The 135,671-nt window shown below is 35.9% G+C and overlaps 6 protein-coding genes and 1 long non-coding RNA gene across 18 annotated transcripts; 2 read left to right on the forward strand and 5 right to left on the reverse strand.

The window, feature by feature from the left end:
- Positions 1-7,338: 7,338 nt before the first annotated feature.
- On the reverse strand, positions 7,339-7,665 carry LOC148780465 (uncharacterized). The gene has a single exon (XM_088847788.1). The coding sequence runs from the start codon at positions 7,663-7,665 to the stop codon at positions 7,339-7,341; it is 327 nt and encodes a 108-aa protein (XP_088703914.1).
- Positions 7,666-30,188: 22,523 nt separating this feature from the next.
- On the reverse strand, positions 30,189-32,008 carry LOC18436503 (Lung seven transmembrane receptor family protein). Its single transcript, XM_006846521.4, has one exon. It carries the CDS (start codon positions 31,853-31,855, stop codon positions 30,524-30,526), a length of 1,332 nt encoding a protein of 443 aa, XP_006846584.1. The 5' UTR covers positions 31,856-32,008; the 3' UTR covers positions 30,189-30,523.
- A 6,003-nt stretch (positions 32,009-38,011) lies between these two features.
- LOC18436504 (Leucine-rich repeat protein kinase family protein) lies at positions 38,012-42,192 on the reverse strand. Its single transcript, XM_006846522.2, has 3 exons — positions 41,633-42,192; positions 40,842-41,536; positions 38,012-38,367 (listed from the first exon to the last, which is right to left on the reverse strand). Exons 1-3 carry the CDS (start codon positions 42,190-42,192, stop codon positions 38,012-38,014), a joined length of 1,611 nt encoding a protein of 536 aa, XP_006846585.2.
- A 2,309-nt stretch (positions 42,193-44,501) lies between these two features.
- Positions 44,502-90,039, forward strand: LOC18436505 (heterogeneous nuclear ribonucleoprotein Q). 12 transcript variants are annotated; one of them, XR_016040524.1, is made up of 10 exons: positions 44,502-44,656; positions 45,669-46,526; positions 46,684-46,800; positions 46,914-47,054; positions 47,187-47,368; positions 68,379-68,580; positions 68,699-68,871; positions 69,023-69,108; positions 69,226-69,325; positions 89,687-90,039. XR_016040524.1 is itself a non-coding variant. In XM_020668606.2 (10 exons), exons 2-9 carry the CDS (start codon positions 46,077-46,079, stop codon positions 69,320-69,322), a joined length of 1,440 nt encoding a protein of 479 aa, XP_020524265.1. In that variant the 5' UTR covers positions 44,502-44,656; positions 45,669-46,076; the 3' UTR covers positions 69,323-69,325; positions 89,687-90,039. The 12 variants fall into 12 exon arrangements, 8 of the variants coding, with proteins under 8 accessions (XP_020524265.1, XP_088702589.1, XP_088702590.1 ...); XM_020668606.2 differs by having other exon boundaries at positions 47,195-47,368; XM_088846463.1 differs by having other exon boundaries at positions 45,963-46,526; positions 47,195-47,368.
- Positions 90,040-112,344: 22,305 nt separating this feature from the next.
- LOC18436506 (uncharacterized) lies at positions 112,345-117,118 on the forward strand. Its single transcript, XM_006846524.4, is given in 3 exon segments — positions 112,345-115,268; positions 115,271-115,730; positions 116,066-117,118. Coding segments are annotated over 3 exon segments (3,426 nt in total). The 5' UTR covers positions 112,345-112,676; the 3' UTR covers positions 116,440-117,118.
- Positions 116,491-119,423, reverse strand: LOC18436508 (endoglucanase 1-like). Its single transcript, XM_011625933.3, has 7 exons — positions 119,153-119,423; positions 118,703-118,912; positions 118,405-118,605; positions 117,688-117,780; positions 117,436-117,597; positions 117,184-117,295; positions 116,491-117,071 (listed from the first exon to the last, which is right to left on the reverse strand). Exons 1-7 carry the CDS (start codon positions 119,363-119,365, stop codon positions 116,578-116,580), a joined length of 1,485 nt encoding a protein of 494 aa, XP_011624235.1. The 5' UTR covers positions 119,366-119,423; the 3' UTR covers positions 116,491-116,577.
- Positions 119,424-124,230: 4,807 nt separating this feature from the next.
- Positions 124,231-125,807, reverse strand: LOC148780466 (uncharacterized). The gene is made up of 2 exons (XR_016040525.1): positions 125,656-125,807; positions 124,231-124,953 (listed from the first exon to the last, which is right to left on the reverse strand). It is a non-coding gene; the product is annotated as an uncharacterized LOC148780466 (long non-coding RNA).
- Positions 125,808-135,671: the final 9,864 nt, after the last annotated feature.

Below are 135,671 nucleotides of genomic sequence, written 5' to 3' on the forward strand. Positions count from 1 at the left end.
ATGTTGATTTTCCAAATCCATGGTAGTAATAGAAGAAGTAGAGTTCCTAGCTGGTATTCTGGGATTTTGTAAGGCAATATTAATCCTAGTGCTTCTTTGAGGATTAAATTGTATTTTAACTTCTCCATTAGGCTAAAAGAGAGGCTTTAATCTTATACATGGCTAATGATTAAGTCAAATTTAAGCCAAAGTAGATAAGAAGGACAGTATGAAAAACCCACATATGATTTTAAAAATATCATAAATAGAATGAAACAGAAAGAGATGTCTCCAATAACAGCAAAAGAATCTTCTACTCAAGAACTCAAATTTGAAATAAATAATGTTAGGCAGGAAATAAAAGTACTTAAAATTAGAATGGATCAAACAGAAGAAACATCAAATCATTAAAGCTCTATTTTAAGAAATGAAGAACCTATGTCTCCACTTCTTGATGAATTTGAAGACACAAAACAGAGTAAAATTCCTGAGGCAGAAGCAAATAATATTTATGCCAAAAATTTAAAAGAAATGACTTCTGTAAATCTCGTAGATAACATTATATCACAAAAATGGCATACTTATGTAACCATTGTGGTTAATAAAGAATTTAATTTTCAGACTATAGCTCTAATAGATTCAGGAGCTAATCTAAACTGCATAAATGAAGGACTAGTCCCTTCTAAGTATTTTGAGAACACTACTCAAATTCTTAACACAGCTGATGGTAAGAGGATGATGATAAATTATAAATTATTTGATGCTGCAGTTTGTAATAATGGTGCATGTTTTACACTTCCTTTTATAATGGTAAAAGGATTTTTTCAAGCAGATATATTAGGAACACGATTCTTGAATCTTTTATATCCATTTAAACTAGTGGGTCATATTGGTATTGTACTAGAAATCGATGGACATAAAGTAAGATTTGATTTCATAGATAAGCCTTAAAATAAAGGAAATAAATCAAATACAAGATGATATTAAAAATAAATAAAAATTCGTGTTTCATTTAAAAGAAGAAATAAGTTATAGATTAATTGAAGAAAAGTTAAGATCCCCACAGATAGAGAAAGAAATTGCTTCTTTTCAACAAAAACTAGAAAGTGATGTATGTGCTGAAATTTCAAATGCTTTTTGTAATAGGAAACAACATACAGTGGAATTGTCGTATGTACCAGACTTTAATAAAAAGTTTATTCCAACAAAATCTAGGCCAATACAGATGAATAGTAGGTTGCTTGAAATCTGTAAAAAAAGAGTTTCAAGATTTACTTGATAAAAAGTTAATCAGGAAACCTTACTTCCCCTTAGAGCTGCCCTTCTTTCTATGTGGAAAAAACAGCTGAATTAGAAAGAGGGGTCCCTAGGCTAGTAATTAATTACAAGCCTCTAAATAAAATGTTAAGATGGATCAGATATCTGATCCCTAATAAAAGGGATTTACTTAACAGGCTTTATAAAGCTACTGTCTTTCAAATTTTGATATGAAAGATGGGTATTGGTAGATTCAGATAGCTGAAAATGATCGTTATAAAACTGCATTTACAGTACCTTTTGGACACCATTTGGGCTAAAAAATGCCCCTTCTGAATTTCAAAACATTATGAATGAAATCTTCAATCCTTATAGTATTGTCACTATTGTTAGTATTTTCATAATCAATTCACCAACACTTAAAACATTTACACTTATTTCATAAAGTCATTTTAAATGCTGGGTTGGTAGTTTCAGCTAAAGATATTTAGCTCTTTCAAACTAATATTAGATTCCTCGGACATAATATCCACCAAGGTACAATTGTTCCAATTGATCGTGCTTTACAATTTGCTGATAAATTTTTCGATGTCATTTTTTACAAATCTTAACTTCAAAGATTTCTTGGCAGCCTTAATTATATCTCGGACTTTTATAAGAATCTGGCAATTGACTGCCAACCACTATTCCAAAGACTTCACAAGGATCCACCAGATTGGGGGGTGGAGCATACACTAGTAGTAAGGAAGATTAAACTCAAGAACAAACAACTGCCTTGCCTTGTTTTTGCTCATCCAAAAGCTTTTAAAATAATATAAGCAGATGCTTCTGATTTAAGGTATGGAGGAATCTTAAAACAAAGATTTCACCCTAATCAAAGGGAAAAATTGGTAAGGTTCACTTCTGGGAAATGGAATCCATCTCAAAGAATTATTCAACAATTAAAAAAGAAATTTTATCAATAGTTAAATGTGTTACAAAATTTGAAAGTGACATATTAAACTAAGAATTTCTTATAAGAGTAGATTGTAAATCTGCTAAAGATATTCTCGAAAAAGATGTCAAAAATATTGCCTCTAAACAGATATTCACAAGATGGCAAGCCATTCTATCCTCATTCAATTTTAAAAATGAATATATAAAAGGGGAAACAAATTCTCTTCCTAACTTTTTGAATTGTGAGTTTTTACAAGGACACCAAAAGAAGAGCAGCTAAGCAAAGCCCAAGTAGTGGCAGGAATACTTCATCTCCTAAAACAGATGAGCAGTATAATAAGGATAATAGCCTTGGAATAAAAAAGAGAACTCCTTATATTGAAAAGGCAGTTCTCCATATCTTGGTAATATAAGCCAAACATGCTCTAAAAGAGCCATATGATATTGCAGAATATTATCTAAAAGATAATTTGCATCCATAATTAGGCTTAAAAACCTGAAATTATTATGACAAAATACTGACTGAAACCGAGTCGGTAAAAATTGTACATAACTACAGAAATACTAAAATTATTGGTTACTCAAAATTCCAAATCCTGAGGATAATATCCTATGAGGATTGGGGTTCGACCATCTGAAAAATAAATACTTAGCAGGACCCTTAAATATGAGGGCCTACAACTATTATGACTATATAAAGGCATGGGATACGATCATGTTATTCCAAAATGAAATGAGAACTCATAGCTGGTTCTTGCAATTTCGAATGATCATTAAAACTAGTGATTTTCCTCAATGGTTCAAAAGATGGATGATATACTAAGGTCCATCTCCTAATATTTATCCCCCAACTCCTAGAGAGTCTTTTGAATTATTCCACACCTCTAATAAAGGTGCAAAATTAATAGACAATTTCATCAGCTTTGTAGCGTTATATGAGGTCCTTTGGATTTTAAGATAGGAATATTCGGTATCTCAAAATATTGATGAATGGGATTATATCCCTTATCTTCAAAGAAAAATAATGATAAAATGGTAGGACTCATTCGAGGAGTCTTGTGTATCACCAAAAAATATTGATATTATCAAACTAAAATCAGCAAAAATTGATTAAATAAGTCCTAATAAAATTGAGGACTATTTTAAATTACTTAAAAAGCAAAGTCCGGAATTATCAAAAACAGAGATAAAAAGGCAGCTCTTAGTAGCTCTAAATGATGAAGAAGAGCCAGACAATATATCAACTACCTCTTCAAGCTAAAAGGAATACTATACACAGGAAAATGAGGATGATTGTTACGACATCATGACCCCTCCCAAAGGGTAGAAAAATCAATATCGAACCAGCCGACTCCAACCTGATCTAGGACACGGGGCCCATCAATTGACGAAAGCACTTACTCCATCAGTCAAATTATTACCCGACAAAATTTACCGTAGCTAAAAAAGACGAATCTCCACTGTAGCAACCTTTTGTCTTGCCATCCATGTGAAGCTCAGGTGAAGCCCACGTGAAGGCATCTACTTTTCGGACTCATAACGTTTTCAACTCCGCGCTATCAGCTATATAAAGGAGGAGAAGCTCTCATTTCAGGCATCGAGTTTTGAAGGGTTTAACTCCTTTCTTTAAGTCAGTCTTTTTCTAAAGTTTGTTCTCTATTTTGGGTCTATAAGGGTTTGTGAGTTTGAATGTTTGAAAGTATTGTGTGCCAACTTGTGAGAAGTAAAACTCCTAAGGCAGAAGCAAATAATATTTCTGCCAAATATTTAAAAGAAATGCCTTATGTAAATCTTGTAGATAAAATTATATCACAAAAATGGCTTACTTATGTAACCATTGTGGTTAATAAAGAATTTAATTTTCAGAATATAGCTTTAATAGACTGAGGAGCTAATCTAAACTGCATAAATGAAGGACTAGTCCCTTTTAAGTATCTTGACAACACTACTCAAATTCTTAACACAGCTGATGGTAAGAGGATGATGATAAATTATAAATTATCTGATGCTGCAGTTCGTAATAATGGTGCATATTTTATACTTCATTTTATAATAGTAAAAGGACTTTCTCAGGCAGTTAAATTAAGAACACCATTCTTGAATCTTTTATATCCAATTAAACTATTGGATCATACTGTTATTGAATCAGAAATCGATGGACATAAAGTAAGATTTGATTTCATAGATAAGCCTAAAATAAAGGAAATAAATCAAATACAAGATGATATTAAAAATAAAGAAAAATTCTTGTTTCATTTAAAAGAAGAAATAAGTCATAGATTAATTGAAGAAAGTTAAGATTCCCATAGGTACATAAAGAAATTGCTTCTTTTTTCAACAAAAATTAGAAAGTGATGTATGTACTGACATTCCAAATGCTTTTTAGAATAAGAAACAACATATAGTGGAATTGCCGTATGAACCAGACTTTAATGAAGAGTTTATTCCAATAAAATCTAGGCCAATACAGATGAATAGTAGGTTGCTTGAAATCTGTAAAAAAAGGATTCAAGATTTACTTGATAAAAAGTTAATCAGGAAATCTAACTCCCCTTGGAGCTACCTTGCTTTCTATGTAGAAAAAGCAACTGAATTAGAAAGAAGGGTCCCTAGGCTAGTAATTAATTACAAGCCTCTAAATAAAGCGTTAAGATGGATCAGATATTCGATGCCTAATAAAAGGGATTTACTTAATAGGCTTTATAAAGCTACTGTCTTTTCAATTTTTTTTATGAAATCTGGGTATTAGCAGATCCAGCTAGCTGAAAATGATCGTTATAAAACGGCATTTACAGTACTTTTTAGACTCTATGAATGGAATGTTATTCCATTTCGGCTAAAAAATGCCCCTTCTGAATTTCAAAACATTATGAATGAAATCTTCCATCCTTATAGTACTTTCACTATTACATTGATGTTGTTTTAGTATTTTCAAAATCAATTCATCAGCTTTGAAAACATTTACACTTATTTCATAAAGTTATTTTAAATGTTGGGTTGGTAGTTTTAGCTAAAAAGATTAAGCTCTTTCAAACTAATATTAGATTCCTCGGGCATAATATCCACCAAGGTACAATTGTTCCAATTGATCATGCTTTACAATTTGTTGATAAATTTCCCAATGTTATTCTTTTTCTTTAACGTTTTTTGCCCATGATGCCCTTTCGGGTTTTTGGTCATGTCCATTATTTTGGGGAGGCATCTTTAAGGCCATGCCACCAAGACTATGGGGAAGGCGTGTTTAAGGTCATGTCGTCGGGACCCTAATGTTAGTATGTTTTAAGGTCCTACACCAAGACCGAATGGGGACGTGTTTAGAGTCGTGCCACGAAGGCTCTAATGTTAGTTAAGGTCCTACACCAAGACCAAATGTTGCACAGTTTAACATCATGCTACCGGGACATGTTATAGTTTAAAGTCATATAGCTTGGAAGTGTGCCTACGTAGTTTTAGGGTCGTGCAGCTTGGACCATGCTGCGATGCAATTTAACGTCGTGCCGCCAGGATGAGTCCTATACAGTTTAAGGTCTTGCAGAGCGAACCAATACCATGTAGTTTAAGGTCTTGCGGTATGGACCTATACCATGCAGTTTAAGGTCTTGCGGTTTGGACCCAAGCTTATGGGTAGTATTTCTTCAGATACCATCTATTAATTGGTGGCATCGCTTCTTCCCCTTCAGAATCAACCAATATGTATGCACCGTTGGGGAAGGCTTTCTTGACTATAAACGGCCCGTCCCACTTTGGTTCAAACTTCCCCTTAGCCGACCATGAGTTATAATGGATCTCTTCACTGCGAGCACTAATTCCCCACCGGTGAATGAGCATATTCGGATTGACTTATAGAAGGCTCGACGCATACATCCTTGATAGATTTCAAGGCTTTGCTGAGCATCCATTCTCTTTTCATCAAGGGCATTGAGTTTCGATAGCGAAGTTTTTCTAGCTCTTTATCAATCATCCCATGGTGAACGGCTACCCGTAGTGAGGATAACTGGACTTCTAAAGGCACGACTGCTTCACTTTCGTAAATGAGGAAATATGAACTGGACTTAGTGGGACCACATACAGTGGTGTGATAAGCCCATAAGACTTCAGGGAGTTTCTCGTGTCAGTCTCTCTTTGTCTCGGACACTGACTTTCGTAAAGCACTACAGAGAGTCTTAATGAAAGCTTCAGCGAGGCCGTTGGCTCGAGGATAGTACATGGTGGAATAGTTCCGCTTGAAACCAAACTGACTGATTAGGTTGTCTATATGATGACTATGAAACTGTGGTCCATTGTCTAAAGCCATTCCGTCTGGGACCCCGAATTGATAGATAATGTGATTACGAATGAAGTTGGTAACCATAGTTGCAGGGACCTTCTTGATGGGAATGGCGACAACCCATTTGGAGAAGTAATCAGTAGCAACCAAAATGAAGAGATGACCTAAAGAAGATGGTGGGTCTATGGGCCCCAAATATCCATACCCCAATGCGAAAAGGGCCATGATGATACTGTCGGGTGAAGGGGTTCAAGAGCTTGGTGAGTAAACCTTGCATGAATTTGACATGATGGGCATCTCTTGGCGAAGGCAATGGATTCTGCAATCATGGTCGGCCAGTAATAACTAATCCTTATGATCCGGTCATAGAGCTTGGGACCCGATTGGTGGATCCCACAAATCCCAAAATGAATTTCCTTCAGCACATGATTAGCCTCTTCTTTACTTAGGCATCTGAATAGCATGTCATTAAAGGATCGTCGGAAGAGGAAAAACACACGGCACAAGTATCTAGTGGCTGACCTTTGAACCTTGTTGCGTTCAATAGGGGAATCTGGGAGATGACCATGCTCCAGATATTCTATTATGAGCACTAGCTAATCTTCAACTTGTTCTATCTCCACACAAATTAGAGTTTGAGACTTCGGCTCATCACCGCCTATCTCAGTTATGCGCGGTTCTTGTAAACTTTCTAAGGCCTTGAGAGCATCTCTGGGTGAACGCAATGCCCCAAAATGATAGGGTGGGCATGCGTTGAATAGATTTTGCTCATCATCATCATCAAGTCCAACTAAATCAATATGCCTCCAATCGACCACCCATAATAGTGTAGGCTCCTTCAATGGGATTTGAATTATCGCACCAAGCTTGGCAAGTGCATCAGCTTGTGAAATAAGCCTTCACGGGATATTCTCGAGAGCAACTTCTTCAAATAGGGCCATCAAGGACTTGGCAGTGTAGACGAAAGGTTTGAGACTATCTTTCCTCACATCGTACAGTCCCTTGAGTTGCCCTATCACCAATTCAGAAATCCCATATATGGCCAAGCACTTTAGATTCATGTGGCAGGCAATTTCTAAGCCTACGATGAGTGCTTGATACTCTGCTTCATTTTGGGATTCGATTTCTGAGAGGGAGAAAGATAAGGGATCAAGACCATCTCGAGGGGTAGAAAATACAACTCCTGCACCACCTCGTTCGAATTGAAAGGCACCATCAAAGTGCATTTTCCAATCGCATGAGGCTTCAGTTTGGAATACTCTTTCATCTGGGAGGTCATCAGACAGGGGGAATCAGTAGGGAGAGGATGCGAACCTAAAAAGTTTGCGAGTGCTTGGCCCTTGATAGCTTTTTGCGGCACATAAGTTATGTCAAACTCCTTAAGGAGTAATGACCATTTCGCAAGGAGGCTTGATAAACAGGGGCGCGGCATGAGAAACTTCATGGGATATGCTCATGAGATGATCCAAACTGGGTGTGCCAATAAATAGTGCCTAGGCTTCTGGACTGTAAAGATTAGGGATAAACACATATTCTCGATGGGAGAGTAATGTCTTTCAGCTCCTTGCATCCTCTTGTTGAGGTAATACAAGGCTGTATCCTTATCTCCTTCATTGCTTTGGGTAAGCAATGCACCAAGTGACTCATCAAGGCTAGTCACATAGAGGATGAGAGGCTTTCCTAGAATGGGAGCAGAGAAAGTTAGAGGGTTCAGAAGATAATTCTTGATAGCTTCGAAGGCTCTATGACATGCCTTGTCCCACTCAAAGGGCACGTCTTTCTTTAACAGGCAGGTAAAAGGGCTACACTGTCCTGAAAGGTAAGAAATGAACCTTCGAATATAGGTTAGCTTGCCTTAAAGGGATCTGAGCTCTCGCATCTCTTGAATCGCATTGATCTTGACAGGTTCAATCTCCAAGCCTCAATACCTGACAACAAAACCCAAGAACTTCCTTGGCCGCACGCCAAAGGCACACTTTAAGGGGTTCATTTTGAGTTGATGAGGATGGAGTCGTTCAAAGACTTGCTCGAGATTTTGAATGTGGGTGCTCCTCTCACTCTACTACGAGATCATCTATGTCGCATTCCACTTCTTCATGCAACATGTCTTTGAAGACAGTGGTCATAGCCCTTTGATAAGTAGCTCCTGCATTTTTTAGGCCAAATGGCATCACAGTATAGCAGAAGACTCCCTTGGGCATCAAGAAGGTTGTAGCCTCTTCATCTTCAAGTGCCATCCTTATCTAGTTATAACCTGAATAACCATCCACAAAGGAGAAGGCATAACAATTAACAATTCAGTCAATGAGCATTTCTGTGATAGGGAGCGGGAAGTCATCTTTTGGACATACCACATTCAAGTCACGGAAGTCAATGCAGACTCGAATTTTTCATTCTTCATTTTGACTGGCACAACATTAGCCAACCATTTTGGGTATTTGACTTCTCGGATGAAACCGGCCGACCTAAGCTTGTTCACCTCAACATCAATCTGTATTTCAAGGTCTGCTCATAATCTCCTTGAATTTTGCTTTACTGGTTTGAAAGACGGATCAATTCCAAGTCGATGAACTGAAACCTAGGGGTCAAGTCCGGGCATTTCATGATAATGTCAGGCAAAGACATCGGTTGGCTTGAAGGAAAGTGGTATATTCTTCTTTCTCCTCAGAGGGTATAATGGTCGAGATGAAGATTGGCCTCGGGTCAGTTTCGTCACCCAAGTTTATCTCCTCCAAGTCATTAGTAGTGGCTTGACTGCATCTTCTAACACCTCTGGCACTTTTTTCATCTCCTCCTCATCAGAGGGTTGGGGGTTAGAACGTTCCTCTTCGGCTTCTTCCATATTTTGATTGATGGATAGTAGGTCCTCCATTTCCAAGGTTTTAGGCACTTGAGGGCTATGGGAAACTTCTTCTTCCTCCTCCTTTTCATCTGGGAATAAGGGATCAGAAAGCCCTTTCTCGACTTTGAGCTCTTCCATCTTTTTCTCAACAGTTAGTGACTCTTCCTCTTTCGAGGTATCAAGTTCTCGAGGACTATGAGGGACTTCTACCTCATCTTCTTCAGGGGAGACGAGTTCAGGGGAGTCTTGTGGCAGTTCTAGGGATACCGTCACATGAGCTATTTGGTCCAGTGGGATGAGCATGCCACGTATATCCAAGGCCTTGTTTACTCATATGATGAGATGACGTAGCTTCGATAACTACAAAGGGTGCCAACATCCCTTTATTGTCTTTCATAGTCCATAGTCCATCTTTTTCATGATTTAATGGACTTGAGAACTGTAAATATCCATTTTGGCGAACCGTGATGCTCATAAAGGTAGAGTCTTGCGAGGTTCCCATTGCACTAACTTTTGGGGATTCTGATACAAATCCAGGCAATGGTGCTGAAAGTGAGGGTGGCAGTGATGCCTATTTCGCCTTGTCTTTCCCTTTTCTCATAGCCTCTATTTGACTCAATAAGTCTTCAGCCAGCATTCTCAGTTCAGCAATTATGGCTTACCTGTCAGCCTCGGACTGGAAGGCGGGAGTGTCGGTGAAGACTTTGGTGGGCAGCGGCACATTAACTGTTGCAACTTGACGAGCTGAGTCCACTATTGGCATAGAGGTTGGGGTTTGCAAGGCCTTTTGATGGTCGTGTGCATCCACCTTTGGCAAAGAGGTAAGGATTTGCAAGACCTTTTGAGGGATGTGCATCCACCCTTGGCAAAGAATCAAGGATCCGCAATACCTTTTGATAGTCATGCATATCTAACTTTGGCAAGGAGTCGAGGATTTGCAAGACCTTTTGATAGTCATGCATATCCACCCTTGGCAAGGAATCAGGGATTTGCAAGCCTTTTATGTCATCAACTTCGGACTCATTAGCTCAACTAGCGGCTTCTGCTTGCAACAAGGGAATAGGGATATAGAGAACTTTGTCGTTATCGAGGGTATAGGTGATCATTGGAGCCAAGGTGGCAAGATCAATAGTCTCCTCTTCTCTTATGACTTACTTGTTTGAGCTACCACAGGAGGTGGCTCTTGGGAGTTGGTATGAGAGGATGAAGTTTGTCCTTCATGATAATGAGGCATTATCTCCAATGGGGGATAGGGTAGGTTTGCATCGATCGGGGTCAATGGGATTGTCTTTCGATGTCACCTCTCTTCTTCAAATATATCCCTCAAGGTTCCAGCCACATCCTCCACAACCTCATGAGAGGTGTGAGAAATTGCTCTTATGGCATGGCATGGATTGGTTTCCATAGGAAACTCTTACTCTTGAGTTCGCACTAGGTTTGTATATTAATACTAAGTATCAGCATAGTGTGCCTCAGCAACTGGAAAAGGTCTTTTATCGGCATAGACTGTGTGTTGCCTTCTATCTCGACTGTACTTGAAGCATTGATAGAGTGTGGATGGGACCACCCCATGGTTATGGAGCCAAAGGCGATCAAGAAGAATGTTGCAAGAAGTGTCGATTTTTATCACATGGAACTATGCATAGACATTCAAATCACTGATTTTAAGGCGGAGACAAATGGCACCAGTCGGCTTTTCCCCTGATTGGTTGAACCCTTGAACCATGAGGTTTGTAGGCTCTGGTCGCTCAACCCCCACCCCTATGCAAGTGAGGATTCTCTTTGGAATGAAATTCACCGCTAATCCTCCATCTAGCATGATTCGGCTTATTGTAGAGCATGGAGCTCACCGGTTACAAACAAAGACCGATTATGAAATCTTTCCCTTAATTGGAGATCATCATCTGAAAAGGTAATGGCCAAGCAATTATTAAGAATTGCAGGATCCACCTCAACCTGCTCAACCTCAATTTGATACACTTCGGGCCAAGAAAGGGCTTGCACTAAGGCCATACAGATGTTTTTAGACAACATGAGAGTATCATAGATTTTCAATAAGGCTGGGAGTTTCCTCAAATGCCCAATCACATCGTATTTGACTTGTTATCTTTTGGGAAATTAGTTCGTTGAGGCCCCATTGGTTTTGGAGGTACAGGGGGTAATGGAGCGGGTTTTGGTGGTAAAGGGTTGATTGCAGCTATGAGAGGAGGAATTGGATCCATGGGGGGAGATGGAGAGGGCAGGCTAGACTGCGTAGCTAGGTAAGTGTAGGTAAGATGGGAGAAGAGGTAGTTTTAGAGAACTCAGGATTTTTGAAGAAAGAAGGTGATGGGTTTGGATAAGGGACCAATGGCGAACCCGAGTATTTTAAGAGAGGATGGTGTCTTGATGGTAGAGTTGGGGGATTGGGGTATGGGTTCAATGGTGGACCCAGATACCTTAGGAGCTTTGGTCGTTTTGGCCACCTTCCTAGCCTCAGTGGAAGTTGGCCGATTCCTGTCGTCATGTTATTCTTAGTGATAAACACCATGTGACACGCCTCCTGAGAAGAGGATGTGTATTGCTCCTTGGCTTTCTAGTGATGCTCATAGTCTGGTTATGGAGGCCAACGAGACTTCTTGGGCTTCGGATTCCGAAAGCACTAGATCCACTCCTCCAATGTGGGGGGAGGTTTTTTTTCCTTTACTGCAAAGGCCATGGCGTCACTGACGCTTAAGAAACCGGCGCTTTAAGCCACCATCTTCTGCAACTGTTTGCGATGCATTTTGTTAGTATGGCAAAGTTTGAGCTCTCCATCAAGAGCCTCAAAGTCTAGGCATTCAAGAGTGAAATCTGAAATAGAAGTGGTAAGAGAATAAGGGTTTGAAGAGTCGGGGATAGGGAGACGATAGTGAGATCTTTTAGGGTCGTCGCTTAAATTGGACCAAACCAGGTAGCTTTTGGGTTCCTCTCCTATATGGACTCAAAGAGGCTTTTAACATCTTCACTCCTGTTGGATATAATCGATGATCTTTTAACGTCATAACCCTTGTTGGATGAAGATGGGGGATCTTTTAGGTCTTTACCCCGAATGGACCTTTAATGGGTGCTTTTAGAGTCTTCACCTTCTTTGGACTAATCTGGGGTGCTTTTAAAGTCCTCACCCATGTTGGACATGCTTCAGGTGATTTTAGTGTCGTCACCCAAATCGGACATTTGGTAAATGGCATAGTCAAGCTTTCCATTATGGGAATTTCTTGGTTCACCCCTTCGTTTTCAAGCTGATCACCCCCGAATAAGATGACTTGTCAGGGAATGAAGTCATAAAGTGTAGGGAGTCATGGAACTGGGGGTAAGAATACTGCCTCGATAGGAGGAGACAATATTCTTCTTTTTCGGCTTTGAGCTATTGAAGGACGGTTACCCTTCCCCTTTTTCTTAGTGGGTACGACCTTACGCCGTTGAGATGGATATTTGCTTACCGAATTTCCTCTCTCCTGAGGCTTTTCATTTTTCCATGCTCATAATGGACTTTCCATGGTTCAGATGGTCTAGGGGGGTTCCATAGAGATGAGGGGCTCCATAGGTATAGGTTCTAGGGGGTGGCTTTCTTCCGTCGGTTGATGATGCATTTTTTCAACTCTTTGAGTGGGAACCTCATATACAGGCTTAGGATCAGTGATGACCATGTGGACACATGCCATGAGCTCCCTTAAGATGGACTTGAATTCCCAACACTAAGATATGACGTGCCCCCTTATCTGATGATAAGCATGCCACAAGTCGCTAGCTTTAGTCAGATGTCTCGCCTTTTTGGGTTAGCGAGGATGAATCATTTCTTACTGGACAAGCATGCCGAATATAGTGTGATAGAATTTGAGCAACACTTCTTCCCATGGGATGCCTTGGGGTTGCTCTTCTTTGGCCGGAGAGGCCTTGATTGCCCCGACTGACTTTTCAGGGTCACCTGGGTGGACCTTCCCTTCCTGAACTGGAGTCGAAGGTTGATTAGGGGATTCAAGGGGCACGTCCTTGTCTGGTGCTGTAGTGGAAGCTTCAGGAGTCATTGGGTTGGAGTCCTGAACTGGATCTACATGAGCAAAGACTGATACATTCACAATTATCGGTCCCTCAGCTATGGATTCCATGATAAACGCCTGAAAGATTGAACAATTAGTATCTCATGGCCCCACACTAAGTGGAATGGACACCAGATATCCTTGATATTCTGAGCCAGATGCCTTGGCTATCTTGACGTGAGTGGGGTTATTAATCCTTGCAGTGCCAACATTGCAAAGAGTGATGGGAGAAGCTTAGATGACACTTTTTGAGGTTGCAAAGTCAAAAGTCATTCTTCCTCAGTTGTAATCTCATGAGAGGCTTCAGTTTTCTCGAATGCCTTCTTAAAGTCACCCAAATGGATTTGCGCCTTTTGAATTAGAGCCTCAATGTAGTCCTTGAGCTAAGAGCAGTCATGGACTGGGTAGCTCACCATTCGATGGTAAACACAATACCTCTTATGGTTAGTGAAGTCTACCTCTTCTGGTCTCTTGGGTTTTGGAAGGGTCATCATCCCTTGCTCCAATAGCATTTTCAAGATGGTCGAGACCCACTCTTCATCGAAACGGAATTGTTTATTCATCTTTTCTTTGAAATAGTTTGTTCGATAAAGGCTTGGGGGTGTAGGGACCTGATTGTAGGCCTATGGCTGCTGCTGCTTAGGCTAAGGTTCTCCTTAGGTTTTCATGGGCATAATTCCCTTTGAGGTATCTAGGGTCTTGAGAGGCGCGGGAAAAGTATTGGGCTTGGGAAGGATAGGCGTGGCAGTGACTGTCGCACTGATTACATTCCTTCGCTGGTTGTTACGAGCATTGTCCCGATTAGGGGTTTGATTTTGTCCCCTACCAAGAGCTTGTGGCAGATTATACCCATGATGTTTGAAGAGGCTTTCTATCTTCACAGCTTTGGAGCAAAACTGAGAGGATTAGACGCCACGACGTGTAATGAGATCGCTGGTCTCATGTTACAGATGCAGGTCTAAACTACATAAATCTCGGGCATGGGATTGCTTTGATGAGCAGCCATGTCTTTCCATCTCTTAATGAACTCATCTATTGGCTTGTCCACCCTTGAGTCATAGTGAGAAATTCTATAATTTGCACTTCTCTCTAAACTGCATATGAGCGCCCACAGAATACTTGCTCCATTTCACTCCAAGACTGAACATAATTTGATGAGAGGTGTGAGTACCATCAGAAAGCTGGTCCACTGAGGGTTTCAACAAACTGACGAAGGAAGAGTCTACCATCAAATGTCGATTATTGATATGCCGACATAAAGTGTGCCACATGTTGGGGTGAACCAGTGCTGTCAAAGATCAGCAATCTCCCTTTTTGATAACCCAATGGAAATAGGAGTTGATTGATGAAAGTTGGATACAGCTTTTTGTACGAAGCTATTTGGAGAGACCTAGAGGTTTCCATGACTTGGATGCTTCGATCGATCATGGTTTGGACGTCCTCTTGAGTAACTGCGGGAGAATCAGCTTGAGGATCTGGGGTTACTTAGGGCTTTTGAAGAGACGGTTTGAGCTGCTGGAGGAGGTGGCTATCTGTGCACCTCGTCCACAGATGGTGGTACAAGAGGTGAGTTAGCCCCTTGGTGTGAAGATGAGGCGCGTGGCCTGGCATTCTCCACCTCCATTAACCGTTCTAGGATTTGGTTAAGGGTTTCAGCAAAATGGACCAGCAGGTCCTCAGGTAAGTCACCTGTCTGACTGACCATCATGACATTGGTCGTTTCTCCAACAACAAGTGCCCCGAGTTCAATAGGGATCTTGCGGCTCCTTAAACCCTGATTCTAGAGTCTAGACAAGAGAGGCTCTGGCTGCCTAATTGAACTTGTGTTTATCGCAACGCTCGGGTCACTATCGGCTCTCAACGGCCTTGGGGCTGTAACTCAGGTTGAGTCGGTGCTTGACAGTCTTGGGACCACGATTCATGGTGATTAAGCCCATCGTCCCATACCTCAATAGTAAATCATTGTACTTTTCCTTCCTCCTTCAGTTCTCTTATAGCTCACATGGGATAGAAGGGGTTCTTCTTTAACAAGTCCTTAGATTCGTAACATGTCGGTACTCCCTTTTTTATGAGAGGGACCTTTATGCCCTTATAGTGCTTGATGCAGAGGTTCCAATACACTCGCTCCCAAAATTGGAAACGCGAGCTTGACCCGACCCGGTTTACTTGTTTAAGAGAGATCAAGGCAAAGTTCATCAACTCAAGTAGAGTGTAATGACCTGGGAGAAGAGGTTTCGCAGCTGTTTTGGGTAGCTCGCTTTTAGTTGGGATGTGGGGAAGTTGGTTTGCTAGTTTTGCAAAGGGGTTTTGCCCTGGGCACGTCCACGGGGGCTAATATGGGTTTGGGATATTGAAGAGAACGACAAGAGGTACTCTTAGGGAAGCTTTTTGAATTCCAAGTCGTAAGAGGCTTTGATGAAGAAGAGCGGTAGAAAGCAGACAACATATGTTGTTGGCTCTTCCCCTTGGGTTTAGGGGGAATGGTGGACTTGCGCGTGTGCGCATAGTCTAAGGACAGGATTAGGGTGGCTTTAGAGTCGACCTGAGTTTGAGCAGAGGATCTCATCTTGACAGCAGTGATCGTGCTGTTGCGTGGTGTGAGGAGGCAGTCTTGTGACCGCCACTCGAGTAGTGAGCATGCATGTGTAGTTTCGGCCTACGGCTGAGTCGTTGACCATGTAATTGTTTCGAAACAACTTTCGGGTTGCCCCGAGTAGTACGTGCATCATGCGAAATGGGTGTTGTGGCCTTTGAGCCACCCTTGGTGATGGGTTCGAATCTCAAAAGACCTAGAGTGTGTAGGTGAGTCGGGACTACCCGTTGGGTGCCCCAAAGGGTTGGGCTAGGCAGGCCGCCACCCCTTGTGATTGTGGGTGAAAGGGTGACCTTTGGGTCCCGTTTGTGTGGTGGGCCAGCGGTTACACTGTTGGCGTAATGAGTGGTGATGTGTTGAGCGGCCTTGTCTCCACTCAACTAAGATATGCCGGTGATCGAGCCACCGGTTGGGTGTGTGCTTCATAGATACGCCACTTTTGTGAGAGTGGCCACATACGTGGAGCGAGGTTGGGATGACCTTTCAGTCACCGCTAGAAGCAATTGCTGTAGAGAAGCCGGTTGTGATAGAGAGAAGGGTGGCCTTTGGGCCATTCTTAAGCATGAGACTGTCGCTCGAAACGCAAGTAACAGGGTGCACAAGGTGCAAGGTGGTGGCTTGAGAGCCATACATGCAAGTGACATCAATGGAGTGCCCATTGGTGCCGAGAGATGGAGAGTAAGGACCGGACGGACCCCTCTCATCCTACGTTGGGCTAGAGCCCTGGTGCAAGCGACCTGGGAGCATTGGCTGAAGAACCCTGCTTCGATGGGACAAGCTCACGAGTGTGGGATCATAAAATCCCCGAATCAGAAGTAAGAGTTAACAAACTTCAGAGCCATTTTATAGTGTGTGTTATCTATTGTGCTAGAGTGCAAGAAAACTGAACCAGGGATGGGGTGATCCCTAGTGGAGTCACCAGATGGTCGGCCCTGGATTTTTCCTCACTCCCCGTCTCACAAGAGATGGGAGGAAAAAAAGACCATCTTCTTAAAAACTGCTTACAAGCCCTCCCTCTCGTGTTCTAGAGAGAGGATGATAAGAGGGCTCATGTGTTTGTGTTCTGCGCCCCTCTTTTGGGTTCATGCGCGTGTGCGCATGAGGACGACTCTTGTGCCCACTTGGATACGGTGTGGTATGTGTGTGCAGTTCAAACCAACAAAAGAAAGGGTGCGAGGTAAGGCTTATCTCACCTGGTAGGAATCGGGACACACCCAGGGTCGAAGCCCCTCGGCCACTAAAGGCTCGGTCTGGATTCGGCACCCTTGCAAACATTACACGGTGTAGGTACCCACTTGATAAAATGGCCTAGAATGCCGTCCCCTTTTGCTCGCCCTTTCTAGTGTGGTCTTTAGGGGGATTTTTAGGGGGTCTAGGAAATAAGAATAGAAAATAAGAGATAGAAGGTAGAGTAGAGAATGAGAGTAGGGAAGGAGAGGATAAAGAGAGGAACGAAGAATAACTCACGAATTGGGCAGACTTCCAACGTAACCTCCCCAAGAAGGAATTTATCGGAAGACAAAGAAGGTATCAGGCTCAAGGCCTTGATACCTCGAATGATTCACGAGAAACTATACTGGCCAAGTAAATCTTACCAGGATGAATCTCATAAGAACCCCCTAGAGATCAATAAAAAGAGAGATAAGAGGGGAAAAAGATAGGGAGAAGAAGTGAAGAAAAGAAGATGAAGAGAGAAGAAACCTATCACGTCCTATACCGTGTCTCGCACGCTCCTCAAAGTGGAGACTAATAGATTGGACGATCTTAGGAGAGAGAGGGGAAGTGAAGGTGGGGGTGTAGATAAATATAGAAGAAGAGAAGAAACCTCTCACGTCCTAGACCGGTGTCGCACGCTCCTCGAAGTGGAGACTAATAGCTCAGATGATCGTAGGAGAGAGTGGGGGAATGAAGGAGGGGATGTTAAGAAATAGATAAGAAGTGGAGACGAAGAGAGAAGAAACCTCTCACGTCCTAGACCGGTGTCACACGCTTCTCGAAGTTGAGACTAATAGCTCGGATGATCTTAGGAGAGAGAGGGGAAGTGAAGGTGGGGATGTGGAGAAATAGAGAAGACGAGAAGAAGAATCGAGGAGAAAACTCTCACGTCCTATACCGGTGTCGCACGCTCCTCAAAGTGGAGACTAATAGTTCAGAAGATCTTAGGAGAGAGAGGGGGAAAATGAAGGAGGGGATGTAAAGAAGTAAATAAGAAGAGGGTGAAGAGAGAGGAAAGAGAGAATAGAGAGTATATGAGTAAGAGAGTGTGTGAGTGAGAGAAAAGTGAGTGTGCAAGTGAGAGAAGAGCAAGTGTGTGAGAAGAGTGTGTGAAGAGAGTGTGAGTGAGAGGTGAGAAGAGAGTGTGTGAGTGGGAGAGGAGAGATAGAGGGGTGAAAGGCAGTGGGGCAGAGGCTAGCCCACTGCCCTTTGAAGTATGGGAGGGATGAGAGAGGAGGGTGAAAGAAGAGAGAAAGAGGGGTGAAAGGCAGTGAGGCAGCGGCTAGGCTGCTCCCCTTTGGGAGGTGAGAGATATTAGAGAGAGGGATGAAAGAGGAGAGAAAGAGTGGTCAAAGGCAGTGGGGCAATGGCTAGGCCGCTCCCCTTGGGACGCGAGAGAGATGGGAGAGAGAAGAGTAGAAGAGGGGGTGAGAAGGCAGTGGAGCAACAACTACCCTGTTGTCCCGACTTGAAATGTGAGAGACATGAGAGTGTGAAAAGAGGAGAGAGAGGCAAGAGAAAGAAGAAGAAAAAAAAAGAGCAAGAGAAGAAGAAGAAATCAGAGAGAGAAGCAGAGAGAAAGAAGAGAGACAGGGACCGGTTACGTACATGGGCGAAGCGAGGACTAAAACCTACCAATTGGGTGTACTTCCCCCAGGTCCTTTGAGGTGAAGATGCTTGGAAGGAGGGCTTGGACCCCTGAGTGAGGACTGGGTGGGTTAGGGTGTAAGAGGTTGGGTTGGGTACAAGTCTTGGGTGGGCTTGGTGGGATAGGGTGTATGGCTACGTTGGATTAGGTAGGCTAGGGCATATGGCTAGGTTAGGTTGGGTAGGCTAGGGCTTGGTTGGATTGGAGGCATGTGGCTAGGTTGGGTTGGGTAGGCTAGGGCGTGAGGCTAAGGTGTATGGCTAGGTTGGGTTGGGTAGGCTAGGTTAAGTTGGGCATGCTGGGGTGTATGGCTAGATTGGGATAGGTAGGCTAGGGTGATCTAGGGACTTTGGATGAGATGGTCTAAGGACAAGTAGAAGCTAGCTGGTAAGGTGGTGTAGTGTAGGAGTAGTGTGGAGTATGGTTTGGGTGGTCTATGGACTAGGGTTAAGGCAGTGTGGGCTATAGTCTAGGTTTGGGTTAGGGTAGTCCAAGGGATATTCTCCTTTTAGTAAAGTTTTCTCTCTCCTCCCTCTTAGAGTAAAAAAGCAAGCAAAAACTCAAAGAAACAGCTTAGCACAAAGCTCTTCTTAATAATTATTTACCCTCTTTCACCTTCAAGTTACAAATAAAATGAAAATTCCTTATATAGAATACCCCAAAGTAAGAAAGTAAGCACAACTCAAAGAAACAGCTTAGCACAAAGCTCTTCTTAATAATTCTTTACCCTCTTTCACCTTCAAGTTACAAATAGAATGAAAATTCCTTATATAGAAAGTGCCCCAAACATAGGTAGAAGATGAAAAGGAAACCTAATTGCTAGAAAATACCTACTTTTTGTAATAAAAGTGAAATTCGTTTTTGGCAAAATGTGACCTTTTTTCCCCTTAAAACTTTCATCAAAATGACTAAATAGTTCCCAAAAAAGGGGCCTCATGGTTTGCGGGGGGCCTTTTGGGCGTCTTCCAGTGAGCTTTTAGGCGATCAATCACCAGAATATTGATCGTCATGCTGTGGGGAGCGTTTTGGTATATATTATTAGGGTTGGGGCGGAGTTTCGAGTGTGTTCTCAAAATCCAGCCAAACCCAAAAACTTGCAATCTTGAACTCTTGATATTGCTCGTTCTTCGTCGTTTCGGGTCACTTTCTTTATCATAAATCGACATGAAGGTTGCCTCGGTCATTTTCCGTAAAAATATCTTCTCTTCGATGCCGAATGATCACTTTCTTAATTGGGGAGATGGTCGAAAAATGGAATTCCGGGGACCGAAAAATGCCTCTTTTTGTATGTCATAATAGAACACTATCCCGACTTCCATTTTGAGCTAGTAAGTACTCAAATCGAATCTCTCTGAGCTACGGTGGCAACGGACCCGGCCTTGAGGGCATAGGAGTCTGGAATCTCAAGTTAGAAGGCCTGGAGTGCAGAGATATGCGGCTGTAAAATTCTACGTTTTTATGGATTTCGGTGATCTTCTCTTTAAGATTTCTCCCAAACCATGAGGTTCCATGGTGCGTGCCACTCACCAAATCGAAGGGTTCGACGAGAGGAGCAACATAACCGAATTTGAGGTCCAATATAAAACGAGGGAGATCGGGGCCTTCAAAGTTTCCCGTTTTTAGAAAACGCAATTACTATAAATAGTAATCAGTTGAAGAAGACGAAGTGAATAGTAAAACTTTTACTATTCTTGGGAAGTATGACCTTAAAAAGTCGGAATGAGCTGAAATTTGGCATAGAGGTTGTTCTCGGACTCCCGAATCCATTGGTAGTTGTTCCACAGTCACCGGAGGTCTCTAATGCAGAGTTCCAGTCATACTAGAAACTTGCCCTTTTTAGCAAGTATCAGATTTAGCTGTAACTTGGCACGATGACTGTTCTCGGCCTTCTGAACCCATTGGCAGTGGTCCCATAGTGACTGGAGATCTCTAGAGTAGACTTCAAGCTATGGTGTGCCGTAGCGTGATAGGAGCTCAGACTAAAAACGGATTTTGTATATGTTTCTTCTATTTGCATCCAAATTGACCTAAACTTTGAGGGGATCCTTAGATCATCATGGGGGACCCACATGCTCAATCTGAGAGTGAAATGGTGTCTCTATCGTGGCTTTCCAAAATAAGGCTTATTTGGTCAGGGTTTCCATAGTCCACATGCCTTTTTAGTACTTATGGGTATACAAGCTGGCTTCTCCATTATTCGCATCGGGTATACAAGCTTGTCAAAAATACCCTACAACAAAGAGGTCTGACATTCTGGGTTTGGGGGTGATGCTTGCTTGGAAAAGGTTTTTTAAGTATGTGATTACGGCTTCGACTTGGAGTATTTCCACAAGGTATGAGTCTCTGACTTGATTTGAGATATGGCATTGTCTCTTTTTTTGCAGTTTGCAATCCTATAGAAAAAGATTGCATTTTGATCTCCAAGTTTCAGCCATTTGACCCTAGAGCACTGAAACCAAGACTTCTATATTCTTTCAAGAAACCCCAATCCCTGATCGCTTGGAGAGTGTTTATCTTTTAGGTTGGAGAGTGTTTATCTTTTAGGAGTAAAAATTTCCAGCCAGGTTTCAGCTCCATGATTTGAGTGCATTGCACAACAGTTGAAGTATGCGTTGCAATTGGTAACCAACCGAACTTGAGACTGAGGGGGCGAAGGAAGGCCACCAAGAAGGGAGCAAGGAGACCAACTCAATTTCTTCCGACCAAGCTAATTCGAAGCAGAACGGCTTGGGGCCTCGAAGAATAGCTTCGGTGTCAAGGATAATGGGTTTGTGGAGAAAAGTAGATTCTGGTAAGGCCGAGGGGGTTCCATCTCAAGGGTAAAAAATAAGGAAGCCATGGAGCTTGATGGGGAGGGGTTGGAGGAATGGTTTGAACAGGTGAAGCTAGCTCCTTCCAAGGGAATATCAATAAGGGAAGTTTGCTTTTTACCTTTTTTTTTTAAACAAATTTTTCAACTTACTCGGCACAGGCAGTGCCTGATAAGGGTGGCAACATGTCGGGCATGGGCCGGAGCAACCTTGGCCCTGGCCAGGCCCTTGTTCCCATAGGGCCAGGCTAGGTCGACACTGGCTCTAGCCCAGCCCTTAGGCCACAGTTTGTGGCCCAGACACTACTTTTTGAGCCAGGCAGGGCCAGAACGGGCCACCTGGCCCATTTCCAGATCTAGTGCCCATGTCCAGAGCCCGAGCCAAGCAATTGAATCTTGATCCAGTTAAAGATAAGCTATAAGATTCCTACCTGTATCACGCATTTCTTATGCTAATACAACCCACAAAGTACACCTTCTTAGCATTTAGATGACGCTTAAAGTATTTTGGCACGTCTCTAGATTTATCTACTTGGTTTGCTTTTGTCCAAGGGTTCAGGAAACAATGATTTTTGTGTGTGTATGTCCAAGGGATTCCATTATTAAATGAAAGAGTCATAAGCAGCTGATAATCCTCAACAAGTTTGGATTTTCGCAACTGCATTCCTCGTGTTCATGGTATATATAGATGCATACCACCTTCCCCATGAAAGACATTCAAACATAGTTATTTCGCACCAAATTGGCCTCATTTACCTAAAATAGAAATTGGGAAGGAAGCTGATGGATAAGAGACCAATGTTAGTGCCTCTAAAACTACCAGAAAGACCCTGCATGGTCATTGCTTCTGCAAAAGCGATCTCCTTATAAACCATAATTAGGGTCACTCAAGATCATTAGAAGGAAATCTAAGGACTAATTTTTCCTCGTGAATAAACCCCAGAAATCTTTAGTACCCAGTAAAGTCCAAAATTGTCCAAGTACATTGAAGAAAATTGTCCAAGTACATAGAAAGTGCCCCAAACATAGGTAGAAGATGAAAAGGAAACCTAATTGCTAGAAAATACCTACTTTTTGTAATAAAAGTGAAATTCGTTTTTGGCAAAATGTGACCTTTTTTCCCCTTACAACTTTCACCAAAATGACTAAATAGTTCCCAAAAAAGGGGCCTCATGGTTTGCGGGGGGCCTTTTGGGCGTCTTCTAGCGAGCTTTTAGGCGATCAATCACCAGAATATTGATCGTCATGCTGTGGGGAGCGTTTTGGTATATATTATTAGGGTTGGGGCGGAGTTTTGAGTGTGTTCTCAAAATCCAGCCAAACCCAAAAACTTGCAATCTTGAACTCTTGATATTGCTCGTTCTTCGTCGTTTCGGGTCACTTTCTTTATCATAAATCGACATGAAAGTTGCCTCGGTCATTTTCCGTAAAAATATCTTCTCTTCGATGCCGAATGATCACTTTCTTAATTGGGGAGATGGTCGAAAAATGGAATTCCGGGGACCGGAAAATGCCTCTTTTTGTATGTCATAATAGAACACTATCCCGACTTCCATTTTGAGCTAGTAAGTACTCAAATCGAATCTCTCTGAGCTACGGTGGCAACGGACCCGGCCTTGAGGGCATAGGAGCCTGGAATCTCAAGTTAGAAGGCCTGGAGTGCAGAGATATGCGGCTGTAAAATTCTACGTTTTTATGGATTTCGGTGATCTTCTCTTTAAGATTTCTCCCAAACCATGAGGTTCCATGGTGCGTGCCACCCACCAAATCGAAGGGTTCGACGAGAGGAGCAACATAACCGAATTTGAGGTCCAATGTAAAACGAGGAAGATCGGGGCCTTCAAAGTTTCCCGTTTTTAGAAAACGCAATTACTATAAATAGTAATCAGTTGAAGAAGACGAAGTGAATAGTAAAACTTTTACTATTCTTGGGAAGTATGACCTTAAAAAGTCGGAATGAGCTGAAATTTGGCATAGAGGTTGTTCTCGGACTCCCGAATCCATTGGTAGTTGTTCCACAGTCACCGGAGGTCTCTAATGCAGAGTTCCAGTCATACTAAAAACTTGCCCTTTTTAGCAAGTATTTTAGCAAGTATCAGATTTAGCTGTAACTTGGCACGATGACTGTTCTCGACCTTCAGAACCCATTGGCAGTGGTCCCATAGTGACTGGAGATCTCTAGAGTAGACTTCAAGCTATGGTGCGCCGTAGCGTGATAGGAGCTCAGACTAAAAACGGATTTTGTATATGTTTCTTCTATTTGCATCCAAATTGACCTAAACTTTGAGGGGATCCTTAGATCATCATGGGGGACCCACATGCTCAATCTGAGAGTGAAATGGTGTCTCTATCGTGGCTTTCCAAAATAAGGCTTATTTGGTCAGGGTTTCCATAGTCCACATGCATTTTTAGTACTTATGGGTATACAAGCTGGCTCTTCCATTATTCGCATCGGGTATACAAGCTTGTCAAAAATACCCTACAACAAAGAGGTCTGACATTCTGGGTTTGGGGGTGATGCTTGCTTGGAAAAGGTTTTTTAAGTATGTGATTACGGCTTCGACTTGGAGTATTTCCACAAGGTATGAGTCTCTGACTTGATTTGAGATATGGCATTGTCTCTTTTTATGCAGTTTGCAATCCTATAGAAAAAGATTGCATTTTGATCTCCAAGTTTCAGCCATTTGACCCTAGAGCACTGAAACCAAGACTTCTATATTCTTTCAAGAAACCCCAATTTCTGATCGCTTGGAGAGTGTTTATCTTTTAGGTTGGAGAGTGTTTATCTTTTAGGAGTAAAAATTTCCAGCCAGGTTTCAGCTCCATGATTTGAGTGCATTGCACAACAGTTGAAGTATGCGTTGCAATTGGTAACCAACCGAACTCGAGACTGAGGGGGCGAAGGAAGGCCACCAAGAAGGGAGCAAGGAGAGCAACTCAGTTTCTTCCGACCAAGCTAATTCGAAGCAGAACGGCTTGGGGCCTCGAAGAATAGCTACGGTGTCAAGGATAATGGGTTTGTGAAGAAAAGTAGATTCTGGTAAGGCCAAGGGGGTTCCATCTCAAGGGTAACAAATAAGGAAGCCATGGAGCTTGATGGGGAGGGGTTGGAGGAATGGTTTGAACAGGTGAAGCTAGCTCCTTCCAAGGGAATATCAATAAGGGAAGTTTGCTTTTTACCTTTTTTTTTTAAACAAATTTTTCAACTTACTCGGCACAGGCAGTGCCTGATAAGGGTGGCAACATGTCGGGCATGGGCCGGAGCAACCTTGGCCCTGGCCCGGCCCTTGTTCCCATAGGGCCAGGCTAGGTCGACACTGGCTCTAGCCCAGCCCTTGGGCCACAGTTTGTGGCCCAGACACTACTTTTTGAGCCAGGCAGGGCCAGAACGGGCCACCTGGCCCATTTCCAGATCTAGTGCCCAAGTCCAGAGCCCGAGCCAAGCAATTGAATCTTGATCCAGTTAAAGATAAGCTATAAGATTCCTACCTGTATCACGCATTTCTTATGCTAATACAACCCACAAAGTACAGCTTCTTAGCATTTAGATGACGCTTAAAGTATTTTGGCACGTCTCTAGATTTATCTACTTGGTTTGCTTTTGTCCAAGGGTTCAGCAAACAATGATTTTTGTGTGTTCATCATGTATGTCCAAGGGATTCCATTATTAAATGAAAGAGTCATAAGCAGCTGATAATCCTCAACAAGTTTGGATTTTCGCAACTGCATTCCTCGTGTTCATGGTATATATAGATGCATACCACCTTCCCCATGAAAGACATTCAAACATAGTTATTTCGCACCAAATTGGCCTCATTTACCTAAAATAGAAATTGGGAAGGAAGCTGATGGATAAGAGACCAATGTTAGTGCCTCTAAAACTACCAGAAAGACCCTGCATGGTCATTGCTTCTGCAAAAGCGATCTCCTTATAAACCATAATTAGGGTCACTCAAGATCATTATAAGGAAATCTAAGGATTAATTTTTCCTCGTGAATAAACCCCAGAAATCTTTAGTACCCAGTAAAGTCCAAAATTGTCCAAGTACATTGAAGAAAAGTTATACTGAAAAGCATGAGATTATCTGATAGCCTTATGCAAAGGTTCCAATTGAGGGGCCGAGAAAAGAACTCGATATTATCCAAGGAAAAAGATTCCTCAATTAACATCTGTAACTATATATAATGGACCACCTCCAATATTTTATCGGACGCAGCTTATGACCAGTTGAACCAAATGTGCAGACTTATATCCACCACATGAATGAAGAAAAACATCCCTCATCACTACTTGACTTTATATAATAGACAGCTTTTCATCAGTCCACCATAAACCCAGCACATGAGATCGCGCAAAACTCTATCCACACCAATCCACTGATCATGTAATGATCAGATACATGATCAGATCATAGTTACTAGGATCGCCGATGATGGGTGGCAATCCCGAAATGGGGTGGTCCCAATCCTTTTGGATGACCCCACCTAATATACTTGTTACATATTTCAATGGGTAAAAGAAAAGCAAGGCTTAAATCCAATCCCTGCAAACATAACATCCAATAAAAGGAGTGGTGAATCACATATTTATTTGCATTTGTCAGCATTAGATGGCAATCAATGAGACTTGAACAGATCATCTTCCATAAAATAAGTATAGAATAGATAGAATGGAAACAAGATAACCCATATTCACTCCAATTTTCCATTCCTCATCAAAAATGTCAAAACTACAAACGCATTAATCACACAAAAAATATGCTAATACCCCAGATTTTGCTCATAATATTGGGGTTATGAAATAATGCAAAGGGCATCATATTTATGTTAGAGAGAGAGAGAAAGAAATGGGAAGGTGCTTGGTTATATGTGAAATGTAATGGTATAGCAAACACTTTAAAAGGTAATAATAATAATAACGATAAAAGCAGGGAAAAGTTGAAAAGCAACAAAGTAGAAAAAGCAGGGAGTCCTGACTCCTGAGGTGTGGTGGGAAACGTGGGCCCATGATTTAATGCCAAGCAGGAACAGTAAATGGTACCTTCTTCTAAAAGATGCAACAATATATTTGTATAGAAAATCTTTGGTCAAATTGTGGGTGAAGAGGGCCAAGATATTTAATCTCTCTCGCATCTCTCTCTATATCCATTTCTGCTCCCTAGGATATGCAAATCCAGGTTTCATCTATCCAGGTTTTGATGGCCTAAAGGTCATTTGGGTGTAGTTTTTGAGATCATATCCTGGATATCCACATTCTCAAAACCACTCATATCTAGCACTTGCTCGTTCCAAAGGAATGAGCAAATGCGAGTCTTTGGAAAATCTAGTTTTCACATTGGGGCATGTGCCTCCTCCCTTTTTCTCTCTCTCTCATAATAATGATATTATTCTATAGTTTATAATGTTTTATATTGACTTTTTTAGGTATTTGTGCCAAATTTAACAGTGATCTTTTGGGGTCTTATACACATGAGTGTAAAAGAGTCTCCTAGGATCATTACTCTTATATTTAATATTTACTATTATTATTATTTTAAATAATTATCGTAAAATATCATCAACATTATTAATATTAATATTAATATAATAATATTATATTGTAATCATGCACAGTAGATCTATATATCAGCCAATTCAACCAAAATATATTGAGCCAAGTAGATCTATGGCACAGAAAGTTCTCCAAACATTCTTAAGTAACTCTTATCATTACCCACAACTGCACTAAGTCTACTGCTCTAGCAGATAATCTACATTTGTAAGTGTAATCATCACCCCAAAATAAAATTATGAAATAGATAGTATTAAGACAAAGCAAGCTCAAAATCATTCGATAAGCACGATTTGAAACCCTGGGTTTGACCCAGTACTCAACCTAGCCCCAAGACAAGTTCACTGGACTCAGTAAGATTGATTAGATCTTACATAACAATTGAAACAAGAGTGTAACAGACCAAGACTCAGCCAAGTCTCTTATGACTTTGACAAGATTCCTAAGTTTCCAAGAGAAATTGATTGGGGCAAGTGCTGAATTGAGTCCCTAATTCTAGACATCAAAATACAACTTACACCCTAAAGTCTGAACCCTACCCCCATGAAACATTAAAAAATTACTAGGAGTCCCGACCAAAAGTAGGACCTTACAACCAGTACCCTACAAAAACAGAAGCTTTGTAATAATATCCATTGTTCCCATATTTTGAGGAGACAAGCGACTATCAATATCTATTCCCTCTTCATTGGGAAAGTCCAAGCCCGTAGAGGTTGCTTTTAGGAGCTAATTGACAACTTACCAGCTGCAAAGAGCATCATGCCAATTGTTCATCACTACAAAAACTCTATAGAAGGTCATTTACCTTCAAATCAGGTTTTCAAAATTGCCAATGATAGCTTTCCTCTCGCCTCATGAGAACCTTGAAAGCCTCTCTTTTTGGCTTCACCCTCCTTAGCAGTGAAAAAGCCTCCCTCCTCCACACAAGATACAACTATATAATTGTTGGCCCCTTGTCCATGTAAAGAAGCATGGCCACAGTATTGTCCAACCTGACACATGAAGCACGACTCAGATACAGACTCTGGTAGTAAGCAATTGATAATAGAACCTCCACCACTGCAACTCAACCTCAAGCCTTTCACAGGAAAACATAAATTTAAATCCTTCATGTCCCCACCCAATGCCACCATCAAAACCATCTATTTTCTTTACAGGGTAGTTTGTCTTCAAAACATTCAAAAACACTTTTCCTTTGCATTACATGGATTCACAGTTTTGACGATTCTAGAACCCCATAAGCAAATGTTGCAATGTAGACCATGCTAGCCCAACGCAAAATTTCCCTCATCAGTCAAATATATCTCCTCTCATGATCACATGTCACAAATTATTCCTCCCCCTAAATCAACAATTAATCAGTTTATGATGGAGAGCAACTGCTGTAGAAGATCATGTCCCTGAAATGCATGCATAAATGAAGAACATTTCCTAAAGTCAAAGATGCTTACTGTCCACTTCATATGCAGGACTTCCTCATGTTTCATCATTACCCTAGTTATGGGGGCCCGGATTTCCAGTTCCCAAGAGATGCAAATAACTCCCTTCATGCCAAGCATGTCTGATAGGCTCAGGGTCACAGTTACTAAAAGGCATAGACACAAGCAATCTCGTTTGTTTGAAAGCTGTTGGCTAGTGCTCAATGTTATAAAAGTGGCTACCTGGGTGAGGTACTAGAATTCCACCCAGCCAAGGCTACAGTATCTTGCAAATGAACTTCTGGTGGCTGCCTAAACATCAGGTTCTTAAATATGTGCACTTTTTATGCGCAATTTGAGAGGATTCAGGCAAATAGATCTATGATATTGAACACATTATGACAGCCACCAAGGTTTAGGCTGTTTACTTCCATTTCCCAAATGTATCCACATTCCAGAGATATATTCAACAGATATTGATGCAAAGACATTGGGATAAGAGTTGTGATCTAAGGGCAGTGACATATCATTCTAGTATACCAAGCACACAGACGACAATACATAGACAAGAAGAAAACAAGAAATCAATGCCTATGTAAGCTATTTTCCTGAATTCAGCAAGAGCAAGCTTGTACTTCCATTCTTTATTATGAGTAAGTCAACATGCCTGTATGAGCATTTCAACATATGCATGCATTGTAATTAATTTTTCCTTTTGATAAGCATAATTTATTCATTAGCAACACTCTAATTATCAACAGTAGCACACTACTGCATATTAGACAGGGTTTTTCTTAGAGTGAGCCCTCCCCTTTCGAACTGTCCAGTTACCATATACTCAGCAAGAACCAAAAAATAATAATACATGTAGTCCACAAGAAGTAACGGAAAATGATAATTCATTATGCCAAATGCACCTCTCTTCCCTTCCTAACCTTTATCTCTTCATAAAAAGCCCTATAGTATACCAAGCACAGAGATGACATTACAAAGACAAGAAGAAAACAAGAAATCAATGCCTATGTAAACTATGTCCCTGAATTCAGCAAGAGCAAGCTTGTACTCCCATTTCTCTATTATGAGTAAGTCAACATGCCTGTATGAGCATTTCAACATATGCATGCATTGTAATTAATGTTTCCTTTTGTACGCATAATTTATTCATTAGCAACACTCGAATTATCAATAGTAACACACTACTGTATATCAGACAGGGTTTTTCTTAGAGTGAGCCCTCCCCTTTTGAACAGTCCAATTACCATATACTCAGCGAGAACCAAAGAAAAATAATCCATGTAATCTGAACGACGTAACGGACTGATAATTCATTATCCCAAATACCACCTCTCTTCCCTCCCTAACCTTTATCTCTTCAAAAAACGCCCTATATCATCGTTCTTGCAACTGAGAGCAATCAAGTCAGGCATACAAGTCATTCACTAACAAATGACGATAAAATCAGGGGCCACATGAATTTCTCAAGTATCGATTACATATATCTTATAACCCATGAAAGCAAAATCATGATCACCATAGTCAATTTGCAAGAGAAGTATCAAGATAAAACGGAACATATTATAACACTAACCAAATTTTCATCACCAGAAGAAATAAATTTCAAAATGTATATATTTTTCATGCATATGATTCAAAAACAAGAAGTAGTATCAGAGTTCCAGTAACCCAACAAGAAGCATCAAAAAATCTGAAAATCCTACCAGACTAAAAACCAATCATAAAGGGAGACCGAAAAACAGAAATTACACATGCACACAGAGAGTGTATCCTGGTTCCAAATTCAACGATCCTTTCTGAAATACATTGTGCTACCTTAATTCTTCTATAATTCCATCACTGCATGGATCAATTTTCCATCCCGAGTTGTATATACGCCCCCAAAGCATTCCTCTGTTTAATGTTCAAAACCGAAGAACAAAAGAGAATCAGAAATCACAACTCGAACTCATCTTCGAGTTTCAATGCCTCAGCTGCCGCCTCCTCTTCATCATCATCAATCACAAGGTACGGGTTATGCACCTCAGGCCTGAACTTATACCCAGTGAACACATAGAACCCAAGAGTGGCAAGCTCCCCAGCCACCACACTGGTCCAAAGATATCGATAAGAAGTAATGGTGACAAGCGCATAAACAACGACCCTTGTAAAGTAAATGTAGCATATGACCACAATGTAATATTGCCGGAACAAAGTGAGCTTCATTAGGTTAACAGCAGCCTTTCCATCAGTTCGTGCAGCTTCTCGCAAGTTTTTTATGGACCAAACAATGGGGAAAAGCACAGCGCAACAACAAACAACATCGACCAAGAGGAAAATCTGTTTCCAGTTTTGAGCATAAGGTCCACTCTCATCAATCACAACCTGCGCAATGTTGGCCACAACTTGGAGAGGGATCACAATCATGAGCACTTTCTTCTCCTTGTCTTGGAGATAGGGCTTGATAAAAGACCAGCCAGTCCCAATAAGAACAATTAGGGTAAACAAAGTAATCCCCTTAAGAAAACTGAAGATGTAGAAGAGAACATCCCAGCCATGAGCGCTTCCAGTTCTCTTGATATATGATTTATCCTCAGCCTCACAAACTAGGTTTAGGGCCTTCAAAATCAAGACAGCGAGCATGAATACATGGATTCGATAAACAGTGAGCCTCTTCTTGAGCAAGACATGGATCCAAAGGCCAGATAAACCAAAATAAGCGAGGAAGAGGAAGAAAAAAATGCGAGGAAGGGGGGTTTCTCCAGCTGACAGATAATTGCGGGCACCAGTCTTGGGATCGACATTATACATAGCAGAGCGCACATCCATGGAAATTCCCAGGCCCGGGATACAATTCGCGAACACCAGTGTGAATTGATTGGCATCAGATTGAGAAAAGAGAGTGGAAAACGAGGAATTAGAGTTGAGGTTGGAGAAAGAGTAAACGACGCTAACCAAATGGGATTGAAGAGCGCATGAGATCTCCAGGTCTTGGATCTGGTTTAGGACATGGAGCCATGAATCGCGAGTGCTCAGAAAGAAACCTAGCTTAGATGAATCAAGGTCTTGAAGGGGTTTAGAGAGAGAAATGTGGGAGACATTGAGCTCCAGGCGGCCGGTGTGAGTGAAGCCAAACTCGTCGAAGGGGATTATGGATCGGGAGTCGGAACGGATCTCAGAGAAGTGGATCTCAGCCGATGTTAGAGAGAGGGAAAGAAGTAGGGAGAGGGAGAGGGAGAGGATGAAGGGAAGGAGGTGAGAGAACGGGGTTTTTGGTGGGATCGCCATTGCTCTCTCTCCTCTATTTAGACACTGTGGAAAAGGCGTCTGCCTCTCTCTCTCTCTCGAGACACAGGAGATCTTCCCTCTCTCTCTAGAAACAGGGGGATCGGGCGTCTGCCTCCGACGAAGGAAGAGTGCCTTCTTCTCTCAACAAAATTCCTCTGGTTTTGAGCAAACTTATTGACTCGAGTATTTCTAAGATAATGGATCCGGTTTCTATTTGGCCTGGAAATCAATTTTTGAAATGGATTTTAAGATTTATTTTTGAAAAAATTTCATATAAAACGTTAATTCTTCGTATTATTTAACGATAGACCTTTCTTTCGTTTATCTTTCGTATTATTTCATGATAGACACTTCTTCCGTTTATCTTTCAAGAGATATAAAAATACTTCTAAATATTTCATCATACTCTCTCATCTCTTATATAAATCTTTTATTGACTTTTAATTGTAAAAATTAACCCCAAAAGAGAAAATGAGGGTCACAAAAAAATTTAAGTTAAAATTGTATAAAAAAATTTATTAAGGTAATTTTTATGGTCAAAAGTCAATAAAAGTGGGAGGTAAGAGATGAGGGAGTGTGGTGAATTCTTTAAGGGCTTTTTTAAACCGCTTGAAAGAAAAACAGAATGAAGGTCTACCATAAAATAATATGAGAAATTAAGATTCTATATAAAATTTTCCCTTTATTTTTTAAAAAGGTGAGGTTTTTATAAGGTTGCAACCTTAAACAATCCAATTCTATTTTTGAAATGGATTTTAAGATTTATTTTTTAAAAGGGTGCGGTTTCTATAAGGTTGCAACCTTAAACAATAAAATTTTATCATAATATATAATTTTGTTGTAAAAATTTTTAGTATTATCTTAAAATCTATTTTCATATCTAATTAAAAATTTTTAAAATCCAAAAATAGTTAAAATCAAGTAAATCTATAAATATAAGAAAATCTTGAAAATGGAAGGTCTAGATAATGTGTCGCAAGATGCACTATTTTCGGGACTCAAAAACTTTTTTTTTTTCATATTCATACATCTCGATGATGAGATGAGAGGCTTTTTTCAACATTAAAACAACATTTCCGAGAGATTTTTAAGGTGCATATGTTATTCTACATTTTAAGGTTGTAACCTTATTAAAACTTTGCCTTTTTGTAAAAAAGTATGTAATCTCTAACATCGAGATCATGAATATAAATAAATAAATAATTTCAAAAATTAAAAACAATAATTTTAGTAAGAAAATTTTGGGAACGTCAGTTCCTCTTGTTTTTTTTTTGGAAGGAACACTTGCATCTATCTTTAGAATGGACGTGTTACACTTTTTCGACGGCATGCGGTCAGTATGAAACAATTTTATGAAATATAATGCTTTATGTATTTAGAAATTTAGAACCGTCGGTCACTTCAACAAGGAAATTCCGGTAAAATTTGAGATGGTGAGTTGTGACCCACGTATGTTATAATGACCTTTGCCCTTCCAAAAGCTTCACCCGTTTGCACTAGTTTTTTTGGGTGAGATTTGTATAAGGTTGTAATCTTCAAAACTTCCGAAAATGTAATTTTCATGCCGCAAAGCCTTGTGATGATATGAAAGTATATGGTTGCCCTCAATTATAAAATTTAAAGTTTTAGAAATGGTAATGATCAAGCAGATCTATAAACACTTAAAATTTTAAAATATAGACAATTCAAATAATATGTTGGAAGATTTTTAAGATTAGAAATCCCTTAGTTTTCATGTCTATGAATGTCGAGGTTGAGATGACTGATTTAAAGATTTCCACTTTAGTTCGTACAGTACAAGGTTGGAACCTATATATAAACTTCAAAAAATTACAAAAAACTCCTTAAGACCACAACTTTCTATGCAACTTACCCAACCTAATTTTTTCTCACTTTTTTTTTTCAAACAAACTTTTTATACAAATACCCCTAGGGAAAAAATTCATTTTTTTAGACGAAAATACCTTTTCTGTACACAAAAATCATTTTGGCCAATTTTGACATTGACTTTTGGACCCAGTGCGCCATCACATTGTCGGTCGGACCCCCTAAGACAACTGGAACGAAATTGCGTAGAGCCGAACCGCCCCTTACCAAAGCCCTATTGCTAGAGCCCTATTGCCGGACTGCACTACACAGTGCCGGAGCCCTACTGCCCAACCACACTTACACAGTGTTAGAGCTCCTATTTTGGTAGGATAGATGTCCGCACTTTACATAGTGCTGAGTAGGGCCGAACCACCCTAACGAAGTGCCAGAGCCCTATTGACAGAGCCTAGCCCTACTGCCCAACCACACTTACACAGTGTCATAGCCCGAATTTTAGTGGGATCGATGACCGCACTTTACACAGTGCTGGAGTCTTACTGCCAAACCGTACTTACACAATGTAGGAGCCCCCATTTTGGTGGGATAGAGGAAAGAGGCATGGATCCAGACCACACTTACACAAGGTCGGAGTCCCTATTTTGGCCTATTTTGGTGGGATAGAGGAAAGAGGCATGGATAAGGTAAGAGTAAGGGAGGGTAATTTAGGTTTTTTTTGTTAGGAGGTATTTGTATAAAAAGTGTATTTAGGAGAAAATAAGTGAAAAAAAATAACGTGGGATTGGATATAAATTGCATACAAAGTGTCTGTCTTCGGTTTTTTTTTTTTTTTTTTTGGTAATTTTTCCTCTGAACTTTTTCCTCTGTTAATTCTATAAAGCTTCACCGGGTTATGCCGCTGTTTCTCGGCTCATTCGTTTTGAAATGTCGTAATCCTTGATATGTAAAATACTTTGCTTTTCTTCGAATTTCTCGTGAGATGCAATTGTGCTTCAGACTTGGACGGAGTCTCATAGGTCTGGTCGTTAACTTCATAGGAGTGTTTTGAAAACCGGATTGGATGGGTGATACCAAAATGAGGTTCGGAATTGTAATTTGTCACTTCGAACATTTGATGAATTGGATGGATTTTTGCCGATTGGAATGGACGAATTGGACAAATTCTTCTTTGAAAGTGTTTACAAAATGCTAGGCTGCAGCTGAATCCCTGGATCTAACCGTTTCAAAAAATGCAAGTTGTATTAGAATCCCCTGATCCTACCTTGGAGTCCCTATGCAGTTAAAAGATGCTGGGTTGGATTGGAATCGTTGGATCTACATTTCCAATGAATATCCGATCTGCGGTTTCCAATGAATATTGGATCTGTAGTTCCCTATTGCCACACAGAGGGGTGCCCTTCTCCTCCCCATTTGATGAGACTTCTGTTTAATGTTTTTGGTTCCCCTTGTCCTTCATCTTCGATGCGGGAGAACTGATGACCTTTCCAGTTTTTTGTTCCCCTTATCCTCCATCTTCGATGTGGGACTAAATGATGAACTGAGAACCTTTCCGGTACTCTCTCTCTAGGTATGTTGAGAGCCCAAGCTTGGTAAGGGCTTGGGGCACAAGAAACCCATATGTTTAATTATTATTTTTTTTTCCCAGTTATACCCACATGTTCTATGAAACTTGAGCAATGATCTAATACAATGACACTTTCTAGAAAACCATGTTTGTGGTATTTGTATGACCCCAATTTTGCCTACACGCTCTCTTCATCTCAATAATCAATCCTCAAAAAAAAAAAAAAAAATTCAATTTGAACCCTAGATATGGTCAAAATGAGTTCCATCCAAAACCGAATCTAGACCATTCATTTTGTGAATTTCAAGATCTTAGCCTTTATAAACTCAAAGTCAATTTTTTCTTTTTTAACATTGTTCATCTAATGATAATAAAGCCATCCAAAAAATTTGAAAACGAAAAAATCATTCTAAGGCTTAGATCTAAGCATCTCACTAAAATGAATGGCTTATGTTAATTCGGCTAAAAAAATATTTTCTAAATTGTGTTTTCAAATTTTTTTTTTTTGTGATTGTTCATTAGAATGAAAAGTATGTATATTTCAAATTTTGGATAAAACAAATGGCCATAAAATTGTTTTTTAATGTTATAGCATCATATTATTATACAACCATGGCACAAAATCATTACTCAAAAAACTTTTAGTTTCATGAAACCCAATGTCTAGAAAAACACTATGACTTAACCTAACGTTCCTCCTATTATTGTTTCAAAGACAAAACTACGCCGTCCACCTATAGAACGTATGAAAATAATAAAATTTTATAGCATATTGTAGTGGAACAAGTTGGGGAAATAGATCCAAATATTTTTTATTTAAATGAGGAAAATAAATTAGTCCTCAACCCAATGGATGCTACATGAGTGAACAAGTGGTCCAATATGTTTGTGCGAAAGACAAATGTCCAATATGTAGTGGGTGAGTGAGAGATAGAGGAAGAAAGAGAGAGATACCGAATACATTTGTATGTGTGTATGAGAGAGAGAGGTCCCATATATTTGTATATTTGGATGTGTGCGTGTACTTGAGAGAGAGAAGATAGAGGTCGAGTATGCTTTATTTATTATACATGAGAGAGAGAGATCCAATGTGTGTATGTGAGAGAAAAATCCTACACAAAAATGGCAATTAGTATGTGCTATCAAAAATCATAAAAATTACTTTCTCCCTTGTTTCTTTATTAAAAATCACATAAGGAGTATTGTATCAAAATTAGTATCAACATTAATTTCAATACACACTTAGACAAAAAACAATATCTCAATTTTCATGTATTATTGCAAAATAACGTAAGTACATAATGCACTACCCCTATTTCCTTTTAGAAAGCTCAACGAGCAATATTTTTAGGGATTTTTGAAATTTTTTAAGGTCAAATGCAGTTGTTCTGGCCGATCCTATGATCCAGACCGTCGATATGTTGATCCGGTCCCAGTAGCCAACGGTCATAAGCCACGCTTGAAGAGAATTCACTCAAAAAAAAAAAGCTAACTCCCTAATCAATCTGAATAAAAAAAAAAGTAGGGCCTGACTCCCTCACTAAATTACCTAAAAAAAAATGAATTTTATACAAATGCATGTTATATTACGCAGTAAGTCTTGTGCGCTGGTTTTTATAACACATGCTCGAATTACGTATAAATGCATGTTATCTTACACAATGCCGTCTCTGTAATGCAGTATTTGTTGTACTTTTGAATGGAAAATTGAGTTGGGGCATTGATTGGCCCTCATCTCCGTTACTTTTGTGTTAGTATTAAGTCTCATTACATTGGTGTTTTGTTGTAATTTTGGTTGGAAATGCATATGTAACAAGCCCATGTATATGTAATCTTTAGAGCTGCATCTACTTGAAACACCTTTGCATAGCTTCTTTGTTTTAACTTCAAGGCCTAGCTTCATAATCATTCGAGGGTTGCCTATAGGGGTGCATCTAATAAAGATATAGAAAAATATTATCGATTAAAAATTGACAAAAATACCCTAAAAAATTTTAGAGGCGATTTTATCATTTCATTCCGAATATTTTTTATATATATTAGGTGCTCCTTGCAAGGAGTGGTCACGCCTCAAGTTTCATGTCAACATGATTTATATAACATAAATAAAAAAAAAGTATTGGGTGTGACATTTTGACCAAAATCATTCAGGGCATCCATTTAGACTAAAAAACTGAATAGATGAGCTCAAAATAATAATTACATGTATTTTATATGTGAGTGATGGCAACTATGCAGGTCTCCCTTCCATTCAAGGTTTGGGCATTTGTCCTCTCATAAATAAGTACAATAATTTGGTAAAATTCCCTCAAAGAAGCGCAAACAAAATGGTAGATACAAAGTTACATATCTGAAGTGTGATTGGATGCGTCCCGGGCAGCATAATTGCATGATTCTTGCAATACATGCTATCTCACAAAACGTGACACCACCATTCTCAAAAAGATCAATGAGATGGGATCGTTAAAACCAACTAAACATTCACCCCATAAGAGAAGCCTCACATTTTAATATAAGCCACAAAGAAAAGTAATTTCCTTACAAAACCAAGTTCCTCACATGTTCAAGGAACATACGTCACAAAAGAAACAAAAAACAATGGTTAAATTCATAACAAGCATAGTACTTTTTAAGCATAAATGACAGTCTAAACTTCTCCTGCTCACCTCTTTTCATTTTTTTTTTTTTTAGTAGTTTAGTAGCAAGAATTGAATTTGAGATGTAGTGTTGCTTGACGTCAACTGCTACTCACCTCTATCATTTAGTTATTGCATCGACACTCCCTTGGATGCTCTTCCGTGATTGGTAGAGCTAGGGTCGTGTTGCGCCCAAACAGGAGGAGGTGACTCATAAATCCCAGTAATCATACCCACCATTTGAGCAAGCCCGGGTCGCCTGTCTGGTGATGGGTCAGTGCACATCAAGGCTATGCCCACTACTTGACCCACTTGCTCACATGTGGTTCCGGTCTTCTTAATCCCCTCATCCATGACCTTTCTCACTTGACTTGGGTAGGGCATCCTCACCCACTCCACAAACTCTGCCTCTCCTCTTCCAAATCCTTCTCGCGCTCGTTTGTTGGTTATCAGCTCCAAGACCAATGCACCGTATTTGTAAACCTCTACAAATTAGAACATTTACTTAGTACCAAAGTGCACAATGCAATCGCATTAGTGTTTGATTATGCAAGCTAACTCAAACTCATTCGAGTCGAGCTAGCCACCTTGGCAAGCTCGAGTATCTCTGAGTTAAATGGTCAACTCAAGGATCTTAAAAAAAAAAATCAAAAAATTATAAAAAATCCTAAGAACCATAAATTTATTTGTAATATGCTTTTTTATACTTTCTATCATTTTAGTAAAGATTGGAAAGTGTTTTGGTTATGAATACTTATTTTTACATTTTTTTTTCTCTTTGGATTATTTAAAAAATACACCCTGTCACAAATTTGTATTTTCAAAATCCTTTTTTTCACTATTTTTTTTTATCTCATTTAAATGTGTTTTATTTAATTTTACTTAAAAAACACTTTTTGGTTTGCCAAAGACCCAGCCCGACTCGAGCTGAGTAACTCAGCCTCGGCCCAAATTACTCGGCTCGGGCAGGCTCCGAGTCCCATCCCCAAGTCATGCCTTTGTACACTGATTGCAAAGTAGAAGGCCAGTGAACAACATGGCGGCAAACAGGCAATGCTTTGCATCTTAACTACTTGTAACAGATGGTGGAGAACTCAACCGAACCGGGACGGAGTAGAAAACGGTAGGGCCCGGCATTTCGGGGGCTATTGGCAGTAAAGATGCCACTAGCCCCTTATTAAAATGGTCAAACTACCTCAAATAGTGGCCAAATTGACTAATTTATCAATAAATTAATGTTTTGGATTTAGGAAAGGGAATAGGATTTGGGTGATAGCATCCCCACACTTAGTCATCATATTGTGGTTTCCATTCCTACCACTACCTCATTGACACTTTCAGAAATGTAACTCCTAATCTACTTAAAAAAGAGGTAGGGGCCGGAATACAAGGTAACTAAAGGTATCTTGATAATTTTACCTCTCTTAAGTGGCCTAATCCATAGGTCTAGAATCCAAACATAAAACATGGTTTTCATTAATAAGTTTGGAACTCGAAACAAGCATATTTGGCTTGACTTAAGTAACCCAAGTTAGAGGACAAAATTGCCTTGCTTTTTCTGGGTTATTAACTCGATGTGTTTTTAATAAAATATCTTTTTCAAGGTTTGTAATTTATAACAAGTGGGGGACACTTATTACCCAAATTACAAACCTTGAGCATGGCATACTGGGTATTTTGTTAAAGTTAGTGGTTTTCTCAGGCAGTTAGACCATTTTAATGACACTTACTCAAAAATAGTCTCCCATAGCAAAATTTTCCTTAATTTATGTTTTTTATTTAGAAAAATATACGATGAGACCATTTACTTTTGGTATAAAGCAGCATAAGTAATCTTGACCGTTGGATACAAAATTGTAGCTGCATTTATTCCATTGGCTGAGCTCAATCTCGAAATTAAAATTTCTCGAACTTTGTGATACATCTAAGTTATCAGATTTCACATCATATGGTAATTAATAATTATGAACTTGTTATATTAAAGGTAAATAACCTCATTGTATATAATCCTTTTTATTTTTCTCTAGATACTTAATGGACTCAAAAAATAAAAAAAAATTATTTTGAAAGAGAAGAAATAATAAACCAAAACAAATGTTTTTAAAGTATTTCCTCATTTATATTTGCGCTAATACTTTTAAAAAATATTTCTGGAAAATTATTTGAATTCTGTCCATCAAGCATATGTGTACAATGTACCATCACCATGAAGGGCCCATCCACCGTCCTACTCAACAATAGATAGTGGAGAGGAGCCATTCTTCCACTCAAAAGTCCATCCCTCTTTATCCAAGAACAAACTGCAACTCATCTCCACGGTCCGTCCTTAAGGACACACGGTGGATGGAAGTTCATTCGTGATGGGGTCCATACATGGTATGCTTATCTGTCACTAATCCACTCTTATTCTCAACAATAACGATACCCAATCTTAGGGATGATACTGGGCCTGGCCATAAGGCTCAGCATAGCCTGGACCGGGCCAAATAGGCCCTCGCCCAGACCTTGCCCCATCAAAGCCAAGTTAGATAGAATAGAAAACCAAAAGAAAAAAAATAAAAAAAGAAAGATTAGGTCAGCCTTAAGGATATGAGGCCATAAGGCTGGCCAAAGCCCAGCCTAACCTGGACCGGGCCAAATAAGCCTTGGCCGACCTTGCCCCATCAAGGCCAAGTTGGATAGAATAGAAAACCAAAATATAAAAAGAAATTAAAAGAAAAAGAGAGCTGAGGTCAGCCCTAGCACGGCCCAGCCTTTAGGCTGCATTTTTACCCTAGTTTTTCATGATTTACTTGGTGTGATGGTAAAAAAGTTCGGATAATCAGGGCAAGAACAGGGATTCAAGTCCTGAAAACGGTCACTTTGTGCATAAAAAGCCAAAAGTTAGCTGCATAGGCGGGGCCAGCACCGGCTTAAGGCCTTCATTTTACACAGCGGAAAAAAAAAGCTTAGAACTCACTTTTTGAGGCACTGATATGCTCGCCAACTCCAAGTTTAAAAATGAAAGGCTCCCGATGTGGACCAACAATCAAGCTACTTGACCTTAGGTCGTAGGCCACCCTAGGCCACTCCTCTTCTATGTAACCCATAGCATTAGCCACTCCCACCGCCACCTTCAGCCTCTGGTGCCACGATGGTGCTCCATCGTGGCTCCTTTGTGAGAGCCACTTCTCCATTGTCACATTGCCCACCCATGCCTTAACAACCGCCCTCACCCCCTTCCTATCACACCAACCCACCACCTGCACCAGGTTTCTGTGTCTCACTTGTACCAGTATCCTGCATTCATGCACAAATGCCCTGCGAGCCTCGGAGGTTACAGTTTCTCTGCAAACTTCGACCGCCACTTCTCGGCCATCTTTAAGCATCCCTTTGTACACTTCGTACCTCCCAACATTGCCCACTGAATTTGTCTCAGAGAAATTGTTAGTCGCCGCCTTGAGCATGCCTGGCGTGAACATGTACTGCACACGAGCTTGGAGAGCCGTCGGAGGAAAATCAGGTTGTCGAGGGCAGATCCACCACAGACATCCGACGCTTGAAACCAAAATTGCGAGGAGTGTCAAAAGTGTGATCACAGACAACACCGGAACTGGACGATCTGCAGGAGAAACTTCCGTCAGGCCCGAAAAGGTAAAGCCCGAGGAGTTGAACCTGAAAATTCAGGAACAAAGAATGGAATTACTATTCATAACACCCATGGAGGTGTTAACATGCTTGCCCCTAAACAATGAATTACCAATATATTACCTTCTTAAGAACCCCGGAATCTGGCCGGAAAAATGGTTGTACGACAGGTCGATATGAGTGAGATTGGTGAGCGCAGAGAGGTTGTCGAGGGGAAGGTACCCAACAAGGTCGTTATAGCTCAGGTCCAACGATTCTATCTGTGTACACTGTAAGATCTCGATAGGGAAAGAGCCCCTGAGGCCATTGTTCGAGAGGGTGATGAGGCGGATAGAGAGACGACAGTACTTCCAGAAAGAGAAGAGCGAGAGGAAGAGGCGCGTGTCGTTCGGACTACCCTGAAGGCTGATTTTAGTGAATGCGAAATCACAGTTCTCATTCATGGAGGCATTGCAGAGGTATCGAGCCGTGACTTTGGATTGGTAGATTGCAACCAATTTGGTGTCTGAGGCATTGCAGTAACGGGTTGTGGGATCGTTTTCGCAGTCACGGGCGATTGTTTGGTTGAAGCCAGGGGGTGGTTCTCTTGATAAGTCGTCCAAGAGAGAGGATTGCGATGTCGTGGATAGAATTGCTGGTAAAATGAGGAGAAGAAGAAGTCGAGTTAGAGTGTTCTGCTCCATGGAAGAGAGGGAGAGAAATTGTAATGGCTTCCTCCTGGTCAGAGAGAGAGATTGTAATGGATTCCTCCTGGACAGAGGCAGAGATTGTAATGGATTCCTCCTGTTCAGAGAGAGAAGGAGGGGGAGAAGGGGGTTGGAGCCAAAACATGGATTAACTGCATCGAAATGGCAGATTTGAAAGGGTGTGCTTTCTGAGTGTTCGAAAGAAAAACAAATGCTCCAAACGTTACCTAAATATCGAAAATGAACCTCCAAATTGTAAGAAACACTTCCAGCGTTCCTCGTCAAAACTATGGGTATTTAAGTAAAAATAAATCCCCCGTTGAAAACCGAAAAAGAGAAGTTAATTTCTCTACCCTATCAACCGCTTGATCTTGGACACTCTTGTCAATGCAATAAAATATATGGGTAATTTTCGTGACATGTCCAATAAATATGGAAGTGGTTTGATGGGGCCAGTGTTTTAAAAAACGTCGAGTCGAACCGGACTCTCCCGGTTCGACTCGAAAATCGTGAAAAGGGGACCGGATCGCCTAAAAAATCGAAAATCGTCCGGTTCTAGAGAGAACCGGACGATTCTATACAGTGAATCGCCGATTCACTGTACGGAATAGGCGAGTCCGAACAGTGAATCGGCGAGTCCCGTATGGAATTTTTTTTTTTTTTTTTTTTGTTATCCATGATAGATTTTTTTGTAATACTTGAGCGATTTTTTTGTAATCCATGATCGAATTGTTTTTGTTTTTTTGTAATCCATGATCAAATTTTTTTGTTTTTTGTAACCCATAATAGAATTTTTTGTAATCCATGGTCGAAATGTTTGTTTTCTTTTCTTGTAATCCATGATCGATTTTTTTTTTTTTTTTTGTAACCCATGATAGAATTTTTTGTAATCCATGATCGAATGTTTTGTAATACATGATCGAAATGTTTGTTTTTTTTTTGTAATCCATGATTGAAATGTTTGTTTTTTTTTTTGTAATCCATGATTGAATTTTTTGTTTTTTGCTTTTTTTGTAACCCATGATAGAGTTTTTTGTAATCCATGATTGAATTTTTTGTAATCCATGATCGAACTGTCTTTTTCTTTTTTTGTAATCCACGATTGAATTTTTTGTTTTTTGTTTGTTTGTTTTTTTTTGTAATCCATGATCGAATTTTATGTAATCCATGATCGAATTTTATGTAATCCATGATCGAATTTTATGTAATCCATGATTGAATTTTTTGAAAATTTGTGATTTTTTTTTTAATCCATGATCGATTTTTTTTTTGTAATCCATGATAGAATTTTTTGAAAATTTGTGATTTTTTTTTTAATCCATGATCGATTTTTTTGAAAATTTGTTATTTTTTTTTTTAATCCATATTATTCAAAGAGAAAAATGAGAGAGATGATGATTCTGAGGCCACCCTATCTCAGCCATATTATTCACATATCGAGTCCCAACAGCAACAGTGTAGGGATGAGCACGAAATACTGTAAATTAAATGCTGAATGACGGTTCATGCAGGGAAAGAACGTATCAATATTCGCATATTCATTCAAAAACATGAAAATTCTTAATGGAGTACCCTCATTTTTTATTGAATTCCTAAAAAAAAATATTTATAATGAATTTTAATAATTTTTTCGAATTTTTTTTAAGCTTTATTCTGACCGATTCACCCGATTCCCGATCTGGATCACCGATTCTCCGATCGGGATCGGTTTTTTAAAAGCCCGATCCGAGTCACCGATCCGTTTTATAAACCATTGGATGGGGCTGAAGCTCTATTAAAATAAACGAAGTTTGACCTCATAATTCATCCAAAATTACCATTCAAGTCAACCGCTTGATCTTGGACACTCTTGTCAATGCAATAAAAGATATGAGTAATTTTCGTGACATGTCCAATAAATATGCAAGTGGTTTGATAGGGCTGAAGCTCTATTAAAATAAGCGAAGTTTCACCTCATAATTCATCCAAAATTGCCATTCTAAGCGTTGAAAAACTTTTAAATGGATCATCTCATTTTGGGTATTATAGTTGTGAAAATAAATTAAGGTTTTAAATTTTAAAAATAATATATATTACAATAAATCATCTAGACCATCTATTTCATCTCAAAAAAAATAAAACGTTAACAAAGGTTGTACCTGAGTTTCAAATTTTATTGCCCATGTTGAAAATTGATTTTAAAGCGAACGAGTTTCAAATTTTATTATGGGTGTTGGATAGTTTGATTTTAGGGGGGATATTCCAAATAAGGATTTGAGGTGAAAGCCTGGGCCTATAAAACCTTTCATCCAGTAAATATAAGCCCTGAATATAACCAGGTCAGGGTTCACACAAATCTCTCTGTCTCTCTCACTCCCTCTCTTCAAGCGGAGAAATAAATTTGTTTGAGGGGAGGTTTGCCCTTTGAGGACCCATTCAGGACCTTTGAAGTTCAAGTTTCTGGTCAAGTGATTGTCTTCAGGTGATAAGCCATAGGCGATTGTTTTTATGGATTCAGTTTTTGCCCCTTTTGCCTCAATTTTTTGGTTATTAGCTGTGTATAAATTCGTTTTCGGCAGGGGATAGTTTTGGAGAGATTGTTTACTTATGATTATTATTTGACAGCTCAAATGATGGAAAAATAATGTCACAAAGTTTTGGAAAAAATAATGTCATAAAATTTTGTTCTGGATTGTGTTTCCTATGTTTGGTGTTTTGAATTTTTCCATCACTTTGCGCTCATTGGAATGTTGATCATTCATGACTGTGGTGAAATGTTTGTTAAAAGGCTATACTATCAGTGAGTGATAGTTTTCTATATCTGAAATTTTCTCCCTTGTTCATTTTTTGCTTAGGCATCCTCTACACCATTGCTTAAAATGCTCATATTATGACTGCTCTGTTCGAGCCCATATATGTTTACATTAATTTTTTGACATCCTTTCTCTCTTTATTATTGTCATAAAATTTCACCATTTTAGTTTTCAATTTCATATGCATCTTCAATTTGTGTCTTCGAAACACTTAGCACTAATCGCTAGTTCCCAGCTATCCATTAAGACTGTATCTTACCCTTATTCAAATATTTTTGAATTATTTACGATACCTGTGATTCTGTTTGGCTTTTATGATTCTGAAGTCTACCTTCTTAGCAGATTTTTTTGTTACCAGCTGCGGGGTATTTATTGTCAGTTTGCGACATTTTTGGAGGGAATGTTTCTTTTGATCAGCATTTGGAATCTCAAATGAAGGATAAATCTTATATGCAATGCAATGGTTCCGAATGTGTTTTCTTTGATTGGTTCTTCGAATTTATTATGCCTTATTTGCTTAGTGGAATTACTGATCGTGCATGATTATGCCAAAGTGTTTGATTAAATGCTGTGATGTTTGTGAGTGGTTATTGGCTATCTGAAATTTTGTTTGTTGTTCATTTTGTGCATGTGGGAAATCCTCTTGACTATTGCTCAAAATGCTCATATGGGTTCTCCCAGATTTTGGATTACATCTAGATATTATGCCTTCTTCTCATGCCTATCTCTATTAATATCATTTTTTGTGCCATCCCTTAGAAGAGATGTCGTTTTGTGTCTAGAGAAATGGCTGCCTTCACCCCTTTCTCTGTAACACTTTATTTTTATCATCACCCCATTAAGGGGGGGAAAAAAGAAAAAAGCATAAATGAAACTACCAGTCTTCACGTTGAAAGCATATCTCATGGCCCAAATTCCACCAAGATTCTTACTCTACAGATCCTTTTGGCCTTTCTTTTCTTTTTCTCTCCCAAGCCATGTTCCCATTCCTTGTTCTTCAAATGCTCCTGGCTTCTGGTCACCCTCCACAGTTGCCGTGCAAGCTTGCAGGTGAACCCAGACTGAATCTGAGAGCTTGTGAAGAAATCAATGGACGAAACTGGAGACGAGCATAATGAAATTGGTTGTGAAGAACGCATGTCATCAATTCCTATAGAAGAACAAGAGGAGCAGCTGGATCTCAATGAGGACAATGAAGCAGAAGAAGCAATGGATGACACTGCATTTGATGCTGACCAAGTGGAAGACTTTGAAGAAGTAGAGGAAATGAAGGAGGCAGTGGAGATTGAGGGAGTTGAAGAAGAGGGTAGTGAAGAGGATGATGAGCAGAGTGTAGAGGCCAAAGGGGTCGCTGAGGGTGCGAGCCCAATGACCAATGACAAGGAATATAAGGGGGAAAATGATTTGGAAAGCAAGAAGCATGCTGAATTGCTTGCCCTTCCTCCTCATGGATCTGAAATCTTCATTGGTGGTATTCCTCGTGAGGCCACCGAAGAGGATTTGAGACGGTTGTGCGAGCAGATTGGTGAAATAGCTGAGGTAAACATTTGTAAACTCTACAGATGAGAAATTTTTCAATTAACTTGGTACTTTCTCTCTCTCTCTCTCTATATATATATATGTGTGTGTGTGTGTGTGTGTGTGTGTGTGTGTGTACTTGGCTGTATTTAATCTACAAATTATTGTTGCTGAACAGCTCAGGTTATTGGAAGACAAGGCAACTGGTGCTCACAAGGGCTATGCTTTTGTAACTTTTCGATCAGAGGAACTGGCACAAATAGCCATTGACGAGATCAATGGCAAAGAGTTTAAGGTGATGTTCTTATCATGGTCTTGGCTTTATTTTTTCAATCAGGTTGAACTTTATTTTCATTTCTTTGCTTGCCTTGTTCCTATGTGGTCATATTTCCTTCACTGCTTTACCAGGGGAGAAACTTAAGATGTTCACACTCGCAAGCTAAAAACAGGTTATTTGTTGGAAATATTCCAAAGAACTGGATAGAAGAAGATCTAAAAAGAGTGGTGGAGGAGATTGGTTCTGGAGTTATAAATGTAGAGCTGATATTGGTAATATCGTTGAGGTCCTTCTAAGTACTGCTTTTCATATTTGAAATTCTGGTAACTCTTCTAGGTTAATCTAAGTAATGATTTTCATATTTGAGATTCTCAGCATCTTATGGTTATGAATGATCTTACAAGGAATGCAGGACCTACAACGGAGTGGTAATAAGGGATATGCTTTTCTGGAGTACTATAATAGTGCTTGTGCTGATTATGCACGGCAGAAAATGTCAAGCCCAGGTTTTAAACTTGACAGCAACACGCCAACTGTACGCTGGGCTGATCCAAAGAACACTGCAGATCATGATCTTACTTCTCAAGTAAGTCTTTAAAGCCGGCTAACTTTCTATGCTCTCTCTTTCCTTCTCTCTCTCTCTCGCTCTTTTCTTCTTCTGGTTTGTTGTTCCCTTATGCGTAGTTTCCTCTTTGTGTCATTTATATTGGTCCATCGAACAACCAAAGTTATTAAAACTGGATTGGACCGCAGTCTGACTGGTAAAACTAGCGATTGGAACCTTGTTCGGTCCGATGCAAGCATTAAATCGAGATTTTACATTGAACTGGTCAAAACTGGCATTTGATTAGTTGAATCTGTTCGATCATTGGTTTTACCAGTTCTAGTGGACTGGTTTGGAAAGTTTAGCTTATATTCCATTTTCAAATTTAATGCCAATTTTTTTACAAGATTTTATTCTTTTTACCATTTTTTTCACGTTGGTTGCATGGGAACTTTTTATTTCTGAAAATTGTCCCCAAAAATCATGATAAAAGGGCTAGTTTTTTTAAAAATCTTGCTTTTTTGTCAAAAACTCTCTCTCTACATTTCCCAGTGAAAGTTTGTTTTTGTCTTGGAAGCAAATGTTCCAAGGGCATAAGAGTGGGCTACTACCTACTAACAATAAACCCTAATACACTCATCTTGTTCCGGGCAAGCATCGATTGTTAGAGCCCATAAGGGCTGATGGATACTTCGTTGATCCACCAATAGAGAGATAGGAACACTGGTTGAGAAGTTCATTTTGGAAGGTGTTAGCAGTCCAAAGTGACACATCTAATTCTACATCTTTATTTTAAGTGCTTGGGTGGTGTTTGACTTGATTGCAGATGGGATGCCTGTGATTTCTGGATATGAGACTCTCATTTATGTGTGTCATGGTCAAAGCTGTGTCCGTTCTTTCTCGTGGAAGAGCATTGGCAAAAGGGATTTTTATTCTTTAAAAATGAAAACCATACCTGGGTCCCTTCTGCTGAAAGCATACATTGCATGGCTCACATTGCGTCCAAATAATGTTGTTGCCTGTGTCCATCATCAAGTAGTACTTGTTTGATTGGTTACCATTACGAGAGCGTTGATAATAAATTGATTGAGGAAGCCATTCAAGATGGATTGGGACACCTGGTCCAGGCGGGCATCGAACTGATCACAGGCTAGCGTGACCAGGTGCGCCTTGGACCTGTTCACGACTACTGTGGCTAGGACATTCGGATCCAGATTGGGGTTGTACGAGGGTGACCCGGGTGAGTCTATGTGGATCAACTTCACCCATACCGATGCCACAAATGTACAACTAGGAGGAGAGAGATTAATATGAGGAAAGAAAATTTGGAATTGGAGGCCATGGTGAATAGTTTGAGTGAAGTTCAAAGGGCTTGAGATGGTCTGACTAGAGCGCGTGGAGGTATTTATAGTATTTTCTATCCTCCACCCCAATAATGCGCCCACCAAAAAAACAAAAAGGTTGTTTAAAAGGTCATCACATGCTTGCTTTTTTTTTTCTAAAAATAAAAAAAAGGCAAAGGAAAAATATGCTTGCCTTTAATAGATAATAATACTATAAATATAAATATATAATAAATATATGATATTTATATATTTATATATGATATATATTTATATAATAAATATATATCATACATAATAAAATATAATACATATATAATATAATATAATTTATATACATATTTTATATTATATATAGTATATAATAAATATATAATTATATTTATATATTTATATATTTATATATAATATATATTTATTATATAAATATATATCATAGATAATAAAATATAATTTATATATAATATAATATAATTTATATATTGTATATTATATTTATAAATAAACATAAATACTTAATATATAATATTATAAATAAACATAAATACATAATATATAATATAATATAACATAGTATTATATAATGCTGCTGAAAGCAGATCTATGAAAAGTTGAAAGTCTTGAAAATTGACGGTCCAAAAATGCGTTGCTAGATGCACTATTTCCAAAACTTGAAATCAATTTTTTTCTCATGTCCACGCATCTTGATGTCGTGATGATCAATTTGAGGATATTTGGGCATCAAAACAACCTCTTTTAGTGAAATTTTTGAGATGGGCTCTAATTTGATTGATTAGAACCTCATCTTTATATAAACTTTTTCCTTATATTATATATATAATATTATGTTACATTATATTATACTATATATTTATATTTAGGGAAAATTACATAAATCTTCATTTTATTTTTCGTTATTATGAAAATACCTAATAGTTTATGTTGTTACACTTATGTTCGTTTTTTTAACTTTATAACAATTTTTTATTTTAAAATATTGTTTTACCCATTTTCGATTTTTCAAAAACTGAATTAGGTCTGATTTCGGTTTTTGAAAAATCAAATTTATAAAAACATGGCCAAAATTTTAGAGAGAAAAACACGAACTCCTTGCAGCTTCTGAGAACAACATCAATGGCTTGGAGAAACATCAGAAGCGTGTTTCTCTCTACTGAAACAAATGGAGCAATCCCCCCAATTCTCAAAGCTTCTCCTTCTCCTCCTCTGGTGGCCACTACAGAAACAGTGGTTCTCACTAAATTTAGCATCTTTTTCAATTTTATGCTAGAACTGTGAAAATATATAAAAAAAAGAAACTCGACACACTACTACAAGAAAGCTTTGTAATATTGTGCCTTCCCACTGAACTTTTTTTCCAGCTCTCTAACGAGCCTCACATGTACCTTGTGGAAAGCCTTCCTCAATGTGTAGGGCACATAGACGACAAAGAATATTCCTTAAGATCATTTGCAGAATCCTTATTGGGTCAGAGGCCATATATTTTCAAACTTTTACATGATTTGATTAGAGATAAGAGGCGACATATTTTTAAACTTCTACAAGATTTGATTGGAGATTTAGAGGCTCAAAAGAGGAATCTAGAGTTAGCTGCTCTTAGCTTTAGAAACAGCAAGGAGTAAATATTTATGATGAAGCATGAAGGAGAGCGCAATATGCAGAGAGCAAAAGTTATCTATGATTTTTTCGACTATTGAAAGCACAAGTGCCGCTCGGCTGAACTAATTTCGGTTTCTCAAAAACTGAATTCACTCCCATTTTGGTTTTTGAAAGACCAAAATTGGGCATAAATAAATTGGGTTTTTGAAAAGCCTTAACTTTTAAATTTTTGGTTTTTGAAAAACCGAAATATTTAAATTTTTGGTTTTTGAAAAATTGATTTTTTTTTTTTTTTTAATTTCAGTTTTTCAAAAACCGAAAATGGGTAGTTTTGTCTTTTTTTTTAAAAAAAGTGTTTTGAAGTTGAAAAAACAGACATATTTGTAATAACAAAAACTATTTGGTATTTTCGTAATAACAGCAAATAAAACGGATATTTATATAATTTTGCCTTATATTTATATTTAATATATACTGTATATAATTCTTTGTTATATTATATTATATGATATATTACATATTTATGTTTATTTTATAAATATAATATATATATATATTATATATAATATATATATATATTATATATAATATATATTGTATTATATTTATATTTATATTATTACTATCTATTAATGACAATCATATTTCTCCTTTGTTTTTTTTTTTTTTTTTTTAGAAAAAAAAACAACAAGCATTTGATGACCTTTTAAATGAAAATTTTTATTTTTTGGTGGGCTAATTATTGGGGTGGTGGGTGGAGAATATTATAAATACTTCCATGGTCTCTAGTTAGACCATCTCAAGCCCTCTAACCTTCACTTATCTTCTTATTCACCATGGCCTCCAATTCCAGATTTTTTTTTCTCATACTAATCTTTCTCTTCCTCAGCTGTACATCTGCTGCCCCGGTAAGGTTGAAGTTGATCCATATAGACTCACCTGGATCACTTTCGTACAATCCCAATCTCTCTCTTCCTCAGTTGTACAGCTGCACCGGTATGGGTGAAGTTGATCCATATAAACTCACCCGGGTCAGCCTCGTACAACCCCAATCTGGATTCGGATGTGCTCGCCACATTAGCCGTGAACAAGTCTAAGGTGCGTTTAGTCATGCTAGCCGTCGATCAATCCGACACCCACTCAGGCTAGGTATCCCTGTCCATCTTGCATGGCTTCCTCGGTCTATCAACGTTCACATTGTTAATCCATCAGATGAGTACTCTCTGGTGATGGACACAGATAGCAACATTATTTGCACGCAATGTGAGCCATGCAATGTATGCTTTCAGCAGAAGGGACCTATGACAAAGGGAAGTCGCGTGGTTATCATTCAAACTAAAGAATGATGAATTGAATGATAGCTGCAATATAATGGTATATATTGGGGTGTTGATGACGTAGGTCATAGGTCATCTGGGAAGGGATGGATCAAAATGGATCCATGCATCACTCTAGAACCCATCCAAAAAAGGGCCTTCAAGAAGAGATGAATGCATATCATGGGTCCCATTGGAATTAGGAAATAAGTTATCATATTTTTGTTCTCCTGGATTGCCTTTATGTAATTGTACTTTTCATTGTTTGGATTTCTTTATGTTATTTGACTGGGTTTCCTTATTTTCTTTGAAGTCTTGGTCCAGTTTGGGTTTTTGTTTGGTGTCCAGGTGACATAGGATTAGGAGTGGAAAGTGAATGTAATGCATCTAGGGAGCCCATGGCAAGACCATTTGGTTAATTAGAATTCTTTCTTGTAAGTTTTGGTGTTGACTTCATATTCTTGTGGTGCGGATTCCATGAACCCTAGATTTTTGTTGGGCCAATTCGGTGCTAGTCTAGATATTCCCTTTCTTCTATCTATTCATGCCCCTCATCTCTTTCCTTACTCTCTTCATCCTATGTATCATCAATTAACCAAAGCCACATAATCATGCATGCCATTTCCCAAAATACACATTGTAGTTTTTCCTAGACCACGACGAGTCCAGTCCCACTTCATCTTCATCAACCCTAACCCCTTCCTTGCTTATCATCTTTGGTTCTTCCTCCATTGAGATTCACTCACTTTCTCTTTTTACCCACTCCCCCCAACTCTGCCTTCTCTCTATATAGCCTTCTCACTCAAGAATCTCTTCTTTCTCTGTTTGCCCATTTCCTGAAATACCCACCCATTTCTTCAAAAACCCATTACTGATGGTTCTTCTCTCTCTTAGTCTATGCATTTTGTAGTTGCAAACACCATTTAAGCTTCAATAAATTATGGGTTCTCAATCCCCAACCCAAAAAGCCCCACCCCTCTCTCTTGTATTGACTCGTTTTCTCACTCTATGAGTGTGCGTATGGAAAACCTATCGAAATGACACACACACACGCACACACTCTCTCTCTCTCTCCCCCCCTCAACGTCTTTCTCTCTCTCTCTCTCTTTCTTAGATTGACTCTTCCTCACTCTCTGAGAATCGTCATGGGATTCAACCTCTAGCTTAGTCTTAGGGAACTCTTGTTATCTCCTCAATTACAGGTATTGATCCCACTCCTATTAGTTTGAAAGAAATCTATTACCACCATGGTGATTGTTTTTTTGTTACTCTTGTTGTTTTTCGTTGCTTTGGTTTGGGTAGGCATTATTGTTATGTAGTTTCTTCCCATGTTGTAGATGGAGATATTAGGTCCTTGAGTTGGTCAAAGGGAGATTGAATTTCAAATCATAAATTGGTGTTTTAAAATGTGGGATGCGGTCCCGATGCCGTCGTGGGGGTGATGCGGTCCAAATAAGGGGATCAATAAATATAGAACAATTCTAAAATACATCAAAAAAGTGTTAATGCATGAAAAAAAATATGGAGGTGATTTATGTGATAGTAGGTATTTAATTTATTCATTAACTCCAAAAGTGTCTATTGTCGGAGATTCTGTACCAACTATTTCCCTGATAGATCATAGAAGACATTAGAAAGCAAAACTTGAAACTAACTTTATAGAAAGCAATAGAACTTAGAAGACATCATATTATGAACTAAAGGTCTATGAACGTTGAAGAGTTCAAAGTCAAGAGAAATCGTCATCATTTCTCTAGTCTCAAGTCTAAATCTCAAATCTTTATTAGACAAGTTATCTAGAGAGTCTCCATGTGCATCATCATCATGAATATCATCCTCGGTGCCCTCCACATATTTTTCTTCTTCCATGGTTTCCTCGAAGTTGACCATATCAACCCTCGTCGATCTCTAGAACTAACATGCGACTGAACCGAGCTTTTACTCTTTTGTGCTCTAGTGTTAGGCCGTACTTCTTCATTAGCCGCTACGGCTAGCTCAACGTCAAAAACATTTCCACCATTATTATTTTTTAATCAATTAGATGAAAAGTGGTTGTTTTTTGTTGTCTTGGGGGTTTAATACCTCCCTCCTCCCCTCCCCCCCCAACCCCAAAAATCCTCCCCCCCACAGTTTGTTTTTGGGAGGGGGGGGGGGGGGGAATTACCTAAAATACCCCTTTTTGAGGGTTTTATTTTTTCATCACGTTGATGTGACGCATATGCAGAATAGTGCGTTATGCGTTTTGCAGCCGCATATGCAGTTTCATATGGGCGCATCCCATCAAAACACATATGCGTTGTTTTTCAATGCGCCTCTTGGCATGCAGTCGCATCGGCGGCGATGATGCTGCATTTTAAAACGATGTCATAAATACTTGTTTAGATGATTTTTAGATTACTATTTATTGTCAATCCTTGGTGTTTTACAATGCCTCCTATATTTAAGGGAAGAACTTAAGAATTGTTCTATGGTATCCATCATGGAGAAATTTGGTTTAGAGGGTTTAGGTGTGAGCCACTCATACAAGGAGTTAGTTTGGAGACTGGGACTTATTCCTAATGGTTATTTGGGTTTTCCTGTTTGTGTGGGGAAGGGAGTTTCTAGAATGTAGCTTGAAAAAGGAAAAAAAGAGGTGGTCGAGGCAATGGAAGAGCCATTATTTGTGCTTTGGTGGGAGGATTATCAAGAAAAGAAAAGAATACTTGAATAGGGCACAACCAGATTCACCACTCACTTGCAAGCTCAGTTTTTAACAAAAATCCCTTAATGATCCTCATAATAGTGAACGTCTACATTTTTTTTTAAGCGTGTGATTCTAATCCTTTTTCCTTTTCTGACAAAAATCTTTTATCTTTTGCTCCTTTTGTTTATTTAGACCATTATTTTTGCCAACCACTTTCCATGGATCGCTTTTATCTTGATGCTATTGCCACTGATACACGTTCTTTTATCCCTCCTGTATTCTTATGTGAAATAAAGTTAAATGAACTTTAGGTTATGTCAAGTGTATGCATGCACTCCTTCTGAGTGTATCTACTCTGTGTTTGTAAGGTGGATAGCGTGGGAGGGGGGTGAGGGAGGGTCTACTGTGTTTAAGGTGGACAGAGAGTGAGGGAGGAGGAGGAGGAGGGGGTGATTTGGGGTGGAAGAAGGGGAGGGAGGGGGTGCTGGGCAAGGAAGGGGGAAAGGGAGGGAGGCAGGTTCAGCATAGAACAATCAAATGCCACTAGATAACAATGACAAATCCTCAAACTGCAATTAGGTACATTACAATTTGGGAATTTGAGAACAAATATTTAGATTTGAAATCAAAAAGTGCCAAATTAATTGTCAAGAATTACTGTCAACGTGGGGAATCGGAAGTAGAAATGCTCCTCTCCTTGAATGAGAACTAACCAGCTCCTCCAATTGATATTTTGATTCAAGAAGGTCATATAGAATCAAGAACCAGCTCCCTATGCTTGGTTTGCCAAGCTTACAGAATGTATTAGATTAGTTGAGTCCATGATGGCTTCCAATTGTGACACCATATTTATTAAGGACTGAAGTAGAGGAAATGCTATTGCCTATCATACTAGTGCAATTGGGTGGTGTGCTGATCATGAGAGAGTCATGTGTGGATAGATCAATCTCAAAAACTCATTTGACATTAGTTATCTTCATCACTGAAGTATTTCCTCGGTATCGAAGGGACATTGTCTAATGTTGTACATATCTCTCTCAATGCACAAAATGGTTGTGTTTTGAAGCTAAGCCGTGTGATTTTTACCATTGGAGTAACATGTCAAACTCCTAAAGAATGAGGGTGTGTCTATGAATTACCTGTCCAATCATCAATATGAGGAAGTTATATCGAGACATGAACTTATCATCAATTGATTAACTGACATGCAACTAACTTACAAGGGAACTGTTTTCAATGAATGGAGTATGTCACCGATCCTTGTTTCTTAAATTTCAATTACCTTTTATTGAGACGATTCTGGCCAAGGGTAACATATCCAAAGCTCAAATATTTCTGACAATGGGTTTTTATTTATTTCATTTTACTTTCTTGTGGTAGTTACTCATTGAGGTTTATATTGAGAATTTCTTATGTTGTGTTCAAACATCGGCACCTTAAATCCCTCAATTGTAGTCTTTTTTAGGTTTTTGTCAATGCATTCCGTGTTCTTCCATCAGCTAATATATCTCAAATCAATTCAGTGTTGCCCATTTCTGTTCTCTTTGGCATGTTTTCAATGAAAAGGGTTTCAGTATCACATTCTCATCTCAAATAGGCTCCTCAAGGTTGTATTGAGAAGTGTAGGGTTTCTGGTGTGCAGTTACTAGAGCATAGTATGAAAGAGCATTTCAGTTGCATTCCACTTCATTTGCATTTTTTTTTGGGATTGCCTTTGACTGGTGGTCTACATAGATTATGGGCATCAATAGTCTTCAAACCATTCTGTCACTTGTGAAGCAAATTTTTTGTAGTTCATATTTGAGGAGTTAGGCATTGTCATTATTTTTAGGCTCTTTTTGTTGCATGCTATAGCTAATGATATTGTAGTGGCATTCTTCTTCCTTTCCTACTGTATATTTATTTCAAATCATCTCAGAGATCTCAAGATTCTGTTAAAATTTGGCTAGTATAAACTTGCGTACTTAAGATCAATTGGCAAGTCTGGATATCCTCATCAGTTCTCCAACATATTTTAGTTATTCATAAGTTGAATTACTTTTTAGTATATCATATGAAATGATCTATGGTATTTACAAGCACAAACTTAGGCTGGCATATTTTCTAAGATGAAAAAGTGAGAATTTTTTGGATTAATGTCCTACATTTACAACTGCATTCATTTGAAATATGTATTTGATTATCTTATCAACTTCTCGATTTTTGTTGGAGGGTTATCTTATAGACTTATTTCCACAAAAAAAAGAAAAGAAAAAGAAAAAAGTATATGTTAAATTGGTGAGTATTATGCAGTGAAAGGGCTTGCCATTAGAAAATCCATCTTTTACTGCTCTTTTAAAAGCTCTCATGGCTATCTTTTCTTTCCTGAGAGAGTGAAGCAGCCAAGAGAGCAAAGTGAAGTGCTTTCCTTACTTCCTGGCTTTCCCTAAGAAAAGAGAATAGTCGTGGTACTGTCTATCTTACATGACTTCCAGGGGCCTATATTTCTGATCCACCTTATAACGTAGACTTCCGATGTTGCCTATTATCTCTGTCTTTTTCAGTTACTGAAAGCAGAAAGAGACATACACTTTGACCTCTAGCGTTGCGTGCCTATCTCTGGAGTTCTAAGTAGTTCCCTTCATAGCTAAGAACAAAGTTCAAGAAGGCGGATGCGGCCGCCTAGGTGGCCAGGGGTTTGGGCATCCTAGGCGCCAAGGCGGCTTCCTAGGCGGGCACCTAGATTCCTGGGTGGCCCTAAGGCAAGGGGGTTGGGGTGGGGGCCATATGTTGTTTTGTGTGTGTCTTGTGAATGTGTGCATGGGTGCATGCATGTATGTGTGTGCATGAGGTCTCACATGAAATTTTTAAAGATCATCCCCTTTTTTTATTTTGGATCTGTATTTGTGAGAGAGAGGTCTCGAACACTTGGAGGATATGTCGAGAGAGAGAGAGTCTGTGAGAAAGAGGTACCTCGCATTGAACACTTGGAGGTCATTTTCTTTTTTTTTTTCTTACATGTGAAAAGGGAGCATATGGGTCCATGTGTGTCTTTGTGTGTGTGTGTGAGAGAGAGGCCGCACATCAAACACTTGGAGTCCATCTTATTCTTCTTCTTTTCATATGTAAAAAGAGCACATGGACCCGAGAGAGAGAGAGAGAGAGATAGAGAGAGCGAGAAGGGCAATACCGAGCTTTATTTTTGTTTGGGTGGATTTGAATTTTTTCTTTTTTGTTTTTTTCATTTTTTTCTTCTTCTAAGGGATGGCACTAGGTGAGCAGCCAGTCTGCCTAGGCACCTGCCCAGACCTCATCGCCTAGGGTTTGTCGGCTAGGTTGCCTAGGAGGCAAGGCAGACAAATATTTGTTCATTCGCTAAGAAAAGAAATCCTCTTGCTCATTTGGATGGCGCCTATGCCCATGAGTTGCGATTGAGGCAAAGGAGTAAGGCCCTACTGGAAGAGGTCCAAGGTGCTTATTAGCTGCACTTGTTGGGACTACATTGTTTTAGCTACCATGGTTTTCATTAATATATACATTCACTTCTTATCGAAGAAGAAATATTAGAGACTTTTGCTACAATTTATGCTATGAACATACTTTAAAGAAATGTTGTCATAGTTCTAGTTTTCCATATGTTAAAAACCTAGTTAGTCTATTTTGGATCATCTTGAGAAGCAAATGGAGTGGCTGATGGCGTCATTAAGAAATGAAAACTTTCACATTGTTGCTATCATGGATATGTAGCTTTTCTTTTTCTTTTTTCTTCTTATTTTTTTTATTTTTCCATTATTTCTTTGTGACACCCTCTACTTCTTACCCTCATCGTTTGGCCACACTTTTTCTTATGAACTAATGCAATATGTTTGTGTTTGTGTGTACTTTGGAACAACTTGATGTGCACATTCAGATTAGTGAAAATGGCTATCATTAAAAAAATAGGATTAAAGTAGTTATTCATTTTAGCAATTTCAAGATAATATGAGTTGATATTGTAAATAGAAATTTCCTTTGTAGATTAGCTTGTTTTGTTTAAGGCAAACTTCAATGTTTGAACGCTTGACTTCTACAAATTGAATGCCTCACCTCTAGCCACTGACAATGCCAATAATTTTGTAATGGTTAATTTACATTTTGTCTTTGTAGTTCTCTTTAGCATAAAAAAAAATTATTTTATTTTATAGAAAATATATCATAGTTGTTAGGATCTGAAGCAGGATCTGGATGGGGAGAGTGTGATCATGATAGGTTGGAAGCTCCTTATAGTTAGGATCCCTGTCCGTATACCTAGAATTTTAGGGATCTCGATCCCAACATGTTGGGAGGCTGGATCCCATGACCTATCTGGCAAAACATCTCTTTTTTCTTTGGAAAATATATACGACATGGTTTTGCATTATATTTGCTTTCTATTTTTAATGGATAAGCAATTAAGACTTGTTTCCTTATAAAAGATCACTCTAACACAGTGTGATTTATATCCATTGATCCATAAGGGGCCGTTTGGATCCATGGAAATGGATTACTTGGAAAAATTTATTTTCATTGAAATATATTTTGAGAAAAAGATTTTTATAAAATTATAAAAAAAAAGAAGGTATTTTCTATAAAATAGATTTCAGCTGTTTGCATGATACATGGATGGATAATATTTTCATTTTTTTTTTTAAAAAAATTGTTAAATATTTTTATTTTATTATTCATCATAATATTTGTTTTTATTAAATTTGAGATAGTATCTCTCTCTAAATATTTTGAGATAATTTCTCTCTAAAAAATTTCAAGTAGTTTTTCTCTCTAAAATTTTAAGTTATTCTCCCCTTAAAACTTAAAATTTGAGATAATTTTTTTCTAATTTTTTTAAGATAGTTTCTCTCTCTAGAACTTAAAATTTGAAATAGTTTCTCTCTTTAAAAATTTTAAGTACTTTCTCTCTCTAAACTTTGATATAGTTTGTCTCTCTAACATTTTAAGATACTTTTCTTTCCAAAACATAAAATATGAGTTAGTTTCTCAATCTAAAAAATTTGAGATAGTTTCTCTCTTTAAAATTTTTAAGATAATCTCTCTACAAAACTTAAAATTTGATATATTTTTTCTCTCTAAAATTAGAGACAGTTTCTCAATCTAAAAATTTCAAATACTTTCTCTCTTTAAAACATAAAATTTGAAATAACTTTTCTCTTTAAAATTTTTGATGTAGTTTCTCTCTAAAAATTTTGAGATATTTTCTCTTTTTAAAATGTTTCAAGTACTTACTCTTTCTAAAACTTAAAATTTGAGATAGTTTCTCTCTCTACAAACTTTCAACTAGTTGCTATCTCTAAAACTTAAAATTTTGAGATAGTTTCTCTCTCTAAAATTTGATAAATTCGAGATTGTTTCTCTGTTAACTTTTGTATAGTTTCTCTCTCAAAAATTTTAAGATACTTCCTTTCTCTAAAACTTAAAATTTGAGATAGTTTCTTTTTCTAAAATTTTTGAGATAGTTTCTCTCTAATATTTTTCAGTACTTTTTCTCTCTAAAACTTAAAATTTGAGACTGTTTCTCTCTCTAAGAATATTCGGGTACTTTCTGTTTATAAAACTTAAATTTGAAGATAATTTCTCTCTCTAAAAGTTTTCAAGTACTTTCTCTTTCTAAAATTTTTCAAGTACTTTCCCTCTCTAAAACTTAAAATTTGAGATAGTTTTTCTCTCAAATTTTTTTTTGATAGTTTCTCTCTCTAAAATTTTTTTAGATATTTCTCTTTAAAATTTTATATAGTTTCTCTCTCTAAATTTTTAACACTAAAACTTAAAATTTGAAATAGTTTCTCTCTATAAAAACTTTGAGATAACTTCTCTCTCTAAAAAATTTTGATAGTTTCCTTCTCTAAAATTAGAAATAGTTTCTCTCCAAAATTTTAAGATACTTTCTCTCTCTAAAACGTAAAATTTGAGATAGCTTCTCTCTCTTATTTGTGGGGGTGTTCTTGTAGAATTAATTATATTTTGTGAAGTGGATCTCTATAACAGGGAAATCTAGCTGGAAATCAATTTCGGAGGGTAAAGACAATGATACAGACTCCTTTATTTTTGTCTTGCAATAAAGAAAACAATTTTGGGAGGAAATATATTTTAGTCCCAAAATTTCGATCCAAACTCCAGAAATGTGCCATTTCCAGTGAAATGCATTTCTGGAAATGTATTTCCAAGTATCCAAACGGCCCCTAAGGGATTTGGATGGTGTTCCCCCTATATGAGAGTGAGATCCATGTAAGGTTTGGCTCGAGGAGCATGGGATCGCCACCAAGTTGGTGGATCTTGAAAATTGTAAAATATATTAAAATTTAAACAATTGTTTGATGTTTTTGAAGGGAAAAGACCTCTACACGGTCTTTATTGATCTAGAGATTTAATTTGGTGGGTGTTGGAAAAGAAAAGAGTCTTTAGATACTATATTGACTTGGTGAGGATATGAATGATGGAGTGTTAACTAGTGTGCGAACAACTAGTGGAGAGACGAGCAGGTTTTTAGTGACAATAGGTCTACATCAGGGGTTAGTGTTGAGCTCATACCTCTTTGTTTTAGTTATAAATTGTGTACCTTGGCACCTACAAGATGAGGTACCGTGGTGTATATTGTTTGCGGATGATATAGTTTTGATTGATGAGACTTGAAGGGATGCTCTAAAATCTAAAGGTTTAAAATTACTGGACTAAGACAGTATATGGAATGCAAGTTTTGTAATAATAGGAGTAGAGACGAAAAAGTAGTTAAGATTGACGATCGGGAAATACCAAAAAGCGCGCACTTTTGATATCTTGGGTCAATAATCCAGAAAAATAGAGAGCTTGAGGGAGATGTTACACATAGAATTAAAGCTGAATGGGCAAATTGGAGATGTACAACTGGAGCTTTATATGAATGCCACATACCAATGAATCTGAAGGGGAAGTTCTATAGGATAGCTTTGGGACCAACTTTGCTTTATGGGATAAAATGTTGGACGGTCAAGAAACAACATACCCATAGGAAATGTAGTTGACATGAAGATGTTGAGATGACAAGGCAAGAAAGGATAGAATTGAAAATGAATCCATTTGAGAGAACTTAGATGTGGCTTTAATAGGTGATAAGATGAGAGAAAGTAGATTTAGGTGGGCTAGTCATGTGCAGCTTAGACTCAGAGGTGCAAGTTGGTTCAAGTGGAAGGTCCAAAATGGGCAAGAGGTAGACCCAAAAGGATATGGTTGGAAGTAGTGAGAAAAGATATGGGGACTTACGGCCTTGATAAAGTAGAATAGCAGATCAATATTCATGTAACTTACTCCAAATAGTTGGAAAAAGGCTCTGATGATGATGATGATGATGAGTTGTTCGATGTTTTGAAAAGCTTTATTAGGCTTTGTTTGGAGCAGTATGTGCCACCTCTCTCTTACTCTACAAGGTAAACACATCATTGCAAATACTGCAATAGAAAAGATATGACTTCATGAGGTCCTCCTTCTCTATTGTGCAATATGACTTGAGAGCTGCGTTTTCCATGAGCACTTGATTACATAAGACCGTGAAAAAGTGTGGCCCATTGACGTCCAATAGAATCTCATGTGTTTTGAAGTGAAAAACCCCATTCCCAAACACGTGATTATCTATTGTTGCCTTATGTTCAACTTTGTGGCCCATTAATTGACCTATGCAGTGGTACATTTTGCACTGTTGCACATACATGAACTCGATGCCAACAAATAAGGGAAATCTTTCTATACTTCTCCTACTGTATATAAGATATATACTCCCCTCCCCCTTGCCCATCTAGCTGTCCAAATTAGATCAAGTGAGCCACTGACCGTTTGATCTAGATCCAACATCTCGGAGTATTTTATTTTTAATATTTTTCTACAAATCATATGATTATGAAATTTGGTATGTGACATCTCTCAATGGGCCACACCTAAAAAAAATATAAAGCAAATATTATCGATAAAATAAAAAGATCGAAATATTGCTAAAATTTTTCAGGGGTAATTTGGTCATTTTATTTTATTGGGAATATTTTTATATTTTTGCTGGTGCGAGTTCAAGAGAGGAGTGGACGCCCAAAATTTGGTCTCAAAATGTTTTGAAGAAAAAGATTAAATAATAAAAATAAAACAGGGTAGAGGCATGACATTATGATTAGGTCCATCTCAGCCGTCCATTTTGATCGGACGGCTGGATAAGAGGAAGTATATAACTTATATGCATTAGAGGAAGCATAGAAAGCTTTCCCAATAAATAGTAGAATGGAAGGATTGGAAACCTAAAAGAAATGGATTGTCCAAGATATCACTACTATAAAGTAAAAGTCTAAGTAACACTTGTTCTTTAAAAATAGAAGTACCTGTAAAATAAATATATGTGGACTATTTTTGAGAGAAATTAGATAAGGAGCATGTATATTGTGCTCCTGTGGGAGCATACTGTACACTTAGTGCTGCAAGCAAAAGAGCTACTTAAGAGGATTTCTCTTTATCTGAATTTTTGGACCCACTTAAGAAATGACTATTTTCAAAGAAAAGAAAAAGGATTTTGTCTTGTACACTTAGATGAACTGTCCAAAAATAGGATGGCCTCTATGCAAACTTAGGACTATATTTTTCAGGCACATAGAGGGTGCCTTTGAATTATTATTGTTAATTATTATTATTTGGGTAAATCAGTGAGGAATTTGGGCCCCTACCTGTTTTCATTGATAAGAAGAGAGACAAAATACAATATAGGAGTTATGTTACAGCTCTCTTAGAAGGTGTACTTGTGGCATCATATAGAAGAGATAAGAATAGGAAATTCAGGGAACAGGTCCTCCAAATGGTGGCATCTGAGAGTTCTGCTGCCCTCTCTGCCAAACAGTCCACAACCATGTTCGATTCTCGATAGCGTTCCATTTTTTCCCAGTTGAGGATAGCATGGAATGGCAATTGAATGTGAGTGTGTCGGCTCCATGGGGTTTGGAAATGGCCTCAAATAGACTCCACCAAGACTTGGGAATCACTTTCAATGAGCCATGGGGAGCACTGATTCTGAATGGCCAATTGGATCCTTGCTTCTAGGCCTTGAATTAAGCAAAATTGTTAGAAGCAGTTAAAAGTGGTACAGCTAAGGTTGCCAAAAAACATCCCAAACTGTCTTTGATGATGCGTCTACTCCCTGTAGCTCTGGGGTTTTGAAAAGATGCCCCATCAATATTGAGTTTAAATGTGCTGACAGGAGGTGGGAACCATAAGAGTTGCATAGGAGAGCGCATTGACTGTGGGTGCCATGAGATCTTAAGGTTCTGTAGGATGGCTTTTTTCGATGGATGAAAGGACCAGGATTTGGCTACAACTAGTTCTTAGACATGGAGGATTATCCTAGTGAGCAGCAGCTCGTGTCTGGAGTATGAAGAGGGCGATCCACCCATTCTTTAAGCTTGTAGACCTGAAACAAAATTTAATGCACCTACTGCACATTGTGAGAGCGGAGTGTTCAGCAGCCATCAGTTTTCCGTACCACCAAGCAATAGATCTCTATAATGCTTGCAAGAAAACACATTGGAATAGAAAATGGGTAGCGTCTTCCCATGCTACAAGGCTGAGTGGCATCCAGAAGCCATGGTAATACCTTTAGCATGTAGGAGAGGCATGGTGGGAAGGTGTTGATGAAGAGCCAATCAAGAGAACCATTTGACTCTAGGATGAGAGTGCAAAGACCATAAGGTTTTGACTCTAGGATGAGAGTGCATCTCCTTGACATTACAACAGTGGTAGCCACTTCAGTTGCCATTGGAAATGTCCTGTGCAGGAGGTGATACGATCAGCAGCCTTTCGTTTCAACTTTTCTATTTCTAAAGTCACCAATAGATTGGTTATCAGTGATTTAAAAAGAGGACTGCCCAGCGCCTAGGCGGCCCAAAAAGCCTGGATGCATCTCCCAGGCCTAGGTGGCCAAATTAGGCAGGATTTCCCTAGGCGACTGGGAACCCGCCTAGGCGGGCGCCCAACTAGGGCCTGCGCTCCGCCCATGAGCAGAAATGCCCTTTGTTGAGGGGTTTTTTTTTGGGTTTTTTTTTAAATAAATTGTTTTTAAAGGTGGATTTTAGGTTCATTTGAAACCTAAAACCACTAGAGCCCGTTTTAGAGTGAGAGAAACCTAAAAAAAAACTAGATTTTGTGATTTTCATTGGATCAAATTGTTTCTCAAAGTTATGGGAAATGGATCCAAATATCATCTATTAGATTAGATTTAGTTTTGAAGTTTTTTTTTAGGCCTATTAGAGGGTGTTTTTGAAGATTTTAGCACTAGAAAACATCTTAGAGGTGGAAGTTTGGAGATTGAGCAATCAAAGTAAATGCAAATTTTTTTTTTTTTTTATTGCTTGTATTATTTTGAGATGTCTTCTTCAAAATCTAGTCGAAGTGGTGATCCAGGTTAGAAATATGGATATAACTCGAATCTTTTGGATAAAAATTGTATAAGATGCAATTATTGTGAAAAGGATACAAAAAGGGGCATAAACCGGTTTAAGAAACATCTTGCTAGTATTAGGGGGAATGTTGCCTTTCGTAAAAAAAGTTCCTGAAGCTATCAGAGAGGAGATTAACCAATATATGAGTTCAGTAAAACACAAACAGGAACAAAATCCTTATCATTTGGATAGGTCATCTATTTCTGATTCTGTTAGAAGAGATGATCCGGATTGGAAGTATGGTTATAACCCAAAACCAAACGACAAGTTTTATAAGGTCTAAATTTTGTAAAAAAGAAACCAATGGGGGTATTAACCGATTCAAGAAACACCTTGCCGGTATTAAAGAGAGTGTTGCTTCTTGTAAATAGGTTCCTGAAGTTATTTGGGATGAGATTAGACCAATATTTGAATTTAGTAGAACCAGAAAAGGTAGAAAATGAGCCTTGTTCTATGAAAATATCTTCTCTAGGTTCCTGTAGAAGTGGTGATCCGGGTTGGAAGTATGGTCATAACCCGAATCCGAATGACAAAAATCGTATCGTGTAATTATTGTGGACAAGGATACTAATGGGGGTGTTTACCAGTTCAAGAAACACCTTGCCAGTATTAAAGGGGATGTTGCCTTGTGTAAAAATGTTCCTGAGGCTAGCAACGAGGAAATCATATAATATTTGAGTTTAGGGAAGCACAAAAAGAAAGAAAAGGGTGAAGATGCAGCAGGTAGAGAAGCCAAGACTCCTAGGGCTTCATCTGCATAGAGTAAGAGGGAGGTAGAAGGAGAGGAGGAAGAGGCAGATTCAGAAGAAATAAAGGAGGACAAGTGTTATGTCGAAGAGGGAGATGACTTTAATGATGATGGCCTCGAGTCTGATGCATATGATGAGGCTTACCCCAGTGTTTTAAAATGCGGGATGCAACCAAAAGCGGTAGGGGGGCCGATGCGGTGATGCGGCTCGATGCAGTCCGGATGCGGGTGCATCACGACGATGCAATCAATAAATATAAAAAAATTCTAAAAAATCTAAAAAAATAGGTTAATGCATAGAAAAAATATGGAGGTGATATATGTGATAGCAGGTATTTTAGTTTAATGATTAACTCTAAAAATATAAGCTATCGAAGATTCTGTATCCTCTATCCTCTGATAGAAACTAGAAACTTGAAACTAGTTTAATAAAATATTCAACAATCAACAACCATAAGCACAAGTTCACCTAAACTTTGAAGCAGTGCTCGATTTTTTCATGGCCTTTGAAACCCTCGATTTCTTGTCACAAATTCACCTAAACTTCCTCAAATCAACAACCAAAAGGTTCAAATCAAGATCCAAGTATCAAACAATCCCCAAATCCAAGATCTCAATGAAAAACAATTTTCGCCATTTTTTTTTTTGCTTGATTTGATCTCAAAAAAGCTACGAAAGTGGCTATAAATGCTTGTTTAGGGGGTTTAATACCCCCCAAACTATTTCCCCCAATTTTTTATGGTAAAAAAGACCATTTTTCCCATCCCTGAGGGGCACAATCGAAAATAACATAGCGGAATAGTATGCGGGCAAATGCGCTATGCGGCTCTGATGCGACGCATATGCGCCAGCATACCTTCAAACTGCATATGTGGTCTTTCCGATGTGGTGCCCACCGTATACCGCTTGATGAGGTCGCATATGCGGCGATGCGGTCGCATTTTAAAACACTGGCTTACCCTACTCCTCTTAATGATGATGATGACTGAAGAATGAAGACGCTTGACTCTAGGTGTTGAATATTGAGTCTTAGACTGTATATTTTCTGTATATTGTTTTCTTATGTTCTAGTTTTTAGTTTCTACTATCTAACTCTCATGTGTATGCTTGTATGGTTCTAGCATTGTATGAAAATATGGATTATGGACTATCTAAATTCTCCTCATTCTTAGAAGTATGGATTATGGATTATGTGTTATATAGTTATACTGTTAGGCTTAGGCACTTAGACTACAAACATTTTTCTCTCTACTAGGCTGCCCAGGTTCTGGGCACCCGCCTATGCCCTGGATGGCCTAGACCTCCCGGCCGCCTACTGCTTTTTGAAACACTGTTGGTTATTATAACTATTGGACTGTGATCTACTACATGTCATTGATATTGTTGACTAGGTCATGGCTTTCAATCAGGAGCCTCAGTTTGCATATGTTTATTGGGTGCATCTAGTTATAGTTTGTATGCAGTGTTCCTGTGTTTTCCTTAGAATTTATGCTGGACTGCTGAACTCAGATTGGGTTCCTTTTTGGAAATAAGAAGCAGGAAACTGATACTTTTTTTTTTTTTGTATTGTACTGTATTGTATATTTATTATGGCCTGAAAGAGCAAGAAGCACTCCACAATTTACGTTGTGGGTTTGGATGGTTTTGTTCTCATCTATAACTCATCTATAAGCAGTGGGTTCAATGGGTTATGCACTCTGTGTATTTGGTGAACACCTACAGGTTCTATTCCAATGTGATAAAACTAGTTCCCATTCAATATTCATCCAATCTGGGAATACATCCATACATGCTATATGAAGTGCGTTATCATTCTAATGAAGGGAATAATTTTCTTAATTCTGGGATGATAAAATTACAGAGTTTCACCAAGCATCTGAGTTTTAAAATGGTTAATTATTTAATGAAGTATTTGGTTTTCATCTTCAATTATGAGTAATCAATTATTTTCCCGACTCTTTGCGCAAACTTTAAGTGCGGGTTTAGCATGTAAACACACATTTGTTGGTAGGAAGCCCGCCAGGGTTTTTCTTTGTGTTATCCCTTTCACAGGAACATTGTGTTGTAACAGATGCATTGTGTTCATTCTTGAGAAGTGATGCTTTTGACCTAGTCTGCCATATGTGAGGGATTTAGCCGTTGATGACCCTATACATGTTCTTAATCTTCAACATCATGTTTTGTTCATATTTCATAGAGATGCATATATTTCCATGTGAAGCATCCTTACACTGCAGCTGCTCATTAATTCTATGGTTTTCAAGTTTGCAAGCATTGGTCAAACCTTTAACCTCCTACATTCCATGTGTTTCTCCACTGGAACAAAGGCTACAGGCCCATGAGGAACAGTTTGAGAGCATTGCGTGATGTCTCCTGGAATGATTGTTTTGCAGAGCATCATAATTTGTAGTATCATTATCTGATTGTTTAAATCATTTGCTTTTGTTTATTCTATTGCTTAATGTCTCCTGGAATGATTGTTTTGCAGAGCATCATAATTTGTAGTATCATTATCAGATCATTTATATCAATTGCTTTTATTTATCCTATTGCTTAATGTCTCCTGGAATGATTTTTTGCTTTCCCATCAACTGCAAGATTCTTTTTTCTTTTTTCTTCCTAGCACGGTCAGAGAGTAATCTGTACAAACTTTGGTTTTGGGACCATAAATCAAGTACTTTCTAATATGGTATAAGTGAAATCTATTGAATTTCGATTATTCAATTTAAAAAAAAGCCTATTGAATCTCTACAGTTGGGGAAAAAAATAAGGCCTTTTGATTTTCTCTATACTGTATATTGGTTGCAAACATTTAGGACATCGTAAAATTTGTCTAACAATTTGGGACGTTTATTCCATCAATTTAAGAGATGCATTTGTTCGGTGATATTTTACAGGTGAAGGTTGTTTATGTGAAAAATCTGCCAGAAGATGTTAAACAGGAACAGTTAAAAGAAATTTTCGAGCCCCATGGAGAGGTCACAAGGATCGTTCTACCTCCTGTAAAACCTGGGCAGGGAGCGTACGGCTTTATTCACTTCGCAAAGAGGGCCAGTGCTTTGAATGCTGTGAACGAAACCAAGAAATATGAAATAAATGGTATTACTCTTTTGAGCTTGCCTTTACTATCAATTGTGAAGTATTTTTTCCTAAAACTGTTTTTTCGTTCTTGAATTTATTTACTTAAATGAATTTTGCACTATTACATGAACATAAGGTCATGCTTTCGAGGCTACTATGGCCAAGCCCCAGACTGACCGGAGGAATGATCCTGCTAGTGCCTACAGAGGCAGTTACATTCCACCCTACTCTTCTCATGCTGACTATGGTGTTGGTGGAACTGCATATGGGGCTCTTGGGGGCAGTTCTCGAGCTGGTGGGTTCACGCAGGTGAGACTCATAATTTGTTAGATCGGATACTTGTTGTTATGGTGCTGTTTCTTGAGGTCGTTAGGATGTAGGTGATTTAGGACATTTTGTTTAGCTTCTTGCAATTTCTCATCTTCACATGCTATCACATTTTGATGTGATTGACATGCAGCCCATGATATATGGAAGAGGACCGGCCCCAATGGGAATGTCAATGGTGCCTGTATTGCTACCTGATGGGCAAGTTGGATATGTCTTGTAAGTGAAGAGAATCAGTTCTGTTCTCTAAGACAATAATGTACCTGAAGATATCCATTAGTAAATAAGATTACCCATTAGTAAATGAAAAGTATCTATCTATTCATGTGGGTGCAGACAAGAGCCTGGTACCCAGATTCCCCCACAAAGGAGTGGCAGGAGCGGTGGTCCAGTGGGGCAGCAAGGTCGTGGGCGCAGGTATCGGCCATATTAACTGGTAAATCACTGTACAAATTTTCCCAAAAGAAGCGAAAGAAATTGAGAAAAAGAACGATGGAAACTACCTTGAGCTATATAGCCAACGAAGCATTGACAATTTTCTATTCAACTTCCGTTTATATCCTATACATTAAGAGAAGTATGAAGTTTACAAGGATGGTAAAATTGGATGGCACTTATCAACAAAAAAAAAGAAAAAAAAAAGGAAAAAAAAAAGATGCGTCGGCTAGTCATAAAATATTAGCTTCTTCAATGTCAATTCTAAAAGAAAAAAGTTTATATATGGTTGCAACTTTCAAAAAATGTAGAATTAAGATGCACCTAAAAAATCCATCATAAAAGGTTCATTTGAACTTGGAAAACCCTCTAACTAATCATCTCAACATCGAGATGCATAAATATTTTGTTTTTAAAAAATTAAATCTCAAAACTAGTATATCTTGTAACACATTATCTGAACTATCCATTTTTAAGATTTTAATGTGTTTATATATCTATTTGTTTTGAACCATTTTTATAATCTAAAATTTTATAATTAGAGATGAAAATAGATTATAAGGTATTCTGAAAAATTTTGACACCAAAGTTGCATCTTATAATGAAATTTGGTTGTGCACTTTGTTTTGATTGTTTAGGGTTGCAACAAACCACACCCAATTCTAAATAGCATATATACTATGGACCCTTGGAGCATATCCTACACTTCTTTGGGTACAAGAGCTACTTGGAACTATTTATTTTTGGAAAATTGTTTCATGCGGGCTGGACCTCATTTCTACAATATGCGGGCTAGAGGTATAAAGCATCCATCTTAAAGATGGATGCCAATAGGTAGTCCATCTTAAAATTATTATTTCTAGTTTTCATATTCATGATTTCCATGTTAAAGATTATATGTTCTCTAAAAATTAAGATCAAATTATATTTTAAAAAATATTTATTGCCAAGCTTGCATTTCTACAATATGTGCGCTGGCCGCATAGAAACCGTGTCCTTTATTTTTTGATCTGAAAATTTGGAGTCCACCTGAGATTCACCATATGAATACCTAAAAAAAATAAAAAGGTTATACTTGAGTTCAACATTTGGATCTTAACCTCAAAAAATTGGAAGGCCTTTTGACAATCTTGGAAATTTTTTTTGAAATTTTTTTTTTTTTCTGTTTGAGGTTAATAGCAAAGTTGAAGAGGTGACATCCTAAAAAATCTGGGGTCATAAAATTACTTGGACATGTTTTACCTGATGGGAGTAGTGTGAATGGATGCAATGCTCGCACAGAGCTCAAAATCTTTTGGTAACTATAAAAGGTTATGAGGGGTTCATTACGAGTGGCAATGAGAAGTTATCGAAGATTTTAAAATGCCTGGGGCTCGTTTGGATCCTAGGGTAAACAAAACTTTTGGATCATAACATGGTTATGCAAACCCTGGTTATGTCAAAACCTGGTTATTAAGAAATAATTGTTTGGATAGTTCGTAGATAATACCCAGGTTATGCAAATCCCTCCTTTGGATCGTCTATTTGGGGTTTGCACCATTTAAGACACATTTGGTTAGGTATGAAATAATTTTCGTACAAAATATTTTCATGTGAAAATTACGTTATACATATTTGGTGTGCAATAAATACATATAATTTTTTTTCTCATTGTAAAAAGTTTTACCAAAATTTTAAAGAGAGAAACTATATCAAATTTTAGATAGAGAAACTACTTAAAAAGTTTTTAGAGAGAAACTATCACAACATTTTTAGAGAGAAAAACTATCTAAAACTTTAAATTTGATATAGAAATTTTTTTAGGTAATTTCTCTCTCTAAAATTTGATATAGTTTCACTCTCTAAAATTTGAAGATGCTTTTTCTCTAAAACTAGAAATTTGGTATAATTTCTCTCTAAAATTTTTGAGATAGTTCTCTCTCTAAAAAGTTATAAGTAGTTTCTCTCTCTAAATTTTGATGTAGTTTCTTTTTAAAACTTAAAATTTGAGATAGTTTTTCTTTCTAAAATTTTTAAGATAGTTTATCTCTAAAAACATTTAGGTAGTTTCTGTCTCTAAAATTTGATATAATTTCTTTCTCAAAAATTTAAGATACTTTATCTCTTTAAAGCATAAAATTTGAGATAATTTTCTTTTAAAAAATTTGAGATAATTTTCTTTTAAAAATTTGAGATGGTTTCTCTCTTTAAAAATTTAGGTATTTTATCTCTCTAAAATTTTAAGATATTTTCTCTCTCTAAAACTTGGAATTTAAAATTTTAAGATACTTTTTCTCTCTAAAACTTGAAATTTAAGATTGTTTCTCTCTCTAAATATTTTGAGATACTTTTTCTCCTTAAAATTTTAGAGTCTCTCTAAAATTTGATATAGTTTTTATCTCTAAAATTTTAAGATACGTTCTTTCCCTAGAACTTGAAATTTTGAGATAGTTTTTCTCACTAATTTTTTTTGGTATTTCTCTCTCTAATTTTTTTTTTTACCATCTCTCCCTATTTTTATGAAATTTTATGGCTCTTCCCTAAGGGGTCGTTTGGATACTTAGAAATATATTGTCAGTTCCTTAAAAGGTTGTTTGGATACTTGAAAATATATTGTTGGTGAAATATATTACTGGTGTAATACATTACTGAGCAATACATTACATGCAAATGGATTGTTATTGTTTGGGTAGTATTTAGATGCAACATGGGAAATACATTGCAGTTAGATTACGCGGTTTAATATAAAATCGTCTATACTAACTTAAATTTGTTCTTATATTGCTTTTATTGGATATAGCGATTTAATATGGAATTGTTTACAAAAAGGCCATTTATCTTTTGTACGTACAATCATTATTGTCTTTTAAATTTTAAAATGGGTGGTTGTTCTAGTGTCATTGAATAAATACAAAAGATCAAAAAAAAAACTCACCTCAAGCCATCCAATTTGACATCTAATATTTGAGAATGATTGTGATTTCCATTCACAAAAGATAATGGTCTAACTTAATAGTGTGAATTAATATTGGTTATGAACATTGAGTGATGTATTTTAAAACAAAATTAAATATTGTTAATTTGTAGTTTAAATAGTAGATGATGATGTATTTAAAAAAACATTTATTGTGAAATGGTAAAATATTTTAAAACTTAGATTGAGATATTGGAGGCGAATGTGAAAAAAATAAATAGACCTAATATATTGTAAATAATTATCACTTCCTCTAAACCTTAATCCCAAAAAATCCAGATTGTAAATAATTTATCACTTCTTTATCTCTATAAATTGGGATAGAGAGGTGAAGAAATAGATGGGTTTCGGGTTACAACTCAAATTGGCATAGAGCGATGTAGAAATAGAGGGATGTAGAAATGGATATGCTCAGAGATGGAGAGATGTAGAAATGGATGTGTTTCGGGCTACAACTCAAATTGGGATAAAGGGATAAAGGATGTAGAAATGGATATGCGCAGAGAATGTAGAAATGGACGTACACACTAGAGTTTAAAGAGAGAGTAGAAAATGGATGTGCACATTAGAGTTTAAAGAGAAAGTAGAAATAGATGTCAAAACCAAACGTATCTAAATCAAGGGAATAGATAGACGTAGAAATAGAGGTAAGCAGATAGTGTAGAAAGCAAGACGTATAGTGTAGAAATGGATGTGAACATTGGAATTTAGAAAGAAAGTAGAAATGGATGCCCGTAGTAAACCAAATGTATCTAAACCCCTAATCCCAAAAAATACTGGAATTTAGAAAGAAAGTAGAAATGAATGCCCGTAGTAAACCAAATGTATCTAAACCCCTAATCCCAAAAAATACAGGTAATGCGTTCTGAGGGTTATCGAGGATAGAAGGAAGTAGAAATGAATGTGATCAGAGAGTATAGAAATGAGGGTTACAACCCAATTATGATACAGGGATGTAGAAATGGATATTATCAAAATGGAGGTATACAATGGAGTTTAGAGAGAATATAGAAAATTGGGGATAGAGGGATGTAAGTAGAAATGCATGTATACAAGAGAAACCCAAATTGGGAATAGAGGGAGGTAAAAATGGATATACGCAGGCAAATACTTATAGGTTTAGAGAATAGAGAAATGGATGTGTCAAAGCAAACGTATAGAGAGATGTAGAAATGGATATATGCACACTTATCGATATAGAAATGGATATGCGTAGCGAAGGTAGAAATGGATGTGCGCACACTTATCGATATAGAAATGGATGTGCATAGAGAGGGTAGAAATGGATATGTCAAGTAATCACTTATAAGTGGAGGGGATAGAGGGATAGAAATGGATATATCAAGTAATCACTTATAAGTGGAGGGGATAGGGGGACGTAGAAATGGATGTGCATATAAAGGTAGAAATGGATGTACAATAGATGTATGTAGAAATGGATGGGTGTAGAAATGGACAGAGGAATATAGAAATGGATATGAGGGATGTAAAACTGGATGCGGGCACGCAAAGGCAAAACACTTCTAAGTAGAGGGAAATAGATAGAGGGATGTAGAAATAGAGGATACGGGCACGCAAAGGCAAGATACACAACACTGGTAAGTGGAGGGAAATAGATTGAGGGATGCAGAAATAGAGGATACGGGCACGCAAAGGCAAAACACTTGTAAGTCGAGGGAAATAGAGAGTGGGATGTAGAAATAGATGTGGACACGCAAAGGCAAACACTTATAGGTGGAGGGAAATAGATAGAAGGATGTAGAAATAGATGTGCGCATAGAGTTTAGAAATTGATCTAGAAATAGATCGAGGGATGTGGAAATGGATAAAGGGATGTGGAAATGGATATACGCATAGAGTCTAGAAATCTAGAAATGGATAGAGAGATGTAGAAATGGATCGTGCGTATAGTGGTATAGAGCGTAGAAATGGATATGCACAGCCAAACTTGAGGGATAGAGGGATGTAAAAATGGATGTGAATGGATATGCGGAGGCAAAGGAGAGGAATGTAAAAATAGATGTGCGCATAGGGTGTAGAAATGGATGTGCGCTTAGTGGCATAGAAAGTAGAAATGGATGTGCGCAGTCAAAATATGTAGAAAATGGATATGTGTAGCCAAAGAGTGTAGAAATAGAGGGATGTAGAAATGGATGTACACATAGTGGCATAGAGTGTAGTGACATAGAATGTAGAAATGGATGTGCGCAGCCAAAGAGTATAAAAATGGACATGCACAACCAAACACTTATAGAAATGGACATGTACAACCAAACACTTATAAGTGGATGTGCGCAACCAAACACAAGTCACGTATAAGTGGATGTGCGCAACCAAACACTTATAAGTCACGTATAAGTGGAGGGGATAGAGGGATGTAAAAATGGATGTGAATGGATGTGCGGAGGCATAGGCGATAGAAGAATGTAAAAATGGATGTGAATGGATGTGTAAAGGGATACGGGACAGAGGAATGTAAAAATGGATGTGAATGGATTTGCTGAAGCAAAGTTGGATGGGATACATAAATGGATGTACGTATAGAATAGAGAAATGGATGTGCGCGGCAAACACTTACAAGTAGAGTTTAGAGATAAGTGGATTTCATAACCAATTTAATAGATGTCACTTATTTTGAGGAAATATTGTATAATTTATTTCCATTTTTTTACTATATAATGTTTCCATTTTCATTCACCCAAACGGCCCCTAATTTAAGTGACATAGGGCCATTTTCATTTACCCAAACGGCCCCTAATTTAAGCGACATAGGCCAGAAGCGGTTACCGGTATAACTAGTAAACCGGTCGATTCAACTGTTCTAACCGGGTAAATCTTTGATGGCCAAAAATATTATTGAAAAAAATAAAAATGATGCAAAAAAAAGATCTACTAAAATATGAAAAGCACATAAATAATAATTAAAACAAAACGCATTCAAATGAAGTTGAAAATTGATGAAAAAAATGGATTTTAAAAGTGAGCATTAATGATCAAAACATTTTTAAATTTTTACCATAATGTAAAAAATATTAAAAAATGTATTACAAATCAAATTCTTTATTTTTGAGATTATATGTATATTTATTTGAATTTTTATTTTTAAAATACCAATCCATCATGGCTGAAACTGGAACCGGCCGATTTAATTATGCGGTTAGCTGTTAGATCGCCCTTTTTTTCTGAGTTCCTCACTCAAAATGAGTACTCGTACAGTTGTCTGTTATAAATAGCAGGTTATGTTTCTCAGTTTTGTGTTATAAATAGAGAAGTGTGCAGGTTATGTTTCTCAGGGTATGCACTTGAGTCTCTCAGGCATGACTATACACCAAATTTCTCGCTGCCATTCGCGAAAGAGATGGGGCGGATAAACAAAACTGTGTTTTGCGTAACGCCCGTTTCTTCATACGCATGGCTAAAAAATTGCCAAACGAGCTTTTTTTTCTTAATAACATGGGTTTACAAAACCGTGTTTACCTTAGGATCCAAACGAGCCTTTAGGAAGTGTCCGTTGTCCGTTTTTTCGTTCAGGATGCCTATAGATTTTAACGTGTATCTGTCTTGGATTGGTTGCCTTTAAACTCGGATGGTTATGAACTTTAGCATGTATAGACTGTCTACATGTTTATAAGCCAATGTTCAAATTTGATAATACTTCGAGTCATTAGACATCAAATTGGGTGGCTTGGGATATGTCATGAAGTTTAAATTTTTTTTTTTGAATTTTGAGTCTAGTCAATGATCACTTACAATCATCTGATTTGAAATTTGATAGACAAGAATGATTATAATCTCCTTGTTATGCTTGCCTTTAAAATTTACCTTCACAGTTATAGTGGAATCCGTGCTGTCGTGGGAGTATGTTATGTTCATTTGGGTAGAACCCGATCTAAGAGCATTTTTAGGTTTTTAAAAATTGGGGATATGACCTCTTCAACTTCCTAAGCGAAGAATCTTAAATACATTTGTATGTGCTTCAAAAAATTAAGGTCCTAAGATTGAATAGTGTCTGTTGAATTTTTGGATGGGTTAGATATGTAATTGAAATTGTTATTATTTTTTAAAATAAAAGGGAAATTTTTAGAGTGGTTGTAGGGCGCATGATTTTTAAATAAATTAGTTCACGGTATCTTGCTTTCGTATTTTCTTTTTGACTTCTACCCATAAAAGATTCTTAAGCCAAGAGTTCGGTTGGCGTTGCCAATATCTCTTCTTACATTTAGAGTGAGATATTTTTAGGCTAGAGATACATTCTTGAAAATCTTTTAGGTTAGAGATGTTAAATTCTTTTAGATTAGAGAGATTTTTATGAATTGTGTAGGAAGAGATAATAAACATTTTAATTTGATTACTTTATCTCTAAACATATGTAATTTGCCATTAAGGGGTCGTTTGGATACTTGTAAATATATTTCTAGAAATGTTTTTCAGTGTAGATGACACATTTTTGACATCTGAATTGAAATTTTGGGATTGAAAAGTATTTCCGTCAGCAATTGTTTTTTTCATTTTAAGCAAAACTATTTTAGGGAAAAAAATAAAGAAATATGTATCATTGTCTTGACCCTCCAAAATTCATTTCTAGCCAGATTTGCCTGTTAAATAGATGTCCACTTTACAAAGTACAATTAATTCCACGAAAACACCCATACGAATTAGAGAGAGAAACTATCTCAAATTTTACATTTTAGAGAGAAAGAATCTTAAAATTTTAGAGAAACTATTTCTAATTTTAGAAAAAGGAAGCTATTCAAAATTTTTAGAGCGAAATTTTCTCAAAGTTTTTATAGAGAGACTATTTCAAAATTTAAGTTTTAGAGAGAGAAAAATATCTTAAAATTTTAGAGAGAAATTATATCAAATTTTAGAGGGACAAGTATCTAAAAATGTTTTAGAGAGAGAAACTATCTCAAATTTTTTAGAAAGAGAAACTTTCTTAAATTTTATAGAGAAAATACCTGAAAATTTTGAGAGAAATTATCTCAAAGTTTTTATAAATTTAAGTTTTAGAGAGAGAAAATATTTTAAAATTTTAAAGAAATTATATCAAATTTTAGATAAAGAAGTACTTAAAAGTTTTAGAGAGAGAACATATCTCAAAAATTTTAGAGAAAAAATACTTGAAAATTTATTGAGAGAGCAACTATCTCAAATTTTAAGTTTTAATGAGAGAAACTATGACAAAATCTTTAGAGAGATAAATTATCTCAAATTGTAAATTTTATAAAGAGAGTACTTGAAAATTATAGATAGAGAAATTATCTCTAATTTTCAAGTTTTATAGTGAGAAAGTACGTGAAATTTTGTAGAGAAAAAACTATCTCAAAATTTTTAGAGAAAAGCTATCTCAAATTTTATGTCTTAGAGAGAGAAACTATCGTATTTAAGTTTTAAAGAAAGAGAGAGTACTTAATTTTTTTTTAAAGAAAGAAACTATATCAAAATTTTTAAAGAGAGAAACTATCGCAATTTTTAAGTTTTAGAGAGATAAATTATCTTATCTCAAATTTTAAGTTTTAGAGAGAGAAAAGACATGAAAATATTTATGGAGAGAAACTATCTCAAAATTTTCAGAAAGATACTATCTCAAATTTTAAGTTCTATTGAGATAAATTATTTCAAAATGTTTAAAGAAAGAAACTATCTCAAATTTTAAATTTTAGAAAAAGAAAGTACTTGAAATATTTAGAGAGAGAAACTATTGCAAAATATTTAAAGAGAGAAACTATCTCAAATTTTAAATCTTATAGAGAGAAACTATATCAAATTTTTTAGAGAGAAACTATTGCAAAATATTTAAAGAGAAACGATCTCAAATTTTAAGTTTGGAGAGAGTGTATTTGAAAAATTTTAGAGTGAGAAACTCTCTTAGTTTTAAAGAGAAAGTACATCATATTTTAGGGAGAAAAACTGCTTCAAATTTTTCAAAGAGTAATTATCTCAAAATAGCCAAAATCTATTTTATAGAAAATACTTTTCTTGAAATACATTTCAAAGGAAATTGATTTTTCTAGGCAATCTTTTGCCACAAATCCAACGGCACCTAAGTTTTTTTCTTTTTTATTTTTTATTTTTATTTTTTATTTTTATTTTTATTTTTTTTTATGGACATTTTAATATATATGTAGAGATTCATGTATGGGAGTTCCTCCCTCTTTGCTTATGAATCTCGTAGAAATAAATATTTTGAAAATTTAACATGGAGAAGGAAATAAGAGATGCTTATAAAACGCTTATTAATCAGCTATGTTTATGGGAGTCCCTCCCTCTCTCTCTCAAGTTCATGCATATAAAAGTTTCCAAAATTAGCTATATCAGCTATGTTTATGGGAGTCCCTCCCTCTCTCTCTCAAGTTCATGCATATAAAAGTTTCCAAAATTAGCTATGTTGGGGCTAATCTTTTTGTAGCTCCTTCGAGAAAAAAATTGATTTAATTCTCTTGAAAAAACAGTACTTTTTTTTTTGTCGTTTCGAATAGTTGTAGGCTTACAAGTTAAAGTAGTGGACACATTGCAAGAATGAGGGCGGACGCTACTTTTAAAGTAGTTGTAAGGTACATGAACTTTAAATAAAATGATTTAGAGAATCATCATCATCATTCAAACTTTATCTTAACTATTTGAAGTTGGCTATACGAATCATATGTTGTCATTCTGCTATATCAAGGGTCATACTTTCAGTTAGATCATAAGTCATTATATCTCTTGTCACTACTTCCATCTATGCCATTTTAGATCTTTTTCTTTTCCTTTTAGAGCCTTCCACTTGAACCCGATCACCTTTCCTCACCGGTGTTGTACTAGGTTCATATTGCAAATGGCCAGCCCACTTAAATCTAATTTCGCTCATCTTGTCACTCATACCATAAGTTCCCTTAAATATATTCATCTTGAATTATATCATTTTTTGTCTTGTCACTCATCCACCTCAACATCTTCGTTTGAGCTACACCTATTCTACGGATATGTTGTTTCTTTACCTGTCAACATTGTGCTCCATAAAACATATGTGGTCTTAAAGTTGTCTTATAGAGCTTTCCCTTCAGTTTTATTGGTATGAGGCGATCACACAAAACTCTAGAAGGAGATCTCCACTTAGTCCGCACATCTTTAATTCTATGTATGTCATTTTCCTCATCCTCTCCATTTTCATAGGTTATCAACCCCAAATATAGAAAATAATAACTTTTAGGTGCTTCTTGGTTATCAATCTTAACTACTACCTCGTTCCTATTTTTATTATTATTAAACTTGCATTCAATAAATTTTATCTTAGTCTGGTGAATTTTAAAATCTTTAGATTCCAAAACATCTCTCCGTGCATTGATGCCCTCTCTGATGTCATCAATTAAAACTGTCATATACGGAAAACAACACCGGGTATTTCATCTTGTAGATGCCTAGGTAACTCGTCCATAATCAAAATAAAGAGATATGGGCTCAATGTTGACCCTTAATGTTAACCTATTGTCATGAAAATTCACTTGTCTATCTACTAGTTGTCCTCACATTAGTTAGAACTCCTTCATATATATATCTCTTACCATGTCAATATATCCTCTAGCTAATTCCAAATAGTTGATAAAAAGGTTATGATGATGATGATGTCAATATATCCTCTAGATATTCCTTTCTTTTCTAGCACCCACCTAATTAACTCTTTAGGTATCCTATCATATGCTTTCTCTGAATCAATAAAGATTATGAGAGATCTTTCTTCTTATGCTTAAACTTTTCAATTTATTGCCTAAGAAGAAAATTAGCCTCAATTGTTGATATCCTTGGCATAAAAAGAAGGGAAAATTGCATAAAACCCCCAAAAACAGACTTTCTAGGCAATTTACCCCCAACCCATTTTTTTCTAGCAACTTTTTCTCCAAAACCATATTTCCTAGCAAATAACCCCAACTCAAAAAAGAAAAGAAAAAGAGACTAAAATACCCCACCCTTACCTCATACGTTGACCATGGTGGTTCGATGTTTGGAAGAGGCGGTCCAGCGCTTAAGTCACTGATTTGGGACGGTCCGGCACTTCACCACGGTGGTCTAGCACTTCATCATGGCGGTCCGGAGTTTGGACGAGGCGATCCGGCATTTGCTTATGGATTAATGAGCGGTTCGGCAAAATTGAAAATTGTGTCTAGAATAGGTGGCCCGGCAGTGTACAGTTCTAGTCCGGAAGAATGGATGGGTCTGGCAATATACAACCGCAGTCCGGCGTTTCCTTTTATTGGGATATGAAAATGATTTGTTATGTACGGGAAGGGTTTTTTGTAAAAAAATATGAACTTTTTGTATTGGGGGGTATTTGCTATAAAAATTGATTTTTGAGAAAAATATGCTAAGAAAAAGTAGGGTAGGGTACAGTGTCAAAAAAAATCTATTTTTTTGGGGTTTTATACAATTTTCCCTTAAAAAAAAAGCTAGTTTATGAAGCATCCATTTCCTTTTTTTTTTTTTAGCTTCTACACATAAAATATTAGTAAACTAAGAACTAGATTGGCATATGCTGATATCTCTTCCTACATTTTATGAGATGTTTTAGATTTAGACAGGGATTCTTAGAAATATTTTAGGTTAGAGATTGTAGGAATTCTTTGAGATTAGGGAGATATTTTAGGAATTATGTAGGAAGATATAGGGAGTAAGATAGAGAGAGATAAACTTTCTAACTTTCTGGCTCTCTAAACCCATACTCCTTCATTTAAGGGTCTCTCTCTGATAGACGTTATTATGTTTCCATTCATGTATTGGAATCTTTCTCTCTATGCTTAGGAATCAATTACTATTTGAGTAAATATTTAAAAAATTCAAAATGCAGAAGGAAAGATTAGCTGCTTATAAATAATTTATGTATCTTTTAAAAATCTTATATAGGCTGTCTCTTTCAAGCTTCTGCATAAAAAAGTTTCCAAAATCAGTTACATGTCCTTTTTTGTAGTTCATTCTTTGACTGTTGACCCTCTATAGAAGTCAAAAGTTGATTTGAATTCTCTTGAAAAGGGTACTCTTTCTCTATGTGTGTTCAAGTAGTTACACGCTCACAAGTTCAATAGTCTATATAGTAAAGTAGTACAAAGTTGAATACTTTCTATCTTTTGGTTTTGTTGTATAATATATTTATAGGCTGCACAAGTTATAGGATAGATAAGGTTGCAATTAATCACGAGTTTCATGGTGACATGAATAGTGGCAGCTTTCAGAACATGGATCTGTGGGGTGAATTGTTCATCCCAAAAATCATGACTATTGTTTTTACTTTTTGCACCTACAGTGTTTAGTTTAGCAAATTATGATGCAAAAAATTAATCCCACTAACATATAGTTTAAATTTATAAGTGTATAGGGCATATGAACTTGCCAAATCATTCATGTGCCTTTGACTCTTGATTTGGAATCGCAAGCTCTTAATATGACAAGGCTTAGGAATAATATACATCTATTGTGGTTAAATTTAATTTTTTATTATTATTAAAAGCCCATCAAACATATCTTTATACAAATTCTAACTAATTTGTGAGGTTAAATTCAAAAACCATAAGAAAAAGTTATTTAGCAAACTCGAAAGCTTGGTTATTATATTGGAGGACAAAATATGTTAGGCATTTGAGTAGATTATTATATTTATTTTGTGTAACTTTTTGTATGGAAAAAGTTTTATGTAAGCTTGACACCATAAAATGTATAATGAAGGTGCACCTCTAAAATCCCTTGAAAAAGATTGTTTCGATGTTGGAAAACATTGAATGGAAATATCGAGAGAAAAATAGATTTCTAGTCTTAAAAATAGTGCATCTTGCAACACATTATTTGGAATGTCTATTTTCAATATATATATATATATATATATATATATAGATTTCTAGTATTAAAAATAGTGCATCTTGCAACACATTATTTGGAATGTCTATTTTCAATATATATATATATATATATATATATATATATATATATATATATATATATATATATATATATATATATATATTAGGCTACACCACTTATGGTGTAGACTCTTAAAGTGCTCAATACTTTTAGACATTTAGATACCCTTATCCAATAGTATGGTAACTTTTTGTTTAGGGGTATTTTAAGTCATTGGTCAATGGTAAACTAGAAAATCCTAATAGAAACAAAAACATTTATTAACAATAGTGGACAATACCATCACTAATATGGTATATGACATCACCCACATGATGAATTAATTATTTTTAATTACTAATATAATGCCACTATTTTCTTATAAAAATATCCATTCTAAATAACAAAAAATGCCCTTAATTGAAAAATTTTGTATTACAATTCAAGGGCATTTTAGTGTAAAAAAATGTTGAACAGTTTAAGGGTCTACGCTACCAAGTCGTGTAGCCTAACAAAACCCTATATATATATATATATATATAAATCTATATCTATGGGCAATGATTTCATGCAACCGTTGTATAGCAATATGATGTAATAACCTTAAAAAACCATCTTATGGCCATTTGCTTGAGCCAAATTTTGAAATATACACTCTTTTCATTCTAATGAACAATTACAGAAAAAGAAAAAATTGAAAACACAACCTAGAAAGTAATTTTTTAGCCCAATTAACATAGGCCGTTCATTTTGGTGAGATGCTTAGATCTAAGCCTTAGAAGGATTTTTCATTTGCAATTTTTTTGGATGGCTTTACTATCATTAGATGAATAATGTTAAAAATGAAAAAAATGATTTTGAGTTTGTAAAGGCTAAGATCATGAAATTCTCAAAATGAATGGTTTAGATTCATTTTTTGAGAGACTCATTTTGACCATATCTAGGGTTCAAATTGAACTTTTTTTTTTAGGATTGATGATTGAGATGAAGAGAGTGTGTGTGCAAAATTTGGGGTCATACAAAAACCACAAACATGGTTTTCTAGAAGTATCGTTGCATTATACTATAATATAACCGTTACATTGAATCATTGTTATATATATATATATATATACATAAAAAAATACATAGATCCAACCAAAAAGAAAAATATCATTATAAGAAATATAAACAAAGAGAAAAAAGAGATAAATTTATCAAACGATTTGCTCCCAAATATTCTGCCTCTAAGAAAAAGGGCAAAAGAAAATTACCTGTCTGTTATAAATGTGGTAAAATTGGCCATTATAAAAGCCAATGTAAAGTCAAAAAAAAAATCGAAACTCTTATATTAGATGAATCTTTAAGAAATAATACGGTAAATTATGCTCTATTCATGTTTTTAAGTTTTAAGGTAGTAATCTAAACTGGTAGATCTTGGCGCGTTTATGGTATCAGAGCCATACCAGTTCACACTTGTTCACTGTTCCTATCTGATTAGAGGATCACTAGTCTGAAAAACAACTTCATCATAGGAAATCTAAGAAAATTATCCATTAAAGAAAGTTGGTCCGAGAGTTGATGTTAGAGACGCTCAGACATCCAGTCTAAAGACTATTAAGGCCAAGAGAGCCGCTGAGGTCGAAACAGACATAAGAGGTAGTCAAGGAGGACTGTCTAGATAACACTCATCCGCAACTTAATAATGGAAAATTTTATTAGAAATATTACTGATAAAGCTGTTGGACAAACTAGTAATACTCTAAGGATTAAGAATAAAGAATAAGTAGTTATAAATGATATTGAAAATCAAATACAAAATTGGAATATACCAAAAGTACCTATGTCTAATGTATATAAAAAGGAACATTCGATTTAAAAATAGGATATGCTATAAAAACTGTAGATCAGACCTTGTCTGTTACCAGTAACCAGGAAGACTTTCAACTTCTATCAAATAAAATATTACAAGCACATAAAAATAAAAATTATAAATATCTACATATTGGGTTAATACAAATAGCAATTAAACTATTAACAAGATTAGGTCTTAACAATTTTGTTCTTGTATGTCTAAAAGATACAAGACATAATATGTTTTCTGATTCATACTTGGAATGATGGAATCTAGTCTTTGTAGTGGACCAATATATTTTAATTGTTTCCTTAATTATTCTGTGTCTTTAACAGATCCTAATATATTAAATGTTTTATCCTTAAATCTTAAAACACAAGGATTTGATATGATGCAAGGATCCCAAAATATTGCAATAATTTATCGTATTTATTATAAAGTTATGACAACCCTATGTCCTAATGTTCTTCAAATAGATACAAGAGGTCAAACTATACTATTCCAAACTAATATAGAAAAATCCAACACTATAGTTCCAAAAACAATATCTTGGTCTGACATAAGACTACCAGAATCATGGTTAATACATAATGATAACCAACCATCCCAAATTCCAGTTCAAAACATTCCTGACAAGATTGTTGAACATATTAATGAAAATATCGAGATACAATTTCCAAATCACCTAAGTCGTTCTTATCAGGATGATTCAGTAGTACCGTCAAGATATGATAATCTAATAAATAAATCTTTAAAATTAGAACCATCCAGAAAATCTTTCACAACATATGACAGACCACAAAGACCTGCATCTAGATACAGCCAACATCCTGAACCACAAATTCAAGGACTATTGAGAACATCTGAAAACATAACTATTCCTCAATATAAACCTGCCCAGGATGAACCTGATAAATCAGAATTTCAAATATTAACCCATACAGAAGAAAGAAAACTAGATAAAAGTCATATTACTAATGACTATTTATTTGAGAGAAATGCAAGTATACGTACATGGTATCTAAATACATTCGAACCTAGATTAGTAGAATTATTCCATAAAAAGTTTAATAAATTTATTAAAAAGGAGAAAACAACAATATGTTTCTTTGATTGGTTAAGAAATATATGCAGTGATGAAAATATTGAAATACCTGACTTTGAAGTCAATACTCTTGAATCTCAATTCACAAAATTCAATACTACTAGTGGCAAAGAAATCACTTGTATGCATCCTCCAGAACAAAGTCTAACCATTAAAAGGGTTAGTAAACAACTCCCCGAAAAAGATACAGGGGAATCAAGTACTTCTACTCAAATAGTTGTATATGAAACAACAGCAACCCCATATAAATTAACTACTTCAGATGTCACAAGATTTGACTTACTTCTTCATATAATTGAACAAAATAATTATACGAATCTATACCAACAAACAATAAGCAAACAAACAGTACGAATTGAAAATCTTTTATCTCTAACTCCATCCATTCCTGTACCAAAACAGTTACTATTTAAACCTCCTCCTGAGCTAAATAAAGACAAATTTCTTATCGGAGATGATAATAAAACATTAATGGATCAATTAATATCAAAATTATCGAAACTTGATATTACAAATAAAGCCAAAGAAAAGGTTCCTGAACATGAAACCTTAATGCTTCAGGAAGAATTTGATGAATCGATGGATGATACAATTGAAAATAGAGAACAAGCATTTAATCAGTCTCTAACATCTAGTTCACCTATAGATGAAATCAAAAGAATTGTATATTCCAAATATTGGAAACTCGCAACAGCTTTACCATATCATAGAAGACCAATACCTGTTGACATCCAATTTGAGGAAGCTTTCATATCCAATACTTCTTCCTATTCGGGATGAACTTTAGTAAACTGGAATATAGATGGAATATCTGAACATCAAATCTTAGATACCATTAGACATATGACTATGTATGCATCTGCATGCAAAATGGTAGAAACCCATGATCAAGAAATAACAAAAGCTATAATCTGTGGTTTTACAGGATGGTTACGTGGATGGTGGGATTTCCATCTTCCAGAATCTATTAAAAAATAAATATTAAATAATACAAGACAATGGACTGCCAAAATGAACAAAACCAAGATGTCCTTTATACAGAGAGTGATGCAGTAAATACACTAATCTATACTCTTACTCTTTATTTTATAGAAAATACAGCTGTCTTAGCATCTAGATCCAAAGATCTTTTATCTAATTTAAGATGTCCGACTCTATCCCATTACAAATGGTATAAAGATGTATTCTTTTCCCGTTTATTACTAAGAGAAGATAGCCAGCTTGAACACTGGAAAGAAAAATTCATAGCTGGGTTACCTTATTTATTCGCTGAGAAAGTAAAAGAACGTCTTAAAAATAAAAATGGTGGTTTAATAAATTATTCTAAATATACGTTAGGAGAAGTATCTGCTGAAATATGTACTGAAGGACTAGCATTATGCAAGATATGAAACTAAAAAAACAACTTGATAAACAAAAGATGGCTGGTAGAAAAGAATTAGGTGATTTTTGTGAACAATTTGGTTACCATATAGAAAAAGTAAAATTCATAAATCTCATAAAAAAATACATAGATCTAACCAAAAAGAAAAATATCATTCTAAGAAATATAAACATAGAGAAAAAAGAGATAAATTTATCAAACGATTTGCTCCCAAATATTCTGCTTCTAAGAAAAAAGGCAAAAGAAAATTACCTGTCTGTTATAAATGTGGTAAAATTGGCCATTATAAAAGCCAATGTAAAGCCAAAAAGAAAATCGAAACTCTTATATTAGATGAATGTTTAAGAAATAATCTATTTGACCTATTACAAATATATAATTCCTCTACTAGTTCTGATACAGATTCTCAATCCAGTAGTGATATGTCATTACTAGGAAATATACAAGATGAAAATCTTATTTGGGCAGATACATCAGATGAATCTGATAATGATCTATGCGAACAATGCTCTGGCAAAACTCCAACTTGTTCTGGTAAAATTCCAACACAATCTTCATACCCTGACAAAAGAAGATAATTTTATTCTAGATCTGATAGAGAAAATATCTAATCCTGATGACAAAAGGCAGGTTATCACACAATTTATTAATTTAACTAAAGAAAAAGATAAACTAGTTTACGTTGATCAAACCTTCAGGTGAATACAACTTCTCTCCTATAATGAAAAGAATCAGTCAACATGAAGCTATTCATAAAGAACCCACTATTGCTGAACTCAAAACAGAGGTGAATAATATTAAAATTGAAGTATCCCAATTAAAAAATAGGGTACAAATTTTAGAATTACTAAATAATACTTCAGATGAAGTAACTGAAAATGATGATATTGAATTTGATAATTTAGTTCATACTTATAATCTTAAAAATAAACCTGAATCTTCAAGAGTCAAAATAAAGGAAGGCAATACTACATCCTTAAATTTACTTAATAAAGTGATTACTAAAAAATGGTTTGTATTAGTCAAAATCGTAGTCAATAATGAGTATGACTTCCAATCTTTAGCCTTAATAGACTCTGGCGCAGATTTAAACTGTCTCAATGAAGGATTAGTACCTACTAAATCCCAATTAAAAAATAGAATACAAATTTTAGAATTACAAAATAATATTTTAGATGAAGTAACTGAAAATGATGATATTGAATTTGATAATTTAGTCCATACTTATAGTCTTAAAAATAAACCTGAATCTTCAAGAGTCAAACTAAAGGAAGACAATACTACATCCTTAAATTTACTTAATAAAGTGATTACTCAAAAATGGTTTGTATTAGTCAAAATCTTAGTCAATAATGAGTATGACTTCCAATCTTTAGCCTTAATAGACTCTGGCGCAGATTTAAACCGTCGCAATGAAGGATTAGTACCTACTAAATATTTTGATAAAACGACTCAAATTTAAACACTGCTGATGGTAGTAGATTATATATTAAATATAAATTATCAAATACTATGATCTGCAATAATGGACATTGTTTTCCAACGCCTTTTATCATGGTTAATGGATTAAGTCAAGTTGTTATCCTTGGTGTACCTTTTCTAACTTTACTTTATCTCATGATAATTACTCATACAGGAATAGAAACATAAATAAACAATACTACAATCCAATTTGAATTCTTAGATTAACCTAAAATCAAAAAAATCAATACTGTCAAAACAATTATTAAACAAAAGGAACATTTTTTATGTTCTTTACAAACAGAAATCAAACATAAAATAATATGTGAAAACTTACAAACCTCTGAATTAATGCAGAAAATACAGTCCCTAAAGACATTAATTGAAAAAGAAATATGTAATGATTTACCTAATACATTTTGGAATAGGAAGCAACATATTATTAGTTTACCTTATGAGCCTCATTTTGATGAAAAGAAAATACCAACAAAGGCTAGACTAATTCAAATAAATAGTGAATTACTACAAACATGCAAAACTGAAATAGATGACTTAATCTAGAAACAACTAATAAGCCCTAGTCAATCTCCTTGGAGTTGCTCAGCGTTTTATGTAAATAAGAATGCTGAAAAAGAAAGAGGAGTTCCTCGACTAGTTATAAATTATAAACCTCTTAATAAAGTTTTACAATGGATTAGATATCCAATTCCTAATAAAAAAGATTTATTGAACAGACTTGTCAATACAGTCAGTTTTTCTAAATTTGATATGAAATCATGTTTTTGGCAAATACAAATTAAAGAATAAGATAAATATAAAACAACATTTAATGTACCATTTGGCCAATTTGAATGGAATGTCATGCTTTTTAGTCTAAAAAATGTTCCATCTGAATTTCAAAAAATAATGAATGATGTATTCAATCCTTATCATAAATTTATGATAGTCTACAATGATGATGTCTTAATATTCTCTGATTCTATTGATCAACATTTTAAACATCTTAACACTTTTATCAATACAGTGAAACATGCTGGGTTAGTTGTTTCTGCTAAAAAAATTAATTTATTTCAAACCAAAATCAGATTTTTAAGACATAATATTAACCAAGGTACTATCATTCCCATTGATAGATCTATTTTATTTGCTGATAAATTCCTTGATAAAATCCTAGATAAAACCGAACTTCAAAGATTTTTAGGATGTTTAAATTGTATTAGTGATTTCTATAAAAATCTTACTATTGATGCAAAACCTTTATATGATAGACTAAATAAGAATCCTCCACCTTGGACGGATCTTCATACTAATGCAGTTCAACGACTCAAACTAAAAGCTAAAGAATTACCTTGTTTAACTTTACCTAACCCTACTGTGTTCAAAATAATTGAATGTGATGCCTCTGAACTCGGTTTAGGAGGAATATTAAAACAACAAATTGATTCTCAAGAACAACTCATTCGCTTTACTTCCAAAGCTTGGAATCCTACTCAAAAGAATTATTCCCCTGTCAAAAAAGAATTATTAGCTATTATACATTGTGTAACTAAATTTCAAAGTGATATTCTTAACCAACATTTTTTAATACGCACTGATTGTAAAGCTGCAAAAGATATTATGTAAAAAGATGTTCATAATCTTGTTTCCAAAAAACGTTTTGCTCGCTGGTAAGCCATTTTATCTGTTTTTGACTTTTTCATTGAACATCTTCACGTTACCTCTAACTCTTTGCCTGATTTTCTTACCCGTGAATTTTTGCAGGGGGGGCCGTACCTTACTACGTCTTCCACCTGAAGAACCACTCCCTTACGGTTTGCAAAGCATCGTCAATATACACTGATCTGGAAGAAGAGGGTGATTTATGTGGGATTTAGGCTGGAGAGAAAGCAAGACTTGGTGTATTATGCTTTAGACTTTGAATATAATATTCTGGGACATTGGTAGTTCGTAGTGGAGACATGGGCTGTATTGGTAAAAAAGGTTGGCTAAGCACAGGGAGCTCAGATGGATGCAAAGGAACTAAGTCCATGGGGGCTTTTTGTTTAGAGTTTTGAGATGTATTAGTATGCATATTCTTATTCCTATGAAAAAGTTGCAAAAATTTTTATTAGAAATCTTCCTGATAAAGCTGTTGGACAAACTAGTAATACTCTAAGGATTAAGAATAAAGAAGAAGTAATTATAAATGATATTGAAAATCAAATACAAATTGGAATATACCAAAAGTACCTATATCTAAGGAACATTCGATTTAAAAATAGGATATGCTATAAAAACTGTAGAACAGACCTTGTTTGTTACCAGTAACCAGGAAGACTTTCAACTTCTATCAAATAAAATATTACAAGTACATAAAATAAAAATTATAAATATCTACATATTGGGTTAATACAAATAACAATTAAACCATTAACAAGATTAGGTCTTAACAATTCTGTTCTTGTATGCCTAAGAGATACAAGACATAATAGGTTTTCTAATTCATTACTTGGAATGGTGGAATCCAGTCTTTGAGTGGACCGATATATTTTAATTGTTTCCCTAATTATTCTGTGTCTTTAACAGATCCTAATATATTAAATGTTTTATCCTTAAATCTTAAAACACAAGGACTTGATATGATGCAAGGATCCCAAAATATTGCAATAATTTATCGTATTTATTATAAAATTATGACAATCCTATGTCCTAATGTTCTTCAAATAGATACAAGAGGTCAAACTATACTATTTCAAACTAATATAGAAAAATCCAACACTATAGTTCCAAAAACAATATCTTGGTCTGACATAAGACTACCAGAATCATGGTTAATACACAATGATAACCAACCATCGCAAATTTCAGTTCAAAATATTCCTGACAGGATTGTTGAATATATTAATGGAAATATTGAGATACAATTTCCAAATCACCTAAGTCGTTCTTATCAGGACGATTCAGTAGTATCGTCAAGATATGATAATCCAATAAATGAATCTTTAAAATTAGAACCATCCAGAAAATCTGTCACAACATATGACAGACCACAAAGACCTGCATCTAGAAACAACCAACATCCTGAACCACAAATTCAAGGACTATTGAGAACATATGAAAATATAATTATTCCTCAATATAAACCTGCCCAGGATGAGCCTGATAAATCAGAATTTCAAATATTAACCCATACAGAAGAAAGAAAACTAGATAAAAGTTATATTACTAATGACTATTTATCTGAGAGAAATGCAAGTATATGTACATGGTATTAGATACATTCGAACCTATATTAGTAGAATTATTCCATAAAAAGTTTAATAAATTTATTAAAAAGGAGAAAACAACAATATGTTTCTTTGATTGTTTAAGAAACGCGCTAAGATCTACCAGTTTTTCCAAACAAATTTTTGCTCGTTGGCAAGCTATTTTATCTGCTTTTGACTTTTCCATTGAACATCTTCACGGTACCTCTAACTCTTTCCCTGATTTTCTTACCCATGAATTTTTGCAGGGGGGCCGTACCTTACCACCTCGTTCACCTGAAGAACCACTCCATTACGGTTTGCAACTTTTTTATAGGAATAAGAATATGCATACTAATACATCTCAAAACTCTAAACAAAAAACCCCCATGGACTTAGTTTCTATGCATCCATCTGAGCTCCTTGTGCTCAGCCAACCTTTTTTTACCAATACAGCCCATGTCTCCACTACGATCTACCAATGTCCCAGAATATTATATTCAAAGTCCAAAGCATAATACACAAAGTCCTGCTTTCTCTCCAACCCAAATCCCACATAAATCACCCTCTTCTTCCATATCAGTGTATATTGACAATGCTTTTATTGCAGACATAGTCCTTGATGATAGACATGTCCAAATCAACCCAAATAAATTAACTCCCCTATATCTTCAAAACCAATTAAGCCCTCTTAATGGTATCAAGGTTAGAGAATGGTATGAGTCTGTTTTAATGGAAACCAGATCAGTTTCAATTGTCCATTTTTTCCAAGGTAATACCAATTTATATGCTTATTCAAAGTTACAAATAAAAAAGTTATTGACATATGAATATTGGGGTAATAACCCCACTCAGGGAAAAAAATTATTAAATACAGAATACCAATACAAATATTACAGATATGCTGAATATCTTGAAGCTTGGCATAAAATATTCTTCTACCAAAATCCAAATAATTCTCACTCTTGGTATATCCAGTTTAAAATGGCTATATTTGAACGATTTCCCAATTGGTTCCGTCATTGGTTCCTTATTTGGGGATCCTCAACCCAAATACTACCTGATTCCTTCCAAGCTTTCCAACAAAATTCTGTGACTATAATACTTGTTCAGATCAACTAGACTACCATCTGTACTTCATGGCCATTTATCAGATCCCATGGATTGTAAAATGGGAGTATGCTATTAATGAAAATACTTCGAATACTTATGAATACATTCCCTGTCTGGGAAAAAATATAAAAATTAAATGGTGGGATATATATAGCACTGACCCACAATCTTTTTCACTCAAGAGGATTCCTCCTTCCTCGGAGTTCTGTTATAATACTACTGAGAATAATACTGTTACTCTTAATACATTTTCTTCTTATATGAAAAAGATAAAACAAGCTCATCCCCATGCTACACTAGAAGAAATAGAACAACAACTTTTTGCAATATTTGCTGACCCTTCTACATTGCCTACAACATCAGAAGAAACTGTCCAAACTGGTAATCCTCTCCTCGAAGAATTTAGCCAAAGGCCCAAAAACTGACGACTCGGGCCATTTGACAAATCTTATCCTTATCCTTTATTCTGATATGACTCCTTAAAGTAGATTCCTTATCTTTATTTTATTCCGATATGACTCAAAGCAAATTCTTTTTGTTTAACGAGACCCCAACCACAGTGAATATTATTCCCTTACATAATGCACCATTGCCACGTGTTTGATGAGACCCCAACTACAGTGAACAATATTCCCTTACACAGTGCACTATTGCTCCTCACACACCATCAACTGCCACGTCGCCCAATCACCACGCGCCATCAGCCGACAAGTCGCCTCCATCGACCATCACCTTATCCAGCCATATGATCCATCTCCCTTGGGATAAGGATAAGCAACAGCAGCATGCCTGCAGCCGTCCACTTGGCAACCATCTACACAAACCTGCGCCTATAAATACATCTTCCCCAGATAGACAACAAAGGTCGAATTTCAAGGAAGTCATACGAGAAGACCTTCTTCATCACTCCTCTCTGAGTCACCCATCTCTTATTCCTCTTTGCAATTCTCCTTCTTTACTACTGTAAATTCTCATACAGTAGATAGTTTTCATAACAGTCCTGTATAATGGAATCAAAGTTGGTAACCTCTATTACTTTGTACTTTTAAATGTGTGATTGTAATATCTCTTCTCTTCCCTCTTACTGTCCTTACGAATGGAGTTTCTTCTCCAGTTATTGTATTTGTAAACAGTGAGTTTTTATATGATCTATGAGTTTTTATGATCTATCTGTTTATTCTTAATGCAATTTAAATTAGTATTCAGTATTAAAATCAGAAATTCAATCCATACTTCTTGGATTATCTTAGATATTTCTGTAATCTCTGCGGTCTTCATAATATTCTTATTCTGTTATTACATAGGAATTTTACAACAATTAAGTAACTACAATTATGCTCTATTTATGTTTTTACGGTAAATTATGCTCTATTCATGTTTTTAAGTTTTAAGGTAGTAATCTAAACTGGTAGATCTTAGCGCGTTTCAATGTATAATAGCTAATAATCCTTTTTTTAAAGTGGAATAATTCTTTTGAGTAGGATTCCAAGCTTTGGAAGTAAAGCGAATGAGTTGTTCTTGAGAATCAATTTGTTGTTTTAATATTCCTCCTAAACCGAGTTCAGAGGCATCACATTCAATTATTTTGAACGCAATAGGGTTAGGTAAAGTTAAACAAGGTAATTCTTTAGCTTTTAGTTTGAGTCGTTGAACTGCATTAGTATGAAGATCCATCCAAGGTGGAGGATTCTTTTTGAGTCTATCATATAAAGGTTTTGCATCAATAGCAAGATTTTTATAGAAATCACTAATATAATTTAAACATCCTAAAAATCTTTGAAGTTCGGTTTTATCTAGGATTTTATCAGGGAATTTATCAGCAAATAAAATAGATCTATCAATGGGAATGATAGTGCCTAGGTTAATATTATGTCTTAAAAATCTGATTTTGGTTTGAAATAAATTAATTTTTTTAGCAGAAACAACTAACCCAGCATGTTTCACTGTATTAATAAAAGTGTTAAGATGTTTAAAATGTTGATCAATAGAATCAGAAAATATTAAGACATCATTAATGTAGACAATCATAAATTTATGATAAGGATTGAATACATCATTCATTATTTTTTGAATTCAGATGGAGCATTTTTTAGACCAAAAGGCATGACATTCTATTCAAATTGGCCAAATGGTACATTAAATACTGTTTTATATTTATCTTCTTCTTTAATTTGTATTTGCCAAAAACCTGATTTCATATCAAATTTAGAAAAAATGACTGCATTGACAAGTCTGTCTAATAAATCTTTTTTATTAGGAATTGGATATCTAATCCATTGTAAAACTTTATTAAGAGGTTTATAATTTATAACTAGTCGAGGAACTCCTCTTTCTTTTTCAACATTCTTATTTACATAAAACGCTGAGCAACTCTAAGGAGATTGACTAGGTCTTATTAGTTGTTTTTGGATTAAGTCATCTATTTCAGTTTTGCATGTTTGTAGTAATTCACTGTTCATTTGAATTGGTCTAGCCTTTGTTGGTATTTTCTTTTCATCAAAATCAGGCTCATAAGGTAAACTAATAATATGTTGTTTCCTATTTAAGAATGCATTAGGTAAATCATGACATATTTCCTTTTCAATTAATGTCTTTAGGGACTGTATTTTCTGCATTAATTCAGAGGTTTGTAATTTTTCACATATTATTTTATGTTTGATTTCTGTTTGTAAAGAACATAAAAAATGTTCCTTTTGTTTAATAATTGTTTTGACAGTATTTATTTATTTGATTTTAGGTTTATCTAAGAATTCAAATTGGATTGTAGTATTGTTTATTTGTATTTCTATTCTTGTATGAGTAATTGTCATGGGATAAAGTAAAGTTAGAAAGGGTACACCAAGGATAACAGCTTGGCTTAATCCTTTAACCATGATAAAAAAGGTTGAAAAACAATGTCTATTATTGCAGATCATAGTATTTGATAATTTATATTTAATATATAATCTACTACCATCAGCAGTGTTTAAAATTTGAGTTGTTTTATCAAAATATTTAGTAGGTACTAATCCTTCATTGAGACAGTTTAAATCTACGCCAGAGTCTATTAAGGCTAAAGATTGGATGTCATACTCATTATTGACTACGATTTTTGCTAATACAAACCATTTTTGAGTAATCACTTTATTAAGTAAATTTAAGGATGTAGTATTGTCTTCTTTTATTTTGACGCTTGAAGATTCAGGTTTATTTTTAAGATTATAAGTATGGACTAAATTATCAAATTCAATATCATCATTTTCAGTTACTTCATCTGAAGTATTATTTTGTAATTCTAAAATTTGTATTATATTTTTTAATTGGGATACTTCAATTTTAATATTATTCACCTTTGTTTTGAGTTCAGCAATAGTGGGTTCTTTATGAATAGTTTCATGTTGACTGATTCTTTTCATTACAGTAGAGAAGTTGTATTCATCTGAAGGTTTGATCAACGTAAACTGGTTTATCTTTTTCTTTAGTTAAAATAATAAATTGTGTGATAACCTGCCTTTTGTCATCAGGATTAGATATTTTCTCTATTAGATCTAGAATAAAATTATCTTCTTTTGTCAGGGTATGAAGATTATGAGTTGGAATTTTACCAGAACAAGTTGGAGTTTTGCCAGAGCATTGTTCGCATAGATCATTATCAGATTCATCTGATATATCCGTCCAAATAAGATTTTCATCTTGTATATTTCCTAGTAATGACATATCACTACTGGATTGAGAATCTGTATTAGAACTAGTAGAGGAATTATATATTTGTACTAGGTCAAATAGATTATTTCTTAAAGATTCATCTAATATAAGAGTTTATATTTTCTTTTTGGCTTTACATTGGCTTTTATAATGGCCAATTTTACCACATTTATAACAGACAGGTAATTTTCTTTTGCCCTTTTTCTTAGAGGCGAATATTTGGGAGCAAATCGTTTGATAAATTTATCTCTTTTTTCTCTATGTTTATATTTTTTAGAATGATATTTTTCTTTTTGGTTAGATCTACGTATTTTTTTATGAGATTTACGAATTTTATCTTTTTTTATGTGGTAACCAAATTGTTCAAAAAAATCACCGAATTCTTTTCTACCAGTCATAATTTGTGTTGTTTCTTTAGTTTCATATCTGTGCATAATGCTAATTTTTCAACACATATTTCAGCAGATAATTCTCCTAACGTATATTTAGAATAATTTATTATACCACCATTTTTATTTTTAAGACGTTCTTTTACTTTCTCAACGAATAAATAAGGTAACCTAGCTATGAATTTTTCTTTCCAGTTTTCAAGCTGGCTATAGTGTCAAAAGTTATAGTAGTTTTAGTACCGAAAATCTTTACGATAGCGTAAAAAATATTTTCATATCAAATTATAAAATTTAAAGTTTCAACAATAATGTAGATCAAGCAGATCTATGAACATTTGAGAATCTTAAAAATTGATGATCTAGATAGTTCATTACAAAATGCACTATTTTCAAGACTTGAAGTCCATTTTGTTTTATGTCCATATATCTCAAATTTGAGATAATTGGATTTTAGGGTTTTTTTGACATCGAAACAACTTCTTCAAGTGAATTTTTTAGATGCACCTTAGTTTGATTGTTTAGAACCTCAAACTTATATAAACTTTTTCCTTAATGTAAACATGTTATATTTTGAATGTTAAAGCGATATTTGCAAAATTATGTATAAACAGGTATATTTCATAAGATTTTAAATGTTAAAAGAGATATTTGGAAAATTATGTATTGTACAATTACTTTTATTAAAGCATACGATTTGCGTAATGCCTTGGCATTATGCTAAAAAAACTAATATTGTATCTCAAATCCTGCTAACAGAAAATAGAACTTTTGAGCTGGAAATCATGGGATGACTTGAAAATATGTTTTTGCCCCTGATTATGAAAGTTGAAGATATAGAAATAGTGAGATCCAGTGGATAAGTGAAAACTTGAAAATATATTTTCCACACAATGTTTTCTTATTCTAAATTCATAATTATTTCATTTGTTGATGAAGTAACATATGGATCTATGATGGATGATTCATAAATTCATTATTGACTTACGAACGATTTCAAAACTTGGTTTGGGCTTAGAACTCGGCCCTTGCACCGAGCCGACTAACTCTGGTAAGTTTGAGTGGACTCTCCACTTGCCCAAGTTTTGCTTGAGCACAAAAAAGGGCCCCAAAAAAAAAAAGAAATACAAAAAATTGAGGGAAAGTAAATAAATAAATAAATAAATAAATATATATATATATATATATATATATATATATATATATATATATATATATATATATATATATATATATATATATATATATATTATTACCTTATATAAGAATTGAAAATATGTAAAAAAAAAAAAAAAAAATTAGGAAAAAAGAGAATGAATAGAAAATCCAAAAATAAGATTGAGGAATTTCTTCTTAAAAAAAAAAAATTCAAAGGAACTTGCCTATGGATGGATCAAGAGTACAAAGATGATCCTAGGGTTCGATTTTCATCACAGATCGACAACTGGAAATCAAAGTTCCCCAAAAATTGGCTAAAAAGACCCAAAAATTTTTCTTTTCAAAGTGTGAGAAATATAATGATTTTTGGTTAAATGTAATGCTTCCCAGTGATTTTTGTTGGGCCATTGTGAACCCTAGCATGCAGAACTAGAAATCTCAAATATCGGGATCTCACCCAAGATTGTATGCACAATTGGTTAAATGGAAAATAGATGAATACAACTATAAATCGAGTGCAATAAATATGCTACATCCATAGCATCATCATGTAGAAATCCACTACCACAATGAAATTTACAGTTTTGGGTCACAAGATATATACCTCTCTATAGACATCGGTAAAAAATCGTCATCGCTTTCCCCTTACAAATCCACTCTCCTGACGGAGTAACACCATTGATTAATATTTTTTTTTCCACTGCAATACCGCTACCAGAAAGATAACCTCGAGAAGCACTGAAAGACTTCTCTCTCTAGAAGTGGAAACCTTATCAACTCAAAATCCATGGGTATACCGTCTCTCTCTCGGAGGCTATGTCTCTCTCTCTCTCTTGAAAACTCATCTACATCTTGGAAATACCTTCCTATAACCTAAAGAGGTGACTCTTAAAAGGATGAGTATTATGTCTCTCTTAATCACCTTTTATAGAGATTACTATGCCTCTTTCTTGTTCTTTGAAAAAGTCTATTTGTCTTTTTACTATAATACTGTCACACCCCAAGAATTTACAATACTGTTATTCCTGAGATGTGACAGACAAAACATATATACATCTATTGATAAGACGAATTTACAGTGGCGAGGTCTTACAAAGTAACAAAAGAAAGCTAGCACAACAACAATATCTTCCAAGATTGATCTTGACTAGCAATCAAAATGAATCAGCAGTTATCCTGAAAAAATGTTTACCATAATTTGATGAGTTTGGCTACTCAGTAAGTGATCATCATAATCCTAAAAATAATCATGATTGAAAGATATCAATATTTTTCAAAATGAAATCTATTAATAGAAATGCATCAACAGTTTCACTTTCAATAAATGCATAATTAAGTATAATCCGAGAATTGAAATGCTTATAACACTTTTAACGGCAGTGCATAATTCAAAGGATTTCACAAAATACCCTATTGGCGTCCCAAGTAGGTCACTTATATACCTCATCAGCGTCCTGATGGGTCCACTTAATCCCTATCGGCGTCCCAGATATGTCCACTTAATCCCTGCAGGTCCACTTATACCTCACCGGCGTACCGGATGAGTCCACTTAATCCCTTCCAACGTCCTAGATAGGTCCACTTATACCTCACCGGCGAACCGGATGAGTCCACTTGTATACTTAAATTATTTCTAAATCTCTTTAAACATTCGAAAGCAGCAATATCATGTACTCAACATATCACTGAAATCATTAATATGAATTTCGCTTAAACCATTAATAACAGTCACTCTCTATAACATTTCAAAAATAACCAATCAAATATTTTGGGCTCAAATTTAGAAAGGTAGCAGTTTGTAAAGGCATTTTAGCATAATTGCCAATTTAATATGTATATAAAAACTCTTATAGAAATTCAAGAATACGGAATTATCACAATTTATGGGATATCAATCCACAAATAAACATTTCACAACAATACTATAATCAATTGCAAAAATGTCAATTTTTAAATAATAAGGCAGTCATTTGCACATGAATTTTACAATGTCTAAATATTCAAAACAGTAGAAAGAAATATCACAATTTTACTAAAAGCAGAAATATCACATTTATTTCTAACAATAGACATTTATTACTAAATTTATTTTTCTAATTTACAGCATTCAAAATTTCTAACATAGATAAAATATCACAATTTTTATTAAAAAGATTATTTTTCAAGATAATGAGGTCACGTGCGCATAAAATTTATCGCGCCTAAAATTTATGATAATAAGCAGAAATAATTATTTCATTTTATTTTTAAAAAGAATGGATTATTTTTCGAGACATTGAGGTCACTTACACACAAAACTTATAAAATAAAGATCATAGACAGAAATATCACTATTTATTAAAAACAGACTATTTTTCAGGAAGACGATGTCACCTACCCACAAATATTTGAGAGGGAGCTTCTGATAAAAAATTCGGTTCAGGAGAGGAGTTCACTGTGTTTCGACCAGAGAGAGAGAGAGATCTCAAAATTTTCTAGGGTGGGAGTGTTCACCTCCCCTATTTAAATTCTTATAACGTATTATTATATTATTTTATTAGGCTCTACCTCATACCTGAGATGTCACGTTAAGAGTCTGTTTTTAACATATGAAAACCACGTCCACTAAAGGACATGACAAGCAGCAAGCAAAAGTTTAAACCAAGTAAAAACTTTTGAAAATAGTGATGGTCCCCAAGGACCATCATACTCAAACAGACCATCACCTATTTAAAAGTATCTTTTTTTTTTTTTTTTTTTTTTTTTTTTTTTTTTTTTGAAATTTTAGGATTGTTACAAATAACCTCAATGTTTAAAAGAAAACATAGGTACAATGATTTTGACTAAAACCAAACCTAACCATTCGTTTTGCTAGTATGTGAAATTTGGGCTCAAAAGCGCTCAACTTAGGGCTCCTATGATGAAGTTTTATGAAAAAAAGTGGAGTGGGGCTCAAACCCGTTTTTATTTTCAATCATACTGTGTATTACTAGGGCCAGTACTGTAAGGACTTGTTCGTTTTGCCATGTATCATGAGTGGTACATAGGAGCTCGTCTTGGCCACTGTCCGAGTCCGAGTGTATCAGCCGAGTCCGATGAGTTTTCCATGGCCGCTTTTCGATGACATTCAGTGGGCCTTAATTATAGATAAGCTATATATCAATAGGAATTGAGATTCCAACCTTAAAAGGATAAGAAAATGAAGTCACTTTACTTAGTTTGGAAAAGTTTATATGCTTGCACTTGGGTTATCTGCTTGGTGTTTAGCACTTGACCAAGTACTTCAATGCTTCCATTCACCACTGGAGTGTCCTTACAATTCTAACGATGGTTCACTACAAAATAATTGTGGGCTACTGTATTGGATTTGGTGTTATCCAAAATCACCCACATAAAGAAATCCCATATTTTTGTGGGATTGATTGAGATAATCCCATATTTTGTGGGATCAATTAAGATTGATCCATATTATGTGGAATTGAGATATTCCCATAATTTGTGAGATTGATATTGATATTGATAAAGTTCTTAAAAGAAATAGAAATCCAATAAGATTAGGACTCTTGGATTTATCTCTAGGGCTTTTGAGATATGTGTTATATCAATAGGAAGTTTCCTATTTTGTGTGGATTCCAAATTATATATATGGGATGAAAGTGTAGAGAATTTGTGTGCCCTATTTGGGTTACCGTATGGGAATGGTGGTTCCTCTATAGAGAGAGAGGGAGGTCGATCATCATGCGCATAAGATGCAATTTCCTTCGAAAGAAGAGAGCTTCATTTGGACAGAAACATTGTGATATGCCTCTTTGGACTCCCGAAGATTGAGAAGTTTGTTTCGTGTAAAGAAACGGTTCTCATAGAGATTTTGGGTTGTTTCCCTTTTTAGTTAGAGAAAAAATAAGTTTCTCGTTGCTTTCGCATCTCTATCTGGTGTTTTCGATATTGTCAGAAGTAAGGAAAATGAATAGAGAGCTATTTAAAGGGGTTTTCTCGACTTGGGGTTGTATGTCAAGGTTTGTTCCAAAATCTTTCTTGTAACTTTCATTAGAATAATGGATAGATGTAGCCCTTTTGGGATAAACCACGTAACTTTTTGTGTTCTTGTTGTATGTGTTTCATGTTTTATTTTTTATACTTTATTTACCAAATATTGACCCATCAGGTTTATTACTTCCGTGCACATAACAAATGGTATCAGAGCAACGTTGAGCCAAGTAAAGATGGAGAAATTTGATGGAAAATATTATTTTTTCTGCAAGTAGGATGAATAAATTTATTTGGCAAAACATGAAGAATCCATAAAGCTATCCAATGGATATTGGCATGGCGAGTAGGTGATTTTGATATCAAAGTGGAGATTGTTAGATTTGGTGCTATTCAAAATCACCCACATAAAGAAATCCCATATTTTTGTGTGATTGATTGAGATAATCCCATATTTTGTGAGATCGATTAAGATTGATCCATATTATGTGGAATTGAGATATTCTCATAATTTGTGAGATTGATATTGATATTGATAAGGTTCCTAAAAGAAATAGAAATCCAATAAGATCAGGACTTTTGGATTTATCTTTAGGTCTTTTGAGATATATGTTATATCAATAAGAAGTTTCCTATTTTATGTGGATTTCTAATTATATATATATGATGAAAGTGCAGAGAATTTGTGTGCCCTATTTGAGTTACCATATGGGAATGATGGTTCCTCTATAGAGAGAGAGAGAGAGGGAGGTAGATCTTCTTGTGCATAAGAGGCAATTTTCTCCTAGTGAAGAGAGCTTCATTTAGACATAAACATTGTGATGTGCCTCTTTGGACTCCCGAAGATTGAGATGTTTGTTTCGTGTAGAGAAGCAGTTCTCATAAAGATTTTGTGTTGTTCCCCTTTTTAGTTAGAAAAAAAATCAATTTCTCATTGCTCTCGCATCTCTATCTGGTGTCGTCGATATTGCCAGAAATAAGGAGAAGGAATGAAGAGTTGTTTAAAGGGGTTTGCTCGATTTGAGGTTTTTTATCGAGGTTTGTTCCAAAATCTTTGATGTAACTTTCATTGGAGTAGTGGATTTCACCGTGCTGTGCCCGTGGTTGTAGCCCTTTTGAGGTGAACTATGTAAATAGTTGTGTTCTTGTTGTATGTGTTTCATGCTTTATTTCTCATACTTTATTTGCCAAATATTGACCCATCGGGGTTTATTGCTTCTGCGCGCACAACAAGTGGTATTAGAGCACAACATATTGGACCGGCCTTCCCAATCTAACAGTGGTCCACTGCAAAATAACTGGTGCTCAGTGGAGACTCTCCCCCCAAACAATAGCATGTTATGCCGGCCATACCAACATGGGGAAACCTAGCTTCCCACCTTTTGAAGGAAGTCAAGGAATTGGTACCTTTGTTATAAGAATGTTGCAATTATTCTTAGCCATTAGATATAAAATTAAATAGCTTGGAGTGTATCACAATATTTGATTTTTTTTTTCCTTTTTTAACTTTGGATCTAGTTAATAACACTCTTGCAATCACTCGATTCAAATCGGATGGTAAAGAGTGGTTTGTCTTTGTATACTTTTCCATATTTATTATTTTTCCAAAACCTGAAAACCCATTATGGTTTAGAAAAAAGAAAATTTTCATATTTATTATTTTTCCAAAACCTGGAAACCCATTATGGTTTAGAAAAAAGAAAATTTCCATATTTATTATTTTTCCAAAACCTAGAAACCCATTATGGTTTAGAAAAAAGAAAGAAAAGGTCAGTGAAACATTTTTACCAGAAGAGAGGTTTTCCGGAATAACCTGCTCCGCTAATGCAATGGTGGAGGCAGGAGGAGCTCTCGCTCATCCAGCCGGGGGCCAGCTCAGAGGCGGGACCTGGTGCGCTAGCGTGGCATGAAGACAAGCAAGAAAACGAATGCGTACGCGTTAGCTTGCTTCTTGGCTTTTGAGCTGAAGACGAGCAAGAAAACGGATGCGCAGCGCTAGCGGCACTAACATGCCTTTGCTTCTTGCTTTCGAGCCAGCGAAGACAAACAAGAAAATGGATGCGCTAACGGCAGCGCTAGCCCGCCCTTGCTTTTTGGCTTTCGAACCTACGCTTGCTGGCTTTTTGCTGTGTAAATGGCTCCTTAAAAGCACATTTACTTTTACTCTCATGTTTTATCAGCCACATGTATTTTAAACTAGTTTATACTAAAATTTGTTTTCAGTGGTTTATCCTCTTGGAGCTTTTAAACAGTGGAAAGTGTTGTTTCTTTTTTTTGTTCTTTTTCCTTTTCCACGCTTGCTTTCTCTAGACGTGACACTTGTGGTCATGAGGCATCATTTCTCAAGGGTTTTTTTTTTACCATTTATGAAAAAGGTTGAAAATTTATAGAAAATATGGGATGGGCTGCGAGCCGTTTCAAAAGGGAAACAACTTCCTCATTTCTCAAGGGTTTTTTTTTACCATTATGAAAAAGGTTGAAAATTTATAGAGAATATGGGGTGGGGTGCGAGCCGTTTCAAAGAGGAAACAACTTGGAAACACGCACACCATTCATTGATGAGTGTGTATACTATGCTCTTGCGGGAGTATATACTAAATATCCCACTCCCTTATTCAAAAGACCTGTTGGGGTGGAATTTTTCAGTTCAAAGTTTTGAGAACCAACATAACAATCACTGATTATTTTAAAAAGAAAAAAGTTTGAAATTTTGATTTTTTCTTTTAACTTAATTCTCGCCCTTCAAAACTTGGACAGTCTCTCTTCAATCTTAAGACATTGTTTAGCAGATAAAGATTTTAATTGGGAAAGGTTTTTTTTTACTGAGGTAATCTATGAGTTGGAAAGGTTACATCTCAAAACTTTGGGACCTAAAATTACTCCTATATTGGGTTTTATCAGAAGAAGTGCACATTATACTTCCGAGGGAGTAAAAAATCTTTTGGCTTCATTAATTCAGTGGATGTTCCATATTTTTTTATCCAAAAGGATAATATTTAGTACTTGGAAAAGATCAAATAAGCCTTAAAATGTAGAATTAAAGATGCACCTAAAAAATCCATCATTTGGTTTGGATGTTGGAAGACATCATCTTAACATCTAGAAGGATGAATATGAAAAGACAAAAAGATTTTGGTCCATTTTCAAGATTTTCATGTGTTTATAGATCTACTTGATTTGAAGCATTTTTAGCATTTAGAATTTTATAATTAGATATGAAAATATATTCTCAAACCTTCAAAAAATTTTTAGATCAAAATTACATTTATGATAAAATTTAGAGGTCCACCTTAATTGGATTGTTTAATGTTGCCACCTTATGCAAACTGAGTACTTTTGGGCGAATCACTTTTTCTTATAGAATACATAATTATTATATATCTATAGGAATCCATCTTGGAGAATGCATCTTAAATTTCATATGTCCATCATTTCACTCGACCACCAAGATCATGAACTAAAATAAATAATAATCCTTAAAAATAGTCCACTGAATGAGCCTTAAGAATATTCCACTTTGTATTACTTTTTAGAAACTTTAGTTTTTAGTTATTCGAAGATCATCAGATTTGTATTATTTTCGATATCCAAATTTATGGATTTGAGGTAGATATGAATTTGCAATGTGCTTTGCGTCCTAAGACCCTTGAACACCGGAAGCAGACACCACGAGTCAGCAAACTCACTAAAAACTTTTTGTTCTTATACATGGCATACAATTATCATTATATAAGGGGTGAGATTACAAATCCAAAAATCTATAGATCTATCATCTCTCCTCCATTATCATCAATCTGAAAAGAAAATATAAAATAAATTTTGAACCCTAAAAATTGTCAATCTTGCATCTCTTTGTGGATTGTTCATTTAAATTGTTCATGGATCATATGCTTTGCATCATTTTTGAAGCTCCAGCTTTATGGATTTGACCTAGAAATGGATTTGCAAAGATATGAGACATAATCCTATTATTTCTTATCCAAAAATCATAGTGGATGCCTGAAGGTGTATCATATGGTATATACCATACTCGGAGGTGTATGGCACACTTTCCTTGTACAATGGGTGCCTAAAGGGGGGTGTATGACATGGTATAAACTCCTGTATTTTTTTTTTGGGTAGTTCAGCGTTAGGAATTGAACATGAAATTTAGATGATGAAATGTAAGTATTTAAGAACTCCAAGCTACCTTATTCTCTTTAACATTCATTAGGCAAGTTGAACTTGATTCTCAAAATTTCAATAAAATAAGTGCTACTAAGTGGGTGTTTTGCCTATGGGAGCAACTGTACAATTTGGTCTCATATTGTATGTGAAATTTCCTTTTAGGGATGCTTTAGCTGTAAAAATAAAGGAAAAGTGCTTTGTGTCGTTGGGTGACGCAGTTCTACATAAGTGTATCCTGATGCATCAAACATTTGTCATTAGGATGGATGTAAAAATATGTTATTCCCCAAAAAATGGTTCAAAATTATTCTTCAAAAAATATTATTTTTAATTTTTAAAATTAATTTATTTTCTACGTATTAATGATTCACATGTTAGAGATTATATTTAAGAGGTGCGATTTAGTTCAAGGAAAAAGCTTGAAAGGGGCCAGGGATAGGGCCAAATAACGTGGTTGGAAGTAGTTCGAAAATATACGTCGACGTATGGCGTCACTGAGAGTTTGGCCTTTAATAAAACAGAATGACGGACGGAGATTCATGCAGCCGACCTCAATTAATTAAAAAAAAGTTATGATGATAACGATAATAATATTAACGATTATATATGATTCAAAGTCTATATAAAAAAAATGAATAATGAAGAGAGGGTGAGATAACGTATGAGTTAGAAACTAAATGAAATGCGGGCTTAAAGTTTGTGGGTTAGTACCAAAAACCAATGGATGAATATTCCATGTTTTTTATGTGGAGAGCGGGCCTCTATCTATTTGACACTCATCCAATAGTCGATCATCTCATCTCATGGGCTTTATACCGTTTTGGAAGGGTTGTCAGAAAAGCAGAAAAGGAAAGTGTTTCACAGTTGTCATTCTCAAAGAAGAGCGCCTCGTGTGGGAGAATATATTGTACGCTTATTCCTTTAGGTGAAAGAGCTATTTGGAAGGATTTTCAAGACTTGAAGTGTAAGATTCACCAAGTAACTATTAAATGCTTTTTATTAAAAAAAAAATATATTTTGGACTTTGAGTTCTAAACTCTTAAATCTCACCCTAAATAATTTGTGTTGTTTAATTTTAGGACGTTATTTTTTTCTAACTCATATATAAAAGGAGCGATTTGAAATTTTTTTATGGGAAAATATCTCGATACCCTTTAAAATATCTCGATACCCTCTATTTTTAGGTTTTATTTTACATTAGATCCAAGATTTTAAAAGATATCTCGGGGCATAAAAATTGTAGATTTTATTTTTTCTAACCCTTTTAGCTACTTTAAATCTGTATTTTTTAGGTCAAACAAATCTAAAAAGACATACTTTTTTTAAAAGTCATCCTCCGAAAGTTCTCTCTTTTTTTTTTTCCGTACTCCTCTCTCTTTCCCATGTCTAACCCCTCACTCTCTCTCCTACTCTTTCTTCACATTTCCATCTCTCTCCTAAATATACAGTAAATAAACACAAAAGGATAACGATACTTGGTGGTGAACACAGCAAGAGAGAGAGCTGTTTGGATAAACACGAGAAGATGAAGATGCTTGGTAGTGAGAGGTTATCCGGAGGAGAGAGAAAGGTATTTGTATAAACATGTGAGGAGAGAGAGAGTGAAACACGCAGCAAGAGAGAGAAAAAGAGAAGTTTGAGATATATAAATGAAGAGAGAAATATTTGTTTAGATTAAAAAATAGGTTTAAAATGATGAGGGATTAGAAGATATTTTTTGAAACTATAGATTTATTAAAAAATAAAATCTAAAAATATGAGATATAAAGATATTTTCCCTTCTTTTATTTATTTATTTTTTAAGTTAGTGTTTAGGTTCAAGATGTTACCTAATGGTGCAGTACGGTATGTTTAGACTTTTTTGACCTCAAAAGTCGAAAGGTTCTATGCTCTTGTGGAAGCATTTTTTCCTCACTATAGTGGTTAGAATGTAGTCTATGAAAAAAAGACCTATGTGATCTTTACCGGGGAATATATATATATATATATATATATTTTTTTTTTTTTTTTATTTATTTTTTTTTTTTTATTTTATTTTTTTTTTTCACCCTTTTCTTTTGGCAAAAGATCACTTACAGGTGGTTTTATTATAATAATATAAATTTCAAAATAAAATCAACATAACAATAAAACCAAGATCTTAACAACTTGATGCCATTGAAACAACTATGCACCATGCTTGAAAATAAAAGATAAGATTTCAAGAAACAAAAGAAAGAGTACTGGAGATTACTTCAACTGGGCTTATTACACCCCACACCGAGTCGTCACCATCTGATGACGGGAGATCAATGGTCTAGCTTCAATCTCGAACCGAAGAAGCAAATTTTTGCCAAGCCACACCAATGAAACATGAACCCCTTTGATCACAAATACAAAACCTAGGTGAATTCTCTTAGCAATCTAGTTTGAGAGAGAGGAATTCTCTTTTTGCGAAACCCTAAAACCCTTAGCCATAAATCTATATTTGAGAGATAGGAGAGAATAACTTCATAACCTAAACCCCTAGGTTCTTTCACAATGTAGGAGAGAGATATCAAACATGAGAGAGATAAACTTTCTTAAGAGAGAGAGATCAAACATGAGAGAGACAAACTTTCTTAAGAGAGAGAGATAGAAAGATAATGTGTAGATATTTTTTTTTGATAGAGACAATATCTTTTTATAAGCTTTGAATAAGATTAGGGTTTTTAGGGTTTTCTTTGGCTTGCCTCTTCTTGTGAGATTGAACATAGACTGTCGATCAAGCATGACTTATGGGGTGAGAGATCTGAGCCATCTATTCCATAGATGGGCCATCAACATTATGGAAGGCGTATAAATCATTATCCCCCATTTCTAAACCATTTTCCCATCAATAAAAATTAAATAAATTAAATCTAATCAAAATATTGTGCATACTATAAAATAATATAAGTCTACTCAATCTTTTCACAAAATATTTCAAAGATATATCAAGTCAATATCTTCCAACCATACGGCCACATACCATATCACCAAAAAATAGGAAATAGAACAAGGGTGGGGCGTGCCACCTAAGGGAGGCACTCATGGGCCCCACCTTCTAAAAAAATATGGCAGGTCCATGTGCACAATGGGCCCCCATGATATTTTTATATATTTAAAATTAATAAGAGGATTTTAGAATATTATTTGAATATTTAAATAATTGTAAAGTCAATATTTTTAATTTTATAAATCCAAAAATTATAATAATATTAAAATAATTTCCATAATAAAAAAAACACAATTAAATTAATTTAATGGGAAAATGATCCATATGGTTTAGGAATTAATAATCATGGGGCACTCCACCTTCAACTGTGGACTACAAATCACACTTGTTTATCAGACCGACCCAGTGTTTCCTATGACCCACAGTCCAGGCAAGGGCTCATTAGCGGGTCACCAAAGTCCGACCGATGAACCAAGGGATCGCAATCCCAATCTGTGGATTTCAGGTCCTCCTTTAGAAACAAGTCAAGGTCACCAAGACCTTATGGAACCACAGCTCTATGACGCATAGGAGTATATCTCGCATATGCATACGCTTCATCCTAAAATGTAGATTTTTGGTTTTCCTGAACGATCTATCGATATGCATGCCGCGTGATGGTACGTGGATGAGGTTTTGGCCCCTGTCTCTGTTGGCCACCATCACACACAAGGGTCACACAGTCCCTCGGCTCACTCATCCCGACATATTCTCTGATTTCATCAAGGGCTAACCCATTAGAACTCTTTTCAATTTGTTCTTTATGCCCAGGTAACATGGGTTTTTCCCAACTGACTGGCCTAGATCGTCAAGCACAGTCAGGTATATGCAAACATCATTTGCTTAGTATGGTCCACGAGGGACCACACTCTCACTGAGTTCATAGTTCACTATATCATTTTATTTTACAAGCACTCATAAGGCCTTTAAAGGCCACATAAACCCAACAGTCTAGGGGTACAAAATTTGGGGACGTGACCTTTTCAACCAAATGATCAATGTAAAACAATGGACAAGAAAACAATTCCAAATGTACAATGTAGATGTGTAATAAAAAACATCTTATGAGTGAAAAGAGACTGTTCAATTTTTGAATTGTTGGAAGTAAGTAATTAAAAGCTCTAAATCCTTTTTTGGTTCATATCTGAATCTCAAATTTTTAGATCCAAAAACCCTTGGAACTAGCTTTTTTGCATAAAGAGGGGCTGCAAAAGCCCATCATCCATGCACTTTGCAGTCTCTGGATTTTGGGATAACAATATCTTTGCCAAAAAATATCTTTTGAATAATTGTTTCCTGCGGGCTGGACCACATTGGTACAATATGCAGTTTAGAGGTATAAATTATCCATCTTAAAAATGAATGCAAATAGGTGGTCCATCTAAAAACAATTGTAACTAACGGTCCAAATGTTTCTTAATATAATTATTATTTACAGTTTTCAAAATTTATTTATTTTTTCATATTCATGATCTCCATGTTGAAGATTATATATTCTCTAAAAATTTGAATCAAATTATATCTCAAAAATATATTTATTGCCAAGCCCACATTTCTACATGTGCGGGCTTGGCTGCATGTTAACCACATCCATATCTTTTTGGGAAATATCGTACAAAACCCTAATTCTCCATTTTATTTCACAAGAGACCCTCCTTCCATTTTTCTTTCAAGCAGTATAAATAAACCCTCAAATATTTCACCTAACCCCCTCATCCCTTATTTCTCCCGTTTATTCATTTTTGGCCATAAGAACGGACCCCAACAAATTATTTTATTCTATCTAAATCCAAAATCCTTTTTAACCCTCCTTTCTCCTATTTTCATTTTCACTACGATAATACCTCTCTCTCTACTACGGCAAGGGCTCTCTCTCTCCATTCGACAAAGTCTGTTTACCTCTCATGGTAACTTTATCTCTTTCTCTCTCCTCTATCTCTGTCTCTCTCTCCCCCTGCCTTCAAAACATCTATTGCTCTCACTGTTTGATACTCTCTCTTTGACTCTTTCTCTCTTTCTCCATTCCTCTCATGTTTCGGTGCTGTTGCCGCATCAATCTTTTGTTTTTGATCTCTCTCTACCCCTTGGGTCATTGTTCTCTTTTTCACTGTATCTCTCTCACTGGTATCTGTATTCTTATTTTTTACTTCATGTCTCTCTGATCCCTATTAATTTTGATCTTTCCTCTTTTTCTCTGCATTTCTTGTATGTTCTTCGTATTGAAGTCAAGGTTTCTTAGTACCTTGATGTATAGAGAGAGAGATTACCGTAGTGGAAATGAAAACAAGGGAAAAGAGGGTTAAAAAGGATTTTGGATTGAGATGGAATAAAATAGTTTGTTGGGGTTAGTTTTTAGATGATGTGGTTAGGTGAGATATTTGAGGGTTTATTTTTACCTCTTGAAAGAAAAATGGAAAGAAGGTCTACGGAGAAATAAAATGGAGAATTAGGATTTTGTACGATAGTTTCCCTATTTTTTTTATGTTGATTTCAAAGTCAATGTTGTGCATTCCGCAAACAAACATGGGAAGTATATGGAAACCGTGGCTTATGAATAATGGTTTCTTGTGAAGAAATGCCCCATAAGTTTATGGGATTGTCTACTCTAAAACAACTTATCTGTAGTACAAAGGGGCCATAATCACATGTACTTCGACAACTTGGGTTTGTTACAAAGTTTTGAAAATTTGAATACGGGGCCTTGTTAATTGAACAAATATAGCCACCCAATTTTTCAACAAGTAAAAAATTGTGACCTCCATACCAAATATAATTAGTATTGTTGTATACATTTCCTAAATTTATTAACATACATGTTAGAGTTAGCAATAAAAGCAAAGAGTGCATATGCTATGCTCCCATATGAGCTTACTGTGTATCTACTCCCTCGCTCAAAACACCTATTTAGGATAATTTTTTTTATCTAAAATTTTGGGAACCACATCAAAATTACTAAATCATTATGTTTAATAGAAAAACTTTAAATTTTGAGTTTTGTGACATTTAGATCTAGCCCTTCTAAAATTAGACAGTTTCTATTATGTCTTTAGGTATTGGTTTTTCCCAATACAATCTATTTCGAAATTTTTTTTTTGTTAAGATTATTTTATAGGTTGTAGAGATTATATTCCCAAAATTTGAGATCTAAAAAATACCCCCTAGCATTGGGTTTTGCCCGAGGGAGTAAATCGACTGGTGAGGGAGTTGAAAATCTTATGGGAAAAGGAAAAGCCCCTCCTCTTTTTTCTTTGGCAAAAGTTTACATAGAGCCTAGGCTCTAAACAATCAAATTAGAGCCTACCTCAAAACGTTCACTAGGAGTTGTTTTGATGTCCAAATATTATCAAATTGATCATATGGTCGTCAAGAAGCATGGACATTAGAAAAACATGGATTTCAAATTTTGGAAATAGTCCATCTTGTAATGTATTTTTAGACCGTCAATTTTCAAAATTTTCAAGATTTTTAAGTTTTCATAAATATGCTTGATCTACATTATTTTTTAAGCTTTAAATTTTATAATTAAAGATAAAAATATAATTTAAGGTTATCACCAAACTTTCTTGAGACCTTATTCTGGACACTATTTGAATGTGTGCTCTAATTTGATTGGTTAGCGCCTCGGCTCTATACAAACCGCATCCTTTTTCTTTTGTTTTTTTAATCAAATTTCAGACAGTGGTCCGTGAATTAAACCGTCAAGGTTTCCTTCCCGAGTGTGATTTCTAAAAATGAAACCCCCTCTTTTCAGACAATGTTTCACGTGGGAATGTTGTAAGAAGCAACTAATGACCCCACAACCCACTCCCTCAACTACCATTATTTCCTTCAACTTTTTTTATCAATGCTTTTTGCAGGGATAATGGGGTTACAAACCCTGTCTTCTATCTGGGTTTAGCTTTAAAGCTACTCTCTTTCTCTCTCTAAAAGGATGAGAGAGAAAGAGCCCTTTGTTTGCTGACACTTTGCATCTTTTCCTCAGCCACCAATTCCTATTAAATAAGGGGAAAGAACCCATTTTTTTAACGAATACAGAGAATGCTCCAAAGCATTTAGCCATGGCGAAATCCCCTGCAACTCTTCTGTTTCATTTCTTCTTCCTCCTACACTCTTCTCTTTATGCTGTCTCTTCTTCATCAGATAGAGACACTCTTTTGGCCTTTCGCAGTGAACTCTCTGCTTCTTCTCAGAAGCTCCTGCCATGGAATCTTACTACTCCAATGTGTAAGTGGAGTGGGGTTTCATGCCACCCAGATGGATTTACAGTGAAATCCCTGAACCTCGACAACTTGGGGCTCTCTGGAATGTTAACCCCAGCTGCTGCTTCAAAGATCTGTAACCTCAACCGCCTGGTTGTTCTATCCCTTACTGTCAATAACTTTACTGGAACCATTCCTCGGGAGCTCGGTAATTGCTCAAGCTTGGAGGACCTCGAGCTTAGTGATAACTCATTTTCTGGATCGATCCCCCCTGAGCTTTTTGAAATTAAGGGGTTGGCCGAGATCGATCTCGGCACGAATGACCTCACTGGTTCCATTCCAATACAGGTAACTTCTTGCACTACTCTCAAGTTTTTAGGTCTTTACAGCAACAATCTTAGTGGACATGTACCAGAGGGTCTTTTCAGGTTGCCTGAGTTGAGGTATGCCTATCTTCAGGCAAACGCATTTATAGGCAAAGTCCCTGATTTTGGCCTACCTTGTGCTCTTATTGAGTTAATGATAAATCAGAATGAATTCACTGGCTTTATTCCTAGAAGTTTGGGCAACTGTCACAATTTAACATATATTTATGCCTCAGATAATAAATTCGATGGGGTTATACCAGATGTTTTTGATACAGTTTTGAGCCTTGAAATCCTGGATCTCAGTGGAAATGGTTTTGTTGGGGGGATACCGGAAAGCCTGAAACAACTTGAAAACTTATCAGAGATTGTTCTCTCCCAAAATAATTTGAATGGGAGTATTCCATGGTGGATGGGTAGCCTTAGTCGACTCTCTCTTATTTCTCTATGGGGTAACCATATTGATGGTTCAGTCCCTCGATCACTTGGACAACTTAAGGGCTTGAAGAATTTGTTTCTTTCTGAGAACAAACTTGAAGGCTTATTGCCACCAGAGCTCGGGAATTGTACCTCTTTAGTGGAGCTTCGGCTTCAGAATAACCTTCTTTCAGGGTCTATTCCCAAGGGGATTTGTTTGCTTGAAAAGCTTGAGATTCTTTATCTCTTTTGTAATAATCTCGAGGGAGAAATTCCTCAAGAGATTGGGAGGGCAAGAAGCCTGGTAGAGTTGGGTTTGTATAACAATAGCCTTACTGGTTCTATCCCTGAAGGAATCACAAATCTTCGAAACCTGACTTATTTGTCTCTGGCCTATAACCATCTTATAGGAGTGATACCTTCTCGATTGGGGTTAGATGCAAGTTTGAGTAGACTGGACTTAACAGGGAACCTTCTCTGGGGTCCTATTCCTTCAAGTCTCTGCTCTTCTGGTAGGCTTGAGGTGTTGGACCTTGGGTATAACAGTTTCAATGGCACATTCCCTGTTGAAATCGTGCAGTGTTTATCACTTTATAGGGTCATTCTAAGCCACAATTTTCTACATGGGAGTTTACCTTTGAATTCAACCAAAATAAATCCTGGAATTTCCCACTTTGATCTAAAAGGGAATATGCTGAAAGGTTCCATTCCTCCAGTTCTTGGACAATGGAGCAATCTTTCAATGGTTGATATGTCAGAGAACCAGTTCAATGGTAACATACCACCTGAGATTGGTATGCTAAAAAGGCTGCAAATTTTGAAGCTCTCTTCAAATAGCTTAATGGGTTCTTTGCCACCTGGGTTGTGTAACTTAACACAGCTGATCAAACTAGATCTCAGTAAGAATAGCCTTACTGGAGTCATTCCAACCCATTTCACAAACCTTGTGAAACTCCAGAGCTTGCGTCTCGAGGATAACAAACTCACAGGAAGCATTCCTGTGTCCCTTTCTTCTCTTGAGACCCTCTATGAATTACAACTTGGAAGCAACATGCTTCAGGGTTCCATTCCTGAAAGTCTCGGAAATTTGCACCATCTTTCTTTTGCTCTGAATCTTAGCAATAACATGCTCATTGGTCGAATCCCAGCAAGTCTTGGCAAGCTTGATAAGCTACAGATTCTGGATATCTCACACAATCATATCTCCGGCGAGGTCCCTTTCGAGCTAAACAACATGTTTTCTCTCGTCTCAGTGAACATTTCATACAATAAGCTCTCTGGTGAACTTCCTCCAACTTGGATAACCCTTCTTCTCTCATCGCCTCACTCTTTTCTTGGGAACCCAGAACTTTGTGTGTATGTTAACTGTGGAAATCAATGTGAGAGAGGTGAAAATCATAGATCTCGAATGAGGGGGAAAAGAATTGCAGGTTTGACGCTTGGAATTATCCTCTCTGTTGTAATTTTTTGTTTCATATTTTGCTTTGTTGTGGCTCGTCGAATTCATTGTCAGTGGGCCCATCTGCAAGTTCAAACTATGGATGGTGAAGCTCTTGAAGATCTACCCCATGATCTGAAATTTGAGGAGATAATGAGAGCATCTGAAAATTTGGGTGAGAAATTTCTGATTGGAAGAGGCATACATGGAAGTGTTTACAGGGTTGATACAGGGTTGAGACAGCATCAGCAAAAGTTTGGGCTGTAAAAAAGGTGGATATGTCAAAAATCAGCTTCACCACGGAGATCAAGACTCTTGGTTCAGTAAGGCACCGGAATTTGGTGAGAATGGCTGGACATTGTATAAGAAATGGCATTGGGTTGATAGTTTATGAGTACATGCCTAGAGGGACGCTATTCGATCTACTGCACCAGAAGAAACCAATTATGGAATTGGATTGGAATGCCCGGCATCGTATTGCTGTTGGAATCGCCCAGGGTTTGGCTTACCTTCACCATGACTGCATACCACAGATCATTCACATGGACCTCAAGTCTAACAATGTCCTGATGGACTCTGAATTGGAACCAAAGATTGGAGATTTTGGGATGGCCAAGTTAATGATCAGTTCAAGTGATTCATTTGCTAGTTCAAAGTCCTCGATTGTGGGCACAATCGGTTACATTGCACCAGGTGATAGTAACATTTTCCATTCTTATTTATCAAATGGAGAAGATGAGCCATGGAGATACCAGAGTCAATTTTGTCATCTTCACCGAATGAGACCCACCATTGGCTGGAGGATCTCACTCCGTTATCTTTCCATCATTGATGACTGAATGGACTATGGGTTTCCGAGTTTGTTTTGATTTTAATGTGCTTCCCTTTATCAGAAATTGGTCACTTGATTGTTTGTAGTGTTCTAACCATATCTACAAGCTGATTGCTAGATTATTTATTTATCCTTTTTTTATTCTTTTTGTCCTTATGTTGGTTGCTAACATCATTTTCTTTTTTTTCCATTGTAGAAAATGGATATTCCATGCGATTAACCGAGAAATGTGACGTTTATGGTTATGGAGTAATTTTGCTGGAGCTTTTATGTAGAAAAATGCCAGTTGACTCGAGTTTTGAAGATGGTCTCGATATTGTTTCCTGGTCGAAGAAGAAGTTGCAGGAAAACGAGGATCCGTTCTTTGTTTTGGATATTGAGATGTTCTACTGGAGCAAAAAAGAAAAATTAAATGCTGTGAAACTACTCGAATTAGCTTTGTCCTGCACCCAATCCCTACCTGATGCAAGGCCCTCTATGAGAGAAATTGTTGGCGAGCTCATGAAGTTGAGTAGCGGAATAAGAAGGGGGTCTAAACGCAGCAGAAAGGATTCTCTGGCTTCCCCATAAAAATCAAACTCTTATAAAATCTAAAATGTCTAAGACTTTAAGCATCAGTGATGGTCACTAACTACTTTTTTTCCTTGAATATTGCATTAGTATCATAGTACGGTACAAAATAACCCACCAGTAGCGAAAAGGAAACTCTCAGTGCACTGATGTGGAGGCCAGAAATGCAAGTGCACCAACAAGAGGGGCATTGATATAAGTTGCTGGCTCCGATTGCTGATAGTTATTCCTGTCGTCTGAAAATTCATCTCTGTTGTCTGGTCCACCCAAAACAGCACCAACCAATATGTTGGGATTGGGCATGTTCGAGTAGAGATATTGGAAACCGTCATTACATGGTATGGAATCAGGGTGGGCATGAACTGATGGCAATGACGAGCCTCTGTGGTGAACATGTTGCGGATATCTATTCCCAAAGCCCACCATAAACGAGAGTTTCGATGGGTTTTGTCCTAAGATGTAATCGACCTGGCTCTTGGCCAGTGAGATTAGTTTCTGAGTTGTGATTGCAGAGTTTCCACAATAAGCTGCTGCCCCTGAAGAGCTCAAGTATTTGGCATATGCGATCAAAAGGAAAGCTGTGGAGGTCACATACTGTAGGTTGCTTTCACTTTCCTTGTAAAGAAGACCCCCTGCCAATATGTATCTAGTTTTATAATGAAAAAGCAGAATTATACCATGATACAGTGCACTTTTTTTTCTTTTTATATGGAGACAATGGAGTTCATTAACATGTTTGCCTGCCTGGTGTGTACTGGGCCTGGTAATTGGAAGTTCCTGGAACCAGGGAGCATATGAAATTATCGGCATGAGACTTGTATGTCTGCAATTCTTGCACTTTGTCCAACAAGAATGCCTGTGTGTCGCGCAAAACAAACGAGCAAAAGATTCAAAATGACCGACTTTATTTTTTTTGACAAATAAAATGACCGACTTTATTGAGGGTTCAATTCTTGTTGATAATGAAATTATGATTCATGGTTGAGAGAGAGAGACCTTGGAGAGAAGAATTCTGGTGCCTGCATGTTTGTCATCCCAGCTAAAAGAGTTACTGCTATCATCTGCCCCGAGTGTCTGACCATTGGAGTAAATGTAGGCCATATACATTTTGTCTTGTGATGCTCTATGCAACCATGATGCACCCCAAAGAAGCTCATCCTGAACACATGAATTTCACTTACTGCTTGACACAAAATCAACACGACCAAGTCTTTTGAAGCCAAGGGATAGGATAGATTGTCTTCTCACATGGTATCCGGAGTAAGAGCAGTAGAATGGGCAGACAACAGAGTTCAGGTTGTCGCTATAAGATCCTTTATATTTGTCAGCAAATTCAAAAACCTGAAAACACGTCATCTCGAAACTGAGGTTCATAACATTTAAATGATACGCCGCAATAAGATGATGCACCATGAGAAGGTTTCCTACTCATGCGGGAGTATATTATCCATCTACTCCCTCGGGAAAAACTTAATCTAGGAATATCTTTTAGATAGGCTGTGTCTCTATAACTGCAACCAACCTCAAAGAGATAAAAAAAAAAAATAAAAAAAAAAAAAAAAGAAAAAAATTGATAATCACTCTCTTCTGGAATCAACCTCAAAGAGAAAAAACAAAAAAAAAAAAAAAAAAAAAAACGAAAAAGAAAATTTGATAATCACTCTCTTCTGCAACCAACCTCAAAGAGAAAAAAAAAAAAAAAAAAAGATAATTTTCTTTATGCCTAAAAGATAAGGCATCCCATGATTGCACTACAGCCATTCAATTTTTAGAGGGCATGTTCAAGAAATCAAAATCCAATATTTATTTTTTTTTAAAGAAATAATCACCTATAGTTATAATTAGATGGATCTCCAAATTTCAAATGAGAAAAAAGAAATCCCGAGTAAATGTTTTGTTTTGCTCGGGGGAGTAAATGTATATGCTCCCGAAAAAGCTTAGTATACGTGCTCTTTTTTGACTGACCTGCTTTGCAATTTGGAGAAGTTTGCTAGAATATGAGGGGTCAGAGTCTTGGAACACAATCGAACTGGCAGCCAATGCGGCAGCAGTTTCCGCTGCTACATCTGATCCTGGGCTTTGGGGTGACACTTTGTAAACGTTGCGAGGTGTGTCCATGTCTTCTGGCCTCTCCCAGCACCTATGGTCTGCACTGGGTTCTCCAATCTGCACTCATCTCAAACCAGAATCCAAGCTCAATATCATTTTGCAGAGTAGTTGTGTCTGTATGAGATAGAGATTTTGGTGGCAATGTTTCCCTTACTTGGACATATAGAGTGTTCGGCTTTGCAGTAGCTGCCTTGAGCAGATAATCAGTGCCCCATCGGACCGCGGCTTTGGCATTGCCAAGCTGGTCTTGCATTGAGCTTCCAAATTCAATCACGCTCCATGCCAGCAGTGTTGTTGTGAAAGCCATGGGGAGTCCGAACTTGACGTTGTCCCCTGCATCATAGTATCCTCCCACCAGATCAACCTGAAACACGAACAAAGAATTCAAGGAACATCTACACATGCTAACCTTGTCGGCCTAATAGAAACCACACTGCTTTGGGTTAGAAAACCGAGATTTCTTAATGAATTGCTCTGTATATCATCGGATAACTGCACAGTAATTTTGTTAAATGTGATAGCTAGGATCAATATACGGGTTTTTTTATATGTGATAGCTAGGATAAATATACGGGTCGATAGGTGAAAATTAGAATAACGTAACATGATCAGCAGAGCCATCAGACATCGCAGAGTCTGCTCTCCATGTGACACGTTGGTCGGAAGGCAGATTTCCAGAACGCTGCGCCTCGAAAAAGAGAATGGATTTGGAGAGTGCATCCTTGTAGTCTAGGGCAACTGCATAGGTGATGCAGTAGAGGAGTAAGCTTATCCATACACTGAGCAAAGAGAGTGGTGCTGCTCTGACCGCACCCATTGCTTAGAAAAATGAGAGAGGGAGTGGAGAGGTGGGAAGTTAGAGAGAGAGAGTGGGGAATTAGAGAGGTGGGAGTGGGGATTTTATAGAGAGGGAAATGAGGGGTGGCAGTTGGAGGTTAATGGAAGTAACGGTTTGTTTGATCGCGGGATCAACTGCGATAAATGTGGGCCATTGTCCGTGTGGAGAGGGAAAGGAGATGGAATTAAAGCGGGTTTTGCAATTGTTTAACGCACGTGTGTCCAAATTGGCGTGAATTAAGCCCTGTTTTGGCCTTCAGTTTTGGCTCATTTTACGTTTTTCAAACTCTCAACAAGTCACGGGTTTTCTCCCTCTTCATACACTCAATCACGGGAATAATCGGATGCTGGAGAACGGAAGGTAGAGCTAGAGAGGGCTTGGCTTCTTGACACGTGGACGACTCGAAGTCCTACTCACTGGAGAATGTAAGATTGTGAGGAAGCTCACCTTATCTTGATGGAGGATAAGTCCATTTTTGCATGAAATCCGGATAAACTTTATTAAATTGGTGTTCACGGACTATCACGATTTTCTTTGTATGCTACGGTTTGATGAGCATATCCATGGCAAATGTATATTACAAGGCAGAAGCATGTGGTTTTCCCGATCTACCTTTTTGTTACAAAGAGTTTATAATTACCCTTGGCCATTGGATGTGAAATGGGGTGTCTTTAGAAGTGTTATTGACGGGGTTCAAAGTCCAAAAACACAAATTTCAAATTTTTTAGATGTTTAGGTGTGATTTTTTTGAAAGTCAAGAGTGATGACGTCTAATTTATAAAGAAAAAAAGTCTATATAAATTTATAACTATGCTATAGAAATAAGGTGCACCGATTAGAAAAGAGTGTTTTTAAGTTGGAAAATCATTTGATTGATTATCTCAACCTCAAGATATATAAATATATATAAAAAATATGTTTCAAGTCTATAAATAGTGTATTTTGGAACGTGTTATTTGGATGGTCTATTTTCAAAATTTTGAAGTGTTTATAGATATACTCAATCTACATATTTTTTGAAATTTTAAATTTCATAATAAGGGTTGGATATAGATTTTCAAGTTCTTATAAAGCTTTTGGTCCAATGCCATAAGCAAACAACAAATGTACAATATAAGAAAAGAGGGATACCGGTCTCTTCATCACCTTTGTATACAAGGTAAATGTTAGGGAGAACTTTACCCCTTTTGCAAAGATTGTCAATCGTGAGATATTTATCTTGAAAAGCTACCCAAAAGAAGGTTTGGACTTTCACGGGAATAGGCCATTTTCAGATTGACCCAAATGTGCTATCAGTCCAACGAACTCTATCTAAGAAAAAGAGCCTATAAGTAGACTTAACTGAAAACACCCCAGTACTTTCAATCTCCCACATAATCTCACCTTCAAAGCAAAGAGAGATGTAGACTTGTTCAAGGAGGTGCAAAAGACTTTGTAGCTGCATAATAACAGAATCTGAAAGCTTGTTATATAGTACACCTGAGGGTGGAGCAGATACCAAGTCAGAAATTTTCGCAGCTTGAAGTGCGGCCTTGGCAAAGAGCTCTGAAAATAAGGAACACAGAGGAGCGTCACTAAGCCATATATTGAAACAAAAGAAAGTGTTTCCCCCATTACTAATTAACCATCTAATATTGCTTGAGACTATCCTTTTGCAATTGAAGATTTCCTTTCACATTTGTGAAGTAAATGTTCCACCTCTACCTTTCTTGATCAAATGAGAAATGTGATCAAAGCCATATTTTACGATCAAAACCTCTTTCCTAAGATGGGAAGAGTTCTAAAAACTTCTCCACCACCATTTAGATAGTAGGGCCCAATTCATGAGTTTCAGCTTTCGAATACCCAGACCACCTGATTTAACCGGCGTGCAGACCTTATCTCAATTCACCAAATGAAACTTTTTCTGATTTTCATTCACATTCCCCCAGTTAAAAATATGCATGTATTTTTCAATTATCTTTATAACTTCTCTGGGCATTTGCAAAATGGACATCAAATAAATAAGCAGGTTTGTAAAGGAAGATTTGACCAAAGTGATACGACCACCCAAAGACAAGGTTTTTATCTACCGTAAGTCCATTTTAACTTGATATCTATGAATGAGAGGGTCCCAAATTACCCATGATAGTTTGCTATTAGAGATAGAAACTCCTAAATATTTCAGATGAAACTTATCCACTTCACAACCCAAGATAGAGGTGAGAGAATCCACAGGGCCATTAAAGCAAGAAATGCCCATTATCGATGTTTTATGGAAGTTTACTTTGAGACCTAGTGCCAGCTGGCAACAAAAGAGAAAAGTGCTCATTATGATTTGCATCACAGAAAATCAGGGTATCATCTACATAATGTAAATGAGAAATGACTGGCCCAGAAGGGGAAACCTGAAACCCTCATAAGAGACTAGACCTCACAACATTCTTAAGCATCATGCTGGTTCCTCTAGAAGCTTGGAAAAATAAAAAGAGATAGGATATCTCCTTGTCTAATTCCCCTAGAAGCTTGAAAAAATCCATTAGAGCTACCATTAATAAGGATATAGAAATGGGTCGAAGAGAGGCACCCCATCATCCAAGAAATCCATTTTAAACCAAACTCCATTATTCTCATAATCTTATAGAGGACTTGCCATTCAACTCTGTCAAAATATTTTTCTATATCCAATTTGATGATCACTCCTGGTTGTTCTGCTAACTTCCTTGAGTGAATGCATTTAGGGGCAATAAGAATGCTATCTGAATCATCCGATCTTTGATAAAAGTAGATTGCTCATCTGAGATGACAAAAGGTAGAACACGCTTCAGTATTTCAGCGAGAACTTTTGCAATGATTTTGTAGAGACTAGATAAAATCCTGATGGGTCTAATGCCACAATTTTAGCAATGATATCTTTATTGAGAATTAAAGAGATAAAGGCTGGAAGATATTCTAGTCTCTTGGGACTATACTGTCTATTTACTTCCTTGGGTAAAACCTACCTAGGCTTAATTTTAGGATCCCAAAATTTGGGTAAAACCTCTTTCATACATTGATTAATCTCAAGGAAAAAAATATTTCATGATGGCACCTCCTAAGCATTTGAAAAAAATAGTGTCAGGACTGAATAGAAACCACCAAATTTTTAAAAGGTGAGATGCAAAACACAAATTTCAAAATTTTATTTTTGAGGATAAACATCTAATGATTACTAGGTGGTTCCCAAAATTTCAAATTGAAAAAATGCTCCCAATTGGATCATCTGGCTGAGGGAGTAAAATAAACTATGCTACCAAAAAAGCATAGTATACGTGCTCTTTTTCAAACTACGACCTAACAAACTTCGAGAATGGTGCCTAAAATATTTAAAAAGCATATACCAATCTGAGCCTGGTGGTATATAATGACAATAGTTTTCTCACGAATGGATAGAGTACCTCAATGAATATTTCTAGTTAAGAATTTAGCTAGTCTCCACCATCTGTTGTGGCAAAAATGCCTTGGATGCTCGAGCTATGTATCATATGCTTTACACAATGTATGTGATGATTTTATTTTGAGTGTTTTGGGTCACTCCCCTGTCTGTTACGCGCATGTTTTGGGTGGAAGAATCAAAATCAATAGGCGTATACTTAAAATGGGAAATTTATCAAACCCCATTGGAAGATCATTTTAATCATATTACTTATTTTTTAGGGAAATGTTTCGATGAGGTTGCAACCTATCAAAATAAATAAACTCCACTACAAAACTCACTAAAATTTACAGTTCTGGCGTCAAGATAATTTAAAATCAATCATCTCGGCCTTGACGTTTTATGTTTGTAAAAAAAAGAAAGATTTCAAGCCCTAAAGTAGTGTATATTATAACACATTATTTAGATTGTCAATTTACCCTAAAAATAAGTATTTACAGATCCGCAAGATTTATGTCATTTTTTGAGCTTCACATATCATAGTTGGTGTTGAACATTGATTATAGAGTCATGATGGAGATTTTTCATGCCCAAAGTACTTTCCAGACATGAATTTTGAGGTAATACTTTACTTTATTTCAAAATTTTGGACCTTATAGTAACTGCATCAGAAAATATTTTGATAGGACTGTAGCCCTATCAAAATAAGTAAAACCTCACCTCAAAACTCACCAAAATTTGTAATTATAGCGTTAGAGAAAATATTGACCACTACATTTGTGAAAAAAATTAGGAATTCAAGCCCTCAAAATAGTGTATATAACACATTATTTAGACCGTCAATTTGGCCATAAAAATAAGTGTTCATGGATATGCAAGATTTGTGCCATTTTTTAAGCTTCAAATTTCATTGTCAATATTGAAAGTTGATTTTAGAGCCATGATAGAGATTTTCGATGCTCAAAGTGCTTTCCAAACGAGAATTCAATGTGAAGCTTTACTTTATTTTCATAAAGCTTGGGCCTTATAGAAACTGTATCTTTCTGTTTGGCTACACCTAAGATAAAGTGTTCTAGATCAAATGATAATTCCATTAACAAACAGAGCAAAAAGAATTGTCCGGGAGAAAATATAGTAGAGTGGGTTGGTAAATGTATATCCCTTGGGAAAAAGAACCATGAAAGAGGATGTTAAATATCGGCGTTTGAGTCATTTCATGGTGTATTCTTGTGAAAAAAAATGGATTACTTAGATCTAATTGTCCAAGGATGCCAGCAAATGCCCTACCCCATATGGGAGGAAACAATGAATCATTTTGATAGCAAAGGTTGAAAGTTGGACAAGGTGATCAAGCACTATACAATTTTTAATTTTTCCTTTTTCTCACCGACTAGATCACTTACAATAGTCCAAGAACAATAAAACTCACTTGAAAATAAACAAATACATAAATAAAAGTGGTTCTCACTTGTTACCACTAATTAGAATTTTTTTATTTAATAAATAGAACCAACACGATGCTTATGGGAATAAAAAAGACACAAGAAAAGATATTGTAAAGCACAAAGTAAAAGATGTCGGAGATCACCTCAACTATGCTTAGTACATCCCATACTGGGTCTCCTCATCTAATGGTATACGAGACCAATGGTGTATCTTGGATCTAACAAGTATGGGAAAGCTTAATGCTAGAACCCTTAATCAATGTGAGAGTATAGAACAATACTAAATCCAAGGCCTCAATGCCTTATCTAAATGAGTGGGGCATTGCCCCTCTTCATTTCCTAAGTGGGGCATGCTCCTTCCTTCTACCCTTGACTATTAAGAGAGAGAGATTAGAGATAAACTTTAGGAGAGAGAGAGAGAGAGTTTGCGACCATCTATATTTCTTCATTCCATCCAAAGCCACTTTGATTCTTCATTTGCTTGGCATTCTTGTAGTTCTTTGATTAAGTTCTAAGTTTATTTTTAAAAACATACATTCTCATATTCATTCCAAGGTGCACATTGAACTCCTGCTCAATTGCACTCTATTGCTCATTTTTAAAAGCAGATTTGGGTATGCATTGCTCAACAAGTAGCTCCAACAAAACTGCCTCCATTTGTAATATCCATTTAATTTTCCTCCCCGTGTTGGGATTTGACTAAGTCACTGGAACTTCGTTCTCCATGTCTAACATAAATATCAAATATCACTATGATGTCAAACTTTTGGGAAAATTTTCACATGGAATGCATTCATCCAATACATCAATATAAAATACAATTATAAAGCAAAGTTATACATGACTAAAATAGAAATTTGGATAGATTTAAAAGGGTATGAAAGCAACATACATGTTATCATAATGTCTAATAGCAAAACATAAAGCGAAGTTTTCATCCCATAACTGTTTACATGAATATATCTCAATGAGTCCTATAATCTGCCTATATTTGCATTGCAAGCTCATCTTTGAACTTAGATCATTAATCTCTCTCCCTTTGATTCCTCCCAAATACTTCCAACTCTAAAACTTCCACTAACTGTGGTTGGATTCGATCACATATTATCTATTCATAATCAAGAAGATCACCATTTTCACCAATGATAAAATTGTGCAAAATACAACCTGCAACAATTGTCTTGACTTGGGTTTTAATCGGGTAGGTAGTAGTTACTTTCAAGCAGTGTTTGAAAAATCAGCGATCCGATCCAGAATTGGGCGATCAGGATCGGGAATTGGTTAGACCATTTCGGATTTGGCCATAAAACGAGATTCGGCCTTTTTTCTATACTAAATCGTCATTTTGACGTCATAAACTCGGACATATCACCGATTCCATAATGAAAATCAGACGTTACCATGGTTTATTTTAAAAATGGTATACTTACTACATGTGGTCGCACCCTACCGTAAGTCAAATAACCGCCGCATGCTTCGCTTGGCACGCAAGTACCACTCATAATGGTTGAATTACTTTTATAGTGGTTTGTAGTCCCACAATTTTTCGATGGGGGACATTGTTGTTGGGCACCATGCATTTAGAGTCTGTGTTAATGTATGATCATTTATTAACACACGACCATTTAGACACTTTTAACGCATGACCATTTAGACATTGTTAACGCATGACTATTTATTCCAAGAGCGTTAACGCATGATCATTTATTATACGATACATTGTACGCATTTAGAGAGGCTTTGAAATACTATTAAAGGCACCATGCATTTATACGTATTTTTAAACCTTATTATTGGTGCATATTCAATAGAATTTTAAAACCTTCCTTATATGCATTCAATAGTATTTTAATAAATATTTATCATATTTATTATAATGTTATTATTAATAATTATACATTGATAACCAAATTTTGTATTTTATTTACTAACTTGTTTGCATTATAAATTATGCACTCAATAGTATTTAAATATTTTTTATCATATTTATTATAATATTATAATTAATAATTATACATTGATAACCAAATTTTGTATTTTATTTACTAACATGTTTGCATTATAAATTACGTATTTATTTTTTTATCATATTTGTTCTTATAATTATGCAAGGGATTGAAAAATCAGCGAGTCGGCATGGAATGGTTTGATTCGACCCGGGAATTGGTGATCCCATGCCGATTCTAGCATAAAAAGTGGAACCGAGCGATCTTAGAGGGGAATTGGTTGTGTTTTGGCTAAACTCTTGTTTGGACAGGTGAATTTTTGCTATTGATTTCATTATGCTTATGTCACTACTTTAACAATCTTATATGATGAAATTGTATGGTTGCTAATTTCTTAACAATGAACTTTGACAACCTCATCTTTCATTTTGGTATTAGGTCATTTTACAAATTGTTCATGTATAATTATATACTTCATCTATGATAATTCTATGCTTCTCCTTTTGTATGATGTAAATTTAATGGTTAACAGTAATTCATACAGTGAAAGAACATCTCAATATTTGCATATTGATGTAAAAAAATAGAAGTTATTAATGTAGTACCCCCATTTCATATTGGAGTCCTAAAAAAACATATTTGTAATGATTTTTTGATAATTTTTTTGGATTTTGTTAAGGCCGAATCCGACCAATTCGGCTGATTCCCGATCCAATCGTCGATTCCCGATCCGAATCGTCAATTCATCGATCTAGATGGGTTTTTGGGATGCCCGATCTAGGGCACCGATCCGTTTTTTAAACCACTTCTTTCAAGATAAGAAAGCAGTCTCTCAAAACTCCAAAAGTACATTCAATGGAATTTCTGTGAGAGGAATACCATTTATTAAACAACTCTTTGTAGTTTTGTAGTTTTTGTCTACTATGAACATAATCATTCAAATAGTAACGAGTCCTACGATTAGAGGTGAGAAATCCTGGGATATTAGGGTATTATGCATCTCTTAGAGATTATTTTCCTACAAAATGAATGTTTGATTGAAATTTAAGGCAATTAGTAGCTCTGCTTATAGTTTTATGTGAACATATATAAAATGCAAAGTTATAGTTGAAATGCAGTTGTGAACTAAAACAAGATCATCACAGGTGAGTCCTAATTGCAAAACATGAGAATCAACATTAGAACCCTCCCATCTGGCACGAATGTATTGGAATTGAAGGTTAAATAAGTAAACGTCCAAAACATTTTGTGATGTAAAACCTTTTCTATTATGATATTTTTCTAGCCTGAACAATTGTCGGGATATGAGTGTCATCAATGGCTTCAACACATTCCTATTATTGAGAAGCAATTAGAATATTGTTGGATACTACATTAATCAAATAATAAGCGTGATCAACATGCATTACCTTAAAATAAGAAAAAAAAAAACTTCTCCTTCTTAGCGTATTCGGCTTTGGTGGTTTAAAGAATGGGAAAGGTTTCTATACTTGCCCTATAACTTAGAATATCTATGCTTCCCCTACCATCCAGCCGTCCAATTTTGATCAAAAGAGCCACTCACCGTTTGATCTTAGATCCGACGTCTCAAAGTATTTTATTTTTAATTTGTTTATACAAATTTTATAAATATTAAATTTGGTACGTGTCATCTTCTCATTGGGGTGCACCTATAAAAAATATTTAAAATAATTTTTTGATAAAATATAATGATTAAAATACCCCTTGAAACTTTTAGGGGTATTTTGGTCATTTTATTTTATTGAAAATATTGTTTTTATATTTTTCACTAGTGAAAATTTAATAGAGGATTGGGCGTACAAAATTTCGTGTTAAAATAGTTTGTAGAAAAAAAAATTAAAAATAAAATAGTTTAGAGATGTGACATTGTGATTGAAGCAATCTTTGCCCTCAATTCAGAATGGACGGTTGGATAAGGGGAAGTATATAAGTTTTATGTTGTAGGGGAAGCATAGAAAGCTTGCCCTTAAAGAATTCTCTGTGAATTCTTATGAATACATTCAACACTCGATTAAAGTGTCGACTAACAGTTTTTCCCTAGTGACCAGTCTTTTGGTTTTTCAGGCTGTAGCTTAATGTGTGCAAGAACATCCCAAGTTGTTTATCTCTCCAAATGAATTTTCCTCTAGATAGAGTAAGCTTTTTTACTTATTCTAATATAGTTTTGACAGTCCATCCTGGTGGATTTAACTATAGTTTTGTAGTAGTTAGAACCACTTGAATTATGCTTTGGTGCATATGGTTTGTGCACATAGGTTGCTACAACAATACCTACCACATCCAGAGTACTACCAACTTAGCTAGTGATGCAGTTATTTTTATCTTTTTCTTCATGCTTGAGATTTTGATTGTTATTTGTCATGGTAAAAGATTGATCACTATATGCGGTCTGTATAGATCCTAGGCTCTAAACAATCAAATTAGAGCCTACCTTCCAATAGTGTCGAGAAATGTGGTCTCAATACTGAAAATCTTTGTGATAACCTTGAGATATATTTTTATCTTTATTTGTAAAGTTTAAAGATTAAAAAATAGTATAGATTGACATATCTATGAAAACTTGAAAATCTTGAAAATTGATGGTCCAAAAATGCGTTACAAAATACACTATTTCCAAAACTTGAAATTCATTTTTTTTTCTCATGTCCATACATCTTGATATCGAGATGATCAATTTGAGGATATTTGGGTATCAAAACAATCTCTTCTAGTGAAATTTTTTAGGTAGGGGCTCTAATTTGATTGTTTAGAGCCTCGACTCTATATTAAATTTTCCACTATATTAAACCTAAAGAAAATACTAATAACAACAACTTTCATTAAGGGGATTTACCTACATTTGAACAAATTGACACCAACTTTCATCAAGGGGGTTTCCCTAAATAGCTAAGAAAGAATGAATCAATTGAACTAATTCACAATCGAACCAATGAACACCAAATTTATTAAACCAATTCAAGTCAAGACAATACATAAAGATGGAAACATGTGATGCAGTTGTAGAACAGTTCTACAATAAAATCGAATTTCAAATGCAGAGCAACAACTTCCATTAAGGGGACTTCTTGGAAGGTATCGATTTTCCATAATGATTCTTGACTTATTCTTTAGAATAATTAGAAAATTGATTTTTCATGGAGCATAAGGAAGTCTAACTCCTACCAAAAAAGATAAAAAAATAGAAAATATTTCAAGCAGAAGCTTCTATTAGAATTGCATTCCATATATCTTGAAATTTGCAAGAATGGACCCGGCTTTGAAAGTGAAAGATGCTTTTCTATTTGCTTACACTCTACTAACACGCTTCATAATGGTGCGATTCATCATCTAAACAACCGTGTTTTGCTTACTACAATATCATGCTCAATAAAAAATTTATTAAATTCACAAAAACAAAATTCTTTTAAATTATCAAGTTTTAGATCCTTGATGCTCTTATTTTATTTGTTTTCTACCAAGGCCATGAACCTTTTGATCTACAGCGTGGTACAAACATATTTCTATAGGTTCTTTAATAGACTGGTACAAACATATTTCTATAGGTTCTTTAATAGACTTTCGCCTAGACTCATTTGTAAGAAATACTGAAACAATGTTTTGCCTTATCTTCTTCATCAATTTTCACATCTAGTACATCAACTTGCTAAACAAGACATTAAATTCATTAAAGTGCCTCTATAAAGAAACATTATCACTTATCATGAAATTATACAGTTCCTGATAAAGAAATTTTTTATTAGAAAGATACTTACCTTCATTAATCTCTTTCACCCTATCCCATAACTCTTTTGCCGATTTTTCCTAGCAAACATTTAAGAAAATAGATTTGCCTAAGGTCAAAAGAATATTTACATTGGACAAATGATCCTTATCAGCAAATTTCACTTCGTCAACTTTTTTAAGTTTTTTTTCTTTGTTATTTGACACCACTTCACAACCATCTTTCACTAGCATCACATATATATTCAATATTCAGGTAGAGAAATTCGAACCATGGAATTGAATTGTATATTGGATTGAACTTTCTCCATTTACCTCTAAAGATTAGCTATCTACCTCAACACGTACCCAACAAGGGTCTCAAACCTTGGGGCTCTAATAGCAACTAGAGATGATAAAAACCAAGGTTTGGGCAAAAATAAAGGAAGATGAATATAGTGCGGAGAATTAAAGAAACGAAACACAAATTGTTTACATAGTTCGGCAATTGGCCACATCCACAAGGCATCATGCTTTTGTTCTAGTAATCATAAAAAACACTAAGCAGGCATGCTCTAAAATAGAGTTTTTCTTTCTCTAGAATACCCTTTCAGAGGAATAGAAAAACTCACCTTTCTTCATATATTACCCCTCTCTCTCTCTCTCTCTAAAGCAACCTTTAAAAGAGAAAAGCCAAGAGTAACCCACATGCCCATCTATCAATTCTCTTTCTTTTAAAAGTGAGAAAGTTTCTCTCTCATACTCATGGCTATTTGAAGTTCTAAACCCAAAGATTCACATCCTATAAAGACAGGATCTCCATTAACTGGTTTGTATAGATGCTCCCTCCCTCTCCAAGCCCACCCAATCTCTCTTGAGCCCTAATAACTGTTTGCATAAGGTGCTCTCTCCCTCTTTAATCCCGTTGCTTCTCTCTTGAGCCCTTAATAACAGTATAAAGTGCTCACTCTTTCTTTAACCAGTTATTTTGGTGTAGATAAATGCTACGTTTTTAATCTCCTCTAATGCCTCAAAAATTTCACTGCAATTACCAAACCTTTTGGTTTACTAATCAAACTTCTTCCCATTTTTTCACTTGTACCATAAAGATTTTGAATTTGGTATCATAAATTTATTGCTTACTTGAAATTATATAGAGATATTTGAAAGACTTCTATAAAAAATAAATAAAAATAAAGCTTATCATAACAAAAATATGTTATTCCAATCATATTATTCCAATGAGTTATCATGTTGAAACCAAAGTCTAATTATGTTGAACAGCATGTGATTCCATGTAAGTGCCAAAGGCATGCAAAATAAGTAAGAAATGGTGTGATGATGACTTTAGAAGAATGGTGCAAGTTATTATTAAAAAATCTTTTTGGAATGGTGATGATGTTATCATTAGAAAATGTTTTTGGAATGGTGTGATGACGACTTTAATTCCGTATTTTAGTGAAATTTTGTGATAAAAAAGAAAGAAATGATAGTTTATAGGCAAGTGTTGGTAAAATATTGGTAATGCATTTCCTATATTCCTTCTAAACATAGACAAACAATAGCAATGTATTTCCCAAGTTGCATTTAAATACTACCCAAACAGTAACAATCCATTTCTAAGTAATATATTACGCAGTAATGTATTACACCAGTAATATATTTCACAGAAAATATATTTCCAGGTATCCAAACGGCCCCTTCAGGTGTATTGAACCCTTGCTTTCTTTTCTTTCGGTTGGTTGGTGGTTTTTCGAGACCACCACTCCTAAAATGTTTGTGTGTGATTTAGAGGTTATAAATTGCTATTGATCAGTTCCCACTAAGTATTTAATTTTTTATAGGTTCATTATCTTTTTTTTGCCTAAATTGTTCACATGGTAAATCAAAGATGACATGAAAATTTCCAAATGAAAAGAAAAGAAAATAAATAGAAGTGGTAAATTATACATGAATCTAATTGCATTGAATTACATTTGGTAAGGTAGAAAAATAAAATTGATAAATTGGAACAATTGCCAATAACTATTTTTAAAAGAATTTTACCAGAAAAGTAACCAAGATAAGAATCTCTAGCATTTAACCCATTTTCTATAATTTAATTCAAAGTATCCATATTTAATTTCAAAAATTCCATCAAAAGACACTAATAATGAGTTAAAAGTTCTAAGAGGGTTAATTTATGATTTCTTCCCTCCTTCTACAAAGTCATTACCACTTTTAGTCATTGAATGTGAAATCTTATAGATTGAAGTGTGTTACCATATTTGAAAAAATTTATTTTGGATTTTATGCCCAATTAATGATACGTCCCCAACCATATGATTTTACATCTTATGGACGATAATTGTGACATCTGTGTATTAAAAGTAAATGGTTTCATGACATATATTATCATTTTTTTCTCTCTTATCCCTCCATCGCCCACCATGGAGGAGTCTAATTTAGATGAAGTGAGCCATTGGCCGTTTGAATTTGATCAGATGTCTTAGAGTATTTTATTTTTATTTTTTTACAAATTACATAAATATGAAATTTGGTACGTGCCATCATCTTAATGGGATGCACCTAAAACAAAATATTAATTTTTAGTATTTATTTTATTGGGAATATTATTTTTATATTTTTTACACGTACGAGTTTAATAGAGGAGTGGACGCCCAAAATTTGGTGTCAAAATATTTTGTAGAAAAATAATTAAAAATAAAATAATGTAGAGGCGTTTTTTGTGATTTGGACCATCTCAGCCATTTATTCAGAACGGACAGTTAGATCGAGGAAGTATATAAACTTTATACAGTAGAAAAAATATTAAAATCTTACCCAAAAAAAAGCCCTCTAGGGAATAGAATACCCATTACTTCAATATGAGCAGCATTTTATGCCTCTATCCCTGTCTAAAACTTGCTCTCTCTTACACTAAGCACCTTTTAGCTTAATGGTGAGAGAAGCACTAAAATTCAAATCAAAAGTTTCGGCTTTGGAAACAAATTTACAGAGAGAAACCTACGAAAAAATGATGGAGCAAAACGGATGTGTTGAGAGAAAAGTTTTGGAAATAGAATGAGAGCAAAATTAAGCACTTCCAAAAAGTTTTAGAGAGAATGAGAAAAAGAGAGGCTTGGATTAAAATAAGGGAAAGCTTTCTATGTTCTCCCTACAACATAGAAGTTCTATCCTCCCTTTTATCCAACAGTCCATTTTTTATTGAAGAGTTAAAATTATCCCAATCACAATGTCAGGTCTCCACACTGTTTTATTTTTAATAATTTTTCTATAAACTTTTTTGACACCAAATTTTGGACGTCCATTCTTCTATTAAACTCGCACTAACGAAAAATATAAAAAAAATATTTTCAATAAAATAAAATGACCAAAATACCCTCAAAAGTTTCAAGGGGTATTTTCGTCGTTATTTTTTATCGAAAAATTATTGTTAATATTTTTTTATAGTTATGCCCCAATGAGAAGATGGAACGTAATAAATTTCATATTCATAAAGATTGTATTAAAAAAACTAAAAATAAAATACTTTAAAACGTCGGATCTAAAATCAAACAGTGAGTGGCTCTCTTGATAAAAAATGGACGGCTGGATGGTAAGGGGAGGATTGAACTTCTATTTTGTAGAGGGAACATAGAAAACTTTCCCTTAAAATAACGGTTAAGAGAACGAGAGAGAGCGTTAATACAAGGAAAATTATCTCATGCGGGCTGGACCGCATGACTGGTCCAAAAAGTGTAAAGCATCCATCTTAAAAATGGATAACAAGTGGGTGTTCCATCTAAAATCAACGAAAACTAACGGTGCTAATGTTTTCTTACTAGAATTATTATTTTTAGTTTTAAAATTTACTTATTTTTTTCATATTCATATCTCCAGGTTAGAGATTACATACCCTTAAAAATTAAATCCAAAAATCCATCTCAAAAATAGATTTATTATTAGGCCTGCATTTCTACATATGTGGGCTTGGCCGCGTAGAAACCGGGCCCTTCATACAAAGTATCACTCCTAAAATTTTAAGCCTAGGCTCTAAACAATCAAATTAGAGCCTACCTTCAATAGTGTCGAGAAATGTGGTTTCAATATTGAAAATCTTTATGATAGCCTTAAAATATATTTTTATATTTATTTATAAAGTTTAAAGCTTCAAACTTAGTGTAGATCGACATATCTATGAAAACTTGAAAATCTTGAAAATTGACAGTAAAAAAAATGCGTTACAAAATACACTATTTCCAAAACTTGCAATCTATTTTTTTCTCATGTCCATACATCTTGATGTCAAGATGATCAATTTGAAGATATTTAGGTACAAAACAACCTCTTCTAGTGAAATCTTTGAGATAGCTCAAATTTGATTGTTTAGAGCCTCGGCTCTTTACTTTCCCACACACACACGCACACACACACACACACACACACACACACACACACACACACACACACACACATATATATATATATATATATATATATATATATATATATATATATATATATATATATATATATATATATATATATATATATGTTTGTGTGTATATGTGTGAAACTATTTAAAAATATATATATATATATATATATATATTGACAGGGCTGCAGTCCTATCAAAATAAGTAAAGCCTCACCACAAAACTCACAAAAAATTGCAGCTTTGGCAGAGAAAACTTTCACAACAATCATCTTGACCTCGACCACTACAGTTGTGAAAAAACAAGGATTTCAATCCCTAAAAATAGTGCATATTATAACATATTATTTGGACTATCCATTTTACTTACCTAAAAAAATAATCGACCATCTATTGTTTTCCTAAAAATAAGTGTTCACCGATCCCTAAGTTCTATGCCAGATTTGGAGCTTTAAATTTCTTAGTCGGTGTAAAAAAATTATTTTTTAGCCATCATGGAGATTTTTGATGCCCAAAATGCTCTTTGAACGAGGACTCAGGGTGACACTTTACTTTATTTTCATAAAGCCCAAGCCTTTTAGAAATTGCATCCAAACATAGATAAACATAAATTAAAGGGAAATAGATCCACGTGGTTAAGAATATACAAATTACTAAGGCACTCTACCTATACTAATTCTCATGGTCCATATTCCATCTTTTTAAATTAAACCAACAAAACCCATGATTCATAGTCTAGTGCAGGGCTAATGCTTCATTCATCAAAACTAGCCAATAAATAGAGAGCATACAAACCTTGTATGTTAATTACATGTTCTTTGAAGGAAAAATCATGTCCCACATGGGCATGTGCACACTATCACAATAGTACCGGGGGTCTCTCTTTAGCACGTATACATGTTTTACCCCAATGGGTCATTTTCCATCGATGCGACTACCACATATACATGCCATGCAGTGGTGAAGTTGTGCATTTTGCATTTAGCTTTACAGGCCACAAAAGGTATATAAGAGACCGACTCCCTAGCCACTATTGAGTATCTTTTTGACTTCAACAAGAGTTAAGTCTACATATTCTATATAGTTGTGCTTTATGCCTAGGGCTAAAAGGTTCAGTACTCTATTCTTAGGCCCTGACCACCAACCCCAGTGAGTCAACGAGCATTATGAAGTATGCCTTTGTGGTCTAACACGGATCACATTCCTGCTTGACTACAATATCACTATAGTCCTATGTTTGCATGCACTTAAGGCCATTAAAGGCCATACACTCTAACATAAACGACATTTTTCCAAGGTTACATAAAAAAATTATTTCAAATCAAACAGAAGAAGAAGATTTTCCCCAGGCTAGAGATCAGAA

This window comes from Amborella trichopoda, chromosome 9 (genome assembly GCF_054954075.1).
Source record: "Amborella trichopoda isolate Santa Cruz 75 chromosome 9, AtrichopodaSantaCruz75HAP2 v2.0, whole genome shotgun sequence".
Taxonomy (NCBI): Eukaryota; Viridiplantae; Streptophyta; class Magnoliopsida; order Amborellales; family Amborellaceae; genus Amborella; species Amborella trichopoda.

Excerpts from the sequence above, each read along its gene's own strand:
- LOC18436504 (XM_006846522.2), bottom strand. The coding sequence starts at position 42,192 with ATGGAGCAGAACACTCTAACTCGACTTCTTCTTCTCCTCATTTTACCA. Across the intron at positions 41,537-41,632 it reads ATTCCGGGGTTCTTAAGAAG|GTTCAACTCCTCGGGCTTTA; the intron begins GTAATATATTGG and ends CTGAATTTTCAG. Across the intron at positions 38,368-40,841 it reads GCATATCAGTGCCTCAAAAA|AGGTTTACAAATACGGTGCA; the intron begins GTGAGTTCTAAG and ends TCTAATTTGTAG.
- LOC18436505 (XM_020668606.2), top strand. The coding sequence starts at position 46,077 with ATGGACGAAACTGGAGACGAGCATAATGAAATTGGTTGTGAAGAACGC. Across the intron at positions 46,801-46,913 it reads TCAATGGCAAAGAGTTTAAG|GGGAGAAACTTAAGATGTTC; the intron begins GTGATGTTCTTA and ends CTGCTTTACCAG. Across the intron at positions 47,369-68,378 it reads ATCATGATCTTACTTCTCAA|GTGAAGGTTGTTTATGTGAA; the intron begins GTAAGTCTTTAA and ends GATATTTTACAG.
- LOC18436508 (XM_011625933.3), bottom strand. The coding sequence starts at position 119,365 with ATGGGTGCGGTCAGAGCAGCACCACTCTCTTTGCTCAGTGTATGGATA. Across the intron at positions 118,913-119,152 it reads CTGATGGCTCTGCTGATCAT|GTTGATCTGGTGGGAGGATA; the intron begins GTTACGTTATTC and ends TTCGTGTTTCAG. Across the intron at positions 117,296-117,435 it reads CCAGAATTCTTCTCTCCAAG|GCATTCTTGTTGGACAAAGT; the intron begins GTCTCTCTCTCT and ends CGCGACACACAG.
- LOC148780465 (XM_088847788.1), bottom strand. The coding sequence starts at position 7,665 with ATGCACTTTGATGGTGCCTTTCAATTCGAACGAGGTGGTGCAGGAGTT.
- LOC18436503 (XM_006846521.4), bottom strand. The coding sequence starts at position 31,855 with ATGGCGATCCCACCAAAAACCCCGTTCTCTCACCTCCTTCCCTTCATC.